The sequence below is a fragment of the Fragaria vesca genome, linkage group LG3 (assembly GCF_000184155.1).
Source record: "Fragaria vesca subsp. vesca linkage group LG3, FraVesHawaii_1.0, whole genome shotgun sequence".
Classification (NCBI taxonomy): Eukaryota; Viridiplantae; Streptophyta; class Magnoliopsida; order Rosales; family Rosaceae; genus Fragaria; species Fragaria vesca.
The window spans coordinates 6846376-6971857 of record NC_020493.1 but is presented as its reverse complement, the minus strand read 5'-3'; the positions used below and the strand labels follow the sequence as shown (position 1 = coordinate 6971857).

General features: G+C 37.9%; 18 protein-coding genes, 2 non-coding genes and 2 pseudogenes across 26 annotated transcripts; 15 read left to right on the top strand and 7 right to left on the bottom strand.

The window, feature by feature from the left end:
- The first annotated feature begins 3854 nt into the window (after positions 1-3854).
- Positions 3855-13401, top strand: LOC101298204. Its single transcript, XM_004293741.1, has 18 exons — positions 3855-4413; positions 4521-5015; positions 5439-5479; positions 5678-6067; positions 6137-6226; positions 6309-6473; positions 6598-6814; positions 7006-7106; positions 7609-7695; positions 7782-7934; positions 8033-8188; positions 8565-8774; positions 8901-9602; positions 9683-10228; positions 10736-11353; positions 11489-11593; positions 11749-12012; positions 12306-13401. The coding sequence occupies exons 1-18, from the start codon at positions 4266-4268 to the stop codon at positions 13044-13046; spliced, it is 5229 nt and encodes a 1742-aa protein (XP_004293789.1). The 5' UTR covers positions 3855-4265; the 3' UTR covers positions 13047-13401.
- LOC101308847 (dnaJ homolog subfamily B member 4-like) lies at positions 13338-15418 on the bottom strand. Its single transcript, XM_004293778.1, has 3 exons — positions 15056-15418; positions 14386-14816; positions 13338-14003 (listed from the first exon to the last, which is right to left on the bottom strand). Exons 1-3 carry the CDS (start codon positions 15218-15220, stop codon positions 13565-13567), a joined length of 1035 nt encoding a protein of 344 aa, XP_004293826.1. The 5' UTR covers positions 15221-15418; the 3' UTR covers positions 13338-13564.
- Positions 15419-16754: 1336 nt separating this feature from the next.
- On the top strand, positions 16755-19245 carry LOC101303592. The gene is made up of 4 exons (XR_184205.1): positions 16755-16993; positions 17084-17387; positions 17513-17618; positions 18285-19245. It is a non-coding gene; the product is annotated as an uncharacterized LOC101303592 (transcript).
- A 2070-nt stretch (positions 19246-21315) lies between these two features.
- On the top strand, positions 21316-28748 carry LOC101303599 (glycogen phosphorylase 1-like). The gene is made up of 22 exons (XM_004295509.1): positions 21316-22005; positions 22147-22261; positions 22409-22509; positions 22994-23085; positions 23462-23597; positions 23730-23798; positions 23938-24039; positions 24242-24340; positions 24459-24569; positions 24768-24974; positions 25271-25378; positions 25660-25755; positions 25881-25937; positions 26227-26373; positions 26469-26528; positions 26644-26748; positions 26858-27019; positions 27156-27229; positions 27600-27723; positions 27908-27999; positions 28160-28277; positions 28364-28748. The coding sequence occupies exons 1-22, from the start codon at positions 21316-21318 to the stop codon at positions 28526-28528; spliced, it is 3030 nt and encodes a 1009-aa protein (XP_004295557.1). The 3' UTR covers positions 28529-28748.
- A 458-nt stretch (positions 28749-29206) lies between these two features.
- On the top strand, positions 29207-32102 carry LOC101308264. The gene is made up of 9 exons (XM_004293776.1): positions 29207-29442; positions 29529-29656; positions 29747-29794; positions 29904-30017; positions 30112-30180; positions 30269-30325; positions 30487-30612; positions 31536-31616; positions 31847-32102. Exons 1-9 carry the CDS (start codon positions 29277-29279, stop codon positions 31970-31972), a joined length of 915 nt encoding a protein of 304 aa, XP_004293824.1. The 5' UTR covers positions 29207-29276; the 3' UTR covers positions 31973-32102.
- Positions 32103-32493: 391 nt separating this feature from the next.
- On the top strand, positions 32494-33055 carry LOC101301657. The gene has a single exon (XM_004293842.1). The coding sequence runs from the start codon at positions 32512-32514 to the stop codon at positions 32959-32961; it is 450 nt and encodes a 149-aa protein (XP_004293890.1). The 5' UTR covers positions 32494-32511; the 3' UTR covers positions 32962-33055.
- A 2559-nt stretch (positions 33056-35614) lies between these two features.
- LOC101303313 (protein E6-like) lies at positions 35615-36517 on the top strand. The gene has a single exon (XM_004295508.1). It carries the CDS (start codon positions 35615-35617, stop codon positions 36515-36517), a length of 903 nt encoding a protein of 300 aa, XP_004295556.1.
- A 5197-nt stretch (positions 36518-41714) lies between these two features.
- Positions 41715-43653, top strand: LOC101295603. The gene is made up of 3 exons (XM_004293819.1): positions 41715-41852; positions 42972-43121; positions 43244-43653. The coding sequence occupies exons 1-3, from the start codon at positions 41841-41843 to the stop codon at positions 43520-43522; spliced, it is 441 nt and encodes a 146-aa protein (XP_004293867.1). The 5' UTR covers positions 41715-41840; the 3' UTR covers positions 43523-43653.
- Positions 43654-44228: 575 nt separating this feature from the next.
- LOC101303022 lies at positions 44229-47992 on the top strand (annotated as a pseudogene). Its single transcript, XR_184368.1, has 5 exons — positions 44229-44725; positions 44871-45969; positions 46089-46394; positions 46643-47792; positions 47921-47992. The product of XR_184368.1 is annotated as a TMV resistance protein N-like (transcript).
- A 37-nt stretch (positions 47993-48029) lies between these two features.
- LOC101314923 lies at positions 48030-49826 on the top strand. Its single transcript, XM_004293800.1, has 3 exons — positions 48030-48903; positions 48993-49076; positions 49770-49826. The coding sequence occupies exon 1, from the start codon at positions 48039-48041 to the stop codon at positions 48816-48818; it is 780 nt and encodes a 259-aa protein (XP_004293848.1). The 5' UTR covers positions 48030-48038; the 3' UTR covers positions 48819-48903; positions 48993-49076; positions 49770-49826.
- Positions 49827-51086: 1260 nt separating this feature from the next.
- On the bottom strand, positions 51087-54049 carry LOC101297221. 5 transcript variants are annotated; one of them, XM_004293827.1, is made up of 4 exons: positions 53870-54029; positions 53642-53763; positions 52128-52194; positions 51087-51420 (listed from the first exon to the last, which is right to left on the bottom strand). In XM_004293827.1, exons 1-3 carry the CDS (start codon positions 54022-54024, stop codon positions 52175-52177), a joined length of 297 nt encoding a protein of 98 aa, XP_004293875.1. In that variant the 5' UTR covers positions 54025-54029; the 3' UTR covers positions 51087-51420; positions 52128-52174. The 5 variants fall into 5 exon arrangements, with proteins under 5 accessions (XP_004293875.1, XP_004293876.1, XP_004293874.1 ...); XM_004293829.1 differs by lacking the exons at positions 51087-51420; positions 52128-52194 and adding exons at positions 52532-52728; positions 52851-52900; XM_004293828.1 differs by lacking the exon at positions 52128-52194 and having other exon boundaries at positions 51143-51420.
- Positions 54050-59379: 5330 nt separating this feature from the next.
- LOC101291901 (protein DEHYDRATION-INDUCED 19-like) lies at positions 59380-62466 on the top strand. 2 transcript variants are annotated; one of them, XM_004293807.1, is made up of 6 exons: positions 59380-59776; positions 59871-60010; positions 60839-60916; positions 61030-61105; positions 61226-61313; positions 61966-62466. In XM_004293807.1, exons 1-6 carry the CDS (start codon positions 59692-59694, stop codon positions 62072-62074), a joined length of 576 nt encoding a protein of 191 aa, XP_004293855.1. In that variant the 5' UTR covers positions 59380-59691; the 3' UTR covers positions 62075-62466. The 2 variants fall into 2 exon arrangements, with proteins under 2 accessions (XP_004293855.1, XP_004293854.1); XM_004293806.1 differs by having other exon boundaries at positions 59441-59776; positions 61030-61313.
- Positions 62467-63808: 1342 nt separating this feature from the next.
- LOC101302737 lies at positions 63809-68013 on the top strand (annotated as a pseudogene).
- A 182-nt stretch (positions 68014-68195) lies between these two features.
- LOC101301369 (MACPF domain-containing protein NSL1-like) lies at positions 68196-72036 on the bottom strand. Its single transcript, XM_004293752.1, has 7 exons — positions 71737-72036; positions 71139-71377; positions 70287-70491; positions 69859-69942; positions 69578-69761; positions 69292-69458; positions 68196-69045 (listed from the first exon to the last, which is right to left on the bottom strand). The coding sequence occupies exons 1-7, from the start codon at positions 71989-71991 to the stop codon at positions 68359-68361; spliced, it is 1821 nt and encodes a 606-aa protein (XP_004293800.1). The 5' UTR covers positions 71992-72036; the 3' UTR covers positions 68196-68358.
- Positions 72037-81199: 9163 nt separating this feature from the next.
- On the top strand, positions 81200-82392 carry LOC101314350 (ethylene-responsive transcription factor 4-like). Its single transcript, XM_004293798.1, has one exon. The coding sequence runs from the start codon at positions 81275-81277 to the stop codon at positions 82034-82036; it is 762 nt and encodes a 253-aa protein (XP_004293846.1). The 5' UTR covers positions 81200-81274; the 3' UTR covers positions 82037-82392.
- A 4288-nt stretch (positions 82393-86680) lies between these two features.
- Positions 86681-89408, bottom strand: LOC101291027. Its single transcript, XM_004293803.1, has 5 exons — positions 89054-89408; positions 88396-88491; positions 88231-88279; positions 87638-87757; positions 86681-86844 (listed from the first exon to the last, which is right to left on the bottom strand). Exons 1-4 carry the CDS (start codon positions 89264-89266, stop codon positions 87669-87671), a joined length of 447 nt encoding a protein of 148 aa, XP_004293851.1. The 5' UTR covers positions 89267-89408; the 3' UTR covers positions 86681-86844; positions 87638-87668.
- Positions 89409-89550: 142 nt separating this feature from the next.
- Positions 89551-89622, top strand: TRNAP-AGG. Its single transcript has one exon. It is a non-coding gene; the product is annotated as a tRNA-Pro (tRNA).
- Positions 89623-90701: 1079 nt separating this feature from the next.
- Positions 90702-94940, bottom strand: LOC101302439 (probable polyamine transporter At1g31830-like). The gene is made up of 2 exons (XM_004295507.1): positions 94931-94940; positions 90702-92150 (listed from the first exon to the last, which is right to left on the bottom strand). Exon 2 carries the CDS (start codon positions 92109-92111, stop codon positions 90702-90704), a length of 1410 nt encoding a protein of 469 aa, XP_004295555.1. The 5' UTR covers positions 92112-92150; positions 94931-94940.
- Positions 94941-99751: 4811 nt separating this feature from the next.
- LOC101292973 (protein yippee-like At5g53940-like) lies at positions 99752-102760 on the top strand. The gene is made up of 5 exons (XM_004293810.1): positions 99752-99972; positions 100798-100841; positions 101320-101428; positions 102125-102180; positions 102269-102760. Exons 1-5 carry the CDS (start codon positions 99877-99879, stop codon positions 102342-102344), a joined length of 381 nt encoding a protein of 126 aa, XP_004293858.1. The 5' UTR covers positions 99752-99876; the 3' UTR covers positions 102345-102760.
- Positions 102761-107803: 5043 nt separating this feature from the next.
- Positions 107804-108695, bottom strand: LOC101302148 (ethylene-responsive transcription factor 12-like). The gene has a single exon (XM_004295506.1). The coding sequence runs from the start codon at positions 108693-108695 to the stop codon at positions 108186-108188; it is 510 nt and encodes a 169-aa protein (XP_004295554.1). The 3' UTR covers positions 107804-108185.
- A 1882-nt stretch (positions 108696-110577) lies between these two features.
- LOC101302242 (receptor-like protein kinase At5g59670-like) lies at positions 110578-115810 on the bottom strand. Its single transcript, XM_004293755.1, has 8 exons — positions 115787-115810; positions 114151-115203; positions 113553-113700; positions 111954-112025; positions 111783-111854; positions 111612-111689; positions 111317-111498; positions 110578-111110 (listed from the first exon to the last, which is right to left on the bottom strand). The coding sequence occupies exons 2-8, from the start codon at positions 115190-115192 to the stop codon at positions 110986-110988; spliced, it is 1719 nt and encodes a 572-aa protein (XP_004293803.1). The 5' UTR covers positions 115193-115203; positions 115787-115810; the 3' UTR covers positions 110578-110985.
- Positions 115811-118408: 2598 nt separating this feature from the next.
- LOC101301949 (zinc finger CCCH domain-containing protein 27-like) lies at positions 118409-121846 on the top strand. The gene is made up of 6 exons (XM_004293754.1): positions 118409-118595; positions 119063-119402; positions 119592-119821; positions 119904-120191; positions 120278-121431; positions 121545-121846. Exons 1-6 carry the CDS (start codon positions 118436-118438, stop codon positions 121572-121574), a joined length of 2202 nt encoding a protein of 733 aa, XP_004293802.1. The 5' UTR covers positions 118409-118435; the 3' UTR covers positions 121575-121846.
- Positions 121847-125482: the final 3636 nt, after the last annotated feature.

Below are 125482 nucleotides of genomic sequence, written 5' to 3'. Positions count from 1 at the left end.
AGAGAGAGAGAGAGAAGTGGGACGAATAGAAACGACGGATAGGGTGTTTTGATTTGAGGCAGTGACAGTTTTGTAGATATTTAAAAAAAAATAGTTTTTTAGGTATTTTACGTAAAAAATTGCTGACAGAGCGTGGTACTATACACTATAAGCATGAGCTTATGTCCTTACTTGTTTAAATCTGTTGAAATGTGGGTTTTTTGTTTTATGCAACTGTTTAGGGTAGGGCTGGCTTTGGTAGGTATACCGACTCTATTTACCAATACCATGTACCAACCAAGTTATGATTGGTAGGCAAAATCTTCTACCAAAACCAACCGTCGAAGTTGGTATACCGACTTCGTTGGTACGGTTGGTAATGGGTTTATACCAAGTATAAATTGTGGCCCAAAAAACTGAAAGGCCCAGCCCATTTGAATCCTTTTTTTGGGTTTTCTCTATATCAATTATCAAACACATTCACATTTTCAAGCATCATATAATTTCAAATGCATAAACAAGCAAGATTACCAAAATTGACAATGCCAAAAGACCACAAATTGCCACAAACATCAAGACGATAATTTCCAATATTCTGATACCTAACTGACATCCAATCATCCACATTATGCCGATTTCGACTCAAAATGCAATATACCTTTGTCAACAACTCAACATAATGGCCTTTACGGCTTAAAACCAAACACACTGAAAATTAAACCTAAGCTCATCAGTCATTCATCTACATTATCCCCAAACAAAAATAGAAAACAATGTTAAAGATGCAGACTTTATTCCAATCCCATCAAACATTTCTGAATTTCTACAAATTGGGTTCAATTTTCTAAATGATGGAAACCTTGATGATTATGAGTAATCTGAATGAATCAAACAAACGATTAGGTACAATCCTAAAACAGGAACGAGAAATTTGAATCGGGAAAGAGCTTACTCTGCACTCGGCGATGGCGATCTAGATGTCCTAAAGCGAGGAGGAGCAAGCGAGCAGTGAGAGGTTGGAGAAGATGGTGAAGGCTAGGAGCAATCGAGCTAACATTCGCAGAGCTTCCATGACGAAAGAGAAGCTTGACCTCTGCGACGACTGAGCAGTGTGAGGTGTTGCCCAGTTCTCTCACATCCGAGTAAAGGCGCTACCGAGTCGACAGCGAGAGGGGCGAGGTGCTGCCCAGTTCTCGAAGCTGAGTCGAGGTGGCGGAGGAAGAATCCGTCAGCTACACCCGTCAGTTCTACAAGTTTGGTTTTGCTCTGCTTCTATTGCTTTGGGCCGTCAACTGCTTCTACTTCTGGCCCGCTCTCCGCCACTCCCGCTCTTTCCCTCTCATCCACCACTACGTTCTCAGATCCGCCGTCGGATTCGCCGTGTTCACTGCTCTGCTCTCATCGTGGGCCCTCACGTTTGGGATCGGAGGAGAGCGTCTATTCGGGCATGTCTAGGACGAACTGGTCATGTATAACCTTGCTGATAGGCTTGGACTCACCGAGTCAATAGCGAGAGAGGCGAGGTGAGGTGAGAATCGAGAGATGAGTCGAGAGAGGTAAGAGAGGGGAGACTGCGAGAGTCTAAAGTGAAGTGAAAGTGAATTGAGTTTGTAAGGATTAGGGTTAACGGTTTTGATTAATAGTTTTAATTATTTTTAATATAACTCAGTTGGTACACGGTATACTGTATTTTGGGAAAACTTGTACCACGTACCAACCAACTCCTCAAACTTGGTACGGTACTACTGTACCGAAAACTCGGTTACCAACTACTTGGCATACCAATTTGTTTGGTACGGTTGGTACATGGTTGGTTGGTTTCGCCAAGGTCTAAATTACCACCCCTAGTTTAGGGTAGTGAGATGCCATTTTCTAAATAAGAAAATTACTGCATAAGCTTATATTGAAGTTCACAGAAACGAAATGGCTATGATCGATAGAAATTACAGCATAGCATTATGCATGAGAATTACAACCCTAATTAAAGCTCGAGTTACATCTAGCATATTTCATCTTTTTATTCATGATCCGTCGCCCTCCCATGCACACAAACACACCCTTGTTGCCCTCTGCTTGATCGCAACACTTCTTGGATATATTTATCGACCACAAAATCTCATATATATGTAAAAGTCGAACAGTATTAGCAAATTGAATTTTCATCGATCAATATCGATTATATCCACCATCAATGATCTATATTACATGGTCTTAAATTTGTATCGATTCAAATAAGCATCTTTCTTTAGGTTTTTGGTTTTTCATACGTGATTGAAGCAAGCTGAAGGCTCCTACGTACTAACCTAAGTAAAAATAGAGAACTGGTCAACTGGAGGTCTAGGAAAGTGCGTGATCGATGAAGTAGCAGTTAGCTGGCTTCAATGATCTTTGAAATTTTTGTTACCAAGCAATGAACATGGAAACAAGAAAACTTTGTAACTATCATCACCATATATGCTGGTTGACAGTATAGAAAGGCCTGCAGCAATACTATATGTATTTTAACTCCAATCGCACGATTGAAACTCTATAAGTAGCACTTCGTCCAATAGTAAAGAAAGATCGGATCACGTCCCGTGAACGTACCTCAAAGAGTGAGGGAATCACGTTAAATCTTGTGTTGTTGTGTGTGTTAACTGTGTTTGTTTTTTTTTATTATAATTGCATTCTCGATATTGTATCTTATTTACCAATCCATTACGTGAAACCCAAGGATAAGCAGTTGAACCGAAGGATAAGCAAGTAAGCATGCAGCACTAGTCTGAAGCAATCACTTTACTAATACAATGAGGAAAACCAGAACCGATTTAATAAGGAAAGTATGTTTTAAAAAAAAAAGAGCCTCAGGTATTCCTTGTTTTGTTTACTGATTGTGGCAGAGTATAGATCATGTAGAGCTCATCCACATTTTCCTACTCCGGCAAGGTGTGGATCAGATCGGCGTGTAAAGCTCTGAGGTCCTATAGCAAATGATGCTCTACCACCGCCTCACCACATTGTTGTACATGTTTTGCAGCTCGTTGCTTGCATTTGTAGCAAAGCTTTTGTTTCCTTTTTGGTGACGTCAGTCGTGAAGATTGAAGACAAGTTGCTGGAAATTCGAAGAACACTCTATTATAATTGGAGATCTGGTGTTTGCTTTTGTTTATCCCTCATTGGATTATTATAACACAACACACATAAAAGTTTGTTTAAATTGGGATGCCTGGGAATCGTCAAGATTTAACATTGAATTGATGAAGGTAACTGAGATTCAACAAGTAGTCATGTTCTTTTTCCTCATTGCGGGGCTATACTATGGGACTCTGGCTTCCAGAGGTTGTACGCTGCTTGCTTATTTCATCTTTCAATTTTTACTGAAATTGATTTTGGTGAACAGTTGTAGCTTAGTATGCGAGGCACTGCTGATCCTAGAGATGAGCAATAGCAACAAATTTCATAGTCCATATATAGTTTTAACATATTAACATGTGTTGCTAGTAAAGAAGGTCTATAGTGTTCTTCGCATGACTCTACGTAACGAATGAACATACAAAAATGAGTTAAGAAAGATAGGACGGGAAAATGTGTTTGAGATAATACAAGACTCGACTCAAACTATATATTAACATTCATCATGCAACTTCAAAGTTCAAACACATACTGACATACCAACCCTTCAAAAACTCCAATGATCGATCACGAGGGTTTTTGGCATCCACTCACTGGCTGGAACAGTGGAACCAAAAAACAAAAGACACGAAAACAAAAGGGAGGAAATTCATCTCGTTTGGATCGAATTAAAAAGAGAAACCAAGTGACGAAAACCAAAATTTAAATAAGAGAAAAAGTGAAAACCAAAAAATTAAAAACAAAAAGAAAAAATTATGGAAGGTGGTGGAGTTAGATTGAGGAGAGACTGTTGTTGTTGGTTTAATGTTCCTGATTGTGCCTCTTCCTATTTTTTGATGCTGCACTTGTTTCTGTTGTTGTTATTATCATCAATTTTTGATTCCCACAGTTATATATTATTCACATTATTCTTATCATCAAAACGAAAATCAAAATCAAAATCAAAATCAAAATCAAAATCAATTATATTCCATCATCATGATAATTCTACACCGCCTTTCTCTTTCTCAATCTTGTTCGTTTATTATTTCCTTGACTGTTACGGTAATCGTTTAAAGAGACAAAAGGGTTGCTCAGATTCTCTATTTGCTTTCGTAAAGTCCCAGTCTTTGTTCATGACCCCAAATTTGGGGCTAAAATTCTAGGGTTAGAGAAGAGAGAGAGCCCAGATCTCGATGGAGGGTTCGGAAGGAGATAATCAGAATCGGAACCATGAGAATAGCAATAGTAAATTGAACAATTCCGGCGACGGAGGAGGAGGCAAGCCCAAGCGCCAGATGAAGACGCCGTTTCAGCTGGAAGCCCTAGAGAAGGCCTATGCTGGTGAGTTTTGAATTTTGGGATTGAAATTTTTGATTCGATTTGTGTGAAAGATTGGATTTTTGATTTGGGTTTGTGTTTAATTTTGGTGGGTTTTTGATTTTGATCAGTGGAGACGTACCCGTCGGAGTCGATTAGGGCGGAGCTGTCGGAAAAATTGGGGCTTTCCGATCGGCAATTACAGATGTGGTTCTGTCATAGGAGGTTGAAGGACAAGAAGGAAGGGGGTTCGGGTTCGGGTCCGGGTCCGGGTCCAGGTCCAGGTCCAGGTCCGGCGAAGAAGCAGAGGAAAGCAGTGGCGGTTTTGCCGGAGCCTCCTATTGATGACTTGGCACATGGGTCGGAGCCGGGGAGTGATTATGGATCGGGTTCGGGCTCCGGCTCAAGCCCGTTTGGTCATGCAGACCGCAATGTGGTGTCTAGGAATGTTGTTGTGGTTGAGGATGTGCCAAGGACGAGGCATTATGGGTCACAGCAGTCGATAACGGAGCTTAGAGCCATTGCTATAGTGGAAGCTCAACTGGGAGAGCCGTTGAGGGAGGATGGCCCGGTGCTTGGGATAGAGTTTGATCCATTGCCCCCGGATGCATTCGGGGCACCTCTAGGTATACTGCTTAGTTCACAATGCTTTGTACCCGACTTATATAGTGTTTGATTGCAGAATTATGCATGGTATTCATTGCTTGTTATGGCTATATAAAATGGAATTGTGTTGCCATCTTGTTTGTGATTATAACATGCGTAATTTGATCATGTGTAACCTGATCATATGGGACTTTCTCTGCCATGTTGGGTCTTTCCATTAGCTTAGCAAGTTTCCGAATGCATTTAGATTACAGTTGTTGGTCATCAGGAATTGGTTTTAGTAGTTAGTTATTACCTAAAAGACTACACAGTTGCAATGGAATTGGATTATAAAAAGCATCTGGTTCATTGCTCAGTGAAAGTACATTATTGCCTTTTGCTTGATTGCTTCTTGTATATTTAGATTTCTGCTAATCCTTTTGTACTTTTGCTTTATGAATCAGTTGCAGAGCAGCAGAAGCGGAATGAATCAAAACCAAATAAAGTATGTCTCTTTTCTTTGATAAAATGATTGTTTTTGTCAGAGGATAATGGGCAAACATATGTTCTCTTCTTTCAAATAGCAAAAGACAATTGCATTTTCAATACCCTTCAGAGTTGTGTAGCATGTTATGACTAATCTCTTTCTTGAGAGTTTCCTTGATTCTATTTCGGCTTATAGTTAGTATGCACTTTTTCTCAGGGTACTCCGAGATCTCTCCATGAATATCCATATCTTCAAGACCACTCCAGTGTTCGGCCTGATGTATATGGACATGTTGCTCAATCTCATTTTCGTGATTCAGCAATTGATGGTCCAAATGCAAGAACTTCACCCTTTGCAAGTGGAAATGAACAGTTGCCAAGGGTTCATGGTGGCCACGGTCGGGCTCGTCTTCTGTCACAACAGGAGAGGCAAGCAGTGACCTTTGCATCCCCTGGTGATGATGGCTTACCTCAAAGGGACGCCTTTATCAATGGTAGAATGAGTACTCAATATAGTGAACCCCCTTTTATTGCACCTGAAAGCTCTAATGTGTTGTCTGATGGTCAAATTAACGACACTATGCTGAGAATGGAGAGGAAACGCAAGGTATACTTCATGACTGCATTTGTTTATGTTTCCTCAACAAAGGATGACTTAAATTGTTGCCTCTTGCAGGGTGAAGATGTCAGAATGGCTAAAGAAGTAGAAGCTCATGAAGTTCGAATCCGGAAGGAGATGGAGAAACAAGATATTCTGAGGAGAAAGGTTCGATTTTCCAGTAATAAGTTTATATACTTAGGTATAGCAGCTTGTATGCTGATATTTTGATATTCTTTTTCTATTGTAGAATGAGGAAAGAATCAGGAGAGAAATGGAAAGGCAAGACCGTGAAAGGAGAAAGGAGGAAGAGAGATTGATGCGTGAAAGGCAGCGAGAGGAAGAGAGATCAAAGAAGGAGCAAAAACGTGAAAACGAACGAAGGGAGAAGTTTTTGCAGAAAGAAAATATAAGAGTAAGTTTGGGATCTGCTAATGTAGCCATTTGTTTCATAGTAGAAAAATTTCAGTGCAATATTGCATTTTTTTTTTTTGTTCCCCCTATTCTTTGCCTTATCTCTCTTGTGTACGTCTTTGCAGGCTGAGAAAAGGAGGCAAAGGGAAGAACTCAGGAAAGAGAGAGAGGAAGTGAGACGCAAAGCTGCACTTGAGAAGGCTACTGCAAGAAGGCTTCTTAATAAATCTATGGAACTTTACGAGGATGAGCAACTAGAGCTAATGGAGTTGGCTGCTGCAAGCAAGGGATTATCTTCAATAATTAGTATTGATCCTGACACCAACCTTGATGCATTCAGAGGTAGGTGTTTTTTGGCATTCTCTGTTAAGAGGTTTACTACTTTTCCATCGAAAAAGAAGCATGAAATCTTTCCCCTCGAAAAGGAAGTAAAAAAAAAAAAGAACCGAAATTATGGGTTTATCTTCATCTATTTTGCTACATAATTTTCTATTGTAATCAGTTGAACTGATCACTGGATTTTTGTGGATTAGATGATCTGACTGCATTTCCACCCAAGTCTGTGCTCTTAAAAAGACCATTTGCAGTTCATCCGTGGATCGATTCAGAGGAAAACATTGGCAACTTTCTCATGGTGTGTTTTTCCTTTTTCCTCTTATATGAGATGTTCTTGTATATGTTATGGTTACAGTAATTCCTTGTCCAAAATGCTTATAAAAGTAGTCGGTAATATCCTGGTAGTCTCGTGATACTTGTTCTACTTGTGTTTCCTAATTTTCTTATGGTAAATTGGTTTAGTGGACATTGTAACTCTGTCATCTGGTACTTTGCTTTTAGTACTGGAGACTCTACAAAGATGTTTTGATTACCGACCTTAATTTTTTGTATGGATCTTGGTCATTTAAGTGTCAATTACAGACTTCTTAAGGTCTGGATTCTAGTGTTTGTGTATATATGTGAAATCTCAGTATACTCTGATTGTTGATCTATGCTCATGGTTTTAAGTTTAACTGTGAGGGTGCTTACATAAGACACCCTCTAGAAAGGTCCTTATACATTATTTTTACTGGGTACTTTGTTGCTTATATGTTCAATTGCTTTTGTTCTGATGATTGAAAACATGCTGTGTTTGACAGGTTTGGAGATTTTTGATTACATTTGCAGATATTCTTGAGTTATGGCCTTTTACTCTGGATGAGTTTGTTCAAGCTTTTCATGACTATGTGAGCCGCCATTCAATATTGTATTTCAAAATTGCGCATTTCATCTGATTTCTGCTGGCTGAGATATTATATAATTTTGATATCAGGATTCAAGGTTGTTAGGAGAGATTCATGTTGCTCTCTTAAGGTTGATTATAAAGGATATAGAAGATGTTGCAAGGACACCATCTACTGGACTAGGACTCAATCAAAATGGTGCTGCTAATCCTGGAGGTGGACATCCACAAATTGTTGAAGGAGTAATTTCCTCTCTGCATGCTTGCACCAGTTCTTTTGCTTATATCATGACTCTTTCCCCAATCGTTCTTCGAACTTACTTGGTTTAATATGTAAACAGGCATATGCATGGGGGTTTGACATAAGGAACTGGCAACAGCACTTAAATCTACTAACATGGCCTGAAATTTTTCGCCAACTAGCACTCTCTGCTGGATTTGGGCCTCAGTTGAAGAAGAGGAGCATCTCATGGTCATACTTGCCTGATAATGATGAGGTTCCCTTTCTATTTTTAGTATCTTTTACTTTTCAAATGGCATAATTCTAGTGTATCAGTTTATAAAAGAGCAAAGGAAAAAAGAGCCTACAATTTGTGTTTCTAAAGTAAAATTGAATTTAATCTGACGATGTATGAGTATATGTTATTTAAAAAGAGTTCTATAATATTTACTTTTGGCTTTCCAGATTGGTGTATCGTGTTCTACTGTTGCATCATCTATGTAAATAATGAACTCCCTTCCCTTAAATGTGATTATTCGTATGCCATTTTTTTCTCAGTAGAGTACATTTTGACATTAGAGATTGGGTCCTTTTGTTCTGTTCAATGTTTCTTAAGGATAATCAAAAGATTCATGGCTCCCTTGTAATTTCAGGGTAAAGGTTGTCATGATGTAATTTCAACTCTGCGCAATGGTTCAGCAGCTGAAAATGCATTTGCAATAATGCAAGAAAAGGGCTTATTAGCTCCAAGGAGATCCAGACATCGGTTGACGCCAGGAACTGTTAAATTTGCTGCTTTTCATGTTCTTTCTCTTGAGGGAAACAAGGGATTAACGGTGTTAGAACTCGCTGAAAAGATTCAGGTTAATATTCAAGCTCTCTTAGCACAAACAATGTTTTGACAAGAGCAGTCTGTTTGCTATTGGATTTATGTGTTTCTTTTCTGACTTTTTGTTTTATTTGTTTGTCATCTGTTATCATTCTGTAAGAAATCTGGCCTTCGAGACCTGACAACAAGCAAGACGCCAGAGGCTTCAATTTCTGTTGCTCTGACAAGAGATACTAAACTTTTCGAAAGAATTGCTCCTTCAACATATCGTGTACGATCTGCTTACAGAAAGGACCCTACTGATGCTGAGGCCATACTTACTGCAGCTAGGAAGAAAGTTCAGATATTCGAAACTGGGATTTTAGCTGCAGAAGATGTCGATGAGGTTGAAAGAGATGATGTCGAAGAGGTTGAGAGAGATGAAGACTCTGAATGTGATGACGTTGATGAGGATCCCGAAGTTGATGACTTAGCTACTCCAGCCATTGTAAAGAAATCCCCTGATCAGTATAATGAAGTGACACCTTTCTCAGAGAATGGACAGGAAGATGTATGCAATGATGTTGCACAAAATGTGCAAAATGAGATGGATAAGGATGTATCACCTATTCCAGTCAGTGCTTCCAAAGAGGCAGACGGTCCAAGTGCTTCCTCCAAGCAGTGTGTTTCTGGTGTAGAAGTTAGTACTAGCAATCTTGATCAAGATAATATGGAGATTGATGAGAGCAAGGCAGGTGAATCATGGGTTCAAGGGCTTACTGAAGGGGATTATTCTGATCTCAGTGTTGAAGAGCGTCTTAATTCTCTTGTTTCCTTAATTGGTATTGCAAATGAAGGAAACTCCATTCGTGTTGTTCTTGAGGTAGTCATTTCATTTGAATTTTTGAACATCAATGTATTGTTTCTTTTCTGTGTTCAAATCTGACACCAATAGTAAAACAGGATCGCCTAGAAGCAGCAAATGCTCTTAAGAAGCAAATGTGGGCGGACGCACAGCTTGACAAAAGTCGCCTAAAAGAAGAGAATGTGAGTAGATTAGATATTCCATCTTTTATGGTAGGCAAAGCGGAACATGTTACTGGAGTGGAAGATGGCCAAAGTCCTCTACTGGATATTGATAGTAGAATCAATGAGGAAGGAGCTGCAGAAAATCAAAGTTCAAATCATGGTTCACAAGTAATTCTGAATCACCTTCACGGTGTGCCTATTGAAAGGGCCCTGGTACCTCAGGATATTTCCATGGGTCCTGAAAACATCTTGAATCAGCAATTGGCTTACGCATCAAAAAAATCACGTTCACAGTTGAAATCATATATTGCCCACAAAGCAGAGGAGATGTATGCTTACAGGTCCCTCCCTCTTGGCCAGGATCGCAGGCACAATCGATACTGGCAATTTGTTGCATCTGCATCAAGCAGTGATCCTGGTTCAGGCAGAATCTTCATTGAACTGAACAATGGAAATTGGAGGCTTATTGACACCGAAGAGGTACTTAAAATGCTTACACTTATATCATTATCTTTAGTGCTCATTCTTCAAATAAAAAGCAGTTGTGTGTATTCATGTTAATATTATTTGTTATATGGTCTTGCGAGTCGCATTTCAACCTTATGAAACCATGTCAGTCCTATTAAGTAGATGGGACTGAGGGATTGGTGTGTTTTGCTTCCTGGAAAGTTTACTGTCACCGCTGAGGTATCAGAACGTTGAGGTTTTGGCCTTTTGGCTGATGTTGCCATCATGCCTTAGTTTTTCGAGTCCTGAATCAATAGTTTTTTGCCTTCTGTCTTATGTTTATTATATTTATATTTTCTTTTCATAAGACTTGTAACCATTGCCTTAAATCAACATTAAGATGTCAAGTTAGTGGTTTCTTGCCTTTTCCACCTTTATCTGATGCCATGACTATACATACTTTTTTTTTTTCCTTAGGGCTGCAAATGGTTATTACCATTACGTCGGCGTTTTAAGTTGATGAATGCTTTATTTTTGTAGGCATTTGACACTCTTTTGATGTCGCTGGATACACGTGGCATTAGAGAATCCCATTTACGCTTAATGTTGCAAAAGATTGAGGCATCCTTCAAGGAAAATGTTCGTAAAAATGTGCATCTTTCAAGTAGAAATCGTGTTAAAAAAGAAGCTGATGATATGGATTCTAGTCCAGACTACCCTTCGAGTTTTGACAGCCCTGGAAGTACTGTTTCTGCTTTAAATTCTGAGATGGGGGAGACATCCTCTTCGTTTAGAATTGAGCTTAACAGAAATGAAAATGAGAAAAGGGCGGCCTTGAGAAGGTATCAAGATTTTCAGAAGTGGATGTGGAGAGAATGCTTTAGCACATCCGCATTATGTGCCTCAAAATATGGGCAAAAGAGATGCAGACAGCTCTTTGATCTTTGCGATTTCTGCCTCTGTTGTTACCATTTTGAGGACTCCCATTGCAGTTTCTGTCATCAGACTTTTGGTGCTACCTATGAAAATCTTGACTTTTCTGAACATGTAATACAATGTAAAGAGAGAAGGAATTTGGAAACATGCGATATCCATGTACCAGGCATTTCTGTTCCTTTGGCCAGCAGACTGCTCAAGGCCTTCATAACTCTTGTTGAGGTTAGATACTAAGGACTTGAGGAAAAAGAGCTTCAACTGTTGCTTTTGTTATAGCCTGTCATGCTTTGCATCTAATGTCCATAACGTATCTCAAGTTATTCAACTTTGGTGTTCATCCTCAAACTTAATTGACAGGTATCTGTTCCACCAGAAGCCCTTCAATCCTTTTGGACAGAAGACTGTCGAAAGACGTGGGGAGCCAAACTGAATGCGTCATCATCGGTTGAAGAACTTTTGCAGGTGTATTTCTTTGATTAAACCCCATTATTACCTGGCATTATGATTATCCGTCAATTCTCAATTTTACATGCGTCTACTCCATGGTGCATAATGTATATTCCTGATACATTATTTTTGTTTCATTAGCTGATCAATATTGCAACACTTCTTTTCAGATGTTAACTCTGTTTGAGACTGCGATAAAACGAGACTTTGTGTCATCAAACTTTGCAGCCACCGATGAATTACTGGGTTCCGGCAAACAGTCAGCGATTGCTAATAGTGATAATCTAGACACCAAATCAATTTCTGTACTTCCTTGGATACCACATACAACGGCAGCTGTGGCTCTGAGGGTTTATGAGATGGATTCGGCAATTACTTATGTACCACATGAAAAACCTGAGCCCAATGGTGACAAGGAAGTTGGAGAACATATTGTGAGTTGTTGTTTTCTTTTCTAATTTTTCTCAGTCTGGCTGCTTATTGAAAATAGATTCAAAGATGACGTGCTTTAAATTACCAAAAGTAAAAGAATGAATCACTTGGTTAGATTCATTGATACAATGCATGGAATTCTTATAAAAGTCCAAGTGATTTTTTTTTTTTTCTTTCTAAAAGGGGCATGTTTTGCCTTGTCTGTTGAATTGATGGCGGTGGTTTATACATGGGTTCACTACGTTACTTAACAAGTGATCGTACTCAATCTGCCTATTCTCTTTTTTGTATGCAGAAGATTCCTTTGAGATTCACCCCTATGAGGAATGATAGGGAGTTCGAACCAGCAGCGTCAGACCTCAATGAACAAAGTACTCACCTGAAAAGTGCACGAAACAGCCTCAAACGTGGTAGAGGAGGTCGCGAGCAAGGCCGTGGTAAAAAATCCAAATCTGGTGGTAGTCGGCGAAAAGCCAGAGGTAATGAGATTGAGAATATGAGGCAAGGATTGGGACCTGTGGGGCGGAGACCACAGGGACAAGGGAGTGGACGAGGCCGACGTACTGTTAGAAAGAGGAGAATGAAGAACAGCGCTGTTGAGGGGACGCTTATTGGCCATACGACTGACCTACGCAGTAGCCCTGACAGTGGAGAGGAATCACCCAGAAACTTGGCTGGGGAATGGGACGATGAAAATATCAATATGATCCATATGAAAGGTGATGAACGAGGAGAGAGGTATGAGCAAGCAGAGGCACTGGAGTCTGAAGACGAAGACCAAGCAGTAGGATATGAACAAGGGAACTGGGAGATTGGGTTTGATGGGATCTCCGGTGGATGGAACGGCGGCTTACAAGAACCGAGTGATGAGGACATGGGTGCTTCTGAAGATGACAATAACGGCATTGAGGAAGTGAGAGAAGAAGATTCGGAAGGCGATGTAGAAATGAGTGATGCTTCAGATGAAGTACCAAACAGGATTATAAATGATGATGGCTCTGATTCAGCTTCAGATGATGATGACTACAGTGATTGAAAGTCTCGTGCTTTAAATTGTTTGTGGGAGTATCTGAGACATGGTTGCTGCACGTAGTTTTGATAATGCAGCTCCACTGGTAGGTGGTCTCAACCGGAGATGGAAAGCTAACTTGGGTCTGCAGTGGGTCTCAATTTTGTTGCCATATCCTTGCTATTATTGATATTTATAGACATAACCAGTATATGGATATGATTACGGGAAGTCTGTATTAGTACCTGTTAGGAGTGCTGTAATTGATATGCAGTGTAACATAGCAATTCTAGAGTGTAACGAAAATGGTTTATACTGCAAATTTATTATAAAGTTCAATTTCCATTGTTTCTTTGTCCTCTGTTGAAAATTTCTCTATTGGAAAGAGAAGAGTCGTATCTTTAAGCCTATAGAAACTCTGTCATACTGAACTAATCTTTATTTCTGATTACAACCAGATACTTGAAATGAAAACTAGTTATACAAATCCAAGTCGTCTCAAAAAAATATTCACAACACACTTGAGGCTCAAAATAGCAATAGAATTATGGACCCAAAAGTTTCTTGATTCCGGCCTTCTGTTCAGAAGTCAATCTAGTTGGAAATTTGATGTTGAATTTCACTCTAAGGTTGCCTTTCTTGGAGGGATCTTTTGGTATAGGCATACCCTCTCGAGGAATTATCTCCTCATAGTTTGGATGAATGACAGTGTTGATGGGGATGGTGAGCGTCCTCCCATCTAGTGTGGTGACCTGCAGAGTGTAACCTGCTAAAGCCTCTGCCAGCGAGATCCTCTCTGTCATGACTAGGTCGTTCCCATCCCTTGTGAATGTGCTGTGTGGTTTCTCATCGATTATGAATACAAGGTCTGCAGGAATTTCATTCGGATGCTCATTCCCTTTCTCTGGGAAAGTAATCTTTGTTCCTTTTTTCCAGCCAGGCTTGACCTCAATGGTTAGGATTTCCTCGACAGGCATTGTCCTCCTGCATAACATCATAGTTAGGACATTGAACAGAAATGGGACTCACACGAAGACAAGTGCTGGCGCAAGCTAAAGGATGTAGCAGTCAAATGTTTGTTTACAAATGAACACAAACAATCACAATGCAGTATCGGCAAGATCAGCAACCCAAGTTTACAATGAAAACATTGAAGAAAACAAACGTGACTTCAGTCATCATCAAACAACTGTATGGTAACCACTCGCCTAATATACAATGACTTGATCTCACATTGGAGCCAAAGTTGCATCATGAATGTTAAATGCAAATGGAATGGGATTAAACAAAGATGTATGTGTAAGCTACTTCAGAAACCAAAAACAAAAGCACACACACATTTATAAACAGGATGAGAGGCACTTACCCACTTGCATCTGCAATTTCCCTAGATATCTTCATCTTCTTTGTGGTTCCCTTATAGAGCTCCTCAAGGCTACATGGCAACTTCCTCTCCAAAGGAGAAGCCTTCCTTGGTCCGTGGCTCATCGGTCGGCCTTCTCCAAAAGAACTGAACATGTCATCCCCAAACATTCCACCAAAGGATCTTCCACCCCTCATGCCACCACCAGCACCACCTCCTCCCATTCCACCACCCATCGGGCTAGAAAACCCGAATATCTCCGCAAAGATGTCATTGGCATTCCTGGGGTTGAATCTGAACACATTCGGACCATCCCCGGTTTGGAAATACGTAGCACCACCAGGCCCACCAGCATCCGGAGGCGGCATTTGGCCTTTAAGGCCTTCTTCACCATACTGATCATAGATTGCTCTTTTCTGGGGATCACTCAGTACCTGCAAATCCAAACACATTCCTGATCAGATCCTAGCCTTACAAATCAATACAAAACTTCAAACTCTGCTATCAATTCAAAACCTTCAAAACAGTGAAATACCCAGACATAACACACTGAAAAAAATTCAATCTTTGATCTCATTTCAGCAATTCAAGACAAAACCCAGATCAGAAATCTAACATTAGCATCAAATAAACTGAAACAACAGAAAGAAAAGTGAAGGTGAGATTGACCAACCTCATAGGCCTCAGAGATCTGCTTGAATTTGGTCTCAGCTTCTTTCTTATTGGTGGGGTTCTTATCAGGGTGCCATTTCATAGCGAGTTTCCTGTACGCCTTCTTCAACTCATCCTCTGTGGCGCTCTTCTCGACCTGTAAAAGCTTGTAGTAATCCACACCCATGCCTCTTCTTCAAAGTTTGAGTCTTTTCTGTAATGAATAAAGCTTGAATGGAAAGATTGAATCGGGAAAAATTTGATGTACGGGTCTGGTGGCAGAGGGGGTTTGGTTCTTATTGAGGTGAGCTGAGGGAGACTGTTTTGGTGAAGAAAGAACCAGAATGGTGGAGAAGTTTCCAGATAAGAGTGTGAGTTTTACTGCGGGAAACTGTGAACTACTTTACGATTTTGTATATTTAGGAGGGGTGAAACGACGTCGTGGGGGATGGAATTTTGTTGACTAGGCTGGTGTGTAGTCATATTAGGTGGCAGTGCTGGAGTGCAACAGAGCCACATGTCTTGCAAAGGAGGAGGTGTTAAATTCTTGAGTAGTGCTAGGGACTCTAAAATTTTATACCAAAATTACTTACTAAATGACAGGACGCATATCATATCATTAATCATTTTAGAATTTATGTTGACATGAAATACTTATTGGATATAAAATACATTTAGTTACTGATAAAATTCAAGAAAAAAAACATACAGCATAAGATGAAAGACACGATCGAAAGAGACAAATGGTATGTTGTTTATAAAGCTGCAGCAATACTCAAATATGATGGAATGCCTTCAACAATCAACAATATTTGTAATTAGTTTGTTTTTGAAGTTTTAAAATATACAATATCTTTTCTAAAAACATGGTGTTTTGAATTGAAAATAAATAAACCATGTCATTAAAATTTTAGAATAATATTGATGAGGTGGTGTATGCCACATCATTTGGTAATCAATTTTTATATATATATTTGGTGTCTTTAGCATTTTTCTAAATTCTTGTATACCCGCCAATTACAGTGTAATATTATTCATAAGACAAGACCATCATATATATGTATTATGTAATCTAATACTACTAGCTGTTTACATAAATGTGTGTACATGTCGACTGTCGTACACTAAAAATGCCCATGTCCATGCATGTATAAACGGTTGACTAGTTAATGTTACCTGAAAAATTACTTTTTAAAAAGATTAGAAAAACACATGATAAAAATTTTGGTCCAGATGTTTTACATCTTATAGCTTTTAAAAATTACGTGAAAATTTACCAAATTGATACACTTTTACACGTTTTGAGTATGGAACTATCGTAAGCACATCAAATGCTACTAACATTGACAATTTACCTATATAGTAAAACAGGTGCAGCCAATTTTGCCCGCTGCTTCTGGAAATGACGATCTGCCCTTATTTACGTTATAATTACAGTCCTACAATCACTCTCTCTAAATTATAATTTTGCCTTTCCCCCCGCTTTTCTACTGATTTACGCTACTTACAAGGTTAATTACTAGATTTAAGAGTTGGATAAAATAATACACAACACGACGAGTTCATCAGAAATTTCAAGGAATTATTTGGAGTCCTAAGCTATTTTCTAAGAAAAGATAGAAAAATACTTCAGAAAATTATGAAATTCATTCGGTGAGATCTGCGACGTCCATTCTAAGTCGGTAGATTACAATATAATAGAAGTGGGAAAATGCCATCTCAACCTAGAATGCTCGAGAGAGCCTGAGAATGTGAGAGTGAGAAGAGAGACTCTGAACTGTCTCTGTTGTCCCGCCATCGGTCGACGACTCACCGGGCACCCATCGATCCTCTCATCACCGCCGACACGTTGGTGGTGGTAGCTAATTCAATTGACGACTGAGGAAGGAGTTTCGACGAGCAGCAGTTCCGCGTTCTTGACCGTTTCCGGCGACTCTAGCGGCGGTTTGAGCTTCATATGGTATGAAATTGATCCCTCTCGTCATGCTATACATGTTAGTGTATTTAGTTTCCGAATTTGAATCAGTCTGATGGGTTTCTGGGTTCTTAGACCCTGTCGAGCCGCCGACATCGGCGAATTTTCTAGCATCTATTCGGCTATTTTCGGAGCTACTTGAGTTCTTCTGGGTTCGTCGGCAACGCTTGAGGTGAGGACCCCGATTCCCCTTCGTTCTAATATTCACGCTGGTATAGTTGGATTCTATTAGTTTTGATGATTTGTGATTTCGGATTTTGGTGCTTTCGGGTTCGACGGAGCTACGGATGGCGACGAGTGCTCTGTGCTTCTGAGTTCTGTCATCCTTCAACATAGATTGATCATTGAAAAGTTTGATTCTATGGAAGGGGAGAACTCGGTATGTTTTGCCAAAGCTCTGCCACTGTTCATGGGTGGTGATCTTGGCCTCACTTGGGTTAGTTTGCGTTTCTGATTTGAATAAGAAACCATATATGTTAATATTCAATTGTTCTCGAAGTGCAGAAGCTGTGAAGTTGGTTCAATTGTGAACTTTGAATTGGCGAGTGAGGTGATGCATAAGTGCAACTGAGGAAGATTATGCTTCTTATGTTAGACAAATACTAAGAAGGTAATTGCTAAATAGAAGTATTGCTATCATGTTATTTATATGAGAGATGATTAACATGACTTGACTTGATTAAGAATGTTCTGGATAAGTAAGAGGTTGACGAGTAAATAAGACAGAAGGTTCTAGGGTGAGTTGTATAAGTAATTGATGATAGAAGGATCATGATATATGATATAAGCATTGTTGGTCAAATACCAACAGAAGAGTAATTCTCTTGGTGGTATTGGACTAGCTAAGTTTATCGTAGTGTGATATATTTAGGATTGAGATAGGGAATGAATCATGGGACAGAATAAGAAAATTAGTGTTGGGGTGTCCTTAGTAAGTTAGGCACACCAAAAGTGAAATGAATTATGGTTGTATCTATGAATGGTCATGTTGGTCGAACATGAAGCAAGTCTTTTGAGACATTAGCTACTGTAATGAGAGGAGAATTGGAAATGAAGTTTGTAAACGTGAAAGCAAAGTCTGGAAGTATAATTGTGAATCTTAAATTGTTGGGTCAATTTATGTGATGAATAAGGATTGGGTGCCCTTAGTAGCTTTGGGCAAACCTAATGTAAAGTAGGATCATGGTTGACCAAGTCCTGGTGGTCAAACAATTAAGTATCGATATTTTGTTAAGTCGAAAGGAAAGTTATTAACGATAAATATGTCGGAATTCAGGACTCCAGTTACCCGAGGAGCGGAAGGCTCGAGATTCTCGGAGTTCGTAAGGAAAGCCACAGATTCCAGGTAGGGGACCCGAAACTCCCTTGATTAGTGGATTTTCATTTTATATAAAATGTTTATGCATATGAGAAATTGCATGATGTGGTTATCATAAAAATGGTAACCGGTTTTATGAGATTTGATGGCTTGAGAGTGAGAGGGGCATAGTGACTTCCTTGGGCTTCGATTTCCTAAACCTCCGGAGGGGCTGTATGGATTGAGGACTGTCTGACATGCTTTGAGATGTGGCACTTCCTCTAGGCGATATGGTGTAAGTGGACACTCTCGCTACACTTACCTGTTGTACACATATATAGTAAGGTTTAGGATAGTGGGTCCAGAAGAGGACCGGCCATCAAGTACAAATTTATGGCGCCACATTTATTTGAAAATGAAATATTCTTTTCAAATGTTTGTCGTTCATTATAAATTTGTTTTAAGCATGTTTTCATACTAGGCACCCATATTATTTATTGGTTTTCAAACCTAGTTAAGGATAAAGTTTCCTTGAGCAGCCTGAGCAGCAAGGATGAAAGCTCACCCCTACAACAGTTTTGGTTGCAGGTACTGTGCACTGGAACGGGATAGTGGCGAGGAGCTGGGTGTGCATATTTATTGTCGGTAATTTGGTTTCCCTTTATTCTTGTACTTAGAGTTACAAATTCTATTCTGATGGTCTTGTTATATCACTTGTGATTCTATTCCTTGAAGTTTGTTAATTATTGGCAATTCCTTGTATCAAAATTTATTTCAGGAGAGAGTCCAATTCTGTTATGAGATTTGTCTTGTGATATTATCATTAAAATTTGTATTCTTTTATTTTTTGTATTTCTTAGTATCCCTTGTGTCAGATTTTGGGGGAATAAGAATACTTATAGAAAAATAAAGATTTTACACCTCAAAATGTTTTTACGCTGCTGTTGTGTTTTTCTTTAATGTTTTTTTACATTAACTGCTTTGCGTTTCTTCTTTTGAGACTCGCAGCATTGTGACGTGCCTAAATTAAGGAGGTGTAGTTTGGGGTGTTACACACCGTCACGTATCGGCGGCCAACTGGTTATATAATTCAACAAATACAACCTTAGATAACCTTAAACGAATAACCCGACCCGAGCCCATTTACATAATATAGCAGCTCATTTTGAGTAGACTAACCCGACATAACAGATGAACACAATTACTCTAGGTCGGGGGCGTGGTTTGGCTTCATTGATACCTCGAATTGAGCCTCCTTGAGTTATGTGACTTGTGACTGCTTTGGAGGATGCAATGCAACGGTGGAGGGCGTGCTTCATGGCTTTTTCGGAAAGCAATGTCCCTTCTTGCACGCATACAAATCTCAACAGATCCAATCTTGGCTCTAATTTGGATCCAGTCATCTCCTTCACTCTAGTCCATGCATGATTACAAAGTTATCTCCAAACTAATTCAAAAAACAAAACAGAAAATAATTTTTAAACTAAGAAAATGAGTGTAAACTTATTGGTTTTCTGACTTTTCTCAAAGTTCAAATTTGAGTTTTTATGTTTGTTCTCAAAAAACAATTATTTAAGTTTTTCTTGTTTGGTTCAAATTTGAGTTTGCTTATCGCAAAATAAGTTTAAATTAAGTTTTTTTTTTAAAAGCGTTTTATTATGTCTGTGAGTTTTGAACTCGTAACCTCAAAGTTGTCAGTTAAACATCTTAACCAACCACGCCACAGCTCACCGACCACGTTTTATTAAGTTCTCATTCTCATATCACATAATCTCTACAACTCTAAGTTTTTTTTTTTTTTTGATAAAAGGCTGGTGTGGCTATCCTCACGCGTTCATTAATAAAACTGTCAAATACAAGGGAAAACATGAAACATGAACCCCTAATTACAATGAAGTCCCGAAATAATATCGAGAATGTCTACAAAGTACATGTACTCAAACAAATACCTACTAGCAGAGATTACTACTCTAATGACGACTCTATTTGCTTTTGAGATAGCGATGATATAATAGAAATAACAGTTGACATGTAACATGATCACATATCTTAATATCAAATAAAACAATTTCTTAGTATGTTGCTGCCGAGGAATAAACTCGACAACACTTAGTTTCATCTTGCCACTAGAAAGTTGCGACCATTTGACTAGACAAAAGAGGCGTCGCCTATCTAGAGTGAATAGGGCACACAAGGTGCATATACTGGCATGAAAGCCCTTTTTGCCCTACCATATAGTGATAGGGTATTATTGGCGGCCAAAAACCGCTTAGTACTAGAACTAAAATGCCGAAAAGCATAAATAAAGCAAAATTAACTTGCATAAAAGCAAAGAGAATTAAGAATTGAGAATTGGACTTAGACGTCTGAGACTTAAGTTTATTTTTGATTGTCTTCTTTGTTTTTGAGGAGCATGCCAATAAAGTTTGAACTTATAAAACATTACAAGTCCTTATAAACTTGACAAGTAATATTTACCCAACAAGTATAATCTACTTACTAACAAAACTCAAACGAAAAATGTTGCACCTGTGTTGAAGTTGTAAGGAGATTCAAAAGTTGGATAGACAGTAGATACAACGAATGATTGTTAGCTTAGATATTGATCAAACTAGTACAAGACATTAGAGACTGAGCTACCAGTTTTGATTGTATTACTTTTGTTTTCTTATTAAGTTAATTTTGTTGCTGATTCCGAATAGTTTTCTTCCAAAAAATGGCAATAAACTAGGCCTCACCGTATCCCAATGAGTCCGCCCACACGCTACCTCTCACTTGAAATCCGTGAAAAAAAGTCCTCGCCCTTTTTGCTACTCGCACGCTCTGTCACTCACAGTCACACACGCTGTTGCGCTCAAACCTCTCGTCCTTCTTCTACCTCCATCCTCTCTCTCTCTCTCTCTCTCTCTCTCTCTCTCTCTCTCTCTCTCTCTCTCTCTCTCTCTCTCTCTCTTCTGTAACGCCAATGTGATCCTTCTCCTTCTCTCTCCAAGCTCCCTCACATTCCACAATGTCAATTCTACCCTCGCGCTTCCTCACCATCCCCCACCACCCAAGCCTCGCCTTCTCACACTACTCCCCTCCTCCACTCCTCCAAACCGTCCCGCGATCATCCCTCTTCCACGCGCCGAGCAATGTCCCCAGACCTCTACGCGCCTCCGCCACGTCACCCTCCTCCTCCTCCTCCTCGGTCACGGTTGAAAACTCATCCGACTCCGAGTCCGACGCCGCGTCCGGCGGCGCGCCAGCCACGCTCTTCGTGATCCGCGCCCGCAACCGCATCGGCCTCCTCGGGATCATCACGCGCGTCTTCAACGTCCTCGGCCTCCGCGTCGAAAAGGCCACCGTCGAGTTCGAAGGCGACTTCTTCGTGAAGCGGTTCTTCGTCACCGACTCCCGCGGCGCGAGGATCGAGGACCGCGACAGCCTGGACCGGATCCAGAAGGCGCTGCTCGACGCCATCGACGACTGCGCCGGGACCGTCTCGGCGGGGCCTACCACCACGAGAGGCGTCGTGGTCCGCAGGCCGGGTTTGGGCCTGGGATCCGGCGACCGCGCCGCCAAGGCCGAGAGGATGTTCGGGTTGATGGACGGGTTCTTGAAAAACGACCCGATTAGTCTCCAGAAGGATATTCTATACCACGTTGAGTACACCGTGGCCAGGTCCAGGTTCAGCTTTGACGATTTCGAAGCTTATCAGGTCAAAATTGTGGACTCTGGATTTTCTTCTTGTTGTTTGATCATTTGGATTGTGTTGGTTACCAAATTTGGCTCACAAGTTGTGAAATTGAGGGGTTTCATTTTTTGGCGGGAAAATATAATTTTGTTGTTTTTTTTATAGGCTTTAGCGCACAGTGTGAGAGATCGGTTGATTGAGCGATCACATGATACTCAGCTTTACTTCAAGAGGAAAGATCCGAAGCGCGTATATTTCCTCTCGCTTGAGTTTCTTATGGGTATGCATTTTGATTATGCTAATAGATTGGATTTTGCTAGGATCTGATAGCCATCAAGTTGACCTGTGGTCTTTTCTTTTTCATGAGTAATTGTTGCTTTGATGTAGTTGCTGACTTGTTAAAATCGATTTGTTATTGAAATGTCAGGTCGTTCATTGTCTAATAGTGTCATTAACCTTGGTATCCGAGACCAATACGCAGAGGCTTTAAGTCAGCTGGGTTTTGAGTTTGAAGTTCTGGCCGAGCAGGTTAGCAAGGATACCTTTTCAAAGTTCTTTTATTACTTGGAGAATTTGATGTAGTAATTCTTGATATGCAGTATTAAAATTTCCTTTGACCAAAAAATAATAATATTCTTGATATGAGAGTTTCTAGACTTCAGAGCAACATAAAAAAATTAGCTGGAACTGATAACTCTATCATTGATATTATTCCGCCATTTTGCTCTCTCAGGAAACATTGAACCTTATATCAATCTTTTACCGTAGTAAATGTGGTGTTCGCATCAATACATCATGTATTTATGCTGCTTGAACATCATATTATATATTTATTACAGGTAGGAGGTATTTACATCAGCTATTCTTTTCTGATTATACCGCTATTAATCTAACTTCATTGGGAAAGATATAGGATTATTGTAATTCATGTATTTAATAGCATGTACTTTAGCATATACCACAGATGGCAATTTATTGTCCCATGGATGAGTTACTTTTATGATGTTTCTAGGAAGGAGATGCTGCCCTTGGTAATGGTGGCCTAGCCCGGCTTTCAGCTTGCCAAATGGACTCTATGGCAACTTTGGATTATCCTGCATGGGGGTATGTTAACTGTATAAGCGAATTGTAATAAAATTTACAATAACCCAATTTAAGTTGTGTCTCTAATACTAGGATGAAAATCCCTTCTAGCTTGTCTTTCCTCTAAGACAGGGAAGTCTAGGGAAAGAAGGGAACTCTATTGTATTGCCTGACATTCTTGTTCATAAATATATACAGAAGCCATTGTCCTTAGAAATAGAGAGACTATGGGAAACCTTTGAAGAGTAAGATGCCATAATATGTTTATGTAGATTGCCTATTATCATAAGGCTTTTAGATCTGAATGTGTTAAACAATATGAAAAATGTGTTTTCTTTACCAACTGTATTAATTTAATGGGAGGTTATTTAGTAATATTGCCATCTTCAACTTGCAGTTATGGACTACGATACCAATATGGACTCTTTCGCCAGGTTATACTGGATGGTTTTCAGCATGAACAACCTGACTTTTGGTTGAACTTTGGGAATCCTTGGGAGACAGAGCGGGTTCATGTAACATATCCAGTGAAGGTTTGCAAGTATATCCTCTATTATAATTTAAGTGTTTATTTCTCATTCCACATTGTTTTGACATTCATTTCTTCGTCTACTAACTTGCAAAAGTTTTGCTAACTTTTCCTATCGTTTTTCTACATGGATAAGTTCTATGGTACCGTTGACGAGGAAATAGTGAATGGTGAAAAATGTAATGTTTGGAACCCTGGAGAAGTGGTAAGGCGATGAACTTTATTTCATCATCTTGGGGTTCATTCCATGAGCAAATCTTCTGATGATGTTTAGGGTTACATGTTTTGAACATTATGGATATAATTGATTATTTCACCTTAGTGGTTTGTCTCCACACTGCTAGGTAGAAGCTGTGGCTTATGATAATCCTATACCTGGTTATGGAACTAGAAACACTATTACTCTCCGCTTATGGGCTGGAAAACCAAGTGATCAACGTGATATGGTAATTACTTTACTAATCTTTAATTTCAAGCATTTGATAGATATTTTTTGAATAATCAGTATATGAGTATATCATGATGATGCTAAATGAAAAAGTGAATAAAGTACTGTACCCAAAAAGAAAAAGTTGATTGTATTCATCTCTTGCCTCCTAGAAGTTTTAGAGGTGACTAATTTTCCTATGCAAAACTTTCTATATGCAGGAAGCTTTTAATACAGGAGATTACATCAATGCTGTTGTTTCCAGACAGAAAGCAGAGAACATAAGTAGTGTTTTGTACCCTGATGATCGTTCTTATCAGGTTTAATTCCTTTTCGTTAAATTGGTTATCTACATTTTCAAATTTCCTTGAACTTTATTGTTGCTTATAACATAGCTGTATTACCGTTTTGACTTTTGTGGTTTTTTTCTTTTTCCAGGGGAAGGAACTGCGGTTAAAACAACAATATTTCTTTGTTTCAGCATCCATACAAGACATAATACGGAGGTTCAAAGATGCTCACAGTAATTTTGATGAATTTCCAGATAAGGTTTGAATCTCACCAATATATGTTACATCGTGCATATTGAATTGTAATCAAAAGAACACTTTGACTTAGAATTGTGAAGTAAGGATCTTTTATTTTTCTTCTACTGGTGCCTTGGAGTTCTCCCTCCAATGCAGTCATTCAGGTTTGCTTTTCTGGTTTCCCTTCTTTTGTTGGCTCACTTTCTTTTGTCTTAATTAGGTTGCTCTGCAGCTCAATGATACTCACCCATCTCTTGCGATAGTCGAGGTCATGAGAGTGCTTGTTGACGAAGAGCATTTAGATTGGAAAAGAGCTTGGGATATTGTTTGCAAACTCTTTTCTTTCACAATACATGCAGTGATTGCTGAAGGATTGGAGAAAATCCCTGTTGATTTACTGGGCAGTCTTCTCCCACGCCATTTACAAGTGCGCTCCTAATGACTATTTTATGCATACTTTCCTTTTTATTCCTAGCATATGTTTCTGAAGATGTTTTCGATCTCCTTCTTCAATACAAAAAGGGTATGTATATTTACAAGTGCTATACTAGGCCTTGAGATGTTTAATCAATTCATGTAAGGGTTCATTTGTTTCCATCAGATTAACATGCAACCAATCATACAGACTATTAATAATTTCCACTGATATATATTCTGATAACTGGGCATAAATGATGTATTTGTCACTTAATAATCTTAATCACTATTTTTTTTTTGTTCCAGATAATATATGACATCAACTTCAATTTTGTTGAAGAGTTGAAGAAGAGGATTGGTTTAGATTATGATCGTCTCTCTCGGATGTCTATTGTTGAGGAAGCTGCTGTAAAGGTACCTCTAGAAACATCATAATTCATACTTCATGGTGTATGTATGAGTCTGTATTTCTCCTGGTAGTCTTTGTATACTCCATAGTCTTGGTATTAGACCTGCTTATTATGTCTATTGCATCAACCCTTTGCGTGATACAATGCATAATCATCTCATAAGAACCTTATATCAGCATGTGACTTTTTGAAAGTTCTTTTTTCCCATCCCTGTAAGAATTCTTTGGTTTGGTTTGATATGTAATTCTTTGTAAATTGATCACTATATACCATTGGATTTGACAGAGTATCAGAATGGCAAACCTGGCGGTTGTGTGTGCTCATACTGTGAATGGTGTTTCCCAAGTACATTCAGAATTATTAAGGACAAAATTATTCAAGGTACTATGTTTTCCTTGCATCATTGTCTTTTATTCTTGGCTTATTACCAAGTTACAAGATATCCAAACTTTTTAAGTACCTTCTATTAGGTTAGTCAACAGACTGACACCTCTTTTCTTTAACAGGACTTCTATGAACTGTGGCCTGAGAAATTTCAATGCAAGACAAATGGTGTCACCCAGGTATAATGTTCAAAATGTTGTCTATCAATCACTTTACTAATTTCATTAGACTGTTTGACATATATAGCAGAGTCGCTATTTCAAAAAAGAAAAAGAAAAGTAATTTATCAATTTATAAGCTAAAAACGTGCCCCAGCAAAATACCTAAATAATTGATTAATTAGGAATTGATAGATTTATCAATTTTGGAAAGAGAAATAACTAAGGTTCATATGATGCAATTATGCATCAGGGATTGATATTTATATTCAAGTATAATGTGATAATGTACTGCCATTTGATTTTTCAGCGCCGCTGGATTGTGGTGAGTAATCCTAGCCTGTGTGCTCTTCTCTCAAAATGGCTTGGAACAGAATCCTGGATTCGTAATGTTGACCTCCTGGCTGGCTTGCGAGAATATGCAGACGACGCTGATCTTCAACAAGAATGGATGATGGTACAGTATTGGCTTCATGCTTGCGCATTTTCTTCGAAACCAAGATTGTATTACGTTGCTGCTCTTTGTTTATTGCAAATATATTGATGGCATAGGTTAAGAAGGTTAACAAGATGAGGCTTGCTGAGTACATTGAAGCAATGAGTGGTGTGAAGGTTGGGACTGCAGTTTCTTAAAATTTATATTTGGTTCTTCCTTTGTCTAGTAAGGCAGGTCTTATAGAAGCTTCTTTATGATCTAACATTTGCAATATATCACTTTTAACTGCAGGTTAGTTTAGATGCAATGTTTGATGTGCAGACAAAGAGAATACACGAGTACAAAAGACAGTTGCTTAATATACTCGGCATCATCCATCGATATGACTGTATCAAGGTGAAGCTTGAGCTGGAACCTTGTTCAAATCTCATTCAGTTGCGTGTTATTTTGTGCGTACCAGTTATAAATTTTAATCAATGAGTTTGCCATTTTTACTTGGCTGCAGAACATGGATAAGAGTCAACAGAGCAAGGTTGTACCCCGTGTCTGCATAATTGGAGGAAAAGCTGCTCCTGGTTATGAAGTTGCTAAGAAGATTATCAAACTTTGTCATGCTGTAGCAGATAAGATTAATAATGATAGTGATGTTGGGGATCTTCTAAAGCTGGTAAGGGATAGTGTGTTCTTCTTATCTTCTGTTTTTGCACAGCTGCTGTGAGAAACTAGCATAGGGAACAAAGTTTCTGGAATTGCCATGTCAACATGGTATCAGCATCTGTGAACTGATACAAATTCTGTTTCAGATTTTTATTCCTGATTATAATGTCTCTCTTGCGGAAGTGGTAATACCAGGGGCTGACCTTTCACAGCACTTGAGGTTTGTAAACACTGGAGCCTAATTGAACCCTTGAAAATACAATTGCTTCAAAAATTTGTTCCAACTTAAATTTTTGTGCACTTTTCAGATTTGAAATGTTAACATTAGAATACTGTGTGACATATGAAACTATAGACCAATGACAAGTTGGTTTTTAGAATCCTAATTATTGCATCAAGCTTTTCATTTATGTTTTTGCTCAAGTAGTTTACTAAAATCCCACAATATCGGTGGTGTAAATATTAAGATGGTTGCATATGCCTTGGGAATTATTTCTTGCAGTGTTCAACTAAAGTTTGAACTTCTCTGTTTCTAGAAATAATATTTAGTATGTGTACATGCTGCATAACATCTGATGATTCCTGTGCAGCACTGCAGGACATGAGGCTTCTGGAACTGGCAGCATGAAATTTCTCATGAATGGATGTTTACTCTTGGCTACGGAAGATGGATCTACAGTTGAAATTGTTGAAGAAATAGGGGACGAGAACTTGGTAAGTGTTGTCTAAGGTTATTTTCGAGGGTGCGAATATGTATAGGGTTTGCCTAAGAATTCAGATGATGTGTGGTTGAATACATTGAGTTTTTGTGAGAACAGAATGGCTGAGTGAGATTCTTTTTTCTAGGCAACGTAGTACAGCTGGAAGCTTTAACTGATTGGAAATTTGCTTTCTGCAGTTTTTGTTTGGCACAAAGATTCATGAAGTTCCTGAATTGCGTGAGAGAGGACCTGCTCATGACATGCCACTACAATGTGCGCGCGTGCTAAGGTATGCAACTGCAATCACAGCAGGAAGCACATTCAAAACTAGCCAGTTGGTGATATTTGTGTGACCTGTGTTGGAGGCCATGTGTTGAATCACTTGAATGTCATTTTTCTGAGAAAGCTGGTCTCTTATCAGATTCTAAGTTTGTTGTAATAATGTGTAGGCTGATCCGAGATGGTCATTTTGGCTTTCAAGACTATTTCCAATCTCTATGCGATAGTGTGGAGGGTGATGATTTCTATCTGCTCAGTTCTGACTTTGGGAGCTATTTAGAGGCACAGGTATTCATTTCACTTTTAGTGGGAGTGCCAAACTGCCTAGGTATATATCTTCATGTTCAATAACTCTATATCTGCATGCGATATAGGCTGCTGCTGATAAAGCATTTGTCGATCCAAAGAAGTGGGCTAAAATGAGCATCCTCAGTACAGCCGGTTCTGGGAGATTCAGCAGTGATACGACAATCCGCGACTACGCTGAGAAGAGTTGGGGGATTGAACCTTGCCGATTCCCTTCTGAGTCAGACGGCTAGCTCAACCTCACCCAAAGTAGTACTAGTAGAAACAGTTCAGTTATCTCTTAATGCAATCAATAATGATGAATAAGCAAAGCATTCCCTTGCCATATCTGTTCCACGTATCTAACCGATTTTGGCAGTGAAAAGGGTAGAGGGTTTTCCTTCTCTTTAATTGCTTCACAGTATAGAGACAACTACTACTCTTGTATATACTGATATACAGTATACTTCTTTTGCAACTAATAATTATAGGCTATATAGCCTGTAGCCTAAACAAGATAATGTAAATTTGTAAAGTGCTGATAATAGTGTTGCCTAATAACAATCCAGAGTTCAAAGGATTTATCTATGTGCTTGAATGCTTGATATACAACCACAAAAATAATGCAATTTTTCAGTCAAATTTGTTACCCTGAACTAGCAAGATTAATCGATTGCTTTCTTCTTACGTTTTACGTTTCTTCAGAGGAATAATTTAATCAATATTACGAAATGGTAGCAAATTAGCTAATTAATTCTCACAATGTCTGGTGGGGTAAAACTGATGCACACATATTTGCCGACGAGTCTTCGTCGTCCCAACTTGAACTTGTTATCTAATTAACATTCTCAAAAACGGCGTCGTCCTCCACTTCCACTAGCTGACTCGACCGGCGCTGTAACTATTTAACTGAAACCGGAAATTGAAAATTTTCCCAGCAAATTCTCAGAGATCGGCGGCAATTAAAGCGCTTCGGTCACAATCAATTCCTACAAGGACAAAATGAGAGTAGTACTTCACCTAATCCCACTCCTATTCCTCTTTCCCGCCTTTTTTCCTTCTCTCTCCCAAACCACCTGTTCAGCTCAGCACACCACCACCGCCAACGACGACGACTCCTCCGTCGTATTCCAGCTCCACCAATTCAAGCTCAGAATCGCTGATTTAGGTACTTCACTCCCACTCTTCGTTTCTTATTTTCGATTTCATAAAGCTGTGGCGGTGCTCTGATGGCTGTTGACGGCGTTTCTGCAGAATCGGTTCTCGCGGAGAGCGTTCGGAATCTGAATGAGAGAGTCGATCAAATCCAACAGCGCGAGAAGCGGATTGACGACATGTCGCAGAAGATCCACCGTTTGCAGTCTGTTCTATCCTCTCTCAAGGTTTGTTTTCATTTCTTCGACCTAGTTCAATTCAGCTCATATGAACATGGAAAATGATGATGTATGTGTGATTTCATTTGTGATTCACAGGAAGACTCATTGCTTGCTGATGAAAGACTCAATGCTCTAGAACAAGAGGTTCATTTTTTTTGTTGTTGAAAAGAACAGATGGTTTTTGCAATTTTAGTAAGTAATTAGTTGAAGAATTGGATTTCTGGTTTGAGAATCAGGCCTTTGGACATGATAGGTACGGCGTCTGTGGGCGGTTTTGAGGAAGAACAATTTCGATATTCATGTTTTGGAGTCTAAAGCGCAAGATGCTGAGGACAGGCTTGAAAGTGTTACCTCTCAGGCTGAGAAGGTGATGTAGTGATGCATTTTGCCTGTGGTCTTGTGAGTGTGTTGTTGTCATTGTGTGTTGAGTTTGCGTTTCGTTTGTTTATCATTGGTTGCAGATGAATGACATGGTTACCGAGCAATGGATTCAATTACAGCGACTCCAGCAGGCGCTTCATATTCAACAAGTATTTTCCTCCTTGAAAATGGCTTAAGATTTCTTGTTTGATGCATTCTGCTAGTTCACTGATAGTTGTTAGTTGCTGTTTGGAATAGGCGAGGACTTTGAGGGTTCAAAGGCAAGTAAGCTATACAAGATGTACATTCTTGAAGGTAACTTTGGTCTGTATGAATGTGTGAAATTTTGTATGTTGTGTTGCTGGATTGAGCTTCATATTCTTTCAGAAATGACAGGATAAAGTGTTGTCAACAACTGATACCTTACTTTTGTTTATAAAATTTAACATTAGCCTATAAAATCTGATGTCATGCAGTTCTTCAACAACCTTCTTGATGACCATTTGCTGAAGGTGCTTGGGTCTAACTTGAGATCTGTTTTCTCAAGAACCCTGCATCAGTTGAATAGAATCTTTTTAGCATTTAAGAGGTCTCACCATCAGGTTCGTACCGAAAGTCTCATGTTACTTTAGTCAGTTCAGTGTCCTTGCAAGATGCTATCCTGTGATAGAATTTTATAAACTGTCTTTACCTCTGATGTTTATGGTGTAGCTGTAGGATTTGTTGATATTGCCTGTTTTCATTGTTGTTTTTCTTAAATGCCAAGAATTCTCAAAGGACCAATTTAATTATCTAAATACCAAGAAATAAAATTCTCAAGGGGTCATTAAGCTCAATTAGCAGAAAGTTGAATCAATTAGTTACTTTAAATCTTGTAAAGAGAGCATGCTATATAATAGCATTTGATTACTCAGATGGTTTCTAACTACCTCAAGAAACATATATGGAAAACCTAGAGAAAGTGATTGTCAAGGATTGCTCCGGTTTGTACAGTCACAAGTTCGCAACAGCCACTTGTTGGCTCCATTACTGTAAATTAGTTTCATTATGCTACCTTATTTTCTTTTTCTATTTTTTTTTGAGTATTGGTCTAATATTTGTGCAAACAGTTGCCAAGTACATTGTAACTTTTTGCTCTGTATGAATTACTGATAAAAGAAGGGGAGACAGAAGAAAACTGGTGTCTTGCCATTTCAGTTTTATCTTTTTGTGTTTTATCATCATCTGTTGGTTGTCTTTGTCACTCTCTTGCAATGCGGCAATTGTACTATCGTACCTCCTGGTAAAAATGTTAATTTACGATTTATAAAACCACTGCATCATTTGCCCCCGCCCTATTCCATGCAGTTTAAGTACCCTTATCGACTGCGTGTTGATCATACTATTCCAATTGTTTGTACATTCAGATTATGTTGTATAAAGTTGAAACATCATCTTTGCTTTATCTTCTCATCCATTGTTTTGTCCTCAACTAGACACTTTTGTTGTCTGCTAATGACTTTCTGGAATCCTTTTTTTCATGCAGTTACAACATTCCATCAAAGAGACATTGGAGAAGAATGGATTTACTGCAGCTCTTGCCAATGAGGAATTGATTTTTTATCTGGTATGTAGTCAAGCTTAACCTATTTTCTTTCCATCTAAAACTAAATGAATAGAAAAGAAAATGAAATATATAAAAAATGGTGTTGTTGCCTGGGATCGAACCCGGGTGACAGGCGGGAATACTTACCACTATACTACAACGACTGATTACTGATTGAGAGACAGATAATCTTGTTTACCTGTTGTTTAGTTTTATATAACATGATATTAATCAAAGTTGTAAATTTCCAGGCTACTGCCCTCATCATCTTGCCCATAATGTTGGCCTGGATGTTTCTCTCCTCAAAATTCCAAGCTACTTGCTCTCTTGACGTGACCTATATGCAGTCACAGACCTACACAAGTAATACTGAATGAACACAAATACTCCTGAATTCCATTAGATGCTAACAGATATCTTGGTTCAAGTGATGAGATCAATGACCTTACTTTTACAAATATCATATGTCAGATTCTCGTTGTATAATAGACTAGATAGATTCCTGATGCAGATCTTGTTATACTTTTTGAAATACAGCCTGATAGATTAGTGTCCTCACTCCTCAATCAGTAAGAAACTTACAAGTAAAAGGTGACAGGTTAATATACTGCGCATCCATCTGTGCTGCTTAAGTTTTTGAATAGTTTCGTTATGGCCTTTCGATCGATTCAATTATACGCTCTTGTGAAATGAACACTCTTCCTAACCACCCACCATTTTCATGAGAACTTGAGAAGGGAACTGTATCTGGGCTCCATTTTCCTTCCTCTCTCTTTTTGGCGGTAAAAACTAAAAACTAGATAATGTAGGTTTAAATTTATATTTACAGTGAAATTGAATTAAACTGACCAAGTTGTGAAGAAAAATTGAAAAATGTGAACATCCTCAACCTCATGTTGAGAGATAAGCACCAAAAATGGGAGAAGAAGACACAACATGGGAGCAAAGGATCAATGCCTTGACTCACATCCTCATCAACCCAACAACCACACCACCTCTCCATTCCCAGTTCTTTATCTCCACCCAAATTCCATGCTACCTAAACTGGGAATACCCACCAGTCCTCTGTACCAAATACTCTTCCTCTATTCATCTCAAATGGGGCATCTCCCTCTTCCTCAAAAGGGTCTTCAAATTTGGCCCCCCTGAGATTTCTTGGAGATCCAAGTGCCCATATCAGATCCCTCCACCATTGATCCTGGCTAAAGGAGTAGAAGAAGCTCAGTGGGATCCAGAGCAGAAGAGACTGCAGTTCAGGAAGAGGCTAAGAAGAAAACGCTACGGGGTTGATGTTAATCCTTGGATTCCTTTTCTGATTCCCAATATGTTGTTGTTATCTCTTCTTCTTTGGAACCCATATCCCTAAAAGTGGTTGATTCTTGTTGATCCTATCTGGGTTTCTGGGAAATTTGTGTTTATTAATGCTTGATTATTATATCAAAGAATGAATCTTTCAGCTGAAATTACTGTACCTGCTCTGTAGCTCAGCTTTGTATTTACCAATTAAGCCACAAGCTCCCCACTAAGCTATTTTAAAACTTAAATCTGCAAGAAACACAAAGGCAAAGGTCAAAAGGAAAAAGAGGAGGGAGGTAGGAGCTGATCACCAAGGACACTTTGAAAGGCTGAGACTATTAACAATCCATGGCGCTAATCACGCAGCAAATTTCACCATATTCAAGGAAAAGAGGAAAATATAAAGATAAAGGGCAAAAGCCAAAAGGTTTCGGGTGCATTTGCAAACCCAAACGTTGACAAGAAGCATTTTCTATTAAGGATTTAAGGAAGAAGAAGACCCCCTCATTTGGTATCCATCAAAGGCTTTAATTCGAAACTGCTGTAACCAAACAATGAAGACTTCATGGACATGCCTACATTAGTTGACACAGCATAGGAATGCATACTAAGCTTGATGGATAAATTCTCGCTAGTTTGATGATATTTCTTTTCGCAATGTTAGATGAGGTTCTAATCGGTTCTAATTAGATTAATGAAAGACATTAGTTTTCACCGCCCGGACTGCTTTTTCCAAAGGGTTTTTACTGCTTTAAGACTGGTAACCCTTTTGTTTTTGTATGTCTCTTTTGCTTGGAAGGTAATAGGAGGGGCTTTTGCTTTTGCAAAAAACAAGTTCAGTGATAATTTGGATGTCTGTTTACCAGTTTCAACGTGTTCTTTCATCTTTTGGCTTTTTATGATGCAACTAGAACCAGGTCCTTGAGTTTTGGTAGGAGGACAGGAGCTGGTGGCACAGCACATGCATAGGGAATGGAAGCTTCTTTCTTTCAACTTTCACAGAGCTCTTGTTACATGTTAGTACAGAGAGCTCTTAGGTCATTCTCTTCTTCCAGTACCAGTGTTGTTCTCTATTCTTTGATTGGGATATGATGTACTAATTTCCGGATCAATTTTATCTATATGCGAAATTATAGACTTAACATGATACTTCTCTGTTAAATAGAACAAATAATTTCAAAAAACGCATTTTGTTGATTGCAAAATAAATTAATTTAAAAGTCATCTTATTCGAAACAAAATAATATGCATAACACGTCTAATTTGTTGATCACATAGTAAATTATCTAAAGACCATATATTATAAGAAAAGAAATATATAAGTGCTGCAATGGCTTATTCTTATCTGTAAAAAAAACGTACGTGATCCATGATTTTTTTTTTCTTTTCTTGCTCAAATGGCATTAACTCTCAATCCTTTTCGTTGCATGTATGCATCATTAATGAGTACTAAATGTGGTGTAACTCAAGTTCCAACTAACATTAGAGATTGTTGAAGTATCCATCTCAACCTTCTAGTATTCCGTCCCCAATCTACTTACCAATATTAATACAACTTCAATTCTCTAGTTATGCAACCTTAGATTTCCCAACCAACCCTAGAAGAAGCTACTAACTAATTTCATGGTTAAATCGCAGGGAACAGTAATGATCATATGGACATTTTGGACATAGACACAGATCCATCACACTCTGCATTCTCCTTTTGACGCTTAGGCTTAGAAGTTTCTCAGATCATTAGACCAAGCAAAGTGAGGCACATGCCCGCCCTATATGATTTTGCTTACTGTCCCACACTCACCCTCCACAATCCACGCATAATTACACGCCCATTTCAATGATGCCAAGGTCATGGTCCTCTTCTTCTTCTTCCTTCTTCTCCTGCCTATATTCCACTCTTCGATCTGTAATATCCATATTATCACTGTGTTTGATTATAGGGTCCTTCAGCTTTAGGGAACATCATGAACACCCACAGCTAAAGGCTCACATTCCTCATTAACTCACAGCTGGCGGGTTCTACTCCTATTCTAATTTATCTTCTTGTCAGAACTAACGGATTTTGCTTAGAACAAACGAATAATCAAGGCATATGATGATGATCAAGCTAAACATATGCTTATCACAATATACAAAGCAAGTACAAAGTAACTTCATCTAGCTTTTAAATAGTATAACACTGCCGATTTTCATGTACGTATTGGTTTAACATGGTTAGTTTATTACGTTATAAACTAAATTCATGATACATAATTATCTAACATGATATTAGAATTCACGATACTTGAACAGAAACAAACGTGACCCATGGATCACATTGTACCGATATTGTCCAAATTTAACAACTTTTAAGGTGTTGGGTTTTAATCACAAAATATTTCAATACAATTAGGTATAATTCATCTATTTATATCTTGTATTTTATTAATCTATTTTCTGATGTAAAATTTTTCCTCTCCGACATCGATTACGTTAGTTTAATTATCTATGTTGTATTTAACAAGGGAAACAAAACAAAGGGCTAATTCTTGACGTGCTTATCCCTAGGGACCACAATCATCAACCTCCTCACAACCCATTTCCACCTAATGAGTGGAAAAAATTGGTGGACAAAGAAAATGTCCTCTCTATATAAAGATGTTCACCACTAATCGTCTCCACGCTATTTTACACTACTCCAAAGTCCAAAGCAAGAGCACCTCTTTCTTCACTTGCCGTCATCTATGGCTCCTAGTGCGAAGTTGCTCTCTTTCTTCTTCTTCCTATCTCTCCTCCTGTCTCAACAGGTTCAAGCTCGAAGCTTCTTCTTCAGCAAAGTAGCCAATGTGGACAACCACAACACTGAAGAGCTCCCAAACAAGGAGAGCACTGTTGTGACCAAGCAAGAGCAAGAACCAACCTTCATCCCCCAAACCCAAAACGGCTATGGTCTCTATGGCCACGACTCCACCGAGCTGCCTCCCTCTACCGCAACCACAACCACGACCGATGCCGTGCCATACTCCACCACCCCCACCAACACTGAACATTACACCACCGCCGCCACCACAAGAAATGATGAACCATATACCACCCCCACTACTACCTCCAACGATAACATTCCATACACACACTACAACCCCAACAAGAACAGCAACTACTACAACAACAAGTACGAGACCAACCAAAATGGGATGAGTGACACAAGGCTTACGCAGCAGAGAGGCTACACTACCACCCCAACGAGCCAAAACAGCAACAGCAACAACTACTACAACGGTGAGAGGCAAGGCATGAGTGACACAAGGTTTACACAGCAGAGAGGTCACACTACTACTACCCCTACCACTCAAAACAGCAACAGCAACAACTACTACAACGCTGAGAGGCAAGGCATGAGTGACACAAGGTTCTTGGAGAATGGTAAGTACTACTACGACCTCAACACCGAGAACAACTACAATCAGAACCAGTACAGGAACTCCCAGGTGCTCGATTCAAGAAACTGGTACAACAACAACAACAACAACAATAACAACAAGCGTTACTATGGCAGCAACAATGGAAACCAGAACACCTATGAGAACAACGATGTGTACCAGAACGAGGAGTTCCAAGAGAACGAAGACGACCAGTTCGTGCCATGATGAGCTAGCTAGCTACCTTTGCTTGTTTTGATATATTTATCATGGTATTAAGTGGGAGAAAGACATAATCAAACATAGGCTTTATTTTATATGAAGGGTTTATTTTATTTTGATGCTTATTGAAGTATGTTTTCTCTGTCTGTGTTTGCATAAGTGCGAATTGTTCATGCTCTTGCAAAAGATAAAGTTTGTGGACTATAAAACAGTCAATAAAGTGTATATTATTATTACTCTTCTTGTTTAGTTGAAATCTTATATCCTATTTTAGCTATTTCATTTGATAACATCAACTGCAAACAAACAAAAATCCATCAATTTATGGAGAAGGGTGGAAGTAGTTTGTGTGCATTGAAGTTTTGCCCTATCCTTTGGGGTTCATTTGTATATCGATCATTTTTGCATACATGCATATGCCAATGCGATCGAGAGTTTGTTGTGCCAAAGTAATGAATGAGTCACACACAGACATCCAAAGATGTCGATATTTCTTGTTATTTTTGTCATCTCAGTAGAAACGGATATGAGATTTTTGTACAAAGACATCAGTATTATTGTGTAGTACCATCAGAGAGTGCGTGCTGAAAATTCAAGCATGAAGAAGGAAGGATAGAATGTAGCAGACACTCACCTAACTGCTTTAGTGATAATCAATATTGAGAATGACTTCTGCAGTACTGCAGCTATTGATAATGCAAAGCTTGCCAAAAAACCACATGGATACAAATTACTCTACACTATTCCTTCTTACCCTTTTCTAATTTACTATGCTAAACTTTTCCATTGTAGCTCGACATAAGATGGGTTTATCTGAGTATAGCAAACATCTGAGTCCTGATAAAATCAATGAAATGCACCACAGTTTGTATGATACTATTCGCATACCAGATGAACAAAGGTATCTGCTCAATTGATATTGCACCACATATCTACCTTCAGATTTAACTGATAATTAACTAACATGGTAGCTAATAAACCTAATTTGCGCGCATTTCGTTTTGTGAACAGCAGAATGCTATGGTTTTCCGGTCTCCATCTCCATAATCACAGTATGAAATGACTGCAGAAGAACACAAGTCAACAATTAAAATCTGGAGTAGTAGGTCAATTATATGATTTATATCTAACCATCTTCAACAAATGCATGAGCATTTACAATATGTCAATGTAAAGTATAAACTTACCCACACTCAATAAATTTGGGTCCATATATAGGGTAGCAGGTCACATTGTAGCAAAAGCTATATGTCAAGTTTGCCAAGAAACTGCAAAATTCTGGTGAATGTTTTCAAGGCCAGCTAGAAAAATCAAGACCCTTTAAAACCATACCTAATTTTTTTCTTTTTTTTGTTCTGTTCATTTCTTCCTTTTAGGTCATCATCAATCGGTTTTCTACCCATCCAAGCAAGGTACATATATGCATGTGACATTTATATTCTAAACTAACCCAATAAATTGGAACCAGAAATGTGTAAAAAGTTGTTTAACAGTGGTTTTCCTGCAATTTTGGGTGCTAGTCTTTTATGAATATGGTGCCCCATTTCAGCAAAAGGTACTTCTATACCATCCAAATTATTGTATATAATTGTAGTAGGATCCATGATGAGAAGCATGTAAGTAATAATCATGCCCACACCCAATTCAGGTTCATCATAGTGCCACACTGTCTGTCCTCAAATAATATATAGCATCTAACTAGTACCTGATCAACATTAAGGATTTCAAAGTAAGGTTTAGGGTTTAGAGCTTCTGCAGGAAACAAGGGCTTTGAAGTATGACCCTTCCATATGATATCAACCCTAGCTAAGGTCACCCTCTTAAGCCCAAAATCTATAAATGGGTCAAGGGATGTGCTTCAAAGTTGGAGTCCAACTACTTCAGAGGTCATCCAAGTGAGATACAGAACAATGGAGAAAGCAGCCCATTGTTTGTTAATGGTTCCCACTTTTTTTTCCGACTAACAAAAAAAATTACAACAACAACCCTCTACAACAACCCTACCTCAAACTGTCAAAGAAAAAAGCTTGACTAGTAGCTCGAAAAAGAACACCATTACTCCAACTTTGAGAGAGATGATATTGGCCAATATTTACCAAGGGATCAAAAAGAGAATCAGCTTTGCACCATACGTGAATAAAAGGTACAAGAATAAGACTTGGATAATTTTTGGTTCCCACAAATCCTTTTACGACCCCAATTCATTTTGTCTTTAATTAATATATTCTGTTATAAAGCCTTAGAGACGGTGAGGGATAAGTGTATCTGACCTTTGGAAATAAATACACAGTTTTAAGTTATTATACTTTCTGCTTTTATATCCTGTACATATAATTCGTATGCATTATCCCTCACAGTCCGTTAAAATTGTTCCTCATGTGAGCAAACATGTTTCTACTGTATTGAAATCCAAACGAACTACGTTGAGAGCCTTTGTGTAACAAAAAAAAGATAGGCAGTGCCATATGGGTTGTCATATCATATCATGCAGAGAAATTCGTCTGAATGGTATATGAACTTTTGCTCATTATAAACTTTGGTATATCAAGTTTTAAAAATATTAGATTGGTATCTCATGTTTCCATCCTGACCTAATATTGGTATATATAACCATTAAGATGACTAATTTACCCTTAGACCCAAAAAAAGATGACCAATTTACCCTTAAATTCTCTCCTTTTTTTCTTAGTTTTTCTTCTTTGTTTTCATATTCCAATTTTCTTTTTTTGGTTTTTTATATTTTTAGGAACGTAAAGAAATATTCATCGTCACTTTCTCTTTGCTAATAATCTGTTCTTCATCTCAATCATCCTTGAATGTCAATGACAACAACAAGATCTTTGAGTGTTAGCGGAAACAACAAGGATTGAACTTCTATATATATGTTTCCCCTCTTCAATCTTCAAGTTTATAAAGGTCAACCCAAATCATCAATTTTCAAAATATTTCTGGAATATGAAAACAAATATTAAAAATACTAAGAAAAAAAAGAACTTAAGGGTAAATTGGTCATCTTAATGGCTATATATACCAATCTAAGTCGGGATAAAAACATGAGATACTGTTTTGATATTTTCAAAACTTGATATACCAAAATTTATAAAGAGCAAAAGTTCATATATCATTCGAATGAATTTCTCTATCATGCATATGTAAGAAGGAATAGGAAATGGGAGTGTCGGCATCCACCTGGGCACGGGCTCTGCTTTGGCTTTGCTATCGACCAAAACAAATGCTTATAGAAGCTGCGCAAGTGCGCAACTGTGTTGCCCACGTCTGGTGAGACTTAACTTCTGACCCCGCTTGTTTATATATTTTGGGTCCGCAACCCTGACGTATTCGACTATAATGCATTCCTTCCCTTGTGACTACTCACTTTCATGGATGTCGATCTCAGTGACCAGCCTAAACCTTACCCTTCACTTCTCTTTCTGGTTTCTCTGCCGTCGGTTGTTGTGAGTATGTTACTACTTACTAGCGTTCAATGGGTACACAAGGTTATCAGTTCATGTTAGAACATGGATCGGAATTCCTACATCTAACTTGTTTGAAACATTTTACCGAACAACTTGTTTTCTGATAAAAAAGAACACAGAACTTTACAATATGTTTCTTGAATATATGAAACGATTGTCTTCACTTGCCCTCGCGTATGCATATTCACTGATTTCTCTAGTAACATATGGGTCATTATCCAAGAGATTCAAATTATGAGTAGTTGAACTTCAGCCAATGCGTCCAAGAAGACAAGAAGCTCAATGACATGAAATCGATCAGCAAAAGGGCAAGGGTGCGGTCTCAATATGGTAGGTTCTCTTCAGTCAGTCTCAGATTTAATCAAGTACTGAATAATTCCATGTGTTTCTGTGTTCTCTTTAAGCATGTTGGCACTTGTGTAAAGGAAACGTTGAGATCGATATTGACAAGAGTGCGAAAAATGAAGGTAAAATGTGCGATGAATCGTCTCAAACAAACAAAAACAAAAACAACTAGACAAGTAAAACAAGTTGGATATGAATTTCTTCATTTTCCTCGAGCAAAAGAAATGTCTGTATCACTGTATGTACACGCAAAATGAATATGAAAACAATAGATTTAGCAACCCAAACTCCATAGTTGATTGTTATAGTACTCTTGCAGTTACAATTCCAGTCATCACTGCACGCAAAGCTTGTACGATTACAACTCATGCCTCTTTAATTTTGTTTGCATGTTTCACCTGCCACCAATTTCGTTTTCAGAGACTTTGAACCTGCAATTTGTGAGTACATGAAATCAATGGCATACCAGATCTGGACGAGAACCGAACCAAACTTGCTCTTAGAATAGGCAAATATGTACGAGTACCTGATATTGCAGGCTTTTTACAGCCTCATATATTAACCCCACGTCCTCCATTTTTGCTCTAGCTTGGTCCCATATTATTACCATGAATGATAGTCTTATATAGACGACAAGGCTAAACAGCTGCAACCACTTTTCTATTTCTTGGAAATGTCGATGTACTTCAAAGCTAATACTGCAGAGTTGATTAATGATTACCATTTGAAACATTTTCTAATTTGATGTAAAATGTGGAATTTCATTAGTTTGAACATGAACATGGAACTTTAGAATAGCGGATTACTGCAATTCTGTTTTTCAATGATTGTGTTTGTTCATAAACAGCACTCGATCTTCTACCTTGATCACGATTAGTTAGTTATCCTATTACCGTTGCCATAATTGCACTGCAATTCTAAATTAAGGTTAACATGTCATGATCATCAAACTTGAAGCATCAAAGTTCCGAGTGAGCGTTTTGAGAAAATGAAAAGGGTAGAAGAGATTGCTCAACAGCTTCAACCCCCCTAATGTCTCCTAATAAATATATATCGTTTCCCATGTCTAAATTATCCCACCTAACTAGCTATAACCATCTGATGTTTCCTCATGCTAATTCAGAATAATCAACTTCATGTTCTTGCACGAAAAGAAAACACCAAAGAGATGAAAGCCTTGTGATTATAAAATCTTAAATTACTTGGTTGGTGAACTTAATTGGTGGTTAAACTGTTGGTTCTGTTCCTGTAGTGGTAACTATAAAATGCTTAAGCAAGTTAAACTTAAATTTAAGCGTAAATTAAGAAAGAAGAGGTAGTGTGAATTTGCAGATAAATTAAAGGCTTCAGTGAACATCGAGGTAGGACCCGAGCTCATTCATCTGCTGATGTAATCTTTTGTTAAGGAAGAATACATAACTGGGTAGTAGTTTATTATCTCCATAGACTATTTCTTAGTGTGCTGAGATTTCCTCTGAAAATCAACTTCTTCTCTAGCTCTTCAAGCCATGGTCACAGAGGTAACTTTGAACCTTGACACTGCAAGTTTTATATGTTACTAGTTCTAGAATGATTTCGTTTAAACATTCATCTCAAGTTTCTTCACTGTTAGATAATTCTACATTTCTACCTTCATATGAATATAGTTGGTTAATTTTCAGTATGAGAACTGAAACTTTGTTTGCCTCTGGTGGTTCAAGTCTAGGTCGCAGTCCCATTATTATTGCTGTTGAATGGGTTCTTGGTGAAATTCTGAGAAGCTTGTCTAGTTTCACTGCCTCTCTTTGGTTGTGGCTACTGAGATTTTTTTGATGTGTTTTAAAGAACATGATGTTTTCAGTGTTCTGGGTTGTGATACTTCTGCATCAGCAAACCCTGCTCTTATATGGGAAGTTAGAATAGTAGCAAGAAGAAGGATATAGTGTTAGAAAAATCTTGGTTTATGATTTCAAAAAGACTTACTCTGTCATAAATCAATGCCCTTATGCTTTCAGTGGTTCTGTGAAACATACTAGAGATTAGAGATCTTATGTTGAGGTTCAAAATTTCCCCTAGTTGGAATCTGCGTAGTATGGAAATGTTAAATTTTTTTTTTTTTTTTTTTTTTGAAAGGGGTTTATGGAAATGAAAATTAATCCCAGGAAAATCTTTTAGCACTGGAATCTCAACAAGAAAATGTTTTGTGTTGATGTAATGTCATGATCATAATTGGTCTAACCATGTGGTCTCCTCACCTTTGTGCAAGTAGGCAGTCCATGCCAAATTATACATAGTGCTTCTCTTGTTTTATTGTTAGCACAGTATGATCTTTCCCCAGAAACCTATTCTGATTAGTGGTAAATATTTCATTAGAAATTTAGTGGAGCTTTTGACTGGGCAGGTAGACCTAAACAATGGCAATAGTTTAAAGGTCAACTACCCCCTATGATCGATCACCTAATATGATCATTAAATAATCACCCTCTTGAAGCTAAGAAACTTGATCTCTCCCGGCTGCTCTTATGAGTTTAAAGTTCTGTTATACTGTAGAAACTGGAAATTCGAGTTCTGCCTAGGCTTCTACATCGTATCAGTTTCTCATCGCCTTCTACCCCAAGTTACTTAACAAACTAAGAATGTTTGAATTGTTAATTTTGTAGGATCATGAAATGCATCATGGATGGCCTCTTGGGCTTGAGATTATGAGTTTAAGGCTTGGACTGGGGGAGAGCTTACCAGCTGATGTTACAAGACACCATGTACCTTCAACTAGTTTCACCTCATTTTCATCTTCAAACCTTGACACTGAGGTAATGTTAAGTTTTAACCATAGGCGCCAGCCACTATCATTGTTCACACTCCTATACATTTTACATGTTTCAATACTAATCTGATCTGTTGGTGCTGCTGTTATTATGAAACCAATTAGCAGTCTACAGCATCCTTTTTCCAAGACCACAGCATGTCACTAGGCCGGCTAATTGGGATTCGAGCCAACGATAGAGGGCGCTTGTACTACTCGAATCCAACTAGATTCGATGAACATGACAGGGTTTCTCTAAAAGCTAGTTCGCGAAATTCTGATGTCTCAAGAAGACATCAAGTAGACATGTCTAGACGGATTTGCTTACCGCTGCTGCTTGGTGCTCTTGTAAAGATAAGCAGGAGTAAGAACAAGTCTAAGAAGCCAAAGTTTGAAGGGAAACACTAAAATCAGTTTGTGTAGAAAATGAGTTGCTCATTGTAACTGCTGCAAAGTTCACAGTTGATATGTTGATAATTGAGAGGATTCTTGTCCTTGAGTTCTTACCCAAATTGCTATGTATACCATATGCCTTACTCAATTTCTTTGGTACAAATATATGTCCTCTGCTCTAAATAATGAGAAAGTTTGACATCCTAATTGTCATACTAGGTGATTTTAGCTAACTCGATATGATTTTTCTCTTTGTTACCTAAATGAGAGAGAGTAAATGTCGCAACCTTGACACATTACCGAACACATTATCATCTCATTTTGATTCTAAAATATAATACAAGTAGAAAACGTTACATCACATTGCTTTGTTTTAACCACTACAGGTGGTCAAATTGGTAAGAGTCTAGGTGTGAAACCCCCATACCCAGGTTTGAATCCCAGCCGACGTTAATTTGAGTTAAATCTCAATTTATTCTTGGTGGCTAGAGGGGAAAAAGTGTGCTGACAAGATCTATCAGCGCGGATTAGTTTCTGCGCCTGAAAAGTATACCGTCGTTGATACTACTAAAAAAAAAAAAAAAACATTGTTTTGTTTTATGGGAAATAAACATAGATCGGTGATCACCGTTCAATTTCTCATCAAAACAGGCCCTATTCAAAAAAATAAATAAAAACCGGGGACTGGACTGTGTAGACTTTCTCACACTCACAGCTTTGAATGGCGATTATTAGAGAAGCCTCTTCTTCTGCTCCTCCTCCTTCCACCCATCCATGGAAATACCATGTCTTTTTGAGTTTCAGAGGTGAAGATACCCGCAACAACTTCACAGGCCATTTGTGCAGTGCTTTGCGTCACAAGGGAATCAACACATTCATGGATGACGAGCTCAGAAGAGGAGAAGATATCTCTACAGCGCTTCTCCAAGCAATCGAAGAGTCGAAGATATCAATCGTTGTGCTCTCTGAAAACTATGCATCCTCCAAATGGTGCTTGGATGAACTCGTCAAGATCCTCGACTGCAAAGAATCAAAACAGCAACTGGTCCGGCCAGTTTTCTTCAAAGTCGATCCCTCGGATATACGAAATCACAGAGGCAGCTTTGGTGAGGCACTTGCATACCTTGAATACAAGTTCAAGGATAACATGGAGAAAGTGCAGAAATGGAAGGCAGCTCTTACAGAAGCGGCAAATTTGTCTGGGTGGACTCTATCAGAGTAATCTTTAAATTTCATTATCAATTTCCTTATTGCTTTGACCAATTATATTGTCAAGTTATACAGATGAATGATCAATGAAATACACAGTTAACTTCAAAGAAGATAGTATTCTTGATTAATGTTGTTTATTTTAAATTCTCAGCCAGTGTTCTGAATCCAGTGCTATTGAAAAAATCATTGAAGAGATTTCAGAGCAAGTCATAAACAGTACATATTTGGATGTGGCCAAGTACCCAGTAGGGATGAGAGCTCGTGTGCAAGAGATCCATAAGCTTTTAGGTGCTCCAGGAAGAGATGTTCATATGTTAGGGATATGGGGGGTTGGTGGAATAGGCAAGACAACAGTTGCCAGAGCTGTCTTTAACTCAATCGCTCATAAATTTGATGGGTGTTGTTTTTTAGAAGATGTTAGAGAAAATTCAAAGGGAGCTAGAGGCTTAGTCAAACTACAAAAGATACTTCTCTGTGAAATTCTAAGGGGAACAAAATTGGAGGTGGCCAATGTAGCTAGAGGTATCACTATGATCAAGGAAAGGTTGCAATACAGAAGTGTTCTCTTGGTTCTTGATGATGTGAATGGCATGGATCAGTTAGACAACTTAGCTGGTCAATGTAGTTGGTTTGGTAAGGGTAGTAAAATCATCATAACAACGAGGGATAAGCAATTGCTGAGAGGTCATAGTGTTGATTTAATATACGAGGTTCAAGGATTGGCTCGAGGTGAAGCTCTTGAGCTTTTTTGTATGAATGCCTTTAACAGATGTCGACCTTTGGATGGTTATGCAGAACTCACAGAACTTGCAGTACGCTATGCTCAAGGCCTTCCATTGGCTTTGGTTGTTTTAGGTTCTTCTCTATGCAATGAAAACGTAGAGCTGTGGGAAGCTGCATTAGATGGTTTCAAAAGTAGTAAAATTCAAGATGTTTTAGAAATTAGTTACAATGGATTGGATGACAGAGGGAAGGAAGCTTTTCTTGACATTGCATGTTTCTTTAAAGGTGAAAACCGAGAATGTGTGACAAAAACACTAGAAGCTTGTGGCAGCAAAAGGTATGTTATTAATGTGCTCATAGAAAAGTCTCTCATTAGTATTAGATCCGGGGGTGACATTATTTGGATGCATGACTTGCTAGAAGAAATGGGTAAAGATATAGTTCACAGACAGTCACCCAATGACCCTGGAAAGCGTAGCAGGTTGTGGTTTCATGAAGACGTTTACCGTGTTCTAACAGATAATACGGTAAGTGCATTTCAAATCCTCAACTTGAATTATTTTTGGTTAAAATCCTAAAACATTCAGAGAATATGAAACTTAATTATTTGAGAAAGAGTGTTAATACTATTGCATTTTCATTTCAGGGAACCAACAACGTTAGAGGCATTAAGGTGAAGCTACCTGAGCATTCAGGTGTTGTATGCTTTAGTGGCACCACTTTCTCTAACATGCGAAACTAGACTGTTTATATACCGTGCTGGAAGCTATTCTGGAGTTGTTGATAATATGCCAGATAGCTTGAGGGTAGTTGATTGGCCTGACTGTCGCTTACAAGTTTTGTCATCCAATCTTCCAAGAGAACTTGCTCTACTCAATATGCCTAGGAGTCGCATCACAGTATTGGGAAATGGACTCAAGGTATGCTCTTTTGGATCGTTTCACATATTTATGTCTTGCATATCATATTTTCTGTCTCGTCCAATATCTAATACTTTTTTTTCCTTTTCTCCCAGCATCTGAAATATCTGACATCAATAAATCTAAGAGATTGTCAATACCTAACAAAAGTCTCAGACTTATCTGGAGTCCCAAACTTACAATGCTTGGATCTAGCGGGCTGTAAAAATTTAGTTGAAGTGAATCCTTCTGTTGGATTCCTTGATGAACTTATCTATTTGATTCTTTGGAACTGCCCTAGGCTTGAGGCTTTTCCAACGGAAGTTAGTTGGAAATCCATGAGGGAGGTTCAGCTTGGTTATTGTCCGAGGCTTAAGAACTTCATAAACATTGTGCATAAGATGGAATCTATTAGAGAATTGAATCTATATGGAAGTGGCATAAAAGAACTCCGTTCATGGATTGGATATTGCACTTCCTTGGAAGTTTTGAATTTGCTTGGAACTCCAGTCAGACAACTGCCTTCAACAATTGGGTATTTAACATCCTTGGTGAAACTGGAAGTGTCCGAAACTCTCATTGAAGAACTGCCTTCAACGATTGAAAATCTTACTTCTTTAAGAGACTTGAAGCTGTCTGAAACTCTCCTCAAACGATTCCCATCATCGATTGGGAGTCTCACATCCTTGGTGAAATTGGACGCGTCTGAAACTCTCATTGAAGAACTGCCTTCATCAATTGGGTGTCTCACTTCTTTAAGACAGTTCAACCTGTCCAAAACTCCCCTTAAAGGATTTCCATCATCAATGGGGTGTCTCACTTCCTTGGAGGAATTGGATGCCTCTGAAACTCTAATCGAAGAATTGCCTCCATCAATTGGGGATCTCACTTCTTTAAGAGAATTGAATCTGTCTACAACTTCCATCAAAGAATTGCCATCATCAATCGGTAACCTCACTTCCTTATTTCAATTGAATGTGTCCAAAACTCCCATTAAAGAACTGGCTTCATCAATTGGTTGTCTCACTTCCTTACTGAAATTGGACGCTTCTGAAACTCTCATTGAAGAATTGCCTTTGTCATTTCGATATCTCATTCGCCTTCAACATTTAAAACTAAAAGGATGTGCCAACCTTACAAATGTGTCGCACAGTGTTTATGGAGGGCTGCAACATTTAGAAGGACTAGACCTCTCTTGGTGCCCTAAACTGGTTACATTTCCAAGAATGATGAGCACATTGGTTTCATCTAGTGCAGAATCACTTCCTCTGATGCTTCAAAACAATTCAAACAATGGGCATGATGATTGTGGTCGATTATTGTTTCCCCAGCTAGGGTGTCTACGTTTTGAAGAATGCAAATTATCAGTCTCTGATTTCCTTTCGGATCTTGACTGTGTGTCCACATTAGAGATACTTAATCTATCAGGAAGTAGTTTTGATAGCCTTCCGGCATGCATCTGCAAATTTCGTATGTTGTATATTCTTGATTTGGGTGGTTGCAAGAAGCTTCGAGATATTTCAGAACTTCCTCCAAATATAGAATGCATAAACCTGGATAACTGCGTATCATTGGAAAGATTTTCAAAATTGTCAAATGTACTGCAACAGAAAGACACTCTGGGACTTCTTTGGAGGATGCACTTGTCTAATTGCCTTATACTGGTAGAAAATCTTGGGATAGACCTGGTGTCAAAGATGGCCAAAGCATTACTGAACCAGGTATTCCATCTCTCTAGATACGTGTATGTGGACGACTGTTATATTATACTTCCGAGTCTCCAGGGAATTGAAGTTCCAAAATGGTTTGATTCAGGTAAGGTGGACATAATTGTGCTTCCTGGTCATGAAACTAAGTCTGATATATGTCAACTCTTGATCAAAATCCCTAGGTCTTTGAAGGGAAAGAGAATAGGATTGGTTGTCTGTGTAGTATTTGAAATTACCCAAAACTTTTCTGCTGGTTCTTGTGGTTGCACGGCCACGTTCGTGATTGATAATGTCCGGCATGCTGGCAAAAAGCGAATCTATTTTGATTCAAAAGGGGAGTTATTAGCTCACAGTAATGTATGTGTGTGCCTCTCATGTATTGATTTCAAGGAGCTAAAGGTGGTGGATGTGGTTCGAGTGATTTTTCGTATGTCTAAGTCAGATGCCCCAGGGTTGGTCCTAAAAAGTTTTGGGATCCACCTGGCTATGCAAGAAACTGATGATGATCACATAAGTGGTGAAGACTTGGCACTAGAAAGATATAGGCCGATCGATGCTAGCATTTCTGATTTTGACAACGAAGAAGGGGCAGCTGTAGCATCAATTGAATCAGATGACAGCAATTCCGGGGAAGTACATGATGATCATCATTACGTGGAACAAGGACAAGATCATGAATCTCATCGTCCTCCAAAAAGATTTGAATACTTGGCAATAGGAAGAGCAATGTTAGCATTTCTGAGATGCTTTGGAATTACCTGCTTGTGATCGTGGTCTAGCCTCCCAGCCAGCTAGCAACAAATACAAATTGAAGCCTTGAAGTACACTATGATCATTAATAGTCGGATCTCAGGTATTAATATTCCATGCACATGCGTAAACTCTAAATCTGAATTGTGATAGTTTTTCACTGACTTGCTTTCTCTGCATTGTCATATTTAGAGGAAGCTTTTATTTTGCCAATGTCGGTCTTGAAGGATGGCGGTTGATGTTGAGAGGCAGAGGAACCAATTAATCTGGACTCAGGTGATGGTCAACTCTAGATCAACCCACACAAAAAGGATGGGTTTGTTCTTCAATATCAATTGATGTTTCCTTATTGTTTGCTGGCTTTTAGTGCCCTTATGTTTATCACAAGTGACGGTGATATAATGTTATATATCTGCAAGCACTGATAAGTTAACATCACACATCATATCCTAGCAGTATTAAATAGTAGGAAAATTCATAAATGACATGAAATTTTGATCTTCCCAACTAAACTAGGCAAACTACCTAAACTTAAAAGAAAGAAAATGGCTCTTTAGAATGTGTGAATGTGCAGCACACCAGTTGTGGCAGACTGGCAGCCTGAACAACTGTTTTGATTTCAGCAGTGATATAGATTATACTACTCTGCTCCTCTACAGATTTTGAGTTGATTCTATATCGAATATCCATATTAGTCTCATCTTAATTATGGACCTTGTGGTTGAAATACAATATAAATTGAAAGATCAAAAGTAGATAGACAAGTATCAGTGGTAATATTCTCACACAGTCGTACTTAATTAGGAGTTCTAATTGGAGAGATATCTTATTTGACGCTTTAACAGACTCGTCTAACATTTCGTAGTGTATGTCACACACATTACACAGTGTATGTATTGTTTGCCCTTTTCAAACATACTTGGCAAAATACTCTTTTAATTAAATGTTTCTATGCTTCTAAACTTGCAGGCATGATTTTGAGTCTCAACCAATGCATCCAGAACGTAGTGGACGAGATGATTCAATATGGTGTGGAGCTTATCAGGATAACTTACAAAATGCTGGGTAATATTCATCTCAATCGGAAAATGGATATGACAAATGAGGGTCTTTGATCTAAGGATAGTTTCATGTCCCTGTTGTGCTTCCTGTAAAACCTTGGTCAGCGGTTATGTAAAAGTTAAATAACAGCTGGACCAGTGAGGCTTATTAAGTAAATGTTCAGAACAGATTGATGGCTGATCTGAAAGGCGAAATGTTTTTGAGAGGTTTTCATCCTCGTAGGCATGTTGTATCAGTTTGTGTTGAACATCAGTAAATAATATAACCATATATTGTTTCAAACATGGATTTCGTCTTCTATTTCGGCAGCATAGAATGATTGACCATTGTTATTGATTCTGATTGCAGCATTGCCTGATCTAACAATTCAAGCGACTATTGTTATAGATAAAGTTGCAGATGTGTATGTGTATATATATATATATATATGAGCAGACATCATCCTCTGTAGTCTATACATAAAAGAACTTATCTAGTTTTTGGGGTAACAAAAAATTTAGTGATACAGATACATGATTTTTTTAATTTTTATTTTTTGGTGTCAAAAGTTCATACACATATGCTGCTGACACACAATATGGAATAGGCAGTTTCACAGTAATCTCAGAAAGCAAAAACGAAATCAAAAGAGAGGCGACGTTACCTTGAGAGGGGTTGATGGAGAATTCTCGAGGATTTGAAAGGAGGCGACTAGAACTCTAGAAGAAGAGGAGGTGAGCAAAGTAGTAGATTTTAGTTTGGGCTAGTTGGGCCTTCAGGCCCATATTCAAAGTGTATAGGGTTTTGTTACTGATGAATGCATTAGCTACTCTTCGTCTGAATGAAGTTTTCCTCGATAATTGTCTCATGGCAAACATCCTCACTGTTTTGTTTGTTACTTGAGAGCTTGACCTTGCATCGTTGCTGCAGGATGGATAGCGATTCATATCTGGATTTTGATCTTCCTGTTGCCGGTGATCGCCTAACTGATCTGAACGTGTTACAGTTTGTGTATGAAACCAACGTGGAGATTTCAGCACTAAATCTTGCCTCCTTGGAGTTCATTGCGCATTTTGGTTGCAGGTTTTCTTCATACAAAGTTCACGCTTAGCATTGCTTGAATTAGCAGCTAACCAACTTATGGAAATCTCAAGAAACTGAACTTGGATGTTGACCTAGATGGACGGAGAAGGCAAGACGAGGATGTTGATGTCAATTGTGTGCTGGATCATGCTCTAGGCTCTTGCTGTTTAATTATTAACATACTTGCGATCAAGACAATTTACACCATTTCTAACATTAGAATGCAATGTACAATTTGCTTATTATGATCTACACAAACAGATCAGGAAGAGGCGGGAAGAGCTCATCCTTAATATGCATCCATAAGTTCAACCTCAATCTCATTGGGATTGGAAAATTATAAATCCATACAAGATTGAACACACCTATTCCTCAAGTGACTAATGTCTATCGATTTCAAAATAAAGAAACGCCTCGAGAAAGTCTTACAAACTCCATTGAAATTGATGAAAACTACGACCAATGCTCTGCATCCCAACGGATAACAATCATCCATCTACAACACAAGAACAGAAGATAATTTTATGGACTTGAATTTGCAACCGTTTTGACCATAAGTTGCAGTTAAGATTCAAACAAACAAAGTGTACTGAGATAAGAACTTTATTCTATTATTTGCTACCAAGTAAAAAGTAAATTTGACAACTGAACTTTATAGGCAATGTAAAACATAAGTGCAACTTTAAGTCTCCAAGCCAAACTCTGAAGTCTGCTAATTAGGAATCATCGTTGCCTAAACAACGAAACAGTGGAAGTCAAAGGGAGCTCAGGAAAGATTTAAAAGGAGAAGGTGGCAGCACCAGGAAGAATACAATTAAGTGAATTAACTCCAGCCACTTATCCTTTCGATGTTCTCATCTCGAAAATAATTACTGTAATGGCATGTACCAAAATTATTCTACGACCATAAAGTACAATCACTCAACTACCCTGTGAAGTAATTAAAGGAAATCCCACATTAAGGGCAAATTTTTGCTGTGGAAGCAACCCACTAGACGTGAGTGCAGAAAACAATCAAATCATTTCATCAGAGAATGCAATGCAGAACCATTGGTTAACGTGAATTTATATTGTACATAAGTGCAAGATATGTCTTCATCACCATCATACTACTACAGACAGGTTATCTTTTCCACCTTGTCCAGCTATAGAGACTCACAGAATCATCTAACAAAACCCTAGTAGAAAGCTGAATTTTACCACCTTGTCTTAGGGCGCAATTACATAACGCTCGAACCCTCTGATATTCATCATACATCATCATTGCAAGCTGAGTGAATAGAACAAATTAGTATTGTTATTGTTATTATTATTACTATCTCTAGCTATATGATTATACTGACATGAATAACAAAGACAATAAAAAATTCAGCTAGGATTTCCACATTGGACTACCCTTCTACAATTTCATTCAAAGTTTCAGTCTTCATATCAGCAGAAAATAGCACATATCATACTAATGAAATCCAACTTACATAGACACACAAATCTGAAATTTACTTTTACGCATAAACGCAAAACTCTGCAAGATAATGTCTACTACTTGAATTACAGATTAAAGTTCAAACGATATACTGAATGTAAACACGACTATGTTAACCAAACAAAAAACACAAAATCAACAATTGGTATAGGTGATACAGAAAACAAATTCTTAAAATTTTATTGTAATTTTAAGTCGAGGGTCTTCTCATCTGGTCTATTGGAGAACAGTTACCAATTAACACTCTCAAAAGTTGACAACAAAAACAAATCCAAATCACTCCATATTTGATGCTTGATCCTCATCTAGTCTTGTCTTGCCCTACAAAAGACAAAGCACATGCATTCTTTCATTGTGCAAGACAGTAAAAATACAGAGAAAGATGGGATCACCCAATGAAAAGAATGAATTTTGAAAAAGAAGGCAAAAAGATGGTCTCACACATTTAATGTCCTGGCAAAACTTCCGCTCATCATCATCTAACATCACCCCCCTTCTCAGAAAAAGAAAAAAGAAATGGCATTTGAGGGAAAAACAATTAGACCACCTAGATTGTAGGCAAAAGTTATAATTTTGGCAAGTAATTTTCTTGTTTCTGTTGCACATAATGCAAAACTCTATGTAATTAAAATGTAAACCTAAGTATTGCTAAAAGGGTGTGTTCTTGATCAGTCTAATTCAGGGAGGTTTTTAAATCTTTTATAGAGGCCCGCCTGGCTGTCAAAATGCTTGAAGATGATCATAGGAGGCTAAACAAAGGAAATCACTTTATTTATTCTCTACCAATTCTCATCCCTTACTGTTCCCTTCCGGGCATAAATATCTATAGTTCACTTCTATATATCACTGAAAAGAAATCATAAAAAGACTAAATGAAAAGTATGGAATCACTAAAGGAAAACCCTGTTTCACTCTGCAACTCGAACAAATTCAAGTCTCAGACCGTAACCAAATAATTCATTTGTGTATATTAGTAGTCTTTCTAGTCTGATTGTCGTCTACAATTCACAGCCTTGATTTTGACTTCACTGACTCCAACTTTCAAGCCGGCACAACTTATAATGTATACAAAACGAAACGAGATTGAACACTCGGCAAGTAAATAAATTCATTACACAGCATATACTACCTCAGCATTTTCCAATTCCAATTCCACAAACAACACATTTCAGCAAACACCAACCAAACTTTTTCGAATTCCACAAAATCAACTCAAATGCAAAAGAGGGAATACCTTCAGGGGTCCAACCGTAGGAGCGTTGCGAAACGGAGAGCATGGAAGTGAGCAATGCAGAGGCTGTGGCAGTATGGTAGGGAAGCAACGTCTCCACGCAGCAGCTCAACTCCACAGGCGACCTTCACAAGCTCAATCAAACAAGATTTTCAATAATGTTAAAACTGAAAATGAAGAATCGTAACAGAAACAGAATCAGGGTTCAGGGTTTTAGGGATTTTGATGTACCTGAAAAGGGCGTGAGAGATGGGGTTTTTGTTTTGCTTGGGGATGCTGAATGGTGCGGCGGCGGGTTTGGGTCGGGCTGCGGAGGCGACCCGAGAACCCAGGATGGTTCTGGCGGCGGCGGAGCGGAGCATAGACCTGGCGGCGAAGGAGACCATGGCTTTTAGGGGTTTTAGAATCGGCGACTGTGAGAGTGTAGAAGAGACTGAAGAGGTTTTGGGATGTTTGGGGGTCGGAATCTTGTGTGTTTGGGTGTATATTTGCCAGGTGGGCGCGGTTTGGTTCGGATTGATTTGAGGCTCAAACCGCAACCGAATTATTTTTTTCGGTTTTACAATATTTCAAACCGCTTTTTTGGTTTTAGAATATTTCGGTCACAAAATTTTTCAGTGCAGTGCAGGTCGGTTTCAGTAGAGACCAATTTATTTATTTCAAAAAGGAAATGATGTTTGATCTCAAAAAAAAAACAACAAAGAAGGGATGTCCAAATTTTTGCATAACAATTCCTGTAAGATATGAACAAATTTTAAATGCATTTAGAGTCCATCCAAATCTACAAATTTCATCCAAATATCAATTAACTAACCAAAACACCTTATTTGATCACTTAATAAATCAATATATATCAATTATCATGCAAACACAACAACTTGCAAAAACTACAAACTTGAACATATATGAATTATTTATATATTACAAACCAAATTCAATCAATGAAAAAATAAAATAAAAAAATAAAATTGGCATTCGATGCGGTTCGGTTTTATACAGTTCGGTGCGGTGTGACCATAAAACAACACCATTTTAATTCGGTGCGGTTACCGAATCATTTTTTTCGGGCCAATTCGGGTTGGTAACCATATTTTCGGTGCAAAATGCCCACCCCTATTATTTGCTACCATGTCTGAGCCATGTGGCATATTATTATTTGAGGGTTCTAATGAGGACCATTTAGTTGAAGACTTTTCCATTAATTGATTTATTACACTCACTTTTCAATCACATTTTTTAATCTCAACCGTTTAGTTTTTAGGTCTATACTTCTACAAATTTTCAGTCAAATTGGTCATCGTTAAATAACCGTTTAGTCTTAACGATTTTCAATTTGAATGAAAATTTGTAGAGATAATCTACTCATATATATATCTACAAACTACACGGTCGAAATATGAATATGCGATCGAAAAATAGGTGAAACGACTAAGTCATCAACTAATCCTCAACTTAATGCATGGTCCTCATTAGAACCACTCTCCTGTGAAACTTAACTCTGTTAGGTTTTTGAATATGTTAGCATTTTGTTTAATTGATTTTGATAGATCTCTTCTACATGTTCTTGGTGAAGTGAAGTAAATTACTAGTCAAAAAATTTGACCTAGTGTTTATGCTCATTGATTGATTTGGGTAGATATAGAGGTTGTTGTAATCTGTGGAAAGCCTGCCCAATGTTTTCCATGGCAAGAAGGCTTTTACAGACGAAACGACTTTCTTCGGCAAATGTGGAGGCAAAGCCCTATTCTTTTATCTTTCCAGTCCAGTGGCTTGACCTGTAACCAATGGCGAAAACTAAAAAATCTATTGTTTCACGGTAGAACTTCATTTCGCCCCATTTTTTGCCAAAATGGAGAAGAGAGTCGGTTTTTCGCACGAAGAAGCATCAGAGAGGTTGGAGTTGCTACCTTCTTGGTCTATGGACCAAGATTTGCTTTTGTTAGGCCATCTCTAGTAGGAGAGGGTTATTGTAGTACCCCGAAACTTAGCACAAATTATATAGCACATTAAGGCTCTTTAACCTTAGATAGTAATCCAAATATCTTCTAAAATATTCATTTTAGAACCCAATGACTCCAAGTATCATACTTACAAGATAGGTATTTTTATTAAGTATTAGAATTTAAGTAAACTACTTAAATACCTTAACCCGTATTTCTTACATACAATCGATACTAGTGATTGAATTTAAGATTCGTGTTAGTATTGCTTTTATCATGCATACTATTCTAATCTTAAATATTACTAACACATTTACAAGATCTTAAGAAAGGAAAACATCATATTCCTTTACTTATTAGGTTGAGTAGATATATATCTATATATACATATATAAATATTTGTGTATCTATAGATTCACGTCAATACATATATAAGGTATACCTCATATATAGATTCATGCACTAGCTGATTTTTCTTTTACCCCTCTTACTATTTGGTTTTCTTTGTGAACAATCAACCTAACTAGCTAGACTATCACTCAAATTTAATGTTTGGCCTTTTAAGTCAAATAAAATTGCTGGAAATTAATTTACAATGCATGCTTCATGGCCTATTTATACTTGGGAGCTGCAACATCTTTTCTTCACACTCCAAGATCAAACGTAAAGATGATCACAAACTCCCTTAGTTGAATAGAAAAGCTCCCACACCAAAATCATATCCTTCACTCTTTTTCTCTTGAGAAGTTCTCTCTTTGTCAAAGAAGTCCAACCTTGAGTCAATACCAAAACCTTCACTTCACTTCTGAAAATTTAAGAGTAAGTACACATTCCTATACTCTTTTGTCTTTAAGATTATCAAAATGCATAACTAAGGATAAAATGGAAAAGAATATGTTTTCTAGAAACTTATATTTTCGTATATAATTAAATATCACTTTGTAAATTTGATCACAGTATTAGATTCTTCATGAAATATGCTTCAGTTTAGGCCTTTGAATCATTTAAAAAGGTTTGGAAATGAACAAGTTATGGCTAATCAAACTTCCAAACTAATAAACTCGTTGAAAATCCATTACAACTACCACAACTTCAAAATTTCATATCTCACTCATTTCTTAACCATTTTCTACAAACTTTATATCAAATTGAAGCTTAGGATCTCTACTTTAAATCTGGAAAGTTTCAGAAGCAATGATAAAATATAAAGCACGTAAAGACTTAGACATCAAAGGTATTATAAAGGATATCAGCTTTCTGCACTGCTACTGTTTTTCACCATTTCTGGACTCTATGACTTTGAACTGGATTATATGACTGATCTCATTGAATTCCTTATGAAAAATCCTTCGGCATGGACTCCTCACTTGCCTAATTTGGACATAAATTGAATGAGATATGAAAATGATAAGTTGACGGTTCTTTGGACAAGGATTTCCCTCACTATGGGAAATATGACTACTAATTCTTTGACTACTAACTAATATTTCTGTTTATTTAAAGTACATTTACTTTATTGCACTTTTACTTTCAAGTTTATTAAATTGCTTATTTTGTGTATATATTGAGTTATTATAATTTTTAAAGTATATTGATATAAGCTTATATACTTTGTTGGTATTAAAGAAGTTATCTTACTTACTCAAGTTTGCTACACCCTTTTGACGTAATTAAGTTTTGGAAATGTGAAGCCGGGTGATTAGTACTACCCCGTGCTTAAGTGAATTACTGGTAAAAGTGTTTTGTGATTTGTGAAGTTAGCCAGGGCCCTAGTCCCTACAGATAGTGCACTATTATACTTGTAGGAATAAAGTGTCGACCTTGAGTATACATACTCTGGTATTGTCCTCGGTGTGCTGCGGCTTATCCGTGCTTTGGTATAGTGGACCTAGCACGTGATCTTTGTGATTTATTATTAGTTTCCTAAACATTCACATGGATAAATTTATTCACGCTTGCATATGTGTGTGTGTGTGCGCGCATAAATAAGAATCAGTATGAACAAATCAAAATGATTCTTGGTACATTTTTACTTAGTTGTGTTTATTTCTGGTTTCTTATAAGACACATTATTATAAGAATGTAAGTTGTATTTAATGGGTCTGTGTTACTCATGATGCTACACATTTTTGTTTTCAGGTAACGAATAGATGCTTGGGGAATGGGATGAACCTACTAAATAAAAGAATGTTTTCTATTGCTATTTTGAGAATAAATATAATGTCTTATGTACTTTTGCTAAAACTCTCGTATTGTAAAATATTTATGCTTTCGCTTTCTAATAGAAGTATTATTCAGACATATATATTTCTTCTTCTAATAAATTATTCGAGAAAATTCTATTTGTTTTAACTCACGCCGCAAATTCGGGCACCATATTTTCATATAATAATGGTCTCGGTTTGGGGGCGTGACAGTTATATTGGGGCCAGGGCTATAATTTAGCCCTCTAAAATATTATTTTTTATTCATAGACTTCTAAATAATTTTCAATAAGAGAAGGCCAAATTTTAACTCTTTCAAATGTTGTATGATTTCACATTATATTTTTCAATATTTTTCACTTTAAATACGAATATATTGTCACATTGTATCATACGGGTATATATCTTATAATTTCTCACTTATAAATTTATTTTATTATAACATTATTTGAATTTGGACCAAATTACTAATATTTAGATTAACTTTTGAGACAAAATTTTTTTGCATATGTTGTGATTATATTAATAAAATAAGATATCAGCCATTCAGCCATTCAGCCGTATGAATTTTGAGTTGAGAGAATTTACCGGTTGTAATGAGATGAGAATAAAATAATCCAATAGAAAGTTGACAATTGTCATAATTTGAGTCTTCATCGATCAACCAACATGCATACTTTTAGTTTTTTAATTTAATTTGGGACCACAATTTGATTTGGCATGTGCTAACCCTTTGGCCCTTTTGATGACCCTTTGGCCCTCTTCTGAGTTATTGTTAGAGATCAAAATAAGGCCAAAATTTAGGATTTGGCTCTATAGCCTTTGTTACTGGAAATGGCCTTATATGGGGACAGAACCGATCTAGTTTCGTTAATCATATGGAACACACATCACACAAACTCCTGTACAAAACAAGGTCACATAGATCAGGCTTTCCTACATCAAATCTGAAAAACCAAAACCGACTAGTTTAGGAAAAAGAAACATGTAGGTGTGGCAGTTGATATGTTTTCTTTGCCCAAATACTAAATTACCGGCACCCTCCCATTTCTATAACCTTCACGAGTTTCTTCTCACCTACAAATTCAATCAGAATTCTATCCAATTATAACATATATCACAGTTTCGAAACTTGATAGTTTGATTATGAGGTTTATAACAAATAGATAACAACTTTGCAAATAATTTGGTCATGGATTATGAGGTTACTTACACCTCATACTTTTTTCTTTTTTTTTACCCTGAAATGTATTGGCAAGTTCACTCTAGTTCAATGTCAGAATCTCTTCTGTACACTGCATGCAAATACACAATACAATCTCAATCATTCATCGTTGCGACAATCATATATGTATATCAATGTCATAAATCTTAATCATCCATATGCCGTACGTATTAAATACTCTCTACATACGTTACGTTTTGCTATATCGATAGAGAACAAGATAAAGATAACGGTAGGGAGAGACGACTAGATCAACGATAAAGACCACCGGACAAATCGTCGTCGACTCCGACACTCGGTCCTCACCACACAAAACCACCCCTCAAAACAGCCCACCATTTTTATAAACTAAACATAGTCAAGAAAATCTTGTTCTTCTCTCTTTCTCTCTCTCTCTCTCTTTTACCCTCACCTTCGTTATTTCTGATGCTTCCTCCTCCTCATTTTTAAGAAAAACAAGTCAAATATATCCCATTGTATTTTTATATATTATTTCCAGAGCTTCCTCCTCAAATATCTCTACCTCTCTCTGTTTCTGCAGCTCCCTGAGACCAACCAACCACCCTGGAACAATCTCAGAGCAGCTCAAATATAAATAAATCTTGCTAATTTTCTGTTTTTGGAACAAACTGGTTCCGATTTCAAATCCAATACCATAGTATTATTTGATCGAATCGGTTTTCAATGGATTCCGAGTTCTGGACCTCCCGCCTCGCCGCTGCGAAACGTCAGTACACGTTGCAGCACCATCACCAGAGCTCCCACTTAGGTCCGTCAGGCTTGTTGTTACGTTCGTTACATACGGTCAGAAATATATATTGAATCTGATATTTGTGTGTTGTGAACTTGTGATGGTGATGTAGATCGGCTGAGCATGGATGATTTCGAGGTGGAAGACGAGGTCCGACCTGACTTCCCGTGCCCGTATTGCTACGAGGACTTCGACATCGCGTCCTTGTGTGCGCACCTCGAGGATGAGCACACATGCGAATCTAGAGTCACCGTACGTGATTACTCAACCTTCTAATTGCTTCTGAGTTTTTGTTTGCATGAAACTTTCTTGATTTGGTTCGTCAAAGATCTTTGTTCCCGTGTGGGTCAAGATTATTTCCCGAATTAGCAAATTTTATGTTTGACTTTTTGAATTCATCAGAATGCACAGGCACATGTACCTTTGGTTTTGTTGTGTGTGTTTTTTTGGGTGGTTTTTATTGATATCATTGTACAAAGGATCGTAGCTTTTTCCTTGTATATCATATGTTTGAGGCTTTGAGCTAAATAAGTTAGATGGTTAATGCTCTTCTTCCATTGACTCTGATTATGATGAGATTGTTTTGTGGAAAAGGGTTAAAGTAGTGATATGCAGAAACCTCAAACTGGGGAAATTGCTGAATGATTGAATCATGTTAAATAGTCAGTTCAATGATGGTCGGATATGATTCTTCATCATGGCGTCTTTACTATCTTATGTTCGTTATTGAATGCCTTCAGCACTCACCCATATTGTCTTTCACTACTCTTTCATATGAGGTCTACTAGAACTATCATCTATAGTCAAGCAACTCAAATTGTTGGGGAAAAAAAATAAAAAAATTATCGTGTTTAAATATGAGCAGACAAGCTGAATGTTTCTTCATTTGATTAATTTTGTCATTATAGAATCCTCCACACGAGTTATGTCCACTACTCCTGCACTGTGGTTTTAGTTACTTTGTGCCGCTATTTTCCCATATCTAAAATAGATGAAGGCTAGTTGTAACAAATTTCATAGATTTGTTTGATATTTGATGCAAAAAAGACTGAATCTGTATAGACTTTTCTCCTTTTGCAGGTTTGTCCCATTTGCTCGATTAAAGTTACACGGGACATGTTAAGTCATATTACACTGCAACATGGGCACTTATTCAAGATATCCTTGAAACAAGTATTTAAATAATGTGGAGACCTCACTCATTGTTAAATGCCTGCTAACCTTGTACAGAGTTTGATTCGTACTTTAAGTTTCCCTTAACAGAAGATCACTTGCAGAGACGTCGCAGGTTACGTAGAGTTGCTATTCCTAATAGTCAAGCACTGTCTCTCCTTGGCCGGGATCTCCGTGAGGCTCATCTCCAAGTGCTTTTAGGGAGTGGGGGATATCGATCAGAAAATGCTAATGTGTCTAGTGCAGCTACCGATCCATTCCTGTCATCACTTATATTGAATTTCCCTGCATCAGGAGCGGATGAAATTTCAAAATCCGTGGTAACAACTGCTGAGGACACTCCCGCAAAGACTGTGGCTCCCTCACATATATGGAAATCAAGGTACTGTTATCAGAAACTGTGCTTTTCATCAACTTTTAACCCCTTCCATTAACTATTTAAATGTTAGAAAGTGATGCATTGTATATCAGCCTCACACAAACTGAATATTGGTTATTACCTTGTTGCCTCATTCCAATATATTGTGTAATTAGTTCACTTCAAATGGTTCTCTCCATTCTTTCGAGAACTTGTTCTGCATGTTCTGAATTCTCGATGCATCAAAAGTATGGTAAACAGCATCATCAACCTTGGCTCCATAGAATGGAGCAGAGACAGTGCCAAAATTTTGTTTAGATTGAGGATTCAAACCTCTTCAAGGTATACATAGTGCTAGTCCCCAAGGTGATGCCTAGACAATGCTTGAACTAAGTTTGGTGTAATGAGTGAATTCTCCTGTATATGCAAAAGCAAATAATTTTTCTGATCGAGGTTTTTCCTATATTTCTTCACATGCCTAGCTCGTAAAGGATCCATAACTTCTGTATGAGTAATTAGTGTAGTGTCAAGGCTTGATGGTGAAGAGGCTTTTGCCCCATTTTCCAGGCTTAATGCATGCTCAAGCATCTATTTAACTGCTCTTTGGATCTAAATTTTAGCTCTTTCTCTGTTTTTTTTGTCTCTTTCTCTCTCCCCCTGTCTATGTCTCTTGCAGTTTTGATCCTTCCTTGAGTCATGAAGAGAGGGAGAAAAGGATTCAACAAGCTACTGGGAGATCTGGTTTCGTGCAAGATCTGTTTCTCTCTACAATGTTAAGTGACTAATGGAGATAGTAAGTTTTTCGTAATAAAATGAGTTGCTCAAGATGGTGTTAAGGGTTACTTTGTTGGGTGGGATTCTAATGGTTTTACCTTCTAAAACAACCCAAGACATGCCTCCTATGAGTGCTTGGTTGAAATTACTTGTCTTTATTAGCTCCTTTCCTTCAAAGAAACATTTATATTCTTTAGTTAATGGAAAATGATAATTTAACTTGTGATAGTGTAAGTTGCCATGTACATTGCAAATGGTGAATGTGATTTAGTGTAGCAACAAGCCTTAATTGGTTCTTAATGAAGCAAATGAATGGAAAAACGCAAATGCTCCCAACTGTGACGGTGGAAGAAAATTTTCAACCTGAGAACCGAATGTTATTCTGCATCTACTAGTCCAGTTGAAAGAGACTAAAAATAACCGGCATTTCTTTTTGTTGTTTACCGTCTGTTCTGCCTTTGAGATATTACCTGTTTCTGTTGTTGACTTGTTTTCTAAACTGATATTCAAATATGAAAAACACTGTAATTATTGTTAAGATTGAAAGTAGGTTGTATCTTATTATTCACCAAAAGACAAAAGCTAAGTTGTATCTTGAAAGATGCCTAAGATCATATCATTTCAGCCCGGGGACTACTTTCAACTTGGTAAAACAAACACTGAAGTACAGAGGAATGGCTGGTTTAGTATATATTGGGCATGTAATCACATGAATAGGGATGGAGATGAAGAGAAAATGGGGGTGATTCTTATTAACAAGGTCTCACTCTTCAGATTTCATCGGAGCAACGGAGTGTCGACAAGGGCATCAGCAACGATTAGACCAAGCTAGATAGCTAGGCAACATAGTTTTTGTAGAATTATATCAACAGCACCTCAGGCTTAACAAAACGAACAAAGAGACCAGCACATGTATCTTTTAGTGTTGGCCAAAAAATTTTAACAATACAATGCAACGTTCCTTTCTCTTTGGCAAGCAAAATAGAGGAACGCAGCAGCTCTCCTTATCCGCGCAATGTCTCTGGTAAGCAAGGTCATGAGCCACACTCACGCCCATGTCCACGCTATTACAAGTAAACCTAGATTGTTGTGACTCGTCACTTTGAGAAGCTTCTTTCATCACCTAACATAACCGAGGTTGACAATGCATGTGGCAAGAGAGGTCGGCAGTCTGTGACAAGCAAGGGTCATGAGCCCACACCCAAGCTCGTACAAGTAAAGTTAATGTTGGAGATAGTTGGTCCAACACTGGGCCGTTTCGGTTATCCTATAATCACTCCCTAATAGCTTATGGTACCATTGCAAGCGAGATGGTGTTGACTGCCTGAGATGGTGTTGGCCACCATGGACGTTGAGTGGGATCGTAATGAATTGCATAAATGAAGTTTTACACTAACCAACTCGTTTTGTTAATCAAGAATGCGCCGACGAATGAGACATGTCCATGTCTACAACTTCCATCCAAAAGCATGGAACAAATGGAAATAAGGTCTGTGTCCCTAGCAGGAGTCGACAGTCGACTACTCACCGCCCACCAGCTCTGGTCCTTGCGTTACCTTCAGCAAAGTAGAAGAAGTCAAATACTCCAAAACAAGCCAATAGCCTAACTTATGGGATACATCCATTCAATAAAATCCTGTATAAAATAAGGTCCAACAAGAACTCTGTTACCTTCTGGTGGACTGTTTATCCACCAGTCTACTTAAAACCCTTCATATAATATCTTCCTTTCCAAATTACCTCTTGATGAATTAGTCGATCAAAACCCTTCATACGTCTCTTTGCCTCTGAACAATCTCTGTGATTGAACGAGAAGATATTCGTGTTTTCTGATCGAGATCGATGATGGTGGAGCTATTTGTGTTGGGGTGCACAGGCGTTGTCATGTTTCTTCATGGAGCCAACTTCGTCTTCCACCTTATTTCCCAACACTTCGGAGTTCGATCTATCAGGTGATCAATCTCAACTTTTACTTAGATTGGATCTTACTACTGCTTTGAACCTCTATTATGTATTTAATTAGGATTGTTGTGGTCTAGCTTCTGTAGATTAATGCCATATTCTCGAAATTGTTTATGTATGGAAATGTTGTTGTCTTTGGTTTCAGCTTTCTGGGAGTAGTTGGGTGGTAGATGGATCAGAAAGACAAGGCAAAAGCTAAGAAGAACGATAATCGATCGGGTGCTCTAGAGATTAGGTATCTTGACAAAGCTATGTTGTACTGTGTTAGCTAATCTGGTAAGCTTTATCCAATACCAAATTAGAAGTGTCGAGAAAACGCTTCCAAAATAAACAATAATGGGAGCTTTTTCGGGCTAGCTAAACGCAGAATGTTAACTTTGGTCGCAATACATAAGCTAGACCACAATAATGCATGTTGCTTCACTATTTGGAATATGATTCTCAAACTGTTCCTAGATTCTCCGATGATACTTCAAATTCTATGGCTTATAAGAGTAAAAGCCAAATTACGCACTCAACAAACTTTATCAAGCATAAAAGAGCTGGTTGAGGATGAAGGGCCATTCTCTCCAACCTCCCAATTTAAGAATGTTGTTTGGTGGACTTGTAACATTTTAAGATGTGACACTGGAACATAATATTGTGAATTGAATCCCAAATGCTTTGCAAATTGTGGAAGCATTGATTGAAAGAAAGACTAGATGAATGAAACTTTTGTCACTCATCATAGATACATACAACGAGAATGCGAAGAGTACGTGAGATAATTTTGATAGTTTAGGCTTAACAGTTAATATAGATACCTCACCTCATTGTCTAATGAAATAAAAAATGCAAGATCATCATAGCTCTCGCAGCAAATAGCTGAGATTAAAATAAATCATGAATTTGATAAATCAATAAATGTCTCACATATATGTAATTCGAGACTACATTTTAAACATCCACATTTGTTCATCCCACTTTCATCCAAGCTATGGTACACTAAACGAAGGTACTTCTCTTTCAAAGAAAAAAGTACTTGCCCTAAACTCAATGCTCTAGCTTCTTTGGATCCTAAAACAAAAGCAGCAACTGTTATGGCAATTTTACCGTTAGTATAGGTGTTAAAACCCCAGAGAGGGTTTAGTCAATGTTCAAAACTTCAAATGGACCATGAAGCTATGTTTATTCCATTCCCTCCAAAACCCTTCTCTTCCCCAACGACTTTACCTGCCCTTTAAACCCAAAACCCTCCCAACCAAATTTCTACACTCTCCTAAACACATCAAAAAACCTCAGCTCAATTCTCCAAACACGCTCAAACCTTCCCTATTCAAACCTCACTCGAAACCCACAATTTCTTACCCAATTCCATCTCCTACTCTAAGCTATTGTCTCAATGCGCTGCTTCCAAATCTGTGCGTGTGGGCATGGAAGTCCATGCCCACTTAATCAGACTAGGGTTGTCCCAAGACTTGAGCTTTCGGAACCATTTGATCAATCTCTATGCAAAAAGCAGGTTTTTTGGGCATGCCCGGAAGCTGGTCGACGAAAGTCCTGAACCAGATTTGGTTGCTTGGTCTGCTTTGGTTTCTGGGTATGCCCAGAATGGGCTTGGTAGAGAAGCCATTTCGGCTTTTCGTGAGATGTTTGGATTGGGGGTTAAGTGTAATGAGTTCACATTCCCAAGTGTGCTCAAGGCTTGCTCTAGTTGTAAAGATTTGAGACTGGGAATGCAGGTTCATGGGGTGGTTTTTGTGACCGGGTTTGAGTCCGACGAGTTTGTTGCTAATACTTTGGTTGTTATGTATTCTAAGTGTGGGGAGTTTGGGGATTCCAGGAGGTTGTTTGATGCCATTCCGGAGAGGAATGTTGTGTCGTGGAATGCGTTGTTTTCGTGTTATGTGCAGTGTGATTTCTTTGGGGAGGCTATGGAGTTGTTTGAGGAAATGGTGCTGAGTGGAATAAGGCCTAATGAGTATAGTCTGTCTAGTATAATAAATGTTGGTACCGGGTTGGGGGATGGTAGAAGAGGAAGGAAAATTCAAGGATATATAGTGAAGCTTGGATATGATTCGGATTTGTTCTCAGCCAATGCGCTTGTTGCCATGCATGCAAAAGCCATATGTCTTGAAGATGCAGTTTCAGTTTTTGAGAAAATTGCACAACCGGATATTGTATCCTGGAATGCTGTTATTGCTGGTTGTATTCTTCACAACTTCCATGGTCGGGCACTCAAATTGTTCAGGCAACTGAGTGGGTCAGGAATCCGTCCTAATATGTTTACAATATCAAGTGCACTTAAAGCTTGTGCTGGGATGGGTTTCAAGAAATTGGGTAGGCAGTTGCACTCTTTCTTGATAAAGATGGATACAGAATCAGATTCTTATGTCAAAGTTGGACTGATAGATATGTATTGCAAGTGTGAGATCATGACTGAGGCAAGGGTGCTTTTGAATATGATGCCAATGAAAGACATGATTGCATGCAATGCTGTTATCTCTGGTCATTCACAGATGGCCGAAGACATAGAAGCTGTAAGCCTCTTTCCTGAAATGCATAGGGAAGGAATAGGATTCAATGAGACTACTTTATCCACAGTCCTCAAATCCACCGCGAGCTTGCAGGCAGCAAAAGTTTGTGAACAAGTTCATTCTCTTTCTGTCAAAACAGATTTTCAGTCTGACAGGTATGTTATCAACAGCCTTCTTGATACGTACGGAAAATGTGGCCAAGTAGAAAATGCTGTAAGAATATTTGAAGAATGCAAATCTGAAGATCTGGTGGCTTTCACATCAATGATCACTGCCTATGCTCAGTATGAACAAGGCGAAGAAGCTCTAAAACTCTATGTGCAAATGCTACAGAGGGGGAACGAGCCTGATTCATTTGTATGCAGTTCTCTTCTGAATGCTTGTGCAAATTTGTCAGCGTATGAGCAAGGGAAGCAGATTCATGTTCATATTCTCAAGTTTGGATTTTTGTCAGATGCTTTTGCTGGAAATTCCCTTGTTAACATGTATTCAAAATGTGGAAGCATAGATGATGCAGGTCGTGCTTTCTCCGAGATACTGAGAGAGGAATAGTTTCATGGTCTGCAATGATTGGAGGACTTGCTCAACACGGACATGGGAAGGAGGCCATCAATATGTTCAATCAGATGCTCAGAGATGGTATTTGCCCCAATCATATTACTTTAGTCAGTGTCCTCTGTGCTTGCAATCATGCAGGTTTAGTAACTGAAGCCACAATATATTTTGAGTCAATGAAAGAGTTGTTTGGAGTTGTGCCAAGGGAGGAGCATTATGCCTGCATGATTGATCTTCTTGGCAGAGCAGGAAAGATAAAGGAGGCAATGGAGCTTGTCAACACTATGCCATTTCAAGCCAACGCCTCAGTTTGGGGGTCACTTCTTGGTGCTGCAAGAATCCATAAAAATGTTGAGCTTGGTGAACGTGCTGCTGATATGCTCTTTGTTCTGGAACCTGAGAAATCAGGTACCCATGTACTTCTTGCAAACATATATGCAGCAGTGGGCATGTGGGACAAGGTAGCAAAAATGAGAAGACTTATGAAACATAACCAGGTAAAGAAGGAACCTGGGATGAGTTGGATTGAGGTCCAAGACAAGGTACACACCTTTATTGTAGGTGACAGAAATCATTGGAGAAGCAAGGAAATATATGCAAAACTTGATGAGCTGCTTGACAGTATGCATAAAGCCGGCTATGTTCCGATGGTGGAGATTGACCTCCATGATGTGGAACAAAGCGAAAAGGAGCAGCTGCTACGATGTCACAGTGAGAAGCTTGCAGTGGCTTTCGCATTGATTGCCACTCCGCCAGGAGCTCTGATTAGAGTGAAGAAGAATTTAAGAGTGTGTATAGATTGCCATACTGCATTCAAGTTCATCTGTAAAATCGTCTCGAGGGAGATAATCGTAAGGGATGTCAATAGATTTCATCATTTCAAAGATGGCTCATGCTCTTGTGGGGATTACTGGTGACTTGTACTGGATAACAGGATCATTTTTTTACATCCGAAACCAAAATTTTGTATCCCATTTGATGTACTGCAGAACTTTTAGTCTTTTTTTTTTTTTTTTGGGGTTACAGTAGAACTTCTAGCTTTTAATATAAGAAAAGTTGTTTTTTCTTCTTGGAAAGAAAATAGAAACTAAACCAGCTTCACTGATCAAAAGTATTCAATTCCTTTAGGCTATCCAATTCTGGACATAACCATGACTTCATATAATTCTTAGACCAATCAAGATGGCTTACCGCCATAGTCAATCTGTTTAAACCTATTGAAGAATGGACAATGTACATGTTTGTTCTTTGGATTTCTTATGCTAAAACATCATCGAGTCTTCCAACATAATTGTCAGCAATGAATACTTCACCTTGACTGAGATTCGACCACCCTCTACACAAAGCTTGGCTCCAGTAACCATCCAATATCCTGGGGTGACCTCAGGACCTCTCAACATTTCCTTGGTATCTACAAACGTCGCCATTTTTGGTGCCTTGGCTGGTAAAGGTGGGCCACCAGGGTACACTGCTGAATTCAAATTCACTTTTGCCGGTGTCACAGGTGGATTCAATGCAGTACTAAACCGTGTGCTGATCAAGGTTGAGATGAATCCTGACTTACGAGATGAGCTTGAGCCTTCCCATTCTGATCTTCGAATCCTAGCAGATGCCACAGTAGAAAATTCAAGCCTCAGGAACAAAACTTTCTTTATTCCCATAGCCTTGACTTCAAACCAGGCCTTTGTCACAATAGAAGCAGAGTCATTAATGCAGGCACCTTTATATTCTACTGGGGCAGTGCATACATGTGAAAATATGCTCCACTTGACAGCTTCGAAGTAACGTCGTTCCTCTGGCTCGTCAATGGGCTCATAATTGTGATCAGTGGAGACTTGGAATGAACTGGGAAGATTTGTAAGATGCTGAAGATGGATTGCCAAATGGTCACCTTTTTTACCTTCAAGGTACAAACGGATTCCTGTTACCGGTCGATTTACGGAATCAACCTGAAAATTATGAAATTAAAACCCCAATGTAATGAAAAACTAGGACATACAGCAATATGATGGAGCATACAGATCAACCAAATTACTACAATGAACTGCATAGAAATGGCAAGTAAAAACTGCATCCATCAATTTGTTAACAAAGTCACACCACTTCACATAATATAAACAATGGAAGTCTTCCAAGACAAGGAATCTCCAAAATGTGATCGGAAATTAGCATGCCATTATGTTAGGTGATGTTACCTTCATAGTGTTAACATATAGCTTGGGGCCCATAAAACTGAATTGAAGTGCTGGGGATGCATGTCTTCTCCGCCTAAGACCAAGAGGCAGATCAGCGTATACTGGAGCCCATTGCCGTGGTAATTGAAATTCTAAGAATTGTTGAAGCTCCTCTATTGGTGGTTTATCTGCAAGGGTTACCATCGCGATAAACTATTATCAAGACTTTATACAGACAAATAATGCAGATGAATTGGACATTCAGCCATAAGGAGACCAAACTTAGAAAAACAAAAATTGCACTCACATCTAAGGTACAGATTTACTGCATGGCTAAGGAATCCATTGCCTTGAATACCACCCAAAAGTGATGTTATGGGCACAAAGGACATTGATATGACATTAGGCGCCTGTGATATAGTCGAAAGCCATTGGTTATGACTTTGACCAACATCAACACCTCCCCTTCGAACACTAATAGTAACTATATCCTGCATTACACGAGAATATGTAGGCGAAACTTCAGTCCATACAAATTGGTGTGCAGTTTGTGTGACAAGTTATAAGAGAAACCAAAATGCAACTTACATCATTCCTTGAATGAGTGATGATGGGTGGCCTTATTGAGGATGCTAATGTTTTTTTAATATCCCAGTGAATAGGGTGGTCATCCTGAAACAATATGGATATAGATATTAAAGTCAAAATGTGTTACTTCATCAATATCTAAAAACTAAAAGGACCAGGCCTAATAGAAATTCCAAGTTTATTTAACTGCTATACTTCTGGACTAGTTTAAAAGGTATAGACCAATTGTGAATATTTTACAAACACATGTATGCAAAAGGCTGTTATGGACATTTCTTAATCAGAAAATATCATGTATCAAGTCATCTAGAAGTAATCTCTACCTTCATTCTCAATAGCACCAAACCATGCATCATACGGTCCATGTATTTAACAATTACAGAAGTATCAATAGTAAACCAACATTGCAATCTTAGAATACTGCTTACCCTCATTTTTCCTAATAAATCAGCAGTATTTGATATAGAGGATTCAGTTACATCAGCAGAAAATCTCTCCTCGGCTAATTGCTTTAATAATTTCTGCAGCTCAGCAGGCTCAAGTTTTGAGTTTTGTAACTGCTTTATGTGAACTATATCCTTTCCACCCATCTTCACCCCAACAACAACGTGAGTACCATACTTATCAATGAATCTGGAAAAATTGAACAGGAATGATTAGAAATAGATCAATCCAGCAATTGGTAATAATGACTTGAATTCAATGACAGGTTATAATCACTAAAAAGTTACTAGAGAACAAAGGAAATCGTAAGAACAATTTTAGTAGGACTTTTCATCTCCGTTCCATTGTCATACACGGCAGTTTTATATTATAGCATAGAAATCAGATCATGAAGTACACAAGTCACAACTCCTACCAGATGAAGATTCATCGACTGTTGTGCATTTTGCTAATACTTAACAATCTTCTACTCTTTACTATGTGCAGATTGACACAAAATATATACATTCTGATTTACTCCTATATTTCTGAATATGTGACGCTGAACACCTGGAGTGCTTAATTCGATAAAATTTTAATGGCATTGTAAAAGTTTCTTTCAATTTATATAAGCTATCTAAAGTTGTTTGTGGGATTTGGTTCTACACTTCTACTTCAACTGTTTTGAAACTTTGGTTTGCATTTGACAATGGAAAACACAGAACGAAATTGCATCAAGGGTTTAAGCTTCCCGTTCCCCGGTAGCTTTGCTCTACATTCAAAATTCACCCTCTCCAATGTTCGACTGACATACCGACAACAACAATAACTTAAGCTTTCCACTAAAGAAAACTTACGCGGCAAGGGCAGCAGGGTCCCATAGAGAAGGCACGTCTTGTTTCACTTGCTCCGATAGTGTTAACTGTGATCTCGCTAACTCAATGTTATACAGATTTATTAACCAACCATCAAAAGCAAGACATTTCGTGGGAGCTGCATCCTTCTGCCAGGAGCCGGTGTAGTTAAACATAGCATTAAACAAGCCGGACGGAATTTTCCCCGTTAAGGAAAGTTCCTTATTGTACTGCTCTGACATCTGCAATGCAACAAAACACATAAAATTTAGAGTAAACATAAAGCCTCATAACCGCTATCAACAAATCATTCCAAAGAAGCATTACAATCATATATCAAAAAGTCTAAAAGTAAAAGAATTAAACTTTTTAGTTCCTTGTTTGTACCCAGTAAAATTATTCAAATCTAGAACTATTCAGAACCAAAAGGGCTATCTTTTCCACCAAAAATCACAAGAATGCCACTGACTTGAGCACAGTTTCATTCACTTTAAAATCCTGAAATAGTAACAATTAACAAACCCCACCTCAATTCTTCAATTGATTTTACCAAAACCCAGAAACCACTTCCCGCCAAAAAAAAAATCACAAAAAAAAGTACCTGATTGAACGAAACGACGTCGGAGCGAAACTTGGTGCGCTCGCCCTTGTCGCACTTGATGGAGGTGGAGACGTTAGGCACGACGGCGCCGCCGGGCACGACGAGGTCCCGGGTCCGGGTCGGATCCAGTTCAATCAGTATGGGCTTACACGAATTCAGCCGGAGATCGTAGCAGAGGTCATAACCCGACCCGATTGCCGCGACGGCTTTCTGGGCCGCCGATTGCGGGTCGAGCTGGTACGCGCTGAGAGCCATGGGTGATCGGAGAGAGTCAGAGAGGTTGAGATGGATTAAGAAGGAGAAGGGGGCGAAGACCCATTTGGGGTTTCAACGATTCGAGATATGAAGACTGAAACAAAGTTGTATTCTTTTCTCAATTTTTTTTAGGGGGAAGAAAAAAAAAATCAAAGATTGAATTTTTAGGGCTTAAAGTATTGACTGGGAAAGTGACTTTTTTGGCCGGAAAGTTCAAAGTTTCAAAACCCAGCGATGTAATGGGAACGTGGACCTTTTGAGGGCGGCTGACGGCTTCGCCTCCTCGTTTCGCCACGTGGCACCGCGTTAACATTTTTGTTGACTTTTTTTTTGTTGTTGTTATTGTTTGATGGTTTTACTTTTACTTTTACTTTCCTGCCTTCCACTTTTGAAAGCTCCGTTTGGTTTAGGGTTTGGGTGGTCTATGAGGTTGTGTACTTGTTGGCGTGGCCGGGTGGGCAAGAGTCTGTAACTTCGAGTGTGACCTTATGAAATTGGTGGTGACAGCTTCTTGTTGTTATCAATAAGCTGAATCGTTTCATGTCTTGCAACAATAATAATTGAGTTTTGGATTTCGAATTGTTGGACTTTATACGTGTGAGTTATCGATTGTTATTTGATATCAATGAGACGAAAATCGAAACAATCATGAATTTAACCGGACGAGATTTATATATTTAATGACGAAATGAATACGTAAGTGGTGTCACAACTTGTGAGTTTAAGTTTAAGTCTTGAAAACAGAAAGTCAAACAAAAAAAGTAGTGAACCTATGTTTCTAGCATTTGGCCTTGGTTTACTAATTTTGTGACAAACTATGTAACAGATTATAATATTTTGTCAACTAATCCAACAAGTTAAACCCACTCACAACATTCTGTTGGAACCCAAAACAGAACCATAAGGTAGATTGTCAAGTTAATGTTTTGAGTCATGTCATTTACATAGTATGATTCATTTACATTTGAGACTGTAATTTCAAAACATATGCTTTTAAAAAAAAAAAAATTGGAGAGAGATACTCGGCCCATATGAGGCTTGTTCTCACACCCATTATTTATATTAAAATTAGACTGTAATTTCAAAGCATGTATTTATTGTTGATTAGATGTTTTCCAACTATGAAAAAAATATCAGCCAAAGTCACCAACACCCAATCCAAGGACAGAGTCAGGATTCCGAAATAGACTGGGCTAAATTTCGGTTGATAAAACTTCTAAAATATATAAATAAAAATATATTAGTGTTTGTACAAGAATCGAGATCTAACTCAATCATTAGAACAAGAGCTAATTTGATCATGGAGAGAAAAGAAATATGGCAATAAAATTGAGAATTAAGGATCAGAGGTTCCAGTCGTTTAGAACTAGATGGAGACTATTAATCGAGTTAACTAAAGAGTGCGGCTATTGAGACCTCCAGATTTGCTCAGTGTACCTCCACATGTTTTGACTTATTGGATTACAAATATAACCTCATACAAAATGACAATAATAGATAGTGAATTTCAAAAAATATATATATATCGTTATCATATTAGTATTTTTCTTTTTTTTTTCTTCAAGTTAACGATACAAAATGTGAGGAGTCTATAAACTCTAAACCTAAGTGCAACCGTTGCTCAATCGCAAAAAACTACTACACCAAATGAAAGAACCTCCATTAATAAAGACGCAATTGGCTTTCTTAGGGTTTTCTTCTAGGTCAAAGGTTTCTAGGTTTTTAACTTTTTTTTGGAACATTAATCTGAATAGGTCATCGCCATTCTACAAGAGAAAGAGCTTGCTTTAATTTTTCATCATATTTGCTTCATGTATACCTATTTTCTTACTTTTGTAGGTACTAACTTACTATACGTTCGGTCACAAACACCACTTTGCTGCTCTGCAATTGATTGTGAAAACAATTCATGATTTAAATTTTTTTAAATTGTTGTCATTGAAAAATTGTTCTTACAACTTGATCAAATAATATAGGTTAATGACATTCTATGAAAAAAAAAACACAAAAAAAAACCAAACAACAACAACAAGGAATTGAGGTTGCAAAAGAGGTTTTCATGAAAAAAGAAATTAAGCAATCGAGGTCTGAAATAGAAGTTTTCATGCAAAAAGAAAAAAAAATTAAAGTGGCAGGTCTAGAAAGTGAATAAAAGGTATAATGAGTAAATTATTGAAATATATATGAATAACAAATCTAAGGTTATTTTAGGAAGTTGAAAGAATGTCTAATGAGCAAATGCTTGTTTTTAAAAATAAAGAGGAGATGTAAAAAGACAAGGAGCTACGATGAGCAAATCTGGAGGTCTCAATAACCGCACTCTTAACTAAATAGGTTGATCCTTAGCTCTAGAGGATAAAAAATAAATAACCAGAAAAGAAAGAAAGAAATTTGGGGATTTTAATTCAATTATTTATTAAGATTTTGTTTATCATTCATGTTGGTGAAGTCTGATTTCATCAAATAATCTTTTTGATATCTATTTAGCATATTGATAAGATAAGAGGGACTCTCACTACCAGAAGATCGTTTGACAATTTGACAGGGCTAATTCTACATAATTATGTGAGGTTTTAAAAATTAAGCCTATTTGATTATACATAATAAAAAAAAGTCACCTAGGCTATAGCCCGGAGAGTGCTATACTAAGCTCCGTCCCTGAGTCCCAATCGTTCTACTAGCTCTTATAATATCAGATTACGACATTGCAACCATAGCTGTGAACTTGTAATAATCAAATCGTATGCATGATCATTCATAATGAATGATAATGTCAGCTGCAAACGAACCAAGTTTTGGATTACCTCTTTTTTATTGGTATCTCACACTATAAACACATTATCAACGTAAAAGAAACGAATGATCGATAAATTATGAAATATCTAATGAAGTTGAATATAGACGAAGAGTTAAATGACCAAAACCTCTTTCTAACATCTGAAATAGTAGTCAAAATATTTACCCAAAAAAAAAAAAAAAAAAAAAAATTAGTAGTCAAAATCTTCGTTTCACTCTTTCCTGCATAGTGTTGACTCTCACAGTGCAGCTTACGTTGATCAGGCAAATGAAGAACAAGATGTACATACAATATTGCCAAATAAAATGATAGATATGCACTTGTATATATGGTAGTCAAGTCCATACTTTTCCTCTTGTTTGTTTAGCGATACCAAACCTTTCATTTTCAATTTAGTAAATCTCTTCCTGCCGAAACTTAATTCTCCCCCAACAACCTCACATTATTCATTCATGATCGATAAGTAGAACTGCGCTCTACTCGTATCAGCAATCAATTTCCTTGGTAAGCAACTTCTTGACGAGTTTGGATGATACCAATTATAAGAACCCTCTAGCTCTAATTTTGACCAAGAACAAGAAGAACAGGTCCAAAGCATAATTTACACGTTGAAAAATTAAGTTGGATGGAATAGAGTCAACACGTAATAATATTGTCTCATTTAATTTAATTAGCCACCAACATATATATGTGTGCATGAAATAGACATATATTCAAGACTTGACTGCTCCACCAAACTTTACTCCCTCGGTCTCGCTTTCATACTCTATACTCTATAGTCGTAGTTCACACCTCACACCCTCAATTATTTGCCTGCATGGTCAGGGTTTAGCCCTTGTAATTACCCTTCTATCATTGGCCGGAGAAGAAAATTACTTTTTGTTGTCCTTTTTAACTAGAAATTGCACCTTATAAATCGAACGTATGCACCGACCAGTGTGGAAAGTAAATAATAAAGAAACCAAGAGGAGTCGTGGAATTTTCACGTCATAAATTACAATTTTTTTTAAAGTAAAAAATCATTTATATAAACAAAAACCAGAATAGCGAGGTTACAATGACCATAAGAATCACAATAATGTCATTACATTAGACATTTAACTCACTTATTGTGAGTTTAACAAATGATTAAACTATATGCAAAACAAGAAGATACAAGAGAAAACATAGAACCGGAGTCAAACGTATGCACTGACTAGTGTGGGAAGTGAACATGAAGAAATAATGAGGAGTGAAATCTTCACACCCTAAATTTATGTCCTGGACAATTTAAAGAGACATATGATATATATTTTGCCAATTTCCATAGGAAAAAGTGGGTTAGAGTGTGTGGATTATATATGAGAATATATAGATTTCACACCCTGAAATAAATCATACTCTTTCGCTAATATTTATACATGCGATAATATCTTTGTGATTTTGAATATGACTTGCATGAAACGAAAGATGGGTATGTTTGATGTTGTATATGGTAATTACTAATGCTTGAAACATAAACACAACCAAAATTTAGAGGGCGAGCCGGATCGATCGGTTCTTACTTACACCCAAAAGGAACGTTATGGCTGGTTACTTACTAAATACATTACATGAAATATTTGTTTGCACTAAAGTTATTTTCTTGAAAAGGATAAAATTTGACATAATTATCATTACTTTCAGCATGATACATTTTACATGTTTTCTTATGGTCCATTTGTCACCTTCATTATTCATTATCCTTGAACTTTAATCGTCTCATTTATTTTCTCATATCTAAAAAACGCATCACCTTTCGTTGATTAAATTGGCACGCCACAAACTTAAACAAGTAATCCAAGATTAACTATCATAAAATAAAGAGTGTGACAACGTACTTGTTAAAAGCATAAAATCAATATACAAACATATACATATATCGTATAGAACCCGACTTCGGTGATAGGGATTGACTACCTTAAGGTGACCACAACTAATAAACATGAGACACGTGTTCATTTTAAAAAATTTGGCTGCAATTTAATGACATAACATGAGAGTTTTGACTATTTAACATATTTATTTATGATTATTGTTGACATTTATCTATTTTTTATTTATATTTATCATTAACTAGTCACCCAAGTTATTTTCCGACTTGGACGATGAGAATGGTGTGAATGTCTTATACACATCACATCTACATTATTGCTTCCAAAAACATAAACCAAATATAATAACCGTAGCCCTTAAACTAGGTAGCACCACGTACATATGTCACAATGCACTATAATATTAAGCAAAAGATTGATGCCGATCGATGATGACTTTGACTGCTTCTTTGCCCTATCCCCCGCGATCTCATCTCATCCCCTCCACCAAATAATAATAACTTTAACGCGCTTAATACTAATAGTAGTTAATAATTACAACAAGCACCCAGTTTTTTCTGTATGTGCTGCAATGGTGGCTACACACTGACTTATCATCACCAGTAACAGCAGCATCAGTAGCAATCAAACTAGGTATTGCTGTCAACAGCTGAAAGGGGACACGTATGATTCATGCATATAATTCCCAGAATCAACTAGAGTAGATTAGCCTAATAGCTACAAAGCTTATCTCTCATTTTCAGAATTGGTGGCACGTAACAGCCCTGCCGCTGCGTTTTTATTCTTTGATTAATCGCATGGGACGTGTCAGGAGATATATGGGAGATCGATCGTATCTTGTTGCTGATATCGCCGCTGCTTCATATGAATAAACAAGTATCCACTAATACGCGCTTGACTTAAACATGTAGGGTTCATATATGTTTGTATGTAATAATGCAGAAGCAATTGATTAGGGTTGGCTAGGGTCTTGGCTCGTTTGAAACGTCTTGATTATTAATGGGATATAAAATTTATATTTTTTAAATTGTAATTCACATTCTTGTTTTTTAGTTGTAATTATTATTTGTATAAAAAGATAAAAATTAAATCATTAAAAACAAAATTTTAGTTACCATAAATAAAAAATAAAGTGTGGATTACAATTTAAATAATGTGGATTTCACTTCCTTTATCTTTTAACTTAGAGTTTAAAAGTATTACCTAGAACGTGAGTCGTTAGGGTACGAGTTATTCAGGGGAAGCACCTTTCCTTGTAACACTGGGTTAGCTCATGTGTGATAATAGTTTCGGATGATGTTTCTTGATCAAATTATGTAGCAATAAAAACGTGTCGTTAATTGTATCAAACCTGATGTTTTCATCTATGACAATCTAATGTATACTTTAAAATCTATTGTGTATAAGATACATTTTACACCTTTCTTTCTCTCAATATCAATGTTTTAAATTATAATCAATCTTAATCATACTGAAAATATTTGTGATGTACTTATTAGTTATCACCCATTTATTTAGAATTCAGAATTTTTATACTATAATTGTATAGCTGGTGGTGCTATTAACACGCCCATTTTTGTTATTAACACACCCCTTTTTCTATTAACACACCGTCGATATGGTGAAAACCAATCATCAATCAAATTCAAGTGGTAAGCTTGTAAATAAAAAAAAAAGTGGATATAAAAATAGATAAAGTGTGTTAATAGTAATAGCCTTCTATATCAAACAGGCTAGCTAAGTTTCTGTTATCACACGGTAATTATAGAGATTATTGTTAATCTGGCTGCTGATTTGGTGGATTGTATGTCAAACGGCCGAAGATCTATGATTTCTATGGCGGCAAGGAGGAGCTGTACAAATTGTGATCATAATTCGATAGTGGTTGGTGCAGATCCGGTGGTTGTTAGAGAAAACATAAAAAGCAAATAATTCATGTCCCTTTGTGATTGTGTTCTTTCTAGATATGAAGGATAAGGTGGACTGCATCTAATTTTGCCCTTGACAATGATTTTTTTTCAAACTCTAGTCTACGTGCTATCGCAACCAATATCGCTCCAAATCTTATGATATAAAAACGGAAAGCATAGCATTAGTGATATCATATAATTATTAACTCCAACATTGAATATTTGGTTTGGCAAACAACTGGACACCATGTCCTAATTAGTAGTTGGTCGATTCTAGTTCGGATTAATTCATTAACAACTCGCAATACAAATTTTATTTATTTCATTAATTCGATTTTTTCTTATTTCACTTGTACATCTTTTATTTATTTTCTCTTTATTAAGGTTATATTAGTTACCAAAAATGGTTTTAAAATCATAACAGTTGATTTTTTGGTCCACATAAAAGTTGTGGTTTGATCTTAAGTAATAGTATTTTTCAAGCCGTTATAAAATTTTGTCTGAAAATATAAGCAGTTTTGAAATGAATTCAACTCTAACCGATCAGCTAAAATACACTAAAATTTCATTGTGTGGTAAATGTATATGTTGGTATTTGGAATATATGCGACTTGTTGGAAATGATAAAAAAAAAGATTGAACGAATAAAAACGTTTTTTTTTTCTTTTTGAAAAATCAAAACATAATATCAAATCGAGTTTTAACGAATAATACTACTGAAATTCATAATTTGAATATTATAGAGCTAGCATGCCTGTTATTTATGGAAAGTCTGCATAACTACTAGTTCCTCCTCCATATTTCTAACTTTATATCCTCATAAATATGCAATCTAAATCCAAATCTATTTCATAAATACAAACCCTATAGCTTATACATGGTCAGATCATGGAACTAAATGCGACCACTCTCTGTATGGTTACCTCAAACTAATGCATGGCAACAATTTAAGAGGAGCAATAATCTAAAACACGATAGCATATCGTTTTTATGATTGTTACATTACACGTACATTCTGGGTCTACATTGAAAGCTATTGGATGCATTTCTTGTATCACATTCTCATATGGCTAGCATTAACAGCCGGATAGTCATTTATTTATTAGTCTTCTTTTAAATTACCACGAAACGTGTCAGAGAGGTTCCTAGAATTAATATGTAAATATGAAACAAAATTAAGAATTTTAGGCGGTCATACTACTAAATTGGTATATTTAGTATGACCATTTAATAACGTAAGTAATTATTTAAAACAATGTATCTCAAGTATTTCTTACTCGATTAGTTTAGTAGGCCAACGAGGGGATTCATGTAAGCAATTGGACAAAATCACACAGTATAAATTCCCTATGTTGTACATGTTGAAATATCACAATTACCTCCAAACCCACCCGTTTGCTAAAAGCTCGGTAGTAGGTAATGTAGCGAAATTTCTTCTACGCATCAAGATGCAAGTGAACTGAGAAACTAATATACAATATTTTGATTCAGTCATCCACGCCACACTATCATGCGTATATAATAATACTGTTAACAAAATTGAAACCCAAAAAAATAGTCATAAGTGTTTCCAATACATGAGGTGAGGATTCGAGGTCAAAGAAGAGATACTCTTATTATAAACACTTAATGTAGTCCACGCTGCATAATCGTTTCACCTGATGCATTCTTATTATTAATCGAATTAATGAATTAATTTATTTGACTATCTGACCTGATGTGTTTTCTAAAACTAAGTCTATCATGACAAGCGTCTAACGATTAATGTGTCGTATCATATTTGATTTGAAGCACTGGATTAATATATAATTATTTATAATAAAATGATTTAAAATAAAAGTAAAAGGGGAAAGAGAACGATTACTTGCTTTCCATGCATGTAATAATATCAAAACCGAAAGAGAGTAAAACCGCCATTACAAGTTTGCTAAATTTATCTTTGACCAGACTGAGCTAACTCAAGGGCTACAAAACAGTAAATCAGGAACGGCAATATGGCATATTTTCTTTTTTCCCAGATTAAAAATGTAATAATACAAACAGTGAATTTTCAGCGCGTGTCATTCACGTAATCCTAAACGGCCGGTGAACGTGGGAGTTGTCGGAGAAAAACAATACTGCTGTCATAAACTCCACCCACGTAAGTACGTAACTCCTTTCACGCGTAAGGAAACGCCACGTGTGGAGGATCAATTGGCGGTGGGCGAAATCCCCATTCTGTCCCATGCGAGCGGTTCAAAAGGAGCAAAACAAAAGCCAAAGGCTGCTCCCCCTTTAATCCAAAGTCACGCGGCGGGATAGTAGATGCGAGAGTGGTAAACACGCGCGGGGGAGGGAAGCGTGAGAGAGCTGTAACAGAGCACCGCACGCAATGAAGAGAGCGAGATTTGCAGCCGTTAGATGGTGATAAATAATGATGACAATGAAGGGGAGAGTGTGAGAGACGAGACAGACAACCCACATGCCACGTAATTCGGGAACTAAAATTTACTAAATTGCCCACCACTCACTCACACAACACAGCCGCCCCTAATTTCTTCCCAGTCAAATCCCTCGTTGACTGTGCCCCTCCCCATATCCTTCAATTTTCTCTCTCCTCAAATTGCTCTATATAACCACGCCCTTCCTCTTCCCCACTCCTCAAAACAACCATCACAACTTTCTCGTTTTCCTTCTCAGACATAAAACCACAGTCTTCTCTTTCCTTTAAACGCTGCCGTTTCATGGCGCCGAGAACTGAGAAATCCGCCGCCGTTTCGGCGAAGGGGAATAACAACGTCAAGGAGGTGCATTTCCGGGGAGTGAGGAAGAGGCCGTGGGGGAGATACGCCGCCGAGATCCGGGACCCGGGGAAGAAGAGCCGGGTCTGGCTAGGGACTTTCGACACGGCGGAGGAGGCGGCGAGAGCCTACGACGCCGCCGCCCGGGAGTTCCGCGGCGCCAAGGCCAAGACTAATTTTCCGATCCCGTCGGAGAATGTGAATCTCAGCCTCTTCAAGAAAAAGGTTAATGTTAACAACGGCGGGAATAGCAACAGCCGCAGCCCGAGCCAGAGCAGCACGGTGGAGTCGTCCAGCCGGGAGCCGGCTCTGATGGTTGAGTCCTCGCCGTTGGATCTGAACCTCGGTCACGGCGTCGCCGGATTCGGAGCTCCGATGAGGTTCCCCTTCCAGCACCCCCATCACCAGATTCCGCCGGTCGGAGCCGTCATCGGCGTTCCGACTGCGGCGGCGAATCACGTGCTTTACTTCGACTCGGTGTTCCGGGCAGGGATGGTGAAGAATCACCAGCAGTACCAGCAACAGCTGAGATTCGACCGGAATCTTATGCACCGTGATTTTCTCTCCGGCGGTGGCTTCACCGGCGGTTCACAGAGTGACTCGGACTCGTCCACGGTGGTTGATCTGAACCAGCACGATCTGCCTCGCGCCGGAGGAGGATTCGACCTCGACCTTAACCTGCCGCCTCCGGTGGAACTCGCCTGATTTTTGGTTTTAGGGAAGAAAAAAAAAAAGCAGCGGCGATCGCCTGAGGAAGAAGATGATATTAGGAAACCTTTTTCTTTTTTCTTTTTAAATTTCCGGTTTTTTATTTTCCAATTCCGAAAATAGAAAAACAAAAATACGTTGAGAGCGCCCCTAATTAAGAAACAAAAGCTCCATGTGAATACGTAGCTGAACCCCTTTTTTGCAGCAGATTTGAATCTTTTTGCTGTTCTAAATCAAAGACCTCTTTTTCGTTATTAATCTTCGTTTCAGTTGTAATCTCTCTCATTTCGGAAATAATTTTTTCCGTTCTCGGAAGTACTCCGTTATTATAATCTTTGAGCACATTCAATCTCAAGCTTTTTTCATTCTTCATATTTTGGTTATCCACAACTATCTCGGCAAGTATTACCCGGAATCTGAAAATCCGGTGTGTAATATGGCAACACGTGGGGATCTATGTTTGTACGGACAGTAACAAACTCGTCGGCAGCGAGTCAATCAAGTCCGAGTTCATTTTTTTGAAAAGTAAAAAACCACAGGGCAAATAATTAGGCGCGAGGACAGAGAGGCGCGTAGGGGATGAAGGAGCGGGTTTGTAGGTTTAAGACCGGAAGTGTTAATTCCTTGTTGACTGGCTAGCTCCTCGAGATTCGAGCAGGGAATTGCACGTGATATACGGCCGTCCGATATTCAATTATTTTTCTTTGCTTATTTAAAAAACAAAAAAAAACCTGCCTTTGCTTAGTAACGCGAAAAAGATGGGAACAAGACAATGGCGGGACCCGCGTGGAGGCGGGCGCTTGACAGAAGCGCGGCTGCCGCTTTTGTTTGGTCCACTGGCTACAAGAATATATTTTTGTCTTACCAATTTTTTAATTACCATTTTTTTTTCAAAATTTCAGCAAAAATCTTTTGTTTACTTTTTATTTTTAATTATTTGTATACTTTATATATAAGACGGTGCAATCTTAACAAAATTCTTATATGTGGTCTGTAATGTATTAAAATCATTTAATCTATGTTAGTGTTTTGGCCACGAACCTCAGCAGGGGTAGAGAGGTAACTTGTGCTACTAAAAAGTAAATTAGGGTTTGCAGGGCGTGCCACCGCGCGGACGCGGAACGAGAACGGTGCGCGTTCTTGACTTCTAATCAGGCGAAGTAGAGCTCCGGTGTCACCTCGCGGGCGAGGAATTACGATCAAACTATCTAGTCACATGTGAATCGATACTCACTGTTCGAAGCGAGCAGAGCAACAATTGGGAAAGAGAGGCGAGTCCAGACGGGCTCTGAGATCTAAGGCGAGGTGCACTTAGAACTTAGGGTTTCGAGGATGCTCGAAGATTTGCAGTTGTTTTGTATGATTGATTGTGTGTGTAGTGTGCTAAACCAGATTCTCGAACTCTCTTATATAGCGATCCGTAAGCAATTCGCAGAGACCTAATCACAAATCCATTCGGACTCAGCAATTAGAATTCCACCAGGAAACGACTAGCTCGCGAGCCGCGCGATCCATGCAACACGTGTCCAAAACAGACTTCGCCTAGGTCTCGCTCACCGCCCCGCATCATATCACTGTAGCGTCGTGCGCGAACTCTAGCACTAAGCGATCCTATCCCGCGGGTACTACAGTCCATTTCCAACTCTACCTCGCCATGCACTGTAGAAACCTTCAAGAACTAGAACAAAGGATCCCGCGAGGACATCGAATCCCGCGAGGTATCAGAATCTTTGCAAAACTCCAACTCGCGTGTTGCCAGACTTCGCCACCCTTCGTGGGCTTCGCATTAAAAAAGGGCCATAGGTATTGGCCTAAATGTTATCCAAAACCTACCTTGAGTCTTGGACCAAAAATACCCACTGGGCTCAAACAGTTAGATTATATCTAAATACATGCATTATACAAGTCGACAAGCTACTTATATACTTCAATCTCATATAGTCGTATGTATGTATATAATTAAGGTTTTGAACATATATATCATTCTTAATACACACATTTTTCTTTCTAATTATTTAACATGATATTTATATATTTATGTTTTATGAAAGAGTAATCGATTATAATGCCTGTTTATTTATTAAAAAAGATAATATATTATATAATGAAGATATAGATCGGAGTAAAGCAAGTTTTAGGTCGGGGAGTAGGATAGGGGTGCATGGACTTAGAGGAATGTGCAGGGATTTTTCTTCAAGCGTGTTCAACTCTAAGTAAGGTGCATGCATGCCAATGATATTTCGAATTCTCGAAATTATTATTTTTTATTTTACTTACGGTGGAATAAGCAACAAGATAATTAATAATTTAATAGCAATGGAAATTAATATCGGCGCAATGAAGCCGTGAGAAAGGGTGACGTGTCGGTGAGGGACAGACAGTTACGCCGGCGGGTCGGCTGTGTTCTTGTTAAATGCTGTTGGTGCGCGGGACCCAACGTCGGTCTGCGTAACTGCGCCACGTTTCGCGTCCAAAGTGAGTGAAAGACAAACCATAATATTTAACAAAAGAGAAAGATAAATATAAAAATATTAAAAAACCGTCATTATAACTAAATAAATAAATAAAGATGGGTGTGGGCGGCTGCTGGCTTCTTTTGTGTAAGGTGGACTTTGGTGCCTCCTGAGGTGACACCTCCCTCTCTCTCTCTCTCTCTCTCTCTCTCTCATTTCGGCGTAATTTAGCAGCCGCGGATTCTCTAGATGGTTTTTCGTTAGGATAATGGAGGTACGACGTCGTTTTTGGGTGGGGGGGGAGGTTTGTTAAAGCTGGACGGTGACGGTGAAAAGGAGGGCGTCACACGTGGGAAGGAAAGGTGACTACTCACTGCACATGCGAGTTGTCTTGGTGTGCACGAGTTGGAATCAACACGACACGTACCATGATAAATATAACTTTTGCACAAATATAATACCATGATAGCTTTGGTCTGGTGATATGTGATCATATTTTCCATTAGAGCAGTTATGGTTTTGAAACATATCTCTTATCAAAATTTAAACATTTTATATTTTAATTATATTTATAAAACAATACATATATTATAATAATGATGCATTGTGCTTTAGTGGTTGAGAGTGAGAGTTGTTTGGAAAAGATTTAAAATTCGAGTCTCACCTTCGCAACAGATTCTTAACATTTTGTATTATTTGTATATATATGATGTTATAAATATAAAATATGCATGTACCTACATAGATATGGATGTATTTTTGTATAAATACACATACATGGTTGGTACGGTATACAGATAGTATAAAAATCTCAATACCAAGTACCAACTATGTTACCAAGACCGATACGGTATACCGTACCAAGTAAGTTGGTTCTCAAGTCTTTGGTATACCAACTAGGTTGATACGGTTGGTACTCAGTTAGTTGGTTTTGACAGAGCCTAAATTGCCAGCCCTAGTCTTGTAGATTAGAAACTTACCTAAGATGCAGATTTCATTCCCAAATATTGAAAAAATGAAAAATATATATCTTCATACACCTAATTAGTAAGAATCATAAGATAAAACACAAATAACAACAAAATCGATCGATCATCATGCTAACTCAATATCGTGTATAAGTTTTGTACTTAACTCCGCTTACAGTTGAAACCATTAATGGATCATAATAATCTCTACAAGGTTCATGAGAAAAAAATCGGTCAATTGGTTCAATTATTTAATAGCAAGGCAAGTAGAACATAATACGTTTAGATCATTCAAAAGAAATCTGGAAATTATTTCAGTTTAATCAACTAAAACAACAACTAAATGGAAAACAAAATCTTGGAATAACCGGAAAAAGAAATACAAAACGACCTAATGGAATAACTTCCTCGAGTGTTATAACTATAGTCTATAAAACAAACGGAACTCCTCAGAAACCAGCACCACCACGGAGACGCAGAACAAGGTGCAGGTTGGACTCTTTCTGGATATTATAATCGGCCAAAGTACGACCATCCTCCAACTGCTTTCCGGCGAAGATCAACCTTTGCTGATCCGGCGGGATACCCTCCTTATCTTGAATCTTGGGTTTGACATTGTCAATGGTATCAGAGCTCTCTACCTCGAGGGTGATGGTCTTGCAAGTCAAAAGTCTTCACAAAAACCTGCATGCCACCACGAAGCCTGAGCACGAGGTGGAGAGTCGACTCCTTCTGGATATTGTAGTCTGCGAGGGTCCGGCCGTCCTCGAGCTGCTTTCCGGCAAAGATGAGCCTCTGTTGGTCTGGAGGGATGCCCTCCTTGTCCTGGATCTTGGCTTTGACGTTGTCGATGGTGTCGGAGCTCTCTACCTCGAGGGTGATGGTCTTGCCGGTAAAGGACGAGAAGTTCTACTTCTATTTGGAATACAATTACGAACTCTGTAAGTTTAGGGACTCCAAAGTTCTAGTCCTGGTAGGTTTCTAACAATACAGTAAATTGTAAAATCCTAAATGGTTTAGGACATTACAATAAAAGCTATGCAAGCAACATAGGCTCTGTCAGCATCTTGCAAAGTACATATATGCATGTAAGGAGCGAAGGGGCAAAAGTATTAGTTGCAAATTTTTGTTTAGTTGAGAGAATGGAGAATCTAAATTAGAGTGATCGATGATCTAAATATATATGATTTTATGGTTCTCAAGAAGACTTGTACTCCTCATCTATATCCAAGTACTGTTCCAAGATAGTGTTGCAACAATCCCACAGTTTCAACAAGGTTAAGACTGTCAAATTAACAAACTCATATCATACTATCAGGTAACTGTAGATCACACTCTGAATCCAGTCAACTACTATCTCCCACTGTCCACCCGCTATGCATCCCTGAGAACAGAACACAAGGAATTATGCAAAAGTCGATACGAGATGTATGGAAAAGTAAATGATTTGCCAAAATTAAAGCATCAAATCACAGGAATCAAGAGAATATCAGAACTGCAGTTTTTGTTTTTGTCACTCTTCTTAGACAAACTTCCTTAGAGATGAGCGTCTAAATGTCAAAACGACGGTGTCCTCAAATGGGAGAGTTAAAGTTTCATTGACCATGGGTGCAGAATAAATTCACTTTTCAGGAAGATAATGAATTCTCAAGGTCTGAACACATAGATCATAATAATCTGATGAAATATCAGAAAACGACAGGTGCACATATGAAGGTATTAAAAGTATCATACAGGATGCATTTTACTCTGCAAGAATGCAGTAAATACTTAAGGTCTAAAGACAAGTTGTCCCTCATTATATGAACAGAAAGGAGGGAGTAGAATATGCATCCCAACTCCTTATGATCCATCAATTGTCATATACAGCGATTTCATAGAAGAATGAAAAACCTGCTCAAGTGTTCATACTTCATAGCATGTGCCTAATTGTGTTAAATTTCCTTTTGTTTCTTTTTTATGAATGATTCTGAAAATCTATCTATGTCACCTATCTACATCGTAATATAAATCAAAATACTCCACAGATATTAACCTACTTTTGCTCTTTTGTTCATTATTTCTTCATAACCTACTATGGATATGATACTTTTGCTCTTTTGTTCATTATTTCTTAACAACAATGAAAAGAAATGCTTCAACAGATTCTGACTGATGTTACTCAGTAGAATGCTCACCTAAACATTCTGGTGAACTGAGACATAATCGCTACTTGGATGAAATCCCATAACAGATGTTAAGAGCATCAATTGTTTTCTCAAAGGACTGTGACAACTCAGCAACGGATGTTTTGCAAGCTGAAAATTGAAACCCCAGATATAGTAGTTAGAGTGATTTAGACAATAGTTTAAAACTTGCTGGAAAATCATACTGTTACATGCTGACAGTATATCTAAGTTAACTTGTTTGTCCTTTCTTTCCTTGAATGAACAGTATCCATTATCCTAATTACTGTAGTATTAATGGCTATGCACATTTGAACAGAAAGAGGACGTTTATCCTGTGTGTATCAAAAGAAAAGCATTATATAAAATGAAGCAGACATACGTGCATATCTACAGAGTCCAGGGGAATGTAAGTCATTTCCACACACACACAGGACCCTGCTATAACTTGTCAAAACCCTTTACAGATTGTATCTCAAGATTCAACAGAACATAGCATTTACATCAACAATCAACTTTTTCCAGCATAGTATGAGATCCAAGATGAGAGTTATGAAAAATCCCAAATGTATGCAGGTAAGAAAGGTATTAAGCTGAAGACATACCATGAGAAGCCGAGGCCTGTGCATCTGCCATGAACTCTGCATAAGAAGCCTGCAAAAGAAACAGAAGGTTACACATAAGAAATAGCAATACGATACACGACTAAAAGGATTACAGATTTGTATCAAAAAGAAAAAAGGATAACAGATTCAGGTCAAAGGATATACCATCATTGCTTCCCGACTTTCAGTAGTCCTTTGAGTCATCTTCTTGTATTCCTTGTCTGCTTCATCCAACATTTGCTGACATGCTTGAGTCTGGATCTGAAACACAGAAAGCCAACAAATAAATAGCTGACACAATGCCCTACTCTATTTCCCAATGCTCCTCTTCCCTGTACTAACAAGTCCTACGAATTTATCACAATATATTTACCTCTCCAAACATTATATTTCGTACTAATTACATCCAAAAAGAACACCAAATACTATGGAAATGAATAGGCCACGGTATGATAACAGGTGTTATTTTATCAAATCATGGTTGAGCTGAGAATTTGAGTTGTACTCATGCCAAACATGCTATGCTAGCTTTAACTGCAATAATTTCTCATTATTATGAAATAGTTTCAAGCATTTTCTCGGCTATCATAACCCTAACTCACTACTGTAAAGTCCATAATCAGATCTCAAATCCAGTAATAAACTGTCCTATAGCCGCTTATAATTGTAATAATTAGGCAAAAACTCAAATTTCCATTGGATTTTTCAGTAAGCAAAAACCAAACAATCAATCACAAAGCTCAAAGTTGCTGATAAGTACCAATTCCACACAAGTATTCAATTCGATTTCGATAAATAGAGTGATAGAGAGAGAGAGAGAGACCTTGAAGCGCTTGTGGAGTCGAGAATGAGCGGAATCGCAATCCTTGAGGATCTCGGTGTGTGAGCGATCGATGTGTTGCTTCAGATCCTGGAGGCGCGACGAGGCAAGGTTCTTCAGATCGGGAATCGAAGCCAGGCCGTTGGCGTCGGCGAGCGGCTTGGAGGCTGCTGGAGACGGAGATCCGAGGATGGAAGAAGCCCTAGCCGCGGTCATCTTCTTGGTGCGCTTGTTGCTGTTGTTGAGAAGCGTCGATTTGGGAGGAGAGTGGTTCGGAGAAGCTACTCGAGTAGCGCCGCAGCTGAACTCCGGCGAGTGCTTCGTCTTCCACCGCCTGACCCTTTCTTCATTTTTCTCTCTCTTCTAACTCTGAGCGTTTGAAAATTGAAATCTCTGAATTTTTTAGCAGATGCACTTGGCGCCTAAGACAGAGTCTTTTATAGGCAGTTTCTTATGCGTAGTTTTATAAATATTTTTACTTTTGGGAAACAGTCGAACAAGGGCATTTGGTCTAGTGGTATGATTCTCGCTTAGGGTGCGAGAGGTCCCGAGTTCAATTCTCGGAATGCCCCCTTTATTTTCAATTTTATCCTTTTTTTTTTTCCCTTTCATAACCACATTTTTCAACTGTGCAACCTGATCAAGGAACCGACTAGTTTCTGGCTTCTGCACTCCTTGAAAATTTGAAAAAACCTAGTGATCATCGCAGCTCAAGTCTATCTGCATTGACATCTTTTTTTTCCGTAACCAGAATTTTCCATGACTCAAAATGTCGAATACATCTCACCTGATCGAGCTGCCTCATCTATAGTACTAGGAGAACACTACAAATTGATTTCAAATGCGGAGGTAGCCACATGAGAAGATGTGAAATGCGGCCAGACGTTAGCGGTTTTAAAGCTTTCATTTACAACTTCCACATACATGTTGTGAGCTAACTGCTCTTTAGAAAGAACAAATAGGTATGGAGATAATGAAATTGCATATACAGTCGCTCTATATCTGATGGTTCTGATGAAAATCATAGTGAGGCATGTGGGAAGCAAGTTTAACCGATAATTTTTCAATGTACTATTAAATGATCGAATAATACTCCTATAGAGAAATAGTCAAACAAATTACTAATAAAATTATTAATCTCTACAAATATCTCAATTCTACAAAAATATAAGCTGGATGGTTAAAGATTCTTGGAGATTTAGTTTGATCCAAATAACAAGCCATTTTAGATCTTAATCTGACAAAAAATTTGACTTTCAAGCTGATAAGGAGAATATTAATGAAAATTGTAGTGTGCTCTTTTCAAGAATTACCACAACTATTACCTACATTTAAACTTTGTTAAGTATGAAACACATGCTTTTAATGCAATTGTTCCATTCTTAGAAGAAAAAAAAAAAAAGGTATGAAACACATCGCAAACAAAAGTTAGATCCAAATATACCACAGAAACCGAATTTACAATTTATTTGTTTTGTGGTAACTTCACAGTTCTCACTAGGCAATTAATGGTGATGATCTATATATCAATATCTAATGATACATTTAATCTATAATTGCCTTAAAAACAAAGATAATAAACAGTTGTTGCACAACATATTGTTATCTACAAAATATACTGTAACACAACATTATGAGAGCTTACTAATTTTTAAAGAGTTGGCACTCGATTGTTACCACCATGAAGATCTGGGAGATCAGAACTTATGGAGAACTTCATCCACCTCTTTCTCTCAACATCTTTGAGAAAGGGCTGCATAAAAAGGCCAATCACTATAGCTATAAGGCTCACAATCACAACCCTGGGTTGAGAAAGAACCAATACTACACCGATGAGCACTGTTGGTGGGATGCACAAAAGAACGGCTCCAACTGTTCCAACAGGAATCTTGAAAGGCCGAGATGCAGCTGGGTACTTCATTCGTAATCGTATAAATGCAATGAACTCCAAAATCATTCCAATACAGTACAAGAAGTTTTCTGCTGCTATAATCTCTTGAAAACTTAGCCAAGATAGCAAAATGACTCCAGAAGCTGAGAACATAATACCAATGACTGGAGTTCCATAACGAGACCGTTTACCAAAACACTTGGGCAACATCCCTCTTTCTGCCATCCCTAGAAGTTGAAAAGAGTCGCTATTCATTTCAGCCACAAACATCCCCATGTTTGACATGGCTGCAGCCGCTTGAATCCACCATCTCAACCAAACTCCCCCAACAATTTTTGCAATATCGGAGAAGTAGCCATCAGTCCACAACTCACGATTAAGTGGAACAGCGCCAGTACCAATTAAAAGAGGGAAGAGATATCCTACAACCACCAAAATCATAGCATAAAAGAGAGCTTTGGGGAGAGTCTTCTTTGGGGTATCCACCTCTCCAGTAAGTGTACTTATTGAATCCCAATAGTGCAAATTCCAAAAGAGAGTGTTCAAATACAAATTCCAGTCCACATTGTGTAGACTCACCACTAACCATCTTGAAGGCTCCAACTTAGGAATTGCTACAAGTCCCATAACCACAAAAGGAATGAGCGTGAAAATACCTAAGAGTATAGCAACCCATCCGACAATGGTTAAACCCCTATAGTTTAAGTAAGTGAAAATCATTGTCAAAGCTAACACTGCCGCGATTCTTGGAACTCCACCGCCTAAAGCGGGTATTGATGGCTTCAAGTAATCCAGAAACAGAACAGGGTACAAAGCATTATCAATGACTCCACTTAACCATTTCACCCATCCTTGTTGAAACCCCCAATATGGACCCAGGGCTGAAGAAACCCAAACCACATAACCCCCATTCACAGGGAACATGGTACCCATTTCTGCAGTAATCAAGGCCTCAGGAAGACTCCAAATTAGTGGAAACACCAAGAATCCGATCAGCGCTAGACATGGACCGGCAGCCTTGACACTGTCCTCAGCACCAAACGCACCGCCAGATACCTCATAAAAGATGATGAAGACAAGGGGCAGGACGGAGACTTTCTTGAAGTTACTTCCCCTAGGGAAATTTGGTTCAACAACTCCAACATGTTCGGGATCGATGCACTCTCCCATTTCAATGTTACCTTCCCTAGTTGTTGTGGTCCTTGGTTCCTGCATTCATCATCAAGTTTTCAACTTTATAAGCGTGTTTTTCTTTTTGTGTCGATCATAACAAGGCATTTGTATAGCATTTCAAAGCAAACCTATTCTTACAAATAAGCAAAAGTCCATATTTTTACGGTCTACCTTAACTATCATCAGGTTGATCAGCAAATACGGTTTTCAATTTAGAGAAATTCATCAACATCATAATAACAAATCGGGCATTCCCGATTCATGATTCACCAACAGAAATGTATACATAAATAGTGATTTTTCAGAAGAAAAAAAAACACACACTGAAAAATGAACTAAGAAACACAAAAAGTTTCAGCAATAGAGATGGATCTCTGGCAAAGGTAATAAATTTCAATGCGTCAATGAAACTATTAGTTAGCTAGGCCATACAAGTACAATTAATATCAGCTGGAGGGAAATTAGAAGATATGGATATGGACAAACCAGGAAGAGGTCACATCAACTCTAGTTTGATTCCTGTAATGCCTTCCATAACGGATAGATGAAGTTTGAAATTTACGTTCAGTGACTTAAAGGGAGAGGCGATGAGTTAGCAGTGCAAGTGAGCTTCAGCATGCGTTTGAAGCTGAGCTATTGCAAACTGCAAACCGCTAAAGCGTTTGAATCGTTTTAATTCTTGGAATTTCAATTCCACGTTTCTCAAAACAGACTTCTCCCTTATTAAATAAAAAAAGTACCCACTTTTCTAATACCAATGATATAAACTGTAGCTTATAGTCTCTGGAAAAGCCGTAATAATCTAGTTTTTAGAAACCAAAATCGTACAATTGGAAAATTCATTCATACTTCAATCTACCTTTTCCAGTACTTTTATCAAAATCACAAACAGCCTCCTCACAAGCACCATGAACTACTTAAATGGAAACCTCCTCCTCCTAACACTCTCAAGCTAAACTTTGATGGTTCAGTTTTGAATAATTCAAGGGATTCTAGTTTCATTTTTCGAGATAATCAAGGACAGGATAATCAAGGACAACCTGTCCTTGCTACAGCAAAACAAGTTGGTATTCCTGACGTTCTTGTTGCGGAAACATTGACACTTAGAGCAGGTTTAGTAGCTGCTTGGTATCATGGCTTCCATAATTTCCTTGTTGAAGGTGATTCTTAGGTGCTCATTGACAGCATTAACGAAAAGATCGCTTGCCCTTGGCGGATTTCTTCTATAGTTCACGACATCAAGAAACTGACACAATTACTCAACATCAGCTCCTTCAATCACATTAAAAGAGAACAAAACTTCCTGGCAGACTCGTTGGCAAAGATCGGACATATTCAACATACTCAAGCTTGGCACCATTCTCTTCCTCGCTCAGCTGGAAATGCTTTTTACTTTGACTCTCTTGGTGTAGGCTGTATTAGGGATTTTAAGATTCTCTTTGTACCTCTCGAAAAAAAAAATGATATAAAGAACTAGTTGAGGACTTCTTTATTTCACTGATTTTCAAACACATTTCTACATCTTGAATGTCTAATCTTTAGATATATTTATATGAATAGATCATCTCTACAAATATTTATCCAAATTGAAAATCGTAAGGCACTTAAAAATATGATTTACTAATTATAAACTTGAAAGTTTCGTGTTTGACAGATTGAAATCGTCCATGGATTTGATCTAGTTTGAGTCCTAAATAATTACCAATTTGGCTTAAAAGTGGTAATCATTAATTATAATATTTTTTACAAATCAATGTCTATGTGACCTCTCTTATCTAAATGAAACATTATCAAATTTTTCAAGAGGAAATCCCGGCCATTTGAAAAAAAGGATAGAAAGTCAAGTAAAACTAGATAGGGAAAATTTCGTTACAAAGTAAAATAGATGATATGGTGAAATACAGATGTGAAACACAAGTTAAACATTGTGCATATATATAAAAATAAAATTGTTGATTAAGGAGAATAAAAAGACGTAGACTAGATGTAGTTGTTGCAAAATCCAGTAAAAAGACTTTATCATATGAAACAAATTTCCAAAAACTGAAGCTTGCCAAATCAAACTGATGAATTAATCTTAGTGTGAGATTTTTCATGTGAGAATTTTTTTAAGACAGAAAGATGTTGCACTATTAGCCAATGAAAGGATGTCATATGACATGTGCTAAATAGTCATTCAATGTGCCAAATTTGGCTCTTAAGATAACGATAACAATTTACTCTTTAGCATTTTAGCTCATCAATTGAAGACGAGTTTGAGCTATACAGTGGCGGAATTGGAAACTTTTCTTTAGGGGCGACCGAAAAATATTTTTTATATTAAAAGGTTACTTATAAAATTCAAGATTAAAGTAAAACTGTTATTTTCCATTTTCAAACCTTAATAATATTCTACAAAATGTGTTATTAACTTTTGCTAACTTTATGTTTTGATTGCATGATATATTAAGGCGATTAATTAAGGTAATTATTACATGCATTTTCTTGTTTCAAGAAATAATCAGTGTAAAGATTTCAATTTAGAGGGGCCATGATCACAAATTTTCAAAATCATACAAGTCAACCAATAACGCCCCCCCCCCCCCCCGGGCCATAGCCTCTTTTGGCCCTAACTAAGCTCCGTCATTGGAGTTATAATCAATTAATCACACAAATTAGCACTTTCCATCGGGATTAATATTGATGAGGCCGCAGAAAAATCCCACAACAACTACGAGAACGACCTCAATGCTTTAAAAAATAAAAACATAATCCTCAAAGCTAGCATATCTCTAATAATTAACAATGAGCTATTAAGTTATGTATTGGAGCCATACCTGGACCTCATGCTGAGGAGTCTCTGTTAACCGTGATGTCTCAGAAGAAGGAGCTATGGAGTTTCCGTCACTAGCGCCGCCGTGTTGTTTTCTTCCATCTCGGAAACTATCCGATGAACATATCTGGACCTCATGCTGAAGAGTCTTTGTTGACCGTGATGTCTCAGAAGAAGGAGCTATGGAGTTTCCGTCACTAGCGCCGCCGTGATGTTTTCTTCCATCTCGGACACTATCCGATGAACCTTCCATGCTTGAGAGAGAGAGAGAGAGATTAATTTGCAGGCATATGAAAGAAGAGAGAAGGGAAGAAAATAAGGAAAGGGAAGGAAAGAATATGAAGATTTCATTTCATTGCCTTCTTCTTTTTCTAGGCCGGAAAAGCATCGATCGCATATAGTCTTTTAGCTGAAAGTGTTTAGCGCGCGCATGCTTCCTCCATAAGTGGCTGCTGATGAAGATTAATGAAGAACATGCATTTGGAAGTACTTTCTTTTTCTAGGCCATAAGTGGCTGCTGATGAAGATTGAAGAACATGCATTTGGAAGTACTTGATCGATCACCAACTCCACTTGTAGGGGAAGATGCTGAACCGACTCAACTGCAATACACTTCATGGCATAAAGGATAACTACATAGTATATTAAATAGGAGAATGAACGACAACAAAATTAAACGCACGCACGAGCGCGGCTCTTTTGCACTCGCATCAGGAAGGCTTAGTAGCATTTTAATTAACGAGGAGAATTTTTATCTAGGCTTAAGCCCATAAAGCCTACTACAGATCCGCCCCTTTTCTACTACATGTCTCCACATGATATGTATGTATCAACTTTCATTGCCTTCACACTTATCCTCTTTTTAGTGTTTTTCAACAAAATAAGCCCTTACCGTTCAAAAAGTAGTATATTAGTATAATACATACAATATATTCAGTGTAATACATACGATTACACGCTCATAGAGTCATATATATAGTGCACCAACAAAATGAAAAAGAAGATACTTGATTGTCTTCATCCCAAGGTAACACATCCATCACGAGTACCCATACAAAGCTTGTCACTTTAAAATAGCAATGGACGAATTAGCAGTATGGAACTTCAACGCCTTCTATAAGTTCTGTTAGTCTTATGGTGAATCATTTTGACCATGAATCCTTGACGTCACCGGAATTATTCATCTTCATCCGTATATCGAAGCTTGAGGAACCTGATCATATACTTGTGGATGATCAACGTTATTTCCACACTCCAAGCCTCCATTCATGTCCCTAGCTCTGGTACAACTTGCCATGCATGGAACCAAGATCTGATGAAATAGTTCATCACTCATATCAAACGAAAGAAAAGAAATTGGGAAGAAGCTTGAATTCCTTGGATTTTACGCAGAGAAACGTATACAATCGCTCATTTTAATTCCTTCTTCTCATAATCTCATGTCACTCCTAGACAAACAGTCTTTAAATGATTCAACTACTGAACGATGTCACACAGTAGAATACTTACCTATACTTCTGGTGAACTTATGAGATTGAGACATAATAGCTACTTGGATGAAATCGCATAACGGATGTTAATTAAGAGCATCAATTGCTTTCTCAAAGGACTGTGACAACTCAGCAATGGATGTTTTTGCAAGCTGAAAATTGAAACCCCAGATATAGTAGTGAGAGTGATTTAGACAATAGTTTATAACTTGCTAGCAAATCATACTTTTAAACACTGACAGTATTTACAAGTCAATTCGTTTTTTTATTTTATTTTTTCAAAAAAAAAAAAACAAGTCAATTCGTTTGTCCTTTCTTTCCTTGTATCAACAGTATCCTTAATTTATCCTAATCACTACAGTATTACTGGCTATGCACATTTGAACAGAAAGAGAAAGTTTATCCTGTGTGTATCAAAAGAAAAGCATCATATAAAATGAAGCAGACATATATGCATATCTACAGATCGAGTCGAGTGGAATGTAGGTCATACGGGACCCTGCTATAACTCGTCCAAACCCTTTACATGTTATGGATTGTGTCTCAAGATTTCAAGTGACAACACAACTGTTTGGGCCAGAATCATTCTTATGGGCTCGAGGGCGAGCGAGGCCCACAAACCGGTCCCTGCGGTTTAAATCTTATTTATTCTTTTTATTGTCATATATTGGGTCATATGGTCGGGGAATGAAATTGAGTTTGCTTGGGAATCTTGGAGATATGCTAGAGATCGCTGAGATTTGCTCCAGAGTGAAGAGACCTTCAAGTTTGCGTGCTTAAGGTGCAATGATGCAGAGAAGCAAAGCTAGTATGCACTGCTACTTCTTTCAACTTCTACGTTTTCTGATTTCAGTTAATGAGCTATATCATTTGACGTACCAGACTAAAGAAAAAAGATATAAATATTTACATGTCTTACAAACAAGCGGATGAAGATGAGCATCTTCATAAAACAAAATACAATATGAGTTTTATATATGAATTTAACCTAAAGTTAATCATGTATTTCCCTAACAGTGCCTTCCAATGGTCCACATAACAACAATAACTAGAAATCCAGACAAGCAAATGCAACACACGACCAAGCATAGAATGACAGAAAGCTCAAGAGCACAAATCTCTCATACTCGGGGAACCATTGCATATGGTAAAACGAAGACTCTAGGTTTCAGCTCAGAACTGTGATATATGAGAAGACTAACTAACAACAAATTGTGATAAACATTAGTTTGACACCTATATTGGAGAACAGTTTCATTCGATTAGTATATAGCTATGTTGCACGGACACTCCACACCCTTGGAGTGTCGGACACTCTGACACAGTAAAATATGTGTCCGACACCCCACGTGCCGTGTCCAAAAATGTTGACTTTTCGGACACGTCGTGGACACGTTGACCTCCTCCGACACGCCACGTCAGCAAGACTAAAAAAAAAAAAACTGAACTAACTGAGGCACGCTCGGATAGTTCTCTCACTTCTCTCACTTCTCTCATTCTCTTCTCTTCTCTCCTCAGTCTTCTCTGTGCCCTCTTCAGTCTTCACCGATTCGATTCCCAGACGAAGAAGACGCTCACCGTCCGCCACCGATTCTCATCGTTCGCCAGTCGCCAGTCCGCCACCCAGTCGATCTCTTCGTTGATCTGATCTCTTCTCTCTACCGTCCGCCGTTGCCACCATCACCAGTCCACCAGTCCGCCAGTCGCCATTCGCCAGTCCGCCGTTGCTAAGGTTAGTTCGTCTTCCTCCTTAATATGATAGTCTGCTAAATTGAGATGTGTTATTGCTGATTGAATGTGGTATTGCTGACTGAATTCAAAATGAGATGTGTAATGTGTTCAAGACTTGAGTTAAGGAGCTAGTTTGAGTTAAAGAGTTATTAAGTTTGATTTGAATTCAATATTGTTTCTGTTAAGTTTGAATTCAGTATAGGTATTGCGGACTGTTGCCTAATTATGGATTGATTCCTTGTTGCTCAAATTGCTTATTCTATATTCAATGAATCAATTGTATAAATAGGATGAGCTCAAGTGCTGTTTCAACCAAACCTAGTGTTGAGTCGAATGAGCCAGAAAAACTAACCGCGATTCTTTGGAAGTATGTCGCTAAAGAGCCGGTGATTGGTGTTGATGGGACAGTGAAAATAGGGGGAGGAAATGTTCCTTTTGTGTGCAATTTCTACAAAAAGAATTTTTTATGATTATGAAATAGACAAGGTAATGCTCAAGTATGTTATGTTTTAGGTGCTCATTTTAATGGTATTAGTTATGCACTTGACTTATTTCTTATGATTATGAAATACATTGAATTTAGAACTTTATTTGGTAATGTAATAAACTTATTTTATATTTTAGTATTTTTTATTTATTAAAAATGTATAAATATATAATTCTATTTGCCGTGTCCAAGCTGTGTAGGAAACTCAGTTTTTGAGTTTTGCCATGTCACCGTGTCCGTGCAACTTACGGAATCAAATCCATATATTCTTTGCAGCATCCATTGTAGATAAATTATATGCATTATGCCATTATCCTTTGATGATGAGATCTGCTATATCATACGACCAAATCCTATGATCAAAATATGAGATCACGTCCGAAAGCATGAAACGTACACGATCTGCTCAATGGTGAAGTCTACTATGCATATATATATTGTTGCTAGCAAAATACAATATACAATATCCAGCCTCCTTCGGTTTCTCAAATTCTCACCAAACTTGGTCAAATAATCAGCTTGATAACGTAAAAGAAATAAGTACTACTGCGTACTATGACGAAAAAGAAAGATATTTATGAAACTAGGTTGTCCATAATCCATTGTATAAAAGAAACACCGGTTAGATCAATCCATATTTAAAACTTGAATATCAGACCATTCATATATAGTGATATTTAAAATTTGAATATCAGATCATCCATATCTAGTGGTATTTAAAATTTTTATCTCATGAAAGTGTGTTGGCACTGCAACAAAATATAATACGTAGTAACTTACCATCACTCCTAAATGGTTGTATACTTATATTCTATTGAGTTAAGAATTTTGACAAATACAGATAATGAAGTAATTAGAAGTGATATAATTATGTTATGATTTATATTATGTAAAATTTTATAGTTAAACGTCGGATTACTGTCATATTTCTTAGAGTTTTCAAGTCCCGACTTATGTTTTACAAATTTTTACAGTTAAGTTCGGATCATCCTTGTATTTGTTTGAACTTTGAAGTTTTCAAGTACATATTATCGTTTCCTTTGTTATTGGCCTTACGAAAACAGCGACTAATTACAAGCGATATTACAGCGCCACGTGGTTTTGAAACCGGGATTTACCGGTTGGCAGTAAAAGGTTAGCTGAAAGTAGTGTCCGGGATTTGCTGAAGAAGCAAACCAGAGAGAGCTCAAAAATCTGGTGAGGGAGAAGAGCAGTGTAGTTGGGTTAAAAGCTGAAAATTATATGGGGAGGATTTACGTGGTGGAATTGGAAGGCAGAAGTTACAGATGCCGGTTCTGTGATGTCCCTCTTGCTCTCGCCGATGATGTGCTCTCTCGGGTACCTCTCTTTCTTCATAAAGTTTCAATCTTTATTGGTTTTTTTTCTCATAGAAGCTTGAATTGTATGAGTTTGATTGGGAGTATATGCATAATTGTTGGATTGAATGCAGGAAAGATTGAAACTTGGGTTGTTTTCCGTGTTCAGAAATGGGGTCTTTACTGTTTAGGTTAAATGGTTTTTGAGAAATTGGGTATTGAAAGGAGAAATTGACCGTAATTGAAGCAGTTTAGGGTGAAAGTGAAACCCTTTTGGTTGTTGTAATGGAGAGGGATATAGTGGAGGTAATTCTTTGGGTTCATGCATGGATATGTGTTATAGTCTTATAGGGCATTGTTATTCTGGGTTGGGAAATCTGGATTGAGGCTTTATTGGGTTGATAGCATTGTTGATATTAGAGGGACTGCAATGGATGTGCAAGCATAGGACAAATTGAATGTCTTTTGTATCATATGCATATACATAGATTTGACAATAGGATATCATGCTATTTCCCTCAGTGAGTTCTGAGTGAAATTTTGTTGATGTTAAGAGTAGATAAGTACTTGGTTGTTGAATTTGTGTCAATTAAGTAGTAAAGGAACCTTTCATAACTTCTTCAATCAAATGTTTAGGTTTTGCAAATCGTATGAGGGTTTCTTTAGTGTAAATGTGTAATCCGCTATCATGCTGTTTACTTTCAATATTTTGATTTGGAAGTGATGTCTATAGGCACTCTCATATTTTTTACTCTTTCATCTCTGTTACTTAATTTACGCATCCACATAGTATATCTAAAATACTTTTGTGTAATGATTTGACTTTAACTGGTTGCAATGTGTTTAGTCCTTCAACTGCCGTCAAGGGAGTGCATATCTGTTCAGCAATGTGTAAGTTCTTCGCTATTAATGAGTCTTCTAATGTCATTTCTGGTTTACATAAGCAGTTAATATTTGGTTTAATTTTTTGGCCATAAACACTCCCTCTCCAGATTTATTCAGCTCTGTTTTTTCATGTTTCATAGCATCATCACCCACAGTATGATAATCAGTTTAGTAAAAAAGTGTTACTGCTTCCTTTTCTAACCGTAAAATTACTTATTCTCAAAAACGATTATCTGTCCCTCTCTCTCTTTTGAAACGAAATTCCTTTTTCATTTAAGTGAAACCTGTGTTATAAGTAACATCTGAGGTCTGTTGATCTCAGTACTATGAAGGTTTAATGCTATCGCAGTATTTCTTCATGTCCAGAACTTAAGGATCTTCACAGTCTTATAGTATCTTCCATGGACCATCTGCTGAATTGTTTTTCTACTTTCCTGGTTGGCTTGTTCTCCTCATTACTGACCTGTTAAAAATGTAAATCCAGGGTGAATGTAATGCTTGGTCCTGAGGAAGAGAGGGTAATGATTTCTGGTTTGCATACTGTAGAAGATATTTTTTGTGTCTGCTGTGGACAGATTCTTGGCTGGAGATATGTATGCTTTCTTCTCTCTCTGCCTCATTTTTCCTGCTTTAGTTGTTGCGAAGCTATGTTACAGCAGGATATAGATTATTCCTAGTGAACAAAACATACAATCCAACATACACAAAGGAACATGTTTTCATTATTTATGGCCTCGCAGAAAGTTTATATTATATATGATCCTTTGAGGAATCTAATGAATACCTGCATTAGTACTGTTATTGTATCATTATTCTAGCAACCTTTAGTAATAGCCATCTTCCATTGAGTCAAACTGAATGAAGGAAGATGTAACAATCATGTTAATTAAATAAAAGACTAATGATCATATGTGGTCCTCTAGAACTTTCTCAGATTTTTATGGTGTTTCAAAGCCATCAATGAAAGTGTTATCTATACTTGTCCCAAACAAAACTGGTGTCTCCTATAAACTACTATAAACTTATATCTTAAAAGGATCCTACCAGTTGAACAACATGTTTATCCGTTTGAAAGGAATATCTGTCTAAATTCACTCCAAATGCATGCTCCATTTACCCACTGTCTATAATATTAGATCTTATCTCTGAAGTAAAGAACTATTGCTTGCAGAAAATTTGTTTGTTTTTTATTACTAAACTAAACACTACCGTTTGTAGACTCAAGGCTACCTTAAACACAACACAGTGGGTTGTGACTTAGAACTTATAAGGTTGCTCAATTGTATTAGGTAATTGCACATGACAAAAACCAAAAGTACAAGGAAGGAAAGTTTGTGCTAGAGAGGTACACTCTCACACTCTGTTAAAGCTCTTACTTTTGTATCTATCAGCAGTTTCAGATTGAACTGAAATGTGTTCTGTTTGCCAAACAGATGGAGGATAGAGGAGGATGTAGCGGAGGAATTCAGTCTGGACTCCCGCCCCGGTTCAAGTGATGCAGACTTTTGATCAAGTTCTGCTTTCACTTAATAAAATGCAACAAAGCTCTCGTGGTTTATAATAATCATGTATGCGATTTCATGAGATAGTAAAAGATGATTGAAGATGTCCAATCTATTTAAGGATTTCTGCAGTGTATATATATGTTGGATAATCTCTCTACCGGAAGTTTATATTATATATTTACTTGGAGCTGTCATGTGTTTACTCGTTCTTAGATTCACCAGGATGCTTTATAATAAAACAATGTGACCCATTAGCCTAATACAATTAAGGCTTCTAGTAGTCAGTTCCATGCTAGAGGGCGTGGTTGGTTGGTCTAGTGCGGCTATGGGCTTGTATTGTTCTACTCATATATTGTGAATTGTCCTTCGATTAATGTAAGTATTCTAGTTTGTGGTAATAAATAAGAAGTTCGGTTGATGAGATTTGAGACCGAATAAGAATCACCTGCATATCATATAACATCGTTTCTGAGGTCAAGTGATCCTTTGATGACTGTAATGAACTTTGGATAGTTGCTGTTACTTTGTTAATTTGTGTTGCAACCCTTGAACCAGTTATGTTTTTTGGAGTCAAAACAGAAACAAGGAAAGATATAACAATACAAAGCATGAGTGAAAACGATGTTGAAATCTGTATCGGGTAATTGCTCAAGAGGAAACCCAGAAGTACAAGGAAGGAAAGTTTGTGCCGGAGAGGTACGAACTGACACTATATATTAGAATTTTTGTATCTGCCACTTACAGTTCAGACTGACCTAAAATGGCATCCATGCATCATCCATCTCTGAAACAGAAGGAAGATAGAGGAGGATGCAGCGGAGGATTTGATCAGTCTCGACGCTTACCCCGTCTCAAGTTATGCAGAAGGTCCTTGATAAAGTTACTGCATTCATGAATTAAGTTAACAAAAGCAACGAAGCCTATGTTGTATACTGTGTAGGAGCCCTTTCAGTGAGGACCCTTAAGTTGAGGACTTAGTGAGGACTTTTCAGCTTATCTTACCTTTCGATCTTATATCCATATCTTGACCGTTCAGTTTATAGGTATTTATGAGTAGATCATTTCTCTAAATTTTCAGCTATATAGAAAATTGTTAATGTATTCATAAATATGATTTATCAATTATGAATTTGAACGGTTCATATTTGACATATTTGGTTCGTCCATTAATTTGATCTAGTTTGTTATCTTAATGAATACTAATTTGGTTAAAAATTTGTATAAATAATCTACTTATATTATATAAACCTAAAAACTAAATGAATAAGATGTCAAAATATGATCGAAAATTGAGTCATTTAAACTATAAATCGAAAAATTCTCGTCAAGTCCTCATTTTACTAGTCCTCACTAGAATGATTACTTATCGTGTAGTGAATTTCATTAGTAAAGGAAGATCGGACATTTCGAATCCAGTACTATATGCCAGAGATTCGTGACCGGATGAACGGAGAGATAAGTTTGCAGGAGAAGAAATGATGCCTCCACGATAGAAAAATGTAACAGGTGTTCATTTGGACTTCACCAAATGACCTGTTTAGCAGGCTAGCTAGCAGCAGTGTGATCATATTCATGTAAGCTTAGCTAGGGTTTTTCTTTTTCTTTCTTTATGTCTGCTGAGAGTGCTGCAGCCTGCAAGAGGGAGCTAGGGAGGGGGGAAGGTGATGTGATAATCAATTCGTTATAGACCTGACTGTACACGATGAAACACTAGTCTTTGAATCTTTGTGCTTAAAAAAGATGAAAATATCTCGTGATACCTGATTGGATGTTTTGGTGTTCTGACGTCTAAACAGTATTAAGTGAGTTCATTGTAGTTAATTGTCACATTACTCACTGTTGCCTAGAATGAGTAGAATCTAGTCCCTGCATCTTGGTTTGATTATAATTTTGGTTTTTCTGCGCATTAAAAAAAAGTTTTTATTTTTTTTATTTTTTATATTAAATAAATAATTAAATTTTACAACGAGTCACGATTTTTCATTTATAAAAAAGAGACTAATGACACTAAATTATATAATATTAGGTTAAAAACCTCTATTTTAATTGATGAAATACCCAATTTGTAAAATTAAAAAAAAAGTAATTTTTTTATGAGGTGTATTTTATTTTATTTTATTTTTTTATTTGTTATTATTATTATTTTTTTCAAAGGTGTGTTCGCGTATGATCCACAATTTCAATTACTTGCTATTTTGGTCTTGGGAGGTAGAGTGTTGACTGAGAAATTGAGGTCCCAACACCCCTGCAGAGAGTCAAGAGCACACAGCCATGAGGTGCCTCTGCTCTGCGCCGGCCTCTGATCCGCTCCACTCCACGCCACACAATTCCAAACCCTCCTATTTTCTATTTCTTCGCTCTTTTCCAATTTTCCGTTCATTTTTTGTTATAATTTATAGCACCAACTCTTTTAGATTAGGCACCAACTCTTCCTCTTTTAGAATTTATAATTTATAGCACCAACTCTTTTATAATTTATAATTTATAATATATATGTCATTGATTCATCATATATAATCTCTTGTGAAAAAGATAATGAAGAAAAATGACGAAACCCCCCAACCAAAACGGCGTCGTGGACTGCGGACAAGAACAGCGCCGGCGCCGTCACCAAAATGTTACGGTAGAAGACAAAAGCATGCATCGCTTCAAGTTAAAAAAACAACATTTTTTTTTGGTTTAAGATATATGGATTAACTAGTTATTTAATAAATAAAAATTAACTACGTGACGCTGGCGGGAAAACGACGGCCGTGGCGCCAACGTTTCTTGTGGGTTCCGACTGCCGACAGGTTCTCTCGGTGGCGGGACCCGCCGGCTTTCAGCGGAGGCCAGCCAGCGCGCTGCTGACACGTCGGCGGAGGCGGTGGGGCCCGGGTCATCGGGTACGCATATAATATTGGAAAGGAGGGAAATATTAAAGAGGATCGAGGGAGAGGTAAGGGCACGGAAAAGGAGGGAGGGGCCCCTACAGTGAGAAAGGAGGAGGGAGGGGTCAAATCGGTGGTTTGAATTCACGGCCAAGCTGTGGTGGCAGAGAGAGCGAGCGAGCAGTGGTGCTGACGATGATGACGACGGAATTTGGTGGGGTGTCTGATGAGTCTGACACTGACATAGTGTGTTTTAGTCGTCTATAGTATTCTACGTTTTAAAATTTATTTATATTTTGATTACATTATATATTATATATATTTCTGTTTAAAGTGTTAAATACCTGACCGTAACAAATCAAATCAAAAATAATAAAGTACTTATAATCCATTATAGATGCAATATTCGACAACTAAAATTATCTTATAATCCGTAATCTATACATCTATGGTAACATTCAAGTAGAACATCGTCGAGTTAGCATTGAATTTGACAGATTGAGCTCAATATAAGTTAGCTCAATAGTTTTAATAGTGTTGAAGAGAAAATATCCCACATCAGAAAAATAGATAAATAAAATACAACTTATAAGTGGATAAATCATATCTAATTGTACCGAAGCATTTTGTGATTAAAACCCAACACCTTAAAGGTGGTTAAGTTGGGACAATATCGGTACAATGTGATCAACGGGCCACGTTTGTTCCTGTTCTAGTAATAGAAATATCGAGAAAGTATCGATATTGATAAAATTTCAAGGAAAAAAGGTGAAAATTTATAGAGTATGTGTATAAAAATGTACATAAATTGAAACAAGTACATTGCTAACCGGGATGATTGAGGAGTTTCATGAGGTTTTGGGCAATTAAGGTTCGTTTCTCCTTGATTGCATTTAGATTTTTGTCCAAAATATTCAAAGTTCACCAAATTGATGAGAGATTTTCTCGAACTTTAAATATTTTATAATTTATCATGATATTTTTTGATATATTGAACATTTTGGACGATATATTTATAATTTGACTAAGATATTTTGTTAAGTTAAACAACAGAAAGACGAGTTTTATTTTTTTGTTTTTTCCCTCTTGGTCTCCTTTTGCAAGGGTTCATCAGGATAAAATTCTACATGAATCTAATTGTGTTCATGCATATGGTACACACTTTTCTTTCTTCAAATGATGTGGTGAGCAAGCAAAGAGAGAGGGTGGGTAGACATGACGAGATGTAGTATCATTAGAATGGGGCATTATGGTTGGTGGGTACCATTGCGAGAAAAATAGGAGAGAGACCTATTATGATATGATATATGTTTTCATGCGTCCAAAACCGCCGCCCTAAAAGGCCCCAAAAAAAGCCTACAGGAAAAAGGAAAACATTGACCAAACAAATAAGATTTATCTCCATTTTTATTTATACTATCCCCCGTCTCTATCTCATCCCCTTTCATCTCCCTTTTTCAATGCATATTAAAATTCCCACAGCATTATTTATTCTGGATGCTAGATTAGATTTTTATAATCAAATTGCAAATCTTTGAATGATTTTACAACCGAGCCAGCTGATACTGCATAGCTCTCAGGCTCTGAGCTACACACACCTTCATCATCATTGACGCATCAAGTTTTGGTATTCTTCCATCGTCCTTTTATTGATTTAAAATTTGGGTCCAATCTCACACAATATTTTAAGTATTTAAATTTTTTATTGTATTCTGAAAATGTTCTAGAAGAATTTTTTGCCTCATTTTCTTTTAAATTTATAGTAACAATGTCATTTGGTTAAAGTGTTTAACCGACAACTTTGAGATTATGTGTTCAAACCTCACAAACATACGTAATATATGAGTTACTAATAAAAATTTTAACAAAAAAAAAAAATCATTTGGTTAGAATACGTTCATCTATTATCTTAGTGATCGTTGGTGACTGCATATGCTCTTAATTTGTTAGAGATTCATTTTGAATTTGTTAACACAAGAATTTTCAAACTACGAATATATAATAAAATGTCTTGCGAAGCCCTAAACCTCCTAAAATAACTATCTCGACATGTTTTAACCCAACGATACACACAACAACTATGAGCTACTTATGGTAACAAGCTTTGCCACTTAATGTAATAACAAATTTCTTTAACCTAATGTCTTACCAACCCTAACCAGTAAAGCATCAAAATCTCTAGGGCTGGCCATGTTTTAACTTTGTCTCAACCCCTTTGGTTCGATATCAACAAGACGAAGAATATGAAGAATCACGTAACAAAGAAAAACGAACAAAGAAAAACACAAAGGTGTCACTCCCTCATTCACTGCTCACTAGGCGGCACCACCTTGACATGGATTGCTTATCAACTATCAAATAGCTGGGTGCGAAAGAGACAACAAATTCCCATTGCTTCATGGTAAACAGCCAAGACAGTGACACCCAAAACCGGCAGCCCACGTTAATCACGCCTCCATATTTCCCGTCCGGTCCAGTTCAGTCCGGTCTGAACCGTTCCACCGGCAAGCCACTCCGGTTCACTATTCAAGCGTGGGGGATTAGTCAACTAATTAACGAGTGCTGAGGAACAAGGACACGACTCCGTAGCCTAGTCATGTCGGGACAGAGATGAACATTTTGCATTGCGGAAATCACACGCGCTTCGACCCGAGAGTGGGTCGTTCGCCTGGAAAATGTTTGGGCTGCTCAACAGACACAGAGATAGCTTCATGGAAAACGGCAGACCTAGAAATTTAAACTCCGATTGTTTCATAAAACTGGAAATCCACATATACATAAACTAAGCTAAGCTAGCTCCTCTAACAATCTCGATCATTAAGTGTAACATTACACTGGAGTGACTACACCTTCTCTCTCAGTTTCAACTTCTTGATTCTTCGAACATCCAAAAACAAGATGAAGAGAAAAAGATAAAAATGAACACCACCGAAACGACGCCGTATGCCGAATGATACGAGAACTAAAACACCATGTCAGTTACAGAGCCACAACGGAGGAGGCTCGTTGAGATCAATGGGGAGGCCACGTCGGACGAACCCCAGATACGACGCCGTGCTGGACCCTTCCTGCACCAAGCTGCTGCCCACAACCGGAGCCCGAGGAGCCCTGGACACCACGAACGACGGCGCCGCCGCCGCGTTCTCGCTCTTCGCGACGTCTTTCAGGACGCCGGTGTGGAGGAACTCGACGAGACGGCCGGAGTGGGAGGCCCACTGGGCGGAGGAGACGTTGAGGTCGAGGGAGAGGTCTTCTCCTCCTCCTCCTCCTCTCGTCAGCGGCGCCGGGAAGTTGGTCTTGGCCTTGTTGCCGCGGAGTGACCTGGCGGCGCCGTCGTAGGCGAGAGCTGCCTCCTCCGGTGTGTCGAATGTACCGAGCCAGACACGTGTCTTCTTCCACGGGTCTCTGATCTCCGCCGCGTACCGCCCCCACGGCCTCTTCCTCACTCCTCGGTAATGAGGCTGGCCGGGAACTGAACCCGCCATTGAAACTTTCACAGAGAAAAAATAAAAATAAAAAAATTTGTGCGTGCGTTTGAGTCTTTGAGAGAAAGACGGAAGGGTCCCACAAGAGTGAGCTCCGGACACACCCGTAATCGTCGGCTGGGCAGTTTGTTATATATAAGTGTAAAAGCGCGGGTTCACCGTTGGATCGGGCCATGAGCGAGCGGACGGTTGCGGTTTCACGTGAGGTAATTGGGGAGCGGGAAACGAAAAGAGCCGCCGTCTGGAGTTAGACGTGTGGGTTTTTTTAATGAGGTGACGTAAGCCCTACCCGGCTCGTACGGCCCAGCGGCGCCTGCCAAAGTTAATTCGGGGTTTGAATTCCGGTGGGGCCGGGGGTGGATGAGGGAGGGCACGTGGAGGAGGGTGAGATGGTGTCATAGTAGGAGGAGACAGGAGAGAGGTGATGGGTTTTTGTGGGCTGCTACTCTTTTTCTTTGGTCTGGGTTTTCGGGTCAGGCAAATCAATCAATGGCGTGTTTGACTCGGTTGAGGTGTGACCACACCACAGGTAATAATTACACCCACACGGAGCTGAAGGGAGCTCTGGGTTTTCTGAACATGGAGATCACATCTGTACTGAGGGGTGGGTGGTCTTGGTCGTTGATATGAGCTAATATGCTCATCCTTGCGTAAGCATACTCACGGGAACCTGACAGAGATTTTATTTACTGCCCCAATTTTTCATATTGTTTTTACTTTTTAAACTCTTGTTATTACCAAGTTTGTTTTGACTAGATAGTAGTGTTACACTGTTACTGGCTTGGTAAACACTCAAAACATTGGCAAGGTAACTCGACTCGACTTGCCAACTCGACTCGACTTCACCTAGTCTGGTAACCCCTGTCTTGGATTCGGTTACATCAAATATACTGATATCTTAGAAATCGGTGAGCCTTACTATGTTGGTTAGCCTTGAAATGTTTAGTGTTTAGAGAGTAGTGTAGATAATTTAAAGAGCGGAGAATATTGAGCATCTTCGGTAGTTGTATTAAAAGTATTGATAAGTATATCAATTATTTGGATTTAATTATTGATTTTAAGTATTTGTTTCCAATAATGATTGCTATTTCAATTGTTAAATTAAAATTTTAAAACGTTGAAATGCAAAAATTGAAGGTTGAACAGATAAATTGTAATGTTGGAGAGTTTAACAATAACCAGATTCTCTTTCCTCAAATTGATACATTTATCAATTTAGTTTAGTAATGTTAGGATTTAACAATTTTTTAGATATTTTGTTGGAACTCTTATTCGTCTTAAAAGTTAGACAAATTTCAAATTTTTTTTATAAGGAACCAGATTTCTTCGAGTTGAAAGGGAGAAGAGCCAGCCAAAAGACGAAAAGGGCCAGGTCAATGGTGGTACTAATTTTGAGTGTGAAAGTGGGTGTGAAAGGTGAATCGACTCTGGAGGAAGAGTTGCAGAGATATAGTTGAATTACTTGAATATAACAGAGAGGGGTTGCAGTCTCTGAGCTAACTTCCATAAGCTCCCTCTGCAAGCTGCAGATACAGACACTTGTTCACGTGAAGGCCATCTCTATTTTGGGCGTCTGCATTTTCATGTCATGAAAGGTTCTGGTATTTTTGACCTATTTGGCTACCATTTTACTGGAGACCACTGGAGTATTTTACCACTAGCAAATGTAAATGTCAATTTCATTTTTCCCTAAGCGCCTTGGAACAAATGGGCCACATGTACCACATCTCAAATAAATGGTCTTGTCTCTATTACTTTGGTTTCGAATAACTATACCATATGAAAAATTAAGGCCACCAACTCCTTGATAGTCGCGAGTGGCAAGATAGATGTCCAGCAGCTGCTGTTAGAGCGCTGCTATTTGATACTGTTAGCTCAAATTGTCAGAGACTTTTCTTTATAATGTTTCAGTTTCGAATAAAAACAAAAACAAAAAAAAAACTAAACCATATGAAATGTTGGGAAGAAGCAACATTTCATTTTGATCTATATATGCACCACTTCCTCCGTGTGTAACAAACTTTACCAAAACTGAAAAGGAGAAAAAATTGGACCAATGTACTACATATGACACCCATGAGGGATCTGATCTTCTGTAAGTGTTTCTACTGGAACCTCTAGGTGTTACTTTAAATATCAAGGTTGCGAGAAACTGTACTGATGTAAGCATGCAAGTCCATCTACTCGAATGGCCAGTGATTCATGTCGTGGATCAACCGCAGTCCGGGCACCCAAGCAATAGCAGACTTTAACCAGATTAGGTATAAGGGTGAGTTGGAGGTTTGTTGGATCATGAAAGCAAAATCGGTCCATTTTCAGCTGCTGTTCGCGATTGGCCATGATGATTATGGTGCCTGGACAGCTGAATGTTCTGGGATAAATTGGTCCTCTTCTTTGCATATGGAGCTTCTCTTGCTGCAAACAACAGAGTAAATCATAAGCAACACTTGCAAGGTATACTATAATGCCAACGAACTGTTTTTCTATTGTACGGGTATTGAACAAAGTTCACTTTTCAGTTCCAATTAGCACTATCTTATGCAGTTACATATCCATTGATCAACCAATATCTTACTAAATATGCGCAGTTCACTTTTCAGTTCTTATTAGCAGTATCTTACCAGCCATTTGCTGTGTTCGCAGTATATTCTGCCTCCTTTTCCAACAGCAGACTGAACATGTAACAATAAGAAGAAAAACCCCCAAGACACCAAATGCAAGTCCTATTTTTGCTCCAGCGGTAAGGTGTGGCCCGCATGTTCGCAACCCAGGTATACCACAGAGGCCATGGTTGTCAGTGAAGCTGGAAGCAAATCCCAAGACAAGAATAAAAGCTCAGATTTGGTTATTCATATAAAAATATATAGTTATTTTCATGCCAATAATATTTTAGATCAACTAATACTGATTCCATACTTAAAGCTAGCTCTGTGCAGAAGCCTTCCTCCCAGAGCAGCTGGAACCCTTCCGGACAAAGAATTGCTATTAAGATATCTGCACCATAACAACAAGAAGTTAGTGTGTTCATACTATACATTTACATTATAAGTACTTTGGTTTAAAAAAAAGCATGCCAAAATATCCCACAGTCTTTGTAAGGAGGTCAACTGTCCGAGTGTTTCAGGGATTGATCCATTGAAGGAATTGTATGAGAGGTCCCTGCCAAATGAGTATGTGGTTTCAATTATTACAAGGATACATAAAGAGTAAGCAAATAGAAACTGAACTCTGTATGAAAATATTAAACATAGTACTTACAAAACTTCCAAACTTGGTATTGCTCCAAGTGAGGATGGAATGGCTCCATGTATATTATTTCCACTGAGATTTCTGTCATACACAACATAGTGAGAAACTGAGAATGCAATAACAAATCATAGTATTCTACCAATATGCACACTAAATGTCATGTAAGTATGTAACCAGGCCATACGCTGAACAAAATCATGAGCTCATAAGACAACAAATTCAACATTTTTAGATTTTATAATTCAATGAAAGTCTTGAAAGAGGAACTCACATGCTCTGTAAATGACGCAATTTTGAAATGTCATTCTGCAAAAATCCTTTTAAACCTTGGTTGTCAAGACCCCTGAACAAGCACAACAGTTACCATGAATGTTGACATTTGGAGTTCTCCGTAAGCAAAGATAATTACCTAACATTGAAAGCGGCACCATGGAAATGCCGTCACTCACACTCATACATGCATGTACTAATAAGCAAAAGTGGATTTTACAGTAACAACAAATTAAGCTGCAAATTTGGTGCTAGAACCCTGGTTTAGTGTAGGATAACAAACAAACAAGACAAAATTTACACCAAAAACAGTAGCAACTCAATTGATCAAACCCATTAAGACTAAAATCAAGGTACCTAGACTAGAAGGTCTTCACCCACACAAAGGTAAAAATTGCTAGTTCTCTCAAAATAACTCCTCTAGGGGTACAACTAATCTAATAAAAATTAACAGAGAGCTCTACAAGTGGTAAGATTTTAAAGTTGGGTCATTTAGAGTTAAGTTATGTGTAAAGTCTCACAAATTGCTTTATAAAAGATGCAAGCTCAGATAACTCAAACTGGGACAAATTCAACAAGTGTAAGAGGAAAATTCAGATATAAGATCAAACATGATGCACGAGCAAAGTTGAACCAAGAAAAAAGGCCAAAAATATCAAACACTCTATGACAAGTTATATTACTTTTAAGTGGCTCAAGTTATGCAAGCTCTGTAAAATTAAAGACTGGATAAATATTTGAAGTGAATTGGGGTTATCAGCTAATTTATATCACTTGAGATAATAAGAGTGGGGGCATGGTATGCCTCCCTATAGGATCAGCTAACACAATCAGAAAGGGAGCAATTAGTAAACCAGGATCCTGCAAGAAAGATTTGATTTCAATGGTCTTGGGCTACTACAAGACTTGAGGTGAGGGTCAAACATTACTGTGAAGAGGTCAGAGGATGCCAGGACACAACAAAAAAGTTCAGACTCTGATGCAGGATGGTAGAAGTTCTTTGATGTAGCGGTGAATCCTTTTAGCAAAAACGCAAATAGGTGACATGTTGGCAAATAATGACTTATGTGAACATAAGATTCCAAGGAGTGCCTCTGTTTATTCCTACTAACTAACCAAATAGGAGCAAGAGTGGCAGAAAAACCAAAGATATTATATATGCTTAAAGAGAAGGGATTTGACAATGTAGTTTCTCGAATTAAAAAAAACAAAGAGAGTAATAACTGAAGCACATAAGCAATTGAAATACTTGCAACAAGCAATTTCAGAAAGATAGAATCAGAGCTAAGATCAAATAAGATAGATACAGAGGCATGAGATACAAGATCATGAACATACAGTCCGTCAATGACCCATTTGCTGGTACTTTTATCAAACTGGCAATCAGCTCCACTCCATGGGTGTTGTTGGGGAACACAAGGATCACCATTCCACCCCAACCGTACAGGAAGCCCTAATGTAGTCTTCAATGTCTGTAAAGCCTTTACTGCATTTTTTTCACATTAAGAAACAATTAACTTCAAGCTATTTCTGTAGAGTTGCCTACCAATACATACATTTATATATTAATAACTGAAAAGGCATAAGTGATATGCAAATGATGTCTTTAACATAATATATGCTTTCTTTATTTTCTCATAGGTACCCATAGAAAAGAAGCTCCAGAAAACAATAAAATAAAATATAAATATAAAAGTAGATTGTAAAAGATATGAGAGAAGATCAAAGAGTGCATGCCTACCAGTTTTTCCTAGCATAATAGGGTTAAGGACTTGTTATGATAATAATTCAGAAAACGGTATACCCGAGAAAGAAGTGGCTTACATGAAAGATGTTCAAAATGCATATAAACTAAATTAGTGCAAGTAAACTATTCTTGCAAGACTCTTGGTGAAACAAACTTAAACATACAAAACCAATGAGGGGGAATATATACCTTCATCTGGTAAAGTTTTCGACTCGGCAACTATAATTTCAAAGATCTCAATCGCACAGATTATGGCATGATCTCTGTTTTTAGGTTTCAAGGTGATTGTCAAACTCCTCCCATTTACGGGAACAGTTGTATTAAGTACAAGAGCCGAATTACGGTCACCACTAAATTTGACAATATCCACCTCTTCAAATGCAATGTCACCATTTATAATAATGTCAAATACCCTTTGTCCTACACCATTGATACTTTCATCTATCTCGGCAAAGTGTAACCAGATCGAGTAGTTTCTGTTAGGATCAACGTCCATGGTATATTCTATATCGGGCTTACTGTCAGAACTCACGATTGCTCTCTCATAAAGCCCTGCAGGATAAAAGTTTGGTGGTTTTGAAACTTGCTTAATGCTGGCTTCAATGGATATTGATTTATCACCACCACCAAAGGTAGTAATGGGTTTCCAAAACCTATCACCGCCCCACGGATCCCCACCATAGTCAGCACCAAACTTTGGCCTTCCATCACCACAACTCAACCTTAACACTGTTCTAAGAATAATTCCTTGGCCAGAGTGTTGGCTGAACTGGTATGCTTTATCATCAATTTGAAGAATTTCAAGGGCAAGGATTGCTGGGTCACCATGACCAGTGCTATGAAAGCAGATGGAAACAGAGCCATCAGTAAGAAACACTTGCGCTTCAGCAAAAACTTGATCATCCACATTGCTCCAACCCGATTTTAACGAAGTAATAAGAGTACCCTCGACAGAAATATCAAACAAAGGTTCAAGATCATCGCTTTTCAATTGAACCGATCCAAAGAATACCCTCACAGAGTAGTGTCCTTTAGGAACTCTATTGATAATATAACAATTTTCAGGCCCTTCAGAAAGAGGAAAATATCTAAGTGTATCAAGATGAGGACTGACATAACTGGGGAGGGAAGCATTAGCAGGGATTCCCCCTGTATATCCAAAATCCCTATACCACAGTGTGTTGGTTGGTGCTGTATGGACATCATGACGTGCTCCACAGTTTATGCGCATAGCATAAGGCGCTGTACTCGAAACACCATCGGACAAGTTAAAAGCAAAACACCAACCAATCAAGAACAGGAAGATAAAGCAAAAGATCAAGTAATACACACTAATCTTATACACATTTGCTATCTTCATCGCGGTAATCAAACAACAAACATGTAGCAAATACCCAAACTATGCTTAATTCTCAGAATGAGCATCCTAACTAAGTAAAATTTCTTACTCCCAGGTACAGAATCAGGTATTCATTTTTCGCATATCTTCCGTGTTAATTATCCATTAAACTACTTTTAATCCTCTGATTTACACTCTCCTCTGCTCCTAATTTGGAAAACTGAAAATGCAGATTCCTTTCCTTATCCTAAACAAACAAATCTTTCTTTGCCAAAACAACACCATATCGTATCATTCAAACTAAATTAGTAAAATTCATTCCATTTCTATAAATTTTCACCGCACAAGATCTTCAAAACGAACGCTAAAAATCACAGTAAGAACTCAATTATCAACCTAAATTCATCTCAATGCTACTGAAACTACGCATCCAAAAAGTCAAGAGCAGTGAAAATCAAAGTATCCGAAAGCCGTTGAACAACTCACCAGGCTTGGCCGAAGCCGAAGAGAAAACGAAGCAGCAGAAGATGAGAAGCCACTGAAGACGAAGAAGAAGAAGAAGAAGATGAAGACGAATCGACCTCACCATTGCTTAAGGTGTACTGCACCGCACTGTAAGTAGTACTACTCACGCGGCATTAGCTTTTCTTCTTTCTCCACTACACTATATCCCATTCTCCTTCTTCTCCACTCTCAGCTTTTTCGCTTTGCTTTTCCTCTCTGTGAGAGTTTTAGTAGAGAGAGGGAGAGAGAGAGAGAGCTTGGACGTGTGTGCCACTAGACGCTAAAAATTACAGCGAGAGTCGTATTTACTGGTCTTTTTGCTGACGTGTGATGACGTGGTGATGTTACTGTGTGGCTCACAACCATGGAGCTTCATGGAGGTTCACCGTCCGATGGGTCTGTTCGCATTCTTTATTGGCGCGATGGTGGTGTGGGGCCCACTGGAGAATGTAGGAAGGGGCTGAAACGGCGTCGTTGAGTGCGGTACGCTAGCTACAGCTATGAAGCACGTGAGCACGGTAACGTGGTGGGGAGTGGGGGGGATGGAATCACGGAGTATTAAAAACCAAGTGGTTTTTGGATTTACGTTGATGTCGTTTTTAGCTTCAATTAGTGATTTGGTGGGTGTGTTAATCAGTGGTTTATTGTCGTTTAACGACGGAGATTGATCGGACGGCTGAGGATGGTCGTGGGTTTTAGTGCAGACTTCTGGAAATGTTGACTTTAATGAGCGTGGACTCTCCTTTGCAGCATGAATCGGTGCGCGATCATCGGAGGGTGGCTTTTGTGAGCCTTAAGCATCATTAAGTCCAATGTAATACCCGACCCGACCCAACTAACAAGTTAATGGGTCATAAAAATTCATTAATGGGGAGCGGTTTGTTAGGTAATTCATTAATTTAATAGTAGGATATGGACGTCTACTATTCTACATTGCATGGACCAGTTTAAAAGTAGCTGATACGGTGGAGGCTGCTGGTGATTCAACCATGGTTACTCAAATTAAATTTAGTTTAGCCCACGTAAATTAGTTTGCATTCGTAGAGTATTAATAATTTTCTGCGGATCTTAGTTTATTTGTAAAATCGTTGCTTAATCGTTACAAAGTGGGTGTACTTAGGATTTCATAGTTTATGCTTTAACTAGTATGAGACTTACAATTCTGCAAGACAATGTTTTCTGACGACCTCTAGGGGTGTGTCGTCTTTGTACTGTTTGCTCTGATTTAAATGGACCTTTTGATAAAAAAAAAGAGAGTTGCTGCTACGTTATGTGAACATGGAGTCCATAAATTGAATCCTTAGTATAGGGTTTCATGACTCTAGAGTCATTTTGTATTTTATTACGAGAAAAAAAAATAGTTCGTCACATACGAGACTAATAGTGTTTTATATAAAATGTAATGAAATGATTTAGGTACATGATAAAACGTTAATTTTGTACTTGAGTTTAGATGATAATTTAAAATAAAGTATAGGCTAATCAAATTTTAAGAAACATGATATACATTGATGTTGGGCTCGTGTCTAGTTCATTCCTGGTCTCTATCATCTTTTTAGTCACTTACAAAGTTCTAACAAGATTCATGACAAGTTCTATTCCAATCATAACATGACAATTCCTAAACAAATTTAATCAAATTTTAATCCATTATTATTATTATTCCTAACCGTTCCTATTGAGCATGTACGATTAAAAGCAAAATTAGAAGTTTGGGACTGGGGAGAGAGCATAATGCATTTGCTTCTTCCCTTCTTTTAAGGCTTACAATGAATTGGGCTCTGTGTAATGTATAATAAAGCCCAATATAAATATACTAAGGCCTGGCCCCAAGTGCACAATTGTGCGCCATGGTTATGGTCTTGGTCTTGGTCTTGGTCATACAACTTGTCAGTTTGATTAGATCCAAGTCAGTCTTCAAATAAAAAACAAAGTCAATGCAGAAGAATAAGCAAGTCTTTCTATTATACCAAGTAAACGTTTGGGGAAGAATCACATATTGGAGCTAGCTACATTTCAGAAGTCCTTATGCATCACTAAGTATTCCAAAAATTTTAAATACCATATCACACTTATAAACTCATAAGCATTCTTCTTCAAAAAACTCAACAAATAAACAGTTGAGTGTATTTTTTTTCTCTAACGTCATACAAATACTTCTAACTTTATGTTGAGACGGAAAAATGTCACGACTATAATATAGAAGTTCAATTTTAATAATTTCAAAGTTACTAATACAAACTTATTAACTTCTGCATGATAAACATTCATCAAAACCTAGATTTTATTTCCAAACACAATATCGGTACTTGCCAAAAATTTCAAACTAATCATACCCAAGTAACTCAACAATGCCCATAGACTTAGGCAGTTAATAGTATTTGCTCTTGTCCAAAAAATAAAAATTAGAGTGATTGCATTTGTACTGTATAATAATCCAGGTATAAATACAAGTGAAATACAAATAAATTAAAGGTATTTACGTACAGCTTGTATTCGTAAAAAAGTGGCCAAAACGGAGAAAGACACGAAGGAGTGGCCAACGGAGATCACTGAAGAAAACCAGAGCTCACTTCTCAGCCCTCAGCCACCGTCCTCTCAATCCCAGCTGCCCGTTCGCCGCCGCCAATAATGTCTGACTCCGACGACGACCAATCTCCGGCGCTTGCGCAACTCTCCGACGAAGACGAAGACCCCGAAGAAGTCGAGCAAGTTGACCAGGAACTCGAGGAACAGAGGGATGAAGTTGACATGGATATATCAAATTCGCCGATTCAAGTTCATCATAGAGGTTGTTACTCTGTTACTGACCTTCAATTGAATTTTAATTTTGGAAATCCGGTACTGTTTTTGATTGAGATTACGGTTCAATTTAGCGTAGGCGTTTGTGGATTAGGTGAAATTGGAAATTGCTTAGGAGAGGTAGGTAGTTAAGGTTTAGAGCAATTGGAAATGGATGAACTGTGTGTAGTGTGTGACATGTACTTGGAGGAGTTTCATATGAGGAATCGATATTCAGATGAAATAAAATAGGTAATGTAGGTTTTCGAGCTTCGAGTTTTCGGTTTGATTGTTTCGGCTTTGCAATTGGCAGAGTATTCTACTTGATTAGATATCTCTGCGAGAATGACATAGGTGGTTGTATCAAATATTCAGCTCATGGTTAACTTGATTGACTATGTCTGTCATGGACATTTTGCTGTGAAAGATGACTGCTTTTTCGGCATTTCTTGATTGGATTTTTTTTCTTCTGTCTAGATGAGAGACGAGAAGATATTAAGTATGAGGGACTTGGCGGGCAATGGGGACCAGGCTCTTCTACTTGGGGGAAAGCTGAAGCAAGGCCACCATCTAACATACTTGATATGGCAGAGAGTACGAGTAATTTCAATTTTGCGGGTACTTCAAATGCGGCATTGCGCTTGAAGCCTCAGAAAACTTTTGCTGGTGCTAGAAATGATGCTAGGATTCTTTCAGGAAAGAAAACCTCTACACACCATACCGAATCACAAGATCATGTCAAGAATGGTATCAATTCAAAAGATGAGATGCAACAAGTGGTTCAGTCCACGAACGATGGAAAGCAAATGGAATCGAGGTAAGATTATATCTCAGCCAAATATACTTTTTTTTTTAATTTTTTTTTATCATAAATCCAAAGGCAGTGCTTTTGAGTTTACTTATCATATAGGAAAATTGCTGGCATAACGTCAACAGTATATTTCTTTTGGTGACCAGATGTTTACTTTTTTCATCAAACTGATACCAAATCCTACTAACCTTTTAGGTTTTCCAGATCAGCTGCTTCTGAGAGAGGGACACATATAATGTCTCCTGAGACTAATGATCCAAACAAACGCCCAGCAATTGTCTGCGACTTTTATGCAAAAGGTTGGTGCATTAGAGGTACTTCATGTAGGTTCATCCATACAAAAGATAGTCCAAACAATAGTCATCCACAACCTGAGGGAGATGCTGCTGCTGCAAGTTGCAGTAAAGAAGTGAAGGTTGATGAAGGTATAATTGTTTTTTTTTGGGGATTGATTTCAAATAAGTACGCTCCCATCATTATACTATAGAAAACTTTATTCCCTAACAGGTCTAAGAGTCATTCCTGAGAGATCAAGATTGCCTGGTTTTCATGACCCACTGGCTTCTTCCAGTGGATATAGTTTTCCACTTCCCTCGCATCTAGGAGTCCCCGGACACCATCAGCTTCAATCAGTTCAATATGAGGAGCCAAATGTGGGTGATTCTGCTGATGTGCAGAAATTACACTTGCACAAAGATGATCTAGTATTTCTCACCTCCTATAAGGATGTAGGGAAGGATGATCAGATACGAAATCGTCCTACTGATAAATACAATAATTCCCCTAATAAAAAAGGTAATTTTATGTTTACGAACATTTTTATGATTGAGCATGTATTTTCTATTTCTTTCCTTTTTCAAATGGATCTATTGTGTAATCAGGCAGGTACTCTACAGGAAACACCTCTTCTCATTCAAGCAGTATGGAAGATCTAGCTGGAGTTTGGAGACAGCGTGTGCACGGTGATCATACTTCACCTCTTGTGAGCCATTCCTTGAATACAGGTTCAAATACTCTTATAGCTACTGGATTGTTCCCAAGTAGCCGTATTTCAAATTGGACCGGATTTTCATTGCCCGCAAGTTATTCCAATTTAGATGCACATCCTGTGGGTTCTAGAAAGCTCTTAGACAGCAATAGGGATTATCATGCTTATACTAGACCATCAGCCTTTCTGAAAAGTTCTGAACTGAATACCGTTTCACAGCACTCTGCTGAACTTAAAACAAAAATTTCTTCAAACAATTGGGAGCCATCTGTACCTTTCCGACCATCTTGTATTCTTCCCTCTGCTTTTCTATCATTTTCAGCACAGCAGTATGACCCTCTTCGTAGTAGAATTGAGTTACCGAAGTTAGCAAACAACTCCTTTGAAGCTTCTTTCTACTCTGAAGGGGCAACTGCTGGGAAAAGGCTGCATCAGAAGGTACTTCCAGAAACTGTCGGTGGGACTCGGCCCCCAGCTTGCGATGCTGATACAAACTCTATGTCTTCTCATAATACATATCAGGAGAAGGTATTAGATAACAGCTGCTACACACGTGACCCTACTTCACCTGTAACTGAAACAGAGACAGTGGGGATTTCTGTTGTCTACCAAAATGGAACCTTGACTAAAGACGAGAATCCAATGGGCCACTCTCAAGTCAAAGGTAGTACAAATCCAAACAAAATCAGTATCTGTGGTGATTCTAGACATCAAAGTGATGGTTCTTCTAGTCACCAAAGGGACATAAAAGTAGATAAATTTAGAGAAAATAATGAAGTGGAAGGTGAACATTTAACAGATGGGGATGTACAACAAGAGTCAAAAGAAATGAAGCAATTCCGGGGTGCTCTTATAGAATTAGTGAAAGAGTTGTTAAAACCAAAATGGCGTGAAGGTAGTCTCAGCAAGGATGCACACAACAAGATAGTTAAGAAAGCCGTAGACAAGATTCTTAGTGCTTTTCAGCCCCAACAAATTCCACCTACTCTAGAAGCAGTTACACAATACCTGTCTGCTTGCCGTCCAAAAATATCAAAGCTTGTTGAGGTTAGGAATTTTTCTCTTTATATGCGTGAGAATGTTAGGACGCAGTTATGCAGGTCCTATGTTACCGATGTAATTATTTTCTGGAATCTGACAATTACTTCTTTCATTTGCAGGGATATATTGAGAGATATGGCAAGTCCTGAGATGTTAGGCCAAGTGCGTTTTCTTTTGCACAGTTTCATACTCATTTTACTAACTGGAGGTGATGGACAGTTTGTTAAAGATCCCATATTTTTTTCTTTTTGTTTAAACATATGTAGAATTGAGTTATTGTGGAAAGTTAGTTTTCTTAGATGTATTGCTGATAGATTAGCTCTGTTACTATTCATATCATCGATCCTGTGGTTAAATGTAGTTCTGACTAGTTGTGTGGTGTAACCAAAGTTATGTATTGTTTCTTTTTTATGCAAGGAAGATACACTTAGGAATTCGATTTCGGTTTATGCATGAGTGCTGGGTTTAGTTTATTGAGACCAGTCTTGTTATTTCATTGCTTTTATTCTTCAGTGCCGTGGGTGACAAGGTTAGAGAATGTTTTGGTGTGGGTGAATTTGATAAACTGCTAGGGGGCTTCATCATATTTTGAGATAATTGTAGTATGCATGAGAGTTTTCACTTCAGCTTTCCATAGGATAGCACAGATGCGACTGATCAGTTTTTGACAATTACGGTATAATTTGCATTTACTGTTTCGAATTTCCTTTTATTATAATAAGAAACAAAAAAAATAAGAAACAGAAAAGAGTGGTAACAAAAAAGAAAAACTTTGTGTTTCTGATTTTGACTTGGTGTATTTTCAAGTTCACTTCCGAATTTTCGTTTAAGGTCATACAATCTATAATTGGGGGTTTTCAGATTCTTCATACAGTAATATGTTTCATTAATCATCATTTGGATGTAGTTGTGAATTGAGTTACACACTCATTTTTCTAAGACATGCTGCCAATTCATAATTCTGGTAATTTTACTCCTGCTTGTTGTAAACTGTTTCGGAAGTTTATTGTTTGCTTACAACACTTTGGGTTGCAGAATTATTTGCTTTACAGGTTGAGCTTGTGATGTAACGGTTTTCAGTAATGTAAATAGAAATTAACTTAGCAATGTTCTTCACAAGCCTTTTTTCTTCTTTCTCTAGCAAGACTTTGTCTTGTGTAGATGAATGACTCCTCGCTTGAGTTCTGCACAACTTTTTAGTAAGGTTGACTTGATCTATATACTATTTTTGATTACTCCTTTTCAAATAATGTAGTACATATTTCTATTTTTGTCTGTAGCTAGTAATATTGCAGTGCTAACATCATATGGACTTGCTTTTACTTTGGTTCCTTGCACCACTATTTTTAGCAATTCATCTACATTATGTTGGTGCTTTTGGTGACAGAAGTTAGTTCTGAGCTTTGTAAATACATAAGGGATTGTTGTTGAGGTATGATATATAGATTGATAGTTGCTAGTAAATTATGATCAATTAATAGCAGCTGTTTTCCATCTTCATGTTCTCTATAACTAGTTTTATAGGACTTTGTGTAAGCTTTGTGATCAATGTCAAAGTTTCCCTGATGGCCTTAGTTTCAAATCAGTTTACTCGCATATTTCAAAGAATATAGGGTAAAGGAACTGCTCAGCTTCAGGACATTAGAGGTCAACATTGAGAAGCCACCATCCTCTAAGATGTTGGACTAGTATAGGAGGTCTGCTATCAATTTCAGGTGATGCTGTGTGTGCTTAATTTACTTTTGAGTTTTAGTTCATTTGATGGGGTTGGTTCCAAGTAGATGGGACTTGAGCCTGATACTTGTTTAAGATCAAGATGCAGTTGTGTGACAACTTGTGAAAAGAACAGAAATCCATGTCAATGTTGGTAATTGAAGTGCCTCAGGTTGTATTGAGGCCTCACTTTCAACTTCCAAAATGTTACTTATTCGTCTCAACAAATAGAAATAGACTTTTGATTTTGCCAAAATATAAAGAATTGAAAAGGAAAAGGATCCTCATGTCAATATAGCTTCCCCTTTGCTTGGTATTCTATTTGCTCTCCGGGCTGGCTTAACAGCTTGGGTTTCCTTGCAAGGGAAGAAAAATGACTTGAATAATTTCTGGCCAAACCATGAGCTTTGCACAGCATGCTCCTTGTCTTGGTTAGTATGCTCTGGATATGGTTTTGCAGATGCTTGGGTGCCACTGGTACTGGTTGCTCTTACTGAAGCTTTCCTGCGTTGCTGCTTGCTGACAGTATGCTGTGTTGGTTGAAGTTTGATCGGTTGTGGTACAATCTGACCGTTTGAGATTAACAGGTCAGCTGGGGAATGCTTGATTGGATCACAAACAAAGGACTCTTCTACAGTGCTAAACTCAAACTCTGTGCTTTGTTTGTGAATTCGATTGGCTTTGTTACATTGAAGTGACTTGGCTTGCTGGTCCTGAATGCACACAAGGCCAGCAAATGAAAAGGAATCAGTTGAACTCTTATCAGCTGCAACATCTATAGAAATCTTGTTTTGACGGGATGCCATTGTTTTGATGGTGCATTCTGGTTTCAAGCTTCCAGGTCTTTATATACCGAGCTCTGAACTGGGGGTGAGTATGGATAATTGGATATAGTTATTTGCTTTGTCTTTGCTTGTTTGTCTGCTTTGAATTTCTTTGTTGCCGTGTTTTAGTCTTTGATCACCGTTCTGATTCCCTTGCTTTGGAGGTATAGGCAGTTTGATTATAACGAAATCAGATAATGGAGAATATTACAGATAATCAGAAGTTATTCAATGTCTAATGCCAGGCCAGCTGTATTTTTAAAATGCTGAGACATAGTAGTACTATGATTCCTAGTTTCGAAATTTAAAAACAGATTCTGAGATAGAATATAAACAGCCATGTCTTGGTCATAGCAGGCAACTCATCTTTATATGATATTTATATTGTTGGGGATGATACCAAAGAATTGCCTGGACTTAAATTGTAAAAAACTTGGGATGACTTGGATGGATTGTTGGGTGAGTACTTAGTAGTGTACCTTATGGTTCTGGTGTTGCCGAATGCTGCCGCCTGCTGAATATGTTGTTTGTTCACAAAGTTTGAAATGGATTCCAGATTCTATGGAAATTTGTCTGATGCTTTTGAGCTCATTATGTATTTTATTGCTTGGTCACAAAACTTAGCTTTTGGTAGCTGATCCTAACGAGGCTGACCTGTTAAATCATACTAGCTGAAAGTGAATTGATTATGACATTGGTGATTGAGTTGTGCTCGAGCACTAAACAAGTTAAGTAATCTCCCTATCTCTGTTACAAGCTTGTATTCTTTGGTTGTGTACTAACCAATGTCACTGTCATATTGATCCGGCTTAAGATGTTACTGATGCTTATGGGCGGTGAAGGTGGATATTCCAAAGGTAAGGTTGTTATACAATACCGAAGAGTATACATTCTATGCCTAAACTCCCAATTTTTTTTTTTAATTTTTTGGTGACGAGAAAAACCATTGTGGTTCTTTCCTCCCATCATGTATGGTGTCCTAATATTGGTGTTATTCACCTGGAAAAATTCGAACCAAGAACGTTTGAACTAGCTGTGTTCTTGACTGGAGAGAATGAATCAACTACGGATTTTGAGAAACAAATACTATCCAACAAAGAAAATGAGGGAGAAATGTCCATCTGCTAAAATTGTTGGCGTGACCGCAACAGAGAGTCCACGGCCCACTGAGAACCTTGACGGGCGAAGGCGCACTGCAATATCAGGGGTGGGGCCCATCTCAATGCATGCAATGCCTAAGGCCCATATTTCTTTTTGATCCCACGGCCCAGTTCACTTACCACGACTACTATATGTTAGTTTTGTTTTTATTTCTTATAGGTTAGCTCACTTAGCTGGAAGGTCAGTCTCACGTTTATTATAGGAATAATAAAGTTTTGTATCGGGAAAAACTCAATATACATGAAGCCCGAGCTACATAACTAGGTTCTAAAAATCGGTCTGGGCGGCCGCCTAGACGCTCGACGATGGCTGCCCGTCTCGATTTCAAGCAAATCGTGTGGTCTGGGCGGCTGTCCGAT

Bases quoted from the DNA above. Each gene is read 5' to 3' on its own strand.
- LOC101314923 (XM_004293800.1), top strand. From the start codon at position 48,039: ATGGCCAAAGCATTACTGAACCAGGTATTCCATCTCTCTAGATACGTG.
- LOC101301949 (XM_004293754.1), top strand. From the start codon at position 118,436: ATGTCTGACTCCGACGACGACCAATCTCCGGCGCTTGCGCAACTCTCC. The intron at 118,596-119,062 runs GTTGTTACTCTG...TCTTCTGTCTAG, and splicing joins GATTCAAGTTCATCATAGAG to ATGAGAGACGAGAAGATATT. The intron at 121,432-121,544 runs GTTAGGAATTTT...TTTCATTTGCAG, and splicing joins AAATATCAAAGCTTGTTGAG to GGATATATTGAGAGATATGG.
- LOC101308847 (XM_004293778.1), bottom strand. From the start codon at position 15,220: ATGGGTGTGGATTACTACAAGCTTTTACAGGTCGAGAAGAGCGCCACA. The intron at 14,817-15,055 runs GTTGGTCAATCT...TTGGATTTGCAG, and splicing joins AGATCTCTGAGGCCTATGAG to GTACTGAGTGATCCCCAGAA. The intron at 14,004-14,385 runs GTAAGTGCCTCT...GATGTTATGCAG, and splicing joins GAAATTGCAGATGCAAGTGG to GAGGACAATGCCTGTCGAGG.
- LOC101314350 (XM_004293798.1), top strand. From the start codon at position 81,275: ATGGCGCCGAGAACTGAGAAATCCGCCGCCGTTTCGGCGAAGGGGAAT.
- LOC101301369 (XM_004293752.1), bottom strand. From the start codon at position 71,991: ATGGCTCTCAGCGCGTACCAGCTCGACCCGCAATCGGCGGCCCAGAAA. The intron at 70,492-71,138 runs GTAAGTTTTCTT...CAATTTTTCCAG, and splicing joins GACCCTGCTGCCCTTGCCGC to ATTCATTGATAAGTATGGTA. The intron at 69,762-69,858 runs GTAAGTTGCATT...CGTGTAATGCAG, and splicing joins TCACTCATTCAAGGAATGAT to GATATAGTTACTATTAGTGT.
- LOC101301657 (XM_004293842.1), top strand. From the start codon at position 32,512: ATGGGAGAAGAAGACACAACATGGGAGCAAAGGATCAATGCCTTGACT.
- LOC101298204 (XM_004293741.1), top strand. From the start codon at position 4,266: ATGGAGGGTTCGGAAGGAGATAATCAGAATCGGAACCATGAGAATAGC. The intron at 8,775-8,900 runs GTTAATATTCAA...TCATTCTGTAAG, and splicing joins AACTCGCTGAAAAGATTCAG to AAATCTGGCCTTCGAGACCT. The intron at 9,603-9,682 runs GTAGTCATTTCA...ATAGTAAAACAG, and splicing joins CCATTCGTGTTGTTCTTGAG to GATCGCCTAGAAGCAGCAAA.
- LOC101291901 (XM_004293806.1), top strand. From the start codon at position 59,692: ATGGATTCCGAGTTCTGGACCTCCCGCCTCGCCGCTGCGAAACGTCAG. The intron at 60,917-61,029 runs ATATCCTTGAAA...ACAGAAGATCAC, and splicing joins AACATGGGCACTTATTCAAG to TTGCAGAGACGTCGCAGGTT. The intron at 61,314-61,965 runs GTACTGTTATCA...TGTCTCTTGCAG, and splicing joins TCACATATATGGAAATCAAG to TTTTGATCCTTCCTTGAGTC.
- LOC101308264 (XM_004293776.1), top strand. From the start codon at position 29,277: ATGAGAGTAGTACTTCACCTAATCCCACTCCTATTCCTCTTTCCCGCC. The intron at 30,018-30,111 runs GTGATGTAGTGA...CATTGGTTGCAG, and splicing joins TTACCTCTCAGGCTGAGAAG to ATGAATGACATGGTTACCGA. The intron at 31,617-31,846 runs GTATGTAGTCAA...GTAAATTTCCAG, and splicing joins AGGAATTGATTTTTTATCTG to GCTACTGCCCTCATCATCTT.
- LOC101303313 (XM_004295508.1), top strand. From the start codon at position 35,615: ATGGCTCCTAGTGCGAAGTTGCTCTCTTTCTTCTTCTTCCTATCTCTC.
- LOC101292973 (XM_004293810.1), top strand. From the start codon at position 99,877: ATGGGGAGGATTTACGTGGTGGAATTGGAAGGCAGAAGTTACAGATGC. The intron at 101,429-102,124 runs GTATGCTTTCTT...CAATTGTATTAG, and splicing joins AGATTCTTGGCTGGAGATAT to GTAATTGCACATGACAAAAA. The intron at 102,181-102,268 runs GTACACTCTCAC...TTTGCCAAACAG, and splicing joins GGAAAGTTTGTGCTAGAGAG to ATGGAGGATAGAGGAGGATG.
- LOC101291027 (XM_004293803.1), bottom strand. From the start codon at position 89,266: ATGACCGCGGCTAGGGCTTCTTCCATCCTCGGATCTCCGTCTCCAGCA. The intron at 88,492-89,053 runs GTCTCTCTCTCT...TCTGTGTTTCAG, and splicing joins GACTCCACAAGCGCTTCAAG to ATCCAGACTCAAGCATGTCA. The intron at 88,280-88,395 runs GTATATCCTTTG...TTTCTTTTGCAG, and splicing joins AAAGTCGGGAAGCAATGATG to GCTTCTTATGCAGAGTTCAT.
- LOC101303599 (XM_004295509.1), top strand. From the start codon at position 21,316: ATGTCAATTCTACCCTCGCGCTTCCTCACCATCCCCCACCACCCAAGC. The intron at 25,756-25,880 runs GTACTATGTTTT...TTTCTTTAACAG, and splicing joins TAAGGACAAAATTATTCAAG to GACTTCTATGAACTGTGGCC. The intron at 28,000-28,159 runs GTATGCAACTGC...AATAATGTGTAG, and splicing joins CAATGTGCGCGCGTGCTAAG to GCTGATCCGAGATGGTCATT.
- LOC101302242 (XM_004293755.1), bottom strand. From the start codon at position 115,192: ATGCGCATAAACTGTGGAGCACGTCATGATGTCCATACAGCACCAACC. The intron at 111,855-111,953 runs GTAAGTACTATG...CTCATTTGGCAG, and splicing joins ATACCAAGTTTGGAAGTTTT to GGACCTCTCATACAATTCCT. The intron at 111,499-111,611 runs GTATGGAATCAG...ATTTGCTTCCAG, and splicing joins CTGCACAGAGCTAGCTTTAA to CTTCACTGACAACCATGGCC.
- LOC101297221 (XM_004293826.1), bottom strand. From the start codon at position 54,024: ATGGTCTCCTTCGCCGCCAGGTCTATGCTCCGCTCCGCCGCCGCCAGA. The intron at 53,764-53,869 runs GTACATCAAAAT...GAGCTTGTGAAG, and splicing joins ATCTCTCACGCCCTTTTCAG to GTCGCCTGTGGAGTTGAGCT. The intron at 52,195-53,641 runs GTATTCCCTCTT...CTATTCACTCAG, and splicing joins CTACGGTTGGACCCCTGAAG to CTTGCAATGATGATGTATGA.
- LOC101302148 (XM_004295506.1), bottom strand. From the start codon at position 108,695: ATGGCGGGTTCAGTTCCCGGCCAGCCTCATTACCGAGGAGTGAGGAAG.
- LOC101302439 (XM_004295507.1), bottom strand. From the start codon at position 92,111: ATGGGAGAGTGCATCGATCCCGAACATGTTGGAGTTGTTGAACCAAAT.
- LOC101295603 (XM_004293819.1), top strand. The intron at 43,122-43,243 runs GTAATGTTAAGT...ACCAATTAGCAG, and splicing joins CTTCAAACCTTGACACTGAG to TCTACAGCATCCTTTTTCCA.